General features: G+C 51.7%; 10 protein-coding genes and 1 non-coding gene across 19 annotated transcripts; 5 read left to right on the top strand and 6 right to left on the bottom strand.

Annotated features, from left to right (window-relative positions):
- Positions 1-4,026: 4,026 nt before the first annotated feature.
- Positions 4,027-4,133, top strand: LOC132423820 (U6 spliceosomal RNA). The gene has a single exon (XR_009519123.1). It is a non-coding gene; the product is annotated as a U6 spliceosomal RNA (small nuclear RNA).
- A 2,716-nt stretch (positions 4,134-6,849) lies between these two features.
- LOC132421766 (CD209 antigen-like protein C) lies at positions 6,850-9,981 on the top strand. The gene is made up of 8 exons (XM_060006578.1): positions 6,850-6,984; positions 7,133-7,207; positions 7,321-7,407; positions 7,707-7,856; positions 8,071-8,148; positions 8,392-8,543; positions 9,033-9,145; positions 9,555-9,981. Exons 1-8 carry the CDS (start codon positions 6,945-6,947, stop codon positions 9,694-9,696), a joined length of 837 nt encoding a protein of 278 aa, XP_059862561.1. The 5' UTR covers positions 6,850-6,944; the 3' UTR covers positions 9,697-9,981.
- A 21,787-nt stretch (positions 9,982-31,768) lies between these two features.
- CLEC4G (C-type lectin domain family 4 member G) lies at positions 31,769-36,022 on the top strand. Its single transcript, XM_060006577.1, has 9 exons — positions 31,769-31,859; positions 32,202-32,303; positions 32,609-32,662; positions 32,853-32,915; positions 33,051-33,155; positions 34,564-34,653; positions 34,872-35,020; positions 35,134-35,249; positions 35,535-36,022. The coding sequence occupies exons 1-9, from the start codon at positions 31,805-31,807 to the stop codon at positions 35,671-35,673; spliced, it is 873 nt and encodes a 290-aa protein (XP_059862560.1). The 5' UTR covers positions 31,769-31,804; the 3' UTR covers positions 35,674-36,022.
- Positions 36,023-49,719: 13,697 nt separating this feature from the next.
- On the bottom strand, positions 49,720-51,930 carry TRAPPC5 (trafficking protein particle complex subunit 5). 4 transcript variants are annotated; one of them, XM_060006573.1, is made up of 3 exons: positions 51,880-51,896; positions 50,463-50,538; positions 49,720-50,336 (listed from the first exon to the last, which is right to left on the bottom strand). In XM_060006573.1, exons 2-3 carry the CDS (start codon positions 50,475-50,477, stop codon positions 49,758-49,760), a joined length of 594 nt encoding a protein of 197 aa, XP_059862556.1. In that variant the 5' UTR covers positions 50,478-50,538; positions 51,880-51,896; the 3' UTR covers positions 49,720-49,757. The 4 variants fall into 4 exon arrangements, with proteins under 4 accessions (XP_059862556.1, XP_059862559.1, XP_059862557.1 ...); XM_060006576.1 differs by lacking the exon at positions 51,880-51,896 and adding an exon at positions 51,635-51,865 and having other exon boundaries at positions 50,463-50,553; XM_060006574.1 differs by lacking the exon at positions 50,463-50,538 and having other exon boundaries at positions 51,880-51,930.
- Positions 51,931-53,293: 1,363 nt separating this feature from the next.
- On the bottom strand, positions 53,294-55,460 carry MCEMP1 (mast cell expressed membrane protein 1). The gene is made up of 7 exons (XM_060006572.1): positions 55,391-55,460; positions 55,015-55,098; positions 54,318-54,440; positions 54,113-54,163; positions 53,911-54,036; positions 53,561-53,629; positions 53,294-53,438 (listed from the first exon to the last, which is right to left on the bottom strand). The coding sequence occupies exons 1-7, from the start codon at positions 55,458-55,460 to the stop codon at positions 53,422-53,424; spliced, it is 540 nt and encodes a 179-aa protein (XP_059862555.1). The 3' UTR covers positions 53,294-53,421.
- A 6,057-nt stretch (positions 55,461-61,517) lies between these two features.
- RETN (resistin) lies at positions 61,518-71,073 on the bottom strand. 3 transcript variants are annotated; one of them, XM_060006571.1, is made up of 4 exons: positions 70,732-71,073; positions 62,489-62,616; positions 62,055-62,132; positions 61,518-61,755 (listed from the first exon to the last, which is right to left on the bottom strand). In XM_060006571.1, exons 2-4 carry the CDS (start codon positions 62,604-62,606, stop codon positions 61,622-61,624), a joined length of 330 nt encoding a protein of 109 aa, XP_059862554.1. In that variant the 5' UTR covers positions 62,607-62,616; positions 70,732-71,073; the 3' UTR covers positions 61,518-61,621. The 3 variants fall into 3 exon arrangements, with proteins under 3 accessions (XP_059862554.1, XP_059862553.1, XP_059862552.1); XM_060006570.1 differs by lacking the exon at positions 70,732-71,073 and adding an exon at positions 69,533-69,751; XM_060006569.1 differs by lacking the exon at positions 70,732-71,073 and adding an exon at positions 62,777-62,913.
- A 2,364-nt stretch (positions 71,074-73,437) lies between these two features.
- On the bottom strand, positions 73,438-81,703 carry STXBP2 (syntaxin binding protein 2). The gene is made up of 19 exons (XM_060006568.2): positions 81,636-81,703; positions 80,317-80,366; positions 79,959-80,040; positions 79,448-79,524; positions 79,243-79,321; positions 79,052-79,155; positions 78,500-78,648; positions 78,245-78,329; positions 78,027-78,157; positions 77,828-77,935; positions 77,484-77,541; positions 77,270-77,335; positions 77,095-77,175; positions 76,527-76,665; positions 75,932-76,041; positions 75,018-75,113; positions 74,184-74,269; positions 73,910-74,067; positions 73,438-73,589 (listed from the first exon to the last, which is right to left on the bottom strand). The coding sequence occupies exons 1-19, from the start codon at positions 81,670-81,672 to the stop codon at positions 73,504-73,506; spliced, it is 1,782 nt and encodes a 593-aa protein (XP_059862551.1). The 5' UTR covers positions 81,673-81,703; the 3' UTR covers positions 73,438-73,503.
- A 2,031-nt stretch (positions 81,704-83,734) lies between these two features.
- Positions 83,735-88,145, top strand: PCP2 (Purkinje cell protein 2). Its single transcript, XM_060007614.1, has 4 exons — positions 83,735-86,287; positions 86,853-86,967; positions 87,213-87,337; positions 87,923-88,145. Exons 1-4 carry the CDS (start codon positions 86,240-86,242, stop codon positions 88,040-88,042), a joined length of 408 nt encoding a protein of 135 aa, XP_059863597.1. The 5' UTR covers positions 83,735-86,239; the 3' UTR covers positions 88,043-88,145.
- On the bottom strand, positions 88,104-89,543 carry PET100 (PET100 cytochrome c oxidase chaperone). The gene is made up of 4 exons (XM_060006458.2): positions 89,443-89,543; positions 88,746-88,832; positions 88,562-88,594; positions 88,104-88,256 (listed from the first exon to the last, which is right to left on the bottom strand). The coding sequence occupies exons 1-4, from the start codon at positions 89,467-89,469 to the stop codon at positions 88,173-88,175; spliced, it is 231 nt and encodes a 76-aa protein (XP_059862441.2). The 5' UTR covers positions 89,470-89,543; the 3' UTR covers positions 88,104-88,172.
- A 215-nt stretch (positions 89,544-89,758) lies between these two features.
- Positions 89,759-99,630, top strand: XAB2 (XPA binding protein 2). Its single transcript, XM_060007611.1, has 19 exons — positions 89,759-89,827; positions 90,931-91,079; positions 91,388-91,511; positions 91,745-91,942; positions 93,211-93,345; positions 93,425-93,589; positions 94,869-95,013; positions 95,482-95,633; positions 95,720-95,839; positions 95,956-96,087; positions 96,191-96,322; positions 96,426-96,539; positions 97,783-97,945; positions 98,054-98,244; positions 98,464-98,586; positions 98,671-98,842; positions 99,055-99,184; positions 99,315-99,418; positions 99,513-99,630. Exons 1-19 carry the CDS (start codon positions 89,777-89,779, stop codon positions 99,572-99,574), a joined length of 2,562 nt encoding a protein of 853 aa, XP_059863594.1. The 5' UTR covers positions 89,759-89,776; the 3' UTR covers positions 99,575-99,630.
- A 1,175-nt stretch (positions 99,631-100,805) lies between these two features.
- On the bottom strand, positions 100,806-115,689 carry CAMSAP3 (calmodulin regulated spectrin associated protein family member 3). Of its 4 annotated transcripts, none has more exons than XM_060007607.1 (19): positions 115,363-115,689; positions 109,679-109,932; positions 109,256-109,378; positions 109,077-109,172; positions 108,871-108,903; positions 107,964-108,011; positions 107,561-107,699; positions 106,811-106,950; positions 106,632-106,725; positions 106,498-106,552; positions 106,274-106,347; positions 105,893-105,962; positions 104,376-105,807; positions 103,064-103,203; positions 102,676-102,983; positions 102,220-102,319; positions 101,659-101,771; positions 101,462-101,580; positions 100,806-101,373 (listed from the first exon to the last, which is right to left on the bottom strand). In XM_060007607.1, the coding sequence occupies exons 1-19, from the start codon at positions 115,508-115,510 to the stop codon at positions 101,068-101,070; spliced, it is 3,792 nt and encodes a 1,263-aa protein (XP_059863590.1). In that variant the 5' UTR covers positions 115,511-115,689; the 3' UTR covers positions 100,806-101,067. The 4 variants fall into 4 exon arrangements, with proteins under 4 accessions (XP_059863590.1, XP_059863592.1, XP_059863591.1 ...); XM_060007609.1 differs by having other exon boundaries at positions 104,376-105,756; XM_060007608.1 differs by lacking the exon at positions 108,871-108,903 and having other exon boundaries at positions 115,363-115,688.
- Positions 115,690-137,082: the final 21,393 nt, after the last annotated feature.

Genomic DNA, 137,082 nt, shown 5'->3' with positions numbered 1-137,082 from the left:
CACCTGTCAAATGCTTTAACAACACAGCTGCCTGAGGTGATGGGTAACAGTTGGGGGTAAATAATAGCTTAACCAAAAAGTCTTAAAAGGAAACGTTAAGGAATGAGATGTCCTTAGGGACTTTGACAAGTTCCAACATACCCCGGGAATCTGGAAGGCCACATGTATGTGGAGGGTTGTGTGCATACCCAGGAAATACCTGAAAAGGTGCTAAGCTCTTAATTCTGGCAGACTTTGAGGCTCTGAGAAGGCAGGAAGGGGAGGGGAAAGCAGAGTTTTAATCTTCCTGGCTGAGTGTTGAAGTTGTGTCTTAAGCACACAGAGATCTTGGGTGAAGACTGGGGGACTTTTAGTTTCAGGTTTTCAGGGAAGTCTGTTCAATCATTAGCTCAGCACCAAACTAAGTAGAGATTTTAGTCACCGTACGTGACAGAGAATAGAGACTTTGCAGAATTAGTTCAGAAAAGTCATTAAATAAACAAAAAAACAACTACTATGGAAGAACAGCAATGGTAACAAACCTTCAGGAGGAGGTAGAATCTATTTCCATAGTTGCCATGTTATATTACAAGGCATACCTCAGAGACATTTTGGGTTTGGTTCCAGACTAGCACAATAAAGCAAATATTGAAATAAAGCAAGCCACATAACTTTTTTGGTTTCCCAGTGCATATAAAAGTTATGTTTACACTATATTGTAGTCTATTAAGTGTGCAATGGCATTATGTCTAAAAAAAACACTGTACATACCTTAATTAAAAATACTTTATTCCATTGTAAAGCAATTATACTCCAATAAAGATGTTAAAGTGAAAAAAAAAACTTTATTGCTAAAAATTACTAATCATCATCTGACAACTTAGAGTTGCCCAAAACCTTCAATTGTAAAGAAATGCATTATTGCAAAGCCTAATAAAGTGAAGCCCCATAAAATGAGGCATGCTTGCATTTGAAAGGTCCAGTTTTCAACAAAAAGTTATGAGGCATACAAAGAAACAAGAAAATATTACCCGTACACATGAAAAAAGTAAATAGAAACTGTCCTTGAGAAAGTCCAGATATTGGTTACTAGACAAAGACTTCAAATCAGCTGTTTTTAAAGTGATCGATGAGCAAAAGTAAATCATATTTAATAAACTAGAGAAGTATGAGAATAATGTATCACTAACTAGAGGATATCAAAGAGAAAGAAATTATAAAAAGGAACAATGTAGACCATTCTGGGGTTAAAAAGTACAGGGACTTCCCTTGTGGCACACTGGTTAAGAATCCACCTGCCAATGCAGGGGACATGGGTTTGAGCCCTGGTCTGGGAAGATCCCACATACCACAGAGCAACTAAGCCCGTGCACCACAACTACTGAGCCTGGGTGCCACAACTACCAAAGCCCGTGTGCCTAGAGCCTGAGCTCTGAAACAAGAGAAGCCACCTTAATGAGAAGCCCGTGCACCACAAGGAAGGGTAGCCCCTGCTCGCTGCAACTAGAGAAAGCCCACATACAGCAATGAAGACCCAATGCAGCCAAAAATCAATCAATCAATAAAAGTACAATAACTGAAATGAAAATTTTACTAGAGGGCAAATTGCTATTGATTTGAGTAGGTAGAAGGAAGTATCAGCAAAAAATGAAAATGGATCCATTGAGATTATCCAGTCTGAGGAACAGAAAAAAAATTATCAGAGCATCAGAGACATGTGGAACACCAGCAACCATACCAACATATGCGTCATGGGAGCGTCAGAAGGAGAATAAGGACAGAAAGGGGCAGAAAGAATATTTGAAGAAATAACAGTTGAAAACACCCAACATCTGATGAAAATGTTAGGCTACATATCCAGAAGCTAAATGAACTCCAAGGAGGATAAATTCAAAGAGATCCACACTTAGACGCATAATAACCAAACTGTTCAAAGACAAAGGGAATCTTGAACACAGCAAGAGAAAAATGTCTCACTTTGTACAAGTGATCCTCAATTAGATTAACAGTGTATTTCTCATCAGAAACTGTGGAGGCCAGAAGGCAGTGGGAAGACATATTTGAAATGCTGAAAGAAAAAAACCTGTCAATCAAAGATTCTATATCCAGCAAAACTACTTTATTCCACCATAGACAGGAATACAGTACTGATAAATGTCACATCATGCATGAGCTTTGAAAACATTACGCTAAGCAAAAGAAGCCAGACACCAAAGGGTGTTGTATGATTCCATATATATGAAATAGGTAAATCCATAGAGACAGAAAGTAGATTAGTGGTTTCTGGCTCTGGGGGGGAGGAGGAAATGGGGAGTGACTGCTTAATGGGTATGGGGTTTCCTTTTGCGGTGATGAAAATGTTCTGGAACTAGATATTGGTGATGGTTGCACAAAATTCACAACATTATGAATGTACTAAATGCTACTGAACTGTATGGTTTGGATGGTAAAATCTACGTTACGTGTATTTTCCCACAATAAAAGAAATGAAAGGAGTATTTCAGGATGAAATGAAAGAACACTAGATAGTAACTCAAATCCACATGAAGAGATAAAAAGCACCAACAAAGGTAACTACACAGGTAAATATAAAAGACAGTATACATGTATTTTTGGTTTGCAACTCCTTTTTTCCTCCATCTGATTTAAAAGACAACTGTGTAATGCAATCATTAGAAATCTAAGTTGATGGGCACATGTGTATAAAGATGTAATTTGTGATAATAGCTGCACAAAAGGAGGCAGAAATTGAACTAAATAAGAGCAAAGGTTTGTATATTATTAAAATTAAGTTGATATTACTCTGAACTAGATTGTTATAAATTAACAATGTTAATAGTAAACCCCAGGGCAACCACTAAGAAAATAAGTCAAAAATATATAGTAAAAGAAACAAGAGATTTTAAATGATACACTAGAAAATATCTATTTAATAGAAAACCCTAAAGACTCCACACAAAAACTACTAGAACTGATAAACATATTCAGCAAGATAGCAGGATACATGATTAACATACAGAAATCTGTTGTATTTCTTTACACTAACAATGAAATATCAAGAAGGAAAATTTAAAAAAATCTCTTTTTAAACTGCAACAACAACAACAAAATAAAATGAAGTACTTAGGAATTAACCTGACCAAGGAAGTGAAAGACTTATCAGCTGAGAACTATAAAACATTGAAAAAGGAAATTGAAAATGATTCAAAGAGATAGAAAGATATCCCATGCTCTTGGATTGGAAGAATTAATATTGATTAAAATGGCCATACTACCCAAAGCAACCTACAGATTTAATGTGATCCCTCTCATATTACCCATGACATTTTCCACAGAACTAGTACAAATAATCCTAAATTTTATATGAAACCTTAAAAAAACCAGAATTGCCAAAGCAGTCTTGAGGAAAAAGAACAAAGCTGGAGGCATAACCCTTCCAGACTTCAGACAATACTACAAAGCTACAGTAATCAAAACAACATGGTATTAGCACAGAAACAGACAAAAGGATCAATGGAACAGAACAGAGAGCCCAGAAATAAACCCACACACCTACGGTCAATTACTGTTTGACAAAGGAGGCAAGAATATACAATGAAGAAAAGACAGTCTCTTCAGCAAGTGGTGTTGGGAAAGCTGGACAACCACACGTAAATCAATGAAGTTAGAACACACCCTCACACCCTACACAAAAATAAACTCAAAATGGCTTAAAAACGTAAATATAAGACATGACACCATAAAACTCCTAGAAGAGAGCATAGGCAAAACATTCTCTGACATAAATTGTACCAATGTTTTTATAGGTCAGTCTACCAAGGCAAAAGAAATAAAAGCAAAAATAAACAAATGGGACCTAATCAAACTTATAAACTTTTGCACAGCTAAGGAAACCATAAACAAAGCGAAAATACAACCTACAACTAGGAAGAAAATATTTGTAAATGATACGACCGACAAGGGCTTAAGTTCCGAAATATACAAACAGCTCATACAACTCAAAAACAACAACAACAACAAAACAACCCAATCAAAAAATGGGCAGAAGTGCTCGCTTTGGCAGCACATGTACTAAAATTAGAATGATACAGAGAAGATTAGCATGGCCACTGTGCAAGGATGACACGCAAATTCGTGAAGCGTTCTATATTTTTGAGTTATTTGTAGTGAGGTGGATGGACGTAGAGTCTGTCATACAGAGTGAAGTAAGTCAGAAAGAGAAAAACAAATGCTGTATGCTAACGCATATATATGGAATCTTATTAAAAAAAAAACGGTACTGATGAAACTAGTTGCAGGGCAGGAATAAAGATGTAGACATAGAGAATGGACTTGAGGACACGGGGTGGGAGGGGAAGCTGGGGCAAAGTGAGAGTAGCATCGACATATATACACTACTGAATGTAAAATATTTAGCTAGTTGGAAGCAGCAGCATAGCACAGGGAGATCAGCCTGGTGTTTGCGATGACTGAGAGGGGTGGGATAGGGAGGATGAGAGGGAGGCTCAAGAGGGAGGGGATATGGGGGCATATGTATGCATATGGCTGATTCACTTTGATGTACAACAGAAACTAACACAGTATTGTGAAGCAATTATACTCCAATAAAGATCTATTTTAAAAAACTGGTTAAATAAAAGAACAAGAGAATTAAAAAAAATGGGCAGAAGAACTAAATAGACATTCCTCCAAAGAAGATGCACAGATGACCAATAGGCACATGAAAATATGCTCAACACTGCTAGTTATTAGAGAAATGCAAATCAAAACTACAATGAGGTACCACCTCACACCAGTCAGAATAGCCACCATTAAAAATTTACAGGGGTCCTCCTTAGTGGTCTAGTGGGTAAGACTCTGAGCTCCCAATTCAGGGGGCCCGGGTTTAATCCCTGGTCGGGGAACTGATTCTGCAATACATGTCGCAATGTAGATCCCACATGCTGCAACTAAGATCTGGTGCAGCCAAAATAAATAAATAAAATAATAAATAAATAAATAATTAAAAAAATAAATTTTAAAAGTTACAAAAAATATATGCTGGAGGGCTACCCTGGTGGTGCAGTGGTTAAGAATCTGCCTACCAATGCAGCGGACATGGGTTTGAGCCCTGGTCAGGGAAGATCCCTTATGCCACGGAGCAACAAGACCTGTGGGCCACAACTAGTGAAGCCTGAGCATCCTAGAGCCCGTGCTCTACAACAAGAGAAGCCACCACGATGAGAAGCCTGTGCACTGCAACAAAGAGTAGCCCCTGTTCGCCGCAAATAGAGAAAGCTTGTGTGCAGCAATGAAAAGCCAATGCAGCCAAAAATAAACAAACAAACAAATAAATAAAAATGCTGGAGAGGATGAACTACTATATAAAAAACTACTATATATAAAATAGATAAACAACAACGATTTACTGTATAGCACAGGGAAGTACATTCAATATCTTGTAATAAACTGTAATGGAAAAGAATATGAAAAAAGAATATATATGTACTGAATAACTTTGATGTACACCAGAAACTAATACAACATTGTAAATCACTATACTTCAATTTTTAAAAAAAGAAGAAAGTATCTATTTAACATGAAAAAAGGTAGTACCAAAGGAACTGAGGAACGAAAAAGAAATAAAACATATGAAAAACAAATAGTAAAATGGCAGATAGAAGCCCTACCTTATCAGTAATTACATTAAATATAAAAGAGTTAAATTCTCCAATTAAAAGGTAGAGATTGACAGAATGAATAAAAAGATGATCCAATTATATGCTGTCTACAAGAGACTCACTTTATTTATTTATTTTTTAAAATAAATTTATTTGTTCTACTTATTTATTTTTAGTTGCATTGGGTCTATGTTGCTGCACACAGGTTTTCTCTAGTGTGGCGAGGGGGTCACTCTTGGTTGCGGTGCACAGGCTTCTCATTGTGGTGGCTTCTCTTGTTGCAGAACATGGGCTCTAGGCAGGCGGGCTTCAGTAGCTGTGGCACGCAGGCTCAGTAGTTGTGGCACACAGGCTTAGTTGTGGCATGTGACATCTTCCTGGACCAGGGCTTGAACCTGTGTCCCCTGCATTGGCAGGCGGATTCTTAACCACTGCGCCACCAGAGAAGCCCCAAGAAACTCACTTTAGATTTAAAAAAAAAAAGATTGTAACATACACCCAATTGCATCAGATAGGAGACCAGGGTCCATACAGAAATAAATTGGAAGCTCAATACACAAAGTTTCAAAGTGACTCTCTACAAAATACTTAGTAACTACAAAGGAGAAAAAAGTAACTGCTTTGTGTAGTGGTTAAGCAGGGACTCATGGGTCAACTCCCAGCCCCACTGCTTTTGAGCTATGTGACCTCAGGCAACTGCTTGCCCTCTCTGTTTCTCAGTTTCCTCATCAGTAAAGCAGGATAATAACTACCTATCTCATAGGGCTGTTGTGAGAACTGTTAGACCACTAGGAACACACCTGTGGTTAACAAATCCGGGCTTATTACTTGCTACAGTGAGGGAGAACACACACCAGGGGGAACAGTGGGCACATGCTTAAGTGCTGTTATTGCTGAGTATTCATCATTAGAATAGGCAATTTATACCCATTACTAGTGCACTGTATTAAACCTTACAATTACAGTGTGAGGCAGGGTAATTGTCCCATTTCACAGTTGAGGAAACTGAGGCTCTGAGAATGTGAGGCTGAAGGTCCCAGGACTGGATAGGGGTTGGAACAGTGCCTTCTGGCACCAAAATTGACTGCACAGCTTCTACCCGATCCTAACTGACCTCTCAGTTGTGTCAGGCGCTTTATCCCTCCCCGGATTTTTCTGAGAGGAAGTGTTATCCGCATCCTGTTCCTCATTCTTCCTGAGTTGAGAAAGAACAGATCTGAGGAAGGGCTACAGAGGGAAATACGTGGGGTTATAAAAACCATAGTTCAGAGAGGAGTTAGAAAGAGGGACAGAGAGGAAAGGAGGATGGCAGAGATGTGTAACCCCAAGGAACCGGGTGGCTCCGGTGAGGCTGGACCCCCAGTCTGGGGTGATGGTGGGGATGACAGGGCCCCAGTGTTCTGAAGGTGCTGGGGCCTGGCCTTCAGCTTGCAGTTCTGAGAGAGGACTCAGCAGGCTTCCAAGTTCAATTGCATGTGCTCTGTCCTATTCAGAGGAGGAGACATTTGGGGGCCAGACATTGGCTGAGAGACACCCTGGACTCCTACGCAGTTTGAGGAGCTCACCAGGTACCAGAGCGGCTGGTTCAGGAGCAGGCGACTGGGGAAGGGGGTGGTTGGGGGTGGGGTGGGACAGGATCTGCCCCTGAGCCCCAAGCTCTGCCCATCTGCTGGTCCTGCAGGGTGTCTGACCCAGAACCCTCTGCTTCCCCTGCTGCTCTTCATCTCACTGGCTTTCTTCATGCTCCAGCTGACCACCCTGGTTCAAGGTGAGTCAGCATCTGGGGGTTTGGAGTCCTGGGTCCCTTTGGGTTTTCTCTCTGGGATGGTCTTTGCCCTTTTCCACATCCTCCAGACCTACTAGGGCTGGGGCGTTTGGGCTCCGTGTCACCTTCTGTGTGACCATGGGCCAGTTACTCCCCCTCTCTGATCCTGTTTCCTCACGTGAAATGCAGTACATCCTCCTCTATGGGGAGCTTAGTTTCCCTGAGACCTTGAAACCGGACTTGGCACCGGGTCAGGGATAGAGTTGGCGCTCATAAAGGGGGAATTCTCTGCTCTGTTGTAGTTTCCAGGATCCAGTTCCTGCAGAGAGATTTGGGGGACCACCACGTGGAGAACAACAGCCTGGATGAGGGGCTGGACGCCGGGTTCCAGAGTCAGAGAGGGGATGGGGCTCTGAGGGAGCAGGACCTTGGAACATCCATCACCACCAGGGGTGAAGGAGAGAGGGCAGGAGTGGGGGAGTGGATTGGAGCCCTGCAAGAGGTCCTGGGGGCTGGTGATGTTGGGCAAGTCACTCTCTAAGCCTCAGTTTCTTTGTGTCATGGGCTCTTCAGGTTCCTGTGAGATCCATACATAATGTTCTCATGGGGCCCTCTCTGCACCAAGCACACAGTAGGGGCTTAATAATTGAGGTCCTCTCCCTCCAGTTGATGTTGCACAGGGGCAGATGCAATCAAACCTGGAGGAGATCCTGCAGCACCTGACCTGGATGAATGCCACCCTGGGTAAGGGTCCCATGTCAAAGTCAAGAGGAAGTCACAGGATTGTAGGTGGGGCTGGGACCCACCTTCTATGGCTGCCACACTGAGGAGGGCAGGGCAGAGCTGGGTTCTTTCTCATGGATTTCTTGGGGACTGAGCTGACAGCTGAACACAGGGGCTGGCCCTAGGTTCCCAAGGTCTGATGCAGGTGTCTGGGGCCTAGGAGCCAAGTGACCTCTCTGTCCCAACCCCATTCCTCCTTCCCAGCTGGCCTGTGCCGTCCCTGTCCTTGGAATTGGGAATTCTTCCAGGGGAGCTGCTACTTATTCTCCTGGACCCAGAGTGACTGGAAATCTGCTGTCTCCTCCTGTAAGGACATTGGGGCCCAGCTGGTGATCATCAAAAGTCTTGAGGAGCAGGTGGGCCGGGCAAGGTTCCCCTTGGGGCTGGGCCATATGACTGGTCAAGAAAGAGCTTTCTGCTGCACTCCTCTGCCCTCTGAGAGATGGAGGTCCAGGGAGCAGATGGGGGTGAGAGGTGAGAGGCAGTCAGGGAAGACTTCCTGGAGGAGGAAGCATAATGGACTCGGGAAGGTCAAGTGAGAGAAGAACATGTTTGAGAGGAGCCCATGTCTGGACAGAAAAGGAATTTAGAGTACCCTCGAGACCACACATAACGTATGTCAACTGAGACACAAGTTAACACATATCCACACATGTATGTATATTAACACACATCCACAGCCTCCACACACATGTGAACACATACAACTGGAGTAGGGGCTATAGGCTAGACTGTGAAAGGAACTTCCACGGGAGGCAGGGGACCATGGGAACGTGGGCAGACATGGGATGCGTGGCATTCAGGGATCTTCCTTCTGATACCCCTCTCCCCACCCCCACCCCCAGAAATTCCTGAAGATTTGGTATGTCAGATATAATAAACCCACCTGGATTGGCCTCAGTGACCGCCACAATGAGGGTTCCTGGAAATGGGTGGACAACAGCCCCCTCCAACTCAGGTGACCTCCCAGTGACAATGGCCCGAGGGTGCGGGCAGAGACGCCCCTCCTTCAAAGCAGGGTTGCTCAGACTCTGGGACTGGAAAGTATCACCTGAGGAGCTTGGTGAAGATGCAGAGTCCTGCCTTCATTCTGGGGGTGGGAGTGGTAGTGGTGGGGGCCTCAGATTCTGTAAGTCTGGGTAATGGCCCAAGAATCTGCATTTTAACTTTGCCAGAGCTGATGCTAATGGAGGTGGATTCTAACCCTAACCCACATTTCCAAAACCCTGCCTCCAAACTCCTCACCACCCTCTGGCTGTTTCTTGGCAATTTGCTGCCAAAGCCCAGGGACCAGCTCCTCCAAAGGGGGGGCCTGGGGGTGGGCTCTGGGAGGAGTAGGGGGCTCAGAGCTCTCATGGGGTTCACAGCTTCTGGAAGAAAGGGGAACCCAACAACCACGAAGATGAGGACTGTGTGGAATTGTACAACGATGGCTGGAATGATGGCAAATGTAGCACCCAAAACTCCTGGATCTGTGAGAAGCCCTCGTCTCCCTGCCCAGCCCTCTGAGGGTCACTGCCTCCCCCCCACCCCACCCTGTCCCGGTTTGCAGAGATCAGGCAACTGAGACATGCGGTCTGCTGGTCTGGTCTCTCTCAGGCCCCACCCGTTTCTGTTTTTCCCTTTGGTGAATTCCCATCTCCCTCCTGTACGGAGGTCTTCGAGATCCTGAGGCAGATTCTGAGACCGCCTTATCCTCTAGGACCCATCCCACCATAGGCTATAGACCATCTTTTTTCATCTATTGATGGTCTCAGCCCCGCCTCAGCTCCCCCATGACATCCCCTTAATAAAGTCATACATTGCATTATGTGTTCCATTGAACTTATTTTTGTTCCTTGCCACTGTTTCACTTACTACAGGTTTTTTTTTTCAGTTACTATAGTTTGATAATCTGTTTGATGTACATTAGGACATGATCTTTTTTCAATATATTTTTCTCTACTACTGTGTATTTTATTTCCCAGATACAGTTTTGAATCAGTTTGTAATTTTGGTTGGGACAGTACATATATACATATATATATATATATACACACAATATGTATAGGTATGTGTGTGTCTGTCTAGCTATCTATGTGTTCATTGATTCGTGAACCAATTATTTATTCAGGTACTTTATTTTTTCAAAATATATCTTATTGAAGTAAAGTTGATTTACAATGTTGTGTTAATTTCCAGTGTACAGGAAAGTGATTTTATACATGTATATTTTTTTATTCATATCCTTTTCCATTGTGGTTTATTACAGGATATTGAATATCACTCCCTGTGCTCTACAATAGGATCTCGTTTACCCATTCTATATATAATAATTTGCATCTGCTAGCCCCAAACTCCCAACCCATCCTCCCCCACCCTCCCTCCCCTGTTTGGGTACTTTAAAAATGTCCTTCAGTAAAGGTTTATGATTTTCTTCATATAACTTTTTTTTCCTAAATATTTATTTATTTATTTGGCTGCACTGGGTCTTAGTGGCAGCACGTGGGATCTAGTTCCCTGACCAGGGATCGAACCCTGGGCCCCCTGCATTGGGAGTGTGCAGTCTTAACTCCACAGTCCAGTTGGTTCCCGCTGGACCACCAGGGAAGTCCCTAAATTAAAACAAACAAACAAACACATTATTTCTAGGCATGTGTATTAGTTTCCTATTGATGCTGTAACAAATTACCACAATCTTAGTAGCTTAAGACAACACAAATGTATTATCTTACAGTTCTGGAAGTTGGAAGTCCAAAATGGGCCCCATGGGCCTGAAATCAAGGTGTCAGTAAGGCCGCCTTCCTTTCTGGAGGTTAGCAGGGAGAATCTGCTTTCTTGTCTTTTCCAGCTTCTAGAAGCTGCCTGCAATCGTTGGCTGGGAGCGCCCTCCCTCCTTCTGCAAAGCCAGCAAGGACTAAGGCTTTCTCACCCTGCATTTGCTCAAACACTGACTCTTCTTCCTCCCTCTTCCACATTTAATTTTTTTTTTGGTCACGCTGCACGGCTTGTGGGATCTTAGTTCCATGACCAGGGATCGAACCCGTGCCCCCTGAAGTGGAAGAACGGAGCCCTAACCACTGGACCACCAGGGAATTCCCTCCCTCTTCCACGTTTAAAGGACCCGGTGATTACATTGGGCCCACCTGAATAATGCAGTCTAATCTCACAATTTTCAGATCAGCGGATTAGGGGCCTTATGTCTACCTGCAACCTTACTTCCTGCTTTTCCATGCAGCATAAAGTATTCATAAGTCCTGGGGATTAGGATGTGGGCATCTTTAGGGGGGATGCTATTCTGTCTACCACGTGTTGTACTTCTTATGGATGTGCTGTACGAGGTGAATCTCAATGAGTTGGTGGATAATATCCCAACTCTCTCTGCTCTTGACTTAGACAACTCTGAGGCATGTTTCAGAGCTCTTAGAGGTTAGCAAGAGGAAAAAGCCACCTGCTCAATAATGCCAATAATGCTTTCTTGGGGTTTCCCTGGTGGCACAGTGGTTAAGAATCCGCCTGCCAATGCAGGGGACACGGTTCGATCCCTGGTCCGGGAAGATTCCATATGCCATGGAGCAACTAAGCCTGTGTGCCACAACTACTGCGCCTGTGCTCTAGAGCCCGCGAGCCACAACTACTGAAGCCCTCGCGCTCTAGGGCCCGCGTGCTGCAACCACTGAACCCGTGTGCTGCAACTACTGAAGCCCGCACACCTAGAGCCTGTGCTCTGCAACAAGAGAAGCCACCGCAATGAGAAGCCGCACCGCGATGAAGAGTAGCCCCTGCCTGCTGCAACTAGAGAAAGCCCGTGCAGCAACGAAGACCCAATGCAGCCAAAAATAAATAAAAATTTAAAAAAAATAATGCTTTCTTATGGCTTCCTTCCCTTCTCTCCTAGTGCCCTCTGAGGATGACCCAACAAATCAACCTCTTGTACTGAAATCCTTGTCTTAAAGCCTGCGTCTGGGGGAACTGAACCAAATTCAGGCTGGGCTCATGGGACTCATTTCAAACAGTGCATCAGAACCACGCCTGGTAAATAGATGGGCTGAGACTAGATTGACCATGTCATTTCCAGACTGGGACATTTAAGAACGATTGGTGGTCACCTCCCTGCACACTCTTCTCTCCCCTTGGCAACGCTGGAACCCACAATTGCAACTTGGATGCAAGATAGCTTCTCTGATCTGCAACAGTTTTGCAAGTGTTTTGGCCATGACTGTGTTGTGTTACATTGCTGAGATGCTGGGGTGTATTTGCTATTTGTGGCATAGTGTAGCAGATTCTTATTAACTTGTCCACAGAGGAATTCCAGAACCTCGGCTCCCAGCCATGCACCTGGCATGTAGAGGAGAGAATTCTTCCTAGCTCATTCTATGAGGCTAGCATAATTGATTATTAAAAATAATTCCAGTGAAATAAAAGGGGACAAAGGGGGAAAAAATGGAAACCGTTGAACTGTGTTGAAAACAAAAATGATCCAGGAATCACACTGTCCAAATTCAGTGAATGCTGGAATGGCTTTTCTCAAGAAAAATCCCTCCAGTAGTTATTACGATTCTTATTTACTAGCTTGTGTTTGTAAAGACGGAATTAAGAGATCCCCATGATAATTTCCAGCCAAGATGTGGTACCAGCTCCTGCTTGAAGTAAGTGAAAAACTGGACAAAGTATATGAAAGAATTATTTTCGGTCTCTGGAGATAAGTGTAATGCAGCGGTCCTTGAAAGGGGAGAAACAAGGTGAGCCCTACAATTGGCCCAGCTGACTGCCTGGAAGAAGTTTCCAGTTTGCAGTGCAGGGAAGGTAAACCCAAGCAGAGCTCTGAGTTCTCACTGGCTTGAGGAGATAGAGTTGGGAATTCAGGCAGGCTGAAAAGGCTAGAATTCAATGGACAGTGTCCCAAGAAGAGAGAACTGAATAGAGAGAGCTCTAAGAATCTCTAGACGGTCTCCATTCAATTTTTTTTTTTGGTGGCGGGGGTGGGGGGGGCTGCATTGGGTCGTCATTGCTGCGCTTGGGCTTTCTCTAGTCGCGGCGAGAGGGAGCCACTCTTCATCGCCGTGCGCGGGCCTCTCATTGTCGCAGCCTCTCTTGTTGTGGAGCACAAGCTCCAGACGCGCAGGCTCAGGAGTTGTGGCTCACGGGCCCAGTTGCTCCGCGGCATGTGGGATCTTCCCAGACCAGGGCTCGAACCCGTGTCCCCTGCATTGGCAGGCAGATTCTCAACCACTGCACCACCAGGGAAGCCCTGGAAGTGTGGAGTCTTAACTACTGGACCGCCAGGGAAGCCCCCATTGTCACTTTCTTAGTCGTTTTTCTGCTTTTATCCAATGCTTTTTATTACACTTTCATCTGAGTTTATTCTCTCTTGGGTACCTTATAATTTATTCTGCATTTCTGAAATAATTTTGTCTTTTTCTTCCATTTATTTCCTGAGTTGATTCAAACCTCTCTTCATCTACCCCTGTTTTTCTTTTCTGCCCACATCAGTACTTGGTTCTTTAGTTTTTGAATTTTTGATGTAAGATGATTTTTCATATCCTCAAATGCTTGTTTGATTAGATTTAATTCTCTTTAAAGTGGAGACTTACGGTTTTCTTTTACTTCCTGATTCCTTTTCTGGGGGACTATTTCCTTAGCTGATTTGTGTGAACTTTCATTTCGTGAATCTTTTCAATTACTGTCTCTGAATTTACTATTTTCCTTTTGTTCGTATGTGTCATGTATTGGGGATGTTTTATGAGATAGGCAGCTCAATGTCACCTGCTTATGTCAATGCAGCAAAGCTGACTTACTTTAGTGGATTTTGTTTTGGTTTGTTTTGTTGGTGGCAGGAATAGGTGGGGAGACCTGCAACTTTAAAAAAAAAATTTATTAGAGTATAGTTGGTTTACAATGTTGTGTTAGTTTCTGCTGTACAACAAAGTGAATCAGTTATACATATACATATATCCAGTCTTTTTTGATTCTTTTCCCATATAGGTCATTACAGAGTATTGAGTAGAGTTCCCTGTACTATACAGTAGGTCCTTATTAGTTTTCTATTTTATATATAGTAGTGTGTCTATGCCAATCCCAATCTCCCAGTTTATCCCTCCCCCTGACCCTGCTTCCCCCTGTGGTAACCATAAGTTTGTTTTCTACATCTGTGATTCTATTTCTGTTTTGTAAATAAGTTCATTTGTACCATTTTTTTATTCCACCTATAAGTGATATATGATATTTGCTTTTTCTGACTTATTTCACTCAGTATGACAATGTCTAGGTCCATCCATGTTGCTGCAAATGGTGTTATTTCATTCTTTTTTATTGCTGAGTAATATTCTACTGTATATATGTACCACATCTTCTTTATCCATTCATCTGTTGATAGACATTTAGGTTGCTTCCATGTCCTGGCTATTGTAAGCTGTGCTTCTATGAATATTGGGGTGCAGGTGTCCTTTCAAATTATGGTTTTCTCTGGATATATGCCCAGGAGTGGGATTGCTGGGTCATATGGTAGCTCTATGTTTAGTTTTTTAAGGAACCTCCATACGGTTCTCCATAATGGTTGTACCAATTTACATTCCCACAAACAGTGCATGAGGGTTCCCTTTTCTCCACACCCGCTCCAGCATTTACTGTTTGTAGACTTTTTGATGATGGCCATTCTGACTGGTGTAAGGTGATACCTCACTGTAGTTTTGATTTGCATTTCTTTAATAATTAGTGACGTTGAGCATCTTTTCATGCGCCTCTTGGTCATCTATATGTCTTCTCTGGAGAAATGTCTATTTAGATCTTCCACCCATCTTTTGATTAGATTGTTTTAATTAATTAATTAATTATTGTTTGCTTTTGGTCTTCGTTGCTGCACGTGGGCTTTCTCTAGTTCTGGCGAGTGGGGGTTACTCTTTGTTGTGGTGCGCGGGTTTCTCATTGCAGTGGCTTCTTTTGTTGCGGAGCATAGGCTCTAGGCGCGCAGGCTTCAGTAGTTGTGGCGCATGGGGTTAGTTGCTCTGTGGGCATGTGGGATCTTCCAGACCAGGGCTCAAACCCGTGTCCCCTGAATTGGCAGGCAGATTCTTAACCGCTGCACCACCAGGGAAGACCCTGTTTGTTTTTGATATTGAGCTGCATGAACTCTTTGTATATTTTAGAGATTAATCCCTTGTCGGTTGATTCGTTTGCAAATATTTTCTCTCATTCTGTGAGTTGTCTTTCTTTTTTATTTATTGTTTCCCTTGCTGTGTACAAGCTTTTAAGTTTAATTAGGTCCCATTTGTTTATTTTTGTTTTTATTTTCATTACTCTAGGTGGGAGATCTACAATTTTGTCTTGAAGGCCCTACATTTCCCCCCTTTGCTTCTGTTCCTTTTCACCATGCAATTGCTATAGATTAGAGCTCTTCTCTCTTCCTTCTTGCTTTCCCTTTCCTCAAAAGCTATGCATTCTAGACTTCCCTAGAAGTCTAGAAGTCTAGACTTCCCATTTCTTGTTTGTAGGGATAGACTCCAGCCTCCATGACCTTCCCTGACTTCCAAACGGCAGATTTGAACAATTGCTAATCAGGGAAGGGAGGTGATGCAGAGACAAGGGAGGGGCAGCCAAGAACATTAGTGCAGCCTTGGGGCAGGTCCTGGTTCCCCCTCAACGGATACACATAACAATATATTTGAGCTCTTTACAGAATTAAAACCCCTAACAAATGGAATATGTTAGCATCCTTTATTCCAGAGAAGATCACTGTTTGCTAACCTTGAGAAGCTCATCTGGAGACCCCCTGAGGCCAGATTAAAGGAGTGCAGGCCCTGCACACACCCTGATTGTTATCAGCAACCCTGACCTCAAACAATTGCTATAAAACTCCTCACCAAATCCCCCCAGGTAGGGACACACAGTTTTGAGGGGCACGAGCCCACTGTGTTCCCCTTTGCCTGGCAAAGCAATAAAGCTATTCTTTTCTTTTTTAAAATTTATTTATTTATATTTATTTATTGGGTGTATTGGGTCTTCGTTGCTGTGTGCAGGCTTTCTCTGGTTGCAGCGAGCGGAGCTACTCTTCCTTGCAGTGCGCAGGCTTCTCATTGCAGTGGCTTCTCCTGTTGCAAAGTATGGGCTCTAGGGTGCGCAGGCTTCAGTAGTTGTGGCATGTGGGCTCAGTAGTTGTGGCTCCTGTGTTCTAGAGTGCAGGCTCAGTAGTTGTGGTGCATGGGCTTCCTTGCTCTGGGGCATGTGGGATCTTCCAGGACCAGGGCTTGAACCTGTGTCCCCTGCATTGGCAGGCAGATTCTTAACCACTGTGCCACCAGGGAAGTCCCAAGCTATTCTCTTCTACTTCACTTAAAACCGTGTCTCTGAGATTCAATTCGGCACCAGTACACAGAGGCTGAGTTTTTTTGGCTTCAGGACCCATAACTGGCTTCATCTCTCTCAGCTCTGAGGATGTGTGTCAGCCAGGATGTGTCCAGTTGTAAGTAACAGAAAAACAACACAAACAGCAAATGATTAATTGGCATGGGTCACTGAAAGTCCTTTTTTACAGTGATCGTCGGCAGATCAGAGATGCTGCTCTTCCATTTCTACCTTCTTTGGCCTCAGCTTCATCTAATTGTATGGGTCGAACACATGTTCCGTTGTGATGAGATGTGCCACCAGGAGGACACTGGGGCTTGAATGAGAAGTTAACCTAATTATCAGAAAAGAAAGACCACCCCCCTGATTTTCCTGGGCCTCATCCAAGACTCACTGAATCAGACTGCCTTGGGAGTGGGTTAGGAATCTGCATTTTTAATGAGTGCCCCCAAGGGAAATGCAAATCAAAACCTTCACACCCACTAGAGCTGGAAACCAGATAAGACAAGTGTCCTCGAGGATGTGGAGACATTGCAACCCTCTTGCACTGCTGCTGGCAATATAAAATGCTGTGGCCACTTTGGAAAACAGTTCAGAAGTTCCTCAAATTGTTGAGCATTGAGTTATCATAAGATCCAGGAATTCCACTCCTAGGTGGATAAATGGATAAATGTGATAAATGTGATTGGTGTCCTTGTAAGAAGAGGAGATTAAGACACAGACACACACAGAGGGAGACCATGTGAGGACACAGGGAGAATATGGGTATCTACAAGCCAAGGAGAGCGGCCTCAGAAGAAACCAACCCTGCTGACACCTTGATCTTGGACTTCCAGCCCCTAGATCCAAGAAAATTAATTCTGTTGTTTAAGCCCCCCAGTGTGTAGTACTTTGTTATGGCAGCCTGAACAAACTAATACAAATGAAACAGGAGGGAAGGGGGCAGGGCACAACCTTTAAAGGAATGACATAACCCGAGGACACGACATAAACTGCTTAGAACCAAATAGGTCCAAGATGGCGGATGAGTCAACTTTCCACTAGACCTTGAGCCTCAGTATACGCTCATTGTAACACATCAGTAAGCTAAATGACACACCCACAGGCATCATGAGAGTTCCAAGGCCGACCATAAAGGTCAAAAAGTGGGCGGTGGCCCAGTTTCTGGAAATCCCCACCCCTTCCCCCAAATAGTTGGAATTCTCCTCCCATTCACTAGCCTTTGAAATTACTCACCTCTACAAAAACTGACCACCCCATACCCCGGTGCCACTCTCGCACCCTGAGATGATCCACACTCTGTCTGTGGAGTGTGTTTCTCTCTAAATAAATCCACTTCCTATCATTTTGTCTCTCACTGAATTCTTTCTGCAATGAGACATCAAGAACCTAAACTTCATTAAGTCCTGAGACCAGGTGTGTGATCTCAGTTAAATGACTGGGGGTTCAAGTCCCAATCTGGGTTTGGGCTGGGTTCGAGTCCCAGCGTGCGGGTTCAAATCCCAATGTGAGTTACAGGGTTTCACCATGACTAAATATAGTGTGGGATCCTGGATGCAATCCTATAACAGAAAAAGGACACTGGTGGAAAAACATGAAATCTAATGAATCCTGGAGTTTAGTTAGTATTGTACCGGTAGGAATTTTCTCGCCGATGGTAATGCAAGATGTTACTGACAGAGGAAGCTGGATAAAGGGTACACCAAACCCTGTATTTTGGTAGCAACTCATCTGTGATTCTAAAATTCTTTCCAAATTAAGTTTCTTTAAAAAGACTCAAAAAAATCTAATTAAGATTCTACTTATATGAAGTACTTAGAAGAGTCAAATTCACAGAGACAGGAAGTAGAACGGTGATTGTCAGGGGCTGGAGGAGGGGATGGAAAGTGAGTGTTTAATGGGGACAGAGTTTCTGTTGGGGATGATGGAAAGTTTCTGGAGATGGATGGTGGTGATGGTTGCACGACAACGTGAATGTACTTAATGCCACTGAACTGTTCATTTAAAAATGGTTAAGGGCTTCCCTGGTGGCGCTGTGGTTGAGAGTCCGCCTGCCGATGCAGGGGACGCGGGTTCGTGCCCCGGTCTGGGAGGATCCCACATGCCGCGGAGCGGCTGGGCCCGTGAGCCATGGCTGCTGAGCCTGCGCGTCCGGAGCCTGTGCTCCGCAACGGGAGAGGCCACGACAGTGAGAGGCCCGCGTACCGCAAAAAAAAAAAAAAAAAAAAAAAAAGGTTAAAATGACAACATGGTGAATCAACTGTACTTCAGTTTTTTAAAAATAAATAAAATGGCAGTCTGTATATCTTCTTTGGAGAAATGTCTATTTAGGTCTTCTGCCCATTTTTGGATTGGGTTGTTTGGTTTTTTGTTGTTGTTGAGCTGCATGAGCTGCTTGTAAATTTTGGAGATTAATCCTTTGTCAGTTGCTTCATTTGCAAATATTTTCTCCCATTCTGAGGGTTGTCTTTTGGTCTTGTTTATGGTTTCCTTTGCTGTGCAAAAGCTTTGAAGTTTCATTAGGTCCCATTTGTTTATTTTTGTTTTTATTTCCATTACTCTAGGGGGTGGGTCAGAAAGAATCTTGCTGTGATTTATGTCATAGAGTGTTCTGCCTATGTTTTCCTCTAATAGTTTGATAGTTTCTGGCCTTATATTTAGGTCTTTAATCCATTTTGAGCTTATTTTTGTGTATGGTGTTAGGGAGTGTTCTAATTTCATTCTTTTACATGTACCTGTCCAGTTTTCCCAGCACCATTTATTGAAGAGGCTGTCCTTTTTCCACTGTACATTCCTGCCACCTTTATCAAAGATAAGGTGTCCATATGTGCATGGGTTTATCTCTGGGCTTTCTATCCTGTTCCATTGATCTATCTTTCTGTTTTTGTGCCAGTACCATACTGTCTTGATAACTGTAGCTTTGTAGTATAGTCTGAAGTCAGGGAGCCTGATTCCTCCAGTTCCTTTTTTTGTTCTCAAGATTGCTTTGGCTATTCGGGGTCTTTTGTGTTTCCATACAAATTGCGAAATTTTTTGTTCTAGTTCTGTGAAAAATGCCAGTGGTAGTTTGATAGGGATTGCATTGAATCTATAGATTGCTTTGGGTAGTAGAGTCATTTTCACAATGTTGATTCTTCCAATCCAAGAACATGGTATATGTCTCCATCTATTTGTATCATCTTTAATTTCTTTCATCAGTGTCTTATAGTTTTCTGCATACAGGTCTTTTGTCTCCTTAGGTAGGTTTATTCCTAGATATTTTATTCTTTTTGTTGCAATGGTAAATGGGAGTGTTTTCTTGATTTCACTTTCAGATCTTTCATCATTAGTATATAGGAATGCCAGAGATTTCTGTGCATTAATTTTGTATCCTGCTACTTTACCAAATTCATTGATTAGCTCTAGTAGTTTTCTGGTAGCATCTTTAGGATTCTCTATGTATAGGATCATGTCATCTGCAAACAGTGACAGCTTTACTTCTTCTTTTCCGATTTGTATTCCTTTTATTTCCTTCTCTTCTCTGATTGCTGTGGCTAAAACTTCCAAAACTATGTTGAATAAGAGTGGTGAGAGTGGGCACCCTTGTCTTGTTCCTGATCTTAGTGGAAATGCTTTCAGTTTTTCACCATTGAGGATGATGTTTGCAACAAACACATGAAAGAATGCTCAACATCATTAATCATTAGAGAAATGCAAATCAAAACTACAATGAGATATCATCTCACACCAGTCAGAATGGCCATCATCAATAAATCTAGAAACAATAAATGCTGGAGAGGGTGTGGAGAAAAGGGAACCCTCTTGCACTGCTGGTGGGAATGTGAATTGGTTCAGCCACTATGGAGAACAGTATGGAGGTTCCTTAAAAAACTACAAATAGAACTACCATATGACCCAGCAATCCCACTACTGGGCATATACCCTGAGAAAACCGAAATTCAAAAAGAGTCATGTACCAAAATGTTCATCGCAGCTCTATTTACAATAGCCCGGAGATGGAAACAACCTAAGTGCCCATCATCGGATGAATGGATAAAGAAGATGTGGCACATATATACAATGGAATATTACTCAGCCATAAAAAGAAACGAAATTGAGCTATTTGTAATGAGGTGGATAGACCTAGAGTCTGTCATACACAGTGAAGTAAGTCAGAACGAAAAAGACAAATACAGTATGCTAACACATATATATGGAATTTAAGAAAAAAAAAATGTCATGAAGAACCTAGGGGTAAGGCAGGAATAAAGACGCAGACCTCCTAGAGAACGGACTTGAGGTTATGGGGAGGGGGAAGGGTGAGCTGTGACGGGGCGAGAGAGAGTCATGGACATATACACACTAACAAACGTAGTAAGGTAGATAGCTAGAGGGAAGCAGCCGCATGGCACGGGGATATTGGCTCGGTGCTCTGTGACAGCCTGGAGGGGTGGGATAGGGAGGGTGGGAGGGAGGGAGACGCAAGAGGGAAGAGATATGGGAACATATGTATATGTATAACTGATTCACTTTGTTATAAAGCAGAAACTAACACACCATTGTAAAGTAATTATACCCCAATAAAGATGTTAATAAAAAAAAAAATAAATAAATAAATAAAATGGTTAAAATGGTAGATTTTTATGTCATGCATATTTTACCACAATAAAAGAATTTTATCAAAAAATCGATTTAGGATTTTAATTGGGATAGCATTGAATTTATCCATTCATTTAGGGAGAATTAGGGAGAATTTGGGGAACTCACTTTTTGTCTTGATTTGTTCAGACACATTCTTAGTAGAATAACAGCTTTATTCATAGTCTTGTTATGATTATTCTTTAACGTTCAAGGGGTTTTCTTATATGAGGTAGAGGATTTGTTTCTTATTTTCCAATGTTCACTGCTAGAACATAGAAGCTTGCTCCCTTGTACGTTAATCTTGGTGAGTCCTTTAATTAGTCCAGAAGTTAAGTCCCTAGGACTTTCTGGAAATAGGATCACTGTTAACATTCACTCTTCCTTTCCAAAATTTTTAGGTCTTATTTATTATTGCACTGGGGAAATAGCAAGATGGGCATCCTTATTTTGTTCTTGATTTTACCAAAAATGTTTTTCATAATTCACAAGTCAGACATTTCTGTGGGTTCCTGGAAATTGCCACTTATCAAATGAAGGAAGTTCTATCCTGTTCTTTGTTTACTTCAGCATTTATTTTCTTGTGTTTATCTTTTTTTTTTAATGAGGAATGAGTGTTAAATAGATATATTTCATAATTGCAATGTGGAGGGGACAGAAATAAATTGTGGAAGGATGTAGACCACATGGTACCGTTTAGGTAAAGCTTCCAGATGTGCAAAACAACCCCATATATTGTCTCAATGCACACATAATTCAGATAGGTTTTAATAGAATAAACACCAAGTTCGGGAGGGCATTTTCCTTGGGAAAGGAAGGAGAGAAATAAGACCAGAGGGGGCATATGGGGCTATCAGTTATAATTTATTTACTTTTAAGAAGATCTCAAAAACACGAAGAAGTTAGAACCTGATAAAGCTGAGTGAAAGGCACGCGGGTTTTCATGTTTTTCTCTGGCATATCTTTGTGCGTGCTTAATAAATAAAGCACGCCCAGAGCAAAGCCAAAACTAACAGCCGCAACCAAAGCATAAGATACCCTTTGCCCTGAGCTGGGTTCCCTGGTGAGTAGTGAGCTTCCTGTCTCTGGAGAGAATGGAAGTCACAGAGTGGTCTTGGCCTTGGGACTGAATCCCATGACTTTCACCTTCCTCCCATACTAGTCCAAACCCCTTGTCTCCACGATTCAAGTCCTTGTATGATCTGTCCCCAGCTGGCACCCCATTCTCAGACTACTGCCCCTGAATTAGTCTCAGCTTCTCTGAAGAGTCATAGGCCCTCTCTTCTCCCAATCTTTGCAAGTGTTAATATCATGCTAGGAACACTCTTTCATCCTCCAGAATAATTCTGGCTTTTTTTCTCCAGGCATCACCTCCTCCTGGAAGTCCTCCAGGATCCTCCAGGCTGAGTCAGATGCCTCTAGGGGTCCTCATAGTCCCTTGTGCCTCCCAGACTCATCACATGGTTTTAAAGTCCCTGGTCAGGTGACCTAAATGGGAAGGAAATCCAAAAATGAGGGGATATATGCATACGTGCAGCGGATTCACTTTGTTGTACAGTAGAGACTAACAAAACATTGTAAAGCAACTATACTCCAATAAAAATTAATATAAAATTCATTTATAAAAAAATGGTATTCTAAAGTCCCTGGTCACATGTTTACCACCTCCCTGCTCCCAGTCCCCCCGCCCCCCCGCAATGGGTCTCCCTTCCCTGGAGTGGGCCAGGGCTAAAGGTTAGAGGGCTGTGGCCAGGCTTGTGCCTGGGACCTCCCTTTCCCTTTAATTTCCCCTGTGACAAATTCTGGGCACAAGACAGGGAGTGGACAGCCTTCTGGTTGCCTGGCAACACCGGACATCTCCCCCGACCTCCCCAAGGCAGCTTCAGCTACAGGTATATACAAGAGAGACCCATGTTCCTGCCTCCTTGCCTTTGCCTTGGCTGTGCCCTCTGCCTGGTAGACCCTTCCTTTTTCTGTCAACAGTGCACAAGTCCTTGATGACCCAGTTCCAGTGTTACCTCTTTCAGAAAACCTCTTCTTGTGTCCCCAAACAAATTCATTGTTTCTCCTCCATAAGGGCTGATGAATCCTTTCCATCTAGATCCTTTCCTAAGAACATATTCTGGTGAGATTGTGCAACACTTGTGGATTTTTTTTTCCTTCCATTTCCTCCCACTGAGCCCTCATCCCTCCTGAGTACTGCTGTCCTTGAGAGCCCCAGGAGGAGGGTGTGTCCTCCCTGAAGGTCCTGCCCCACCGTAGCCTCCTGCTGGTAAGGCAGCTGTCAGCCCCTGTGGATTCAGGTTCCATTTCTGATGACAAAAGCAAGATGGATCTTGTGTCCCGGAACCAGAGGACTTCTAGGAAGGGGAGCGGGACCCTCCCATTCTATGGACAATAATCTTCCTCAGCCCTGCATTGGTCTCTGAGTACTGCTGACTTTTCATGTCTAACCATTCTTCCCCACTCTGTACTACAGGCAGCCTCTCTGACTGAGGCAGGAGATAGATGCGCTCCAGATTAAGTACAACTGGCCTCCTGTTTGCACTTTGAGATGGAAATAACAACAGAAACAGCGTAAATAGCCAGGCTTTGTCCCCTGAGGACACTTTAAGATAACAGTCAGGGCAGGAACAGAGAGGGGCTAAACCCTGCTTGAGGAAAAGATCAAAGGGTCATATACGTCCCATCCTTGGGGCAAGGGAGACACTGCACCTGTGCTTCTGCACAGGCTCCTTGGGGGTCCAAAAAGAAGGGGCACCACCCCATGATAGGTGATGCCAAGGCCCCCCATAGCCCTCTGGGCTGGAATCCATCTTGGAAAAAAGTTGTGCACGCGTGTTGGGGAGGGCCCTAGGGCAGGTCAGGTGTGGAAAAAGAAACCAGGTAATTGGCCAGAGGTAAACAGAGACCCGGAAGAACTGCCCTATATAAACGATGGACCAGCCTCTTTACTGCACTTCTCCTCATTAGGGAGGACGCCCACACCCTTTTCTCTACAGGTGTGTATCTCTGCCTTGCTTCCGTCTTAACTAAACAAACTGTCTCTCTATGTGCTCTCCCACTTGTGCTGTGCTGTGCCTCTAATAATACACTTTGCACCTGTTTTTACAGTTTTTGCCTCCTTGAGAAATGCATTTTTCAATGGGAGTAAGAGCCAGGGGAAATTTGCTTCTAGCCTCTAGCCCTTGCTGGCGTAGTGGCTAGGATTCCTGGTTTTCATCCAGGCTACCCAGGTTCAATTCCTGGGCAGGGAACTAAGATCTCACTTCGAGCCACCGCTCACTGCTGCTGCCTCTCCAGGATCATGACATGGGCGATACACATCCTTACACACTTGGTGTGATTGTGTGTGTAAGTTACAGAAATGTCCCGGTGCTATGCACCTCGAGTGCTTTCTGCTTCTTGCCATCCTAGGTTACTGGGATCTAGACCACAGCTGCCTCTGCAACTAGTTTATTACTCGTTTGTTTCAGAGTGTGTGCCCACCAAGTTTTACTTATTCACTAGTGAAGTTCTATAAATTAATAAGAAAAAAAGAAAAAGATGGGTAAAAGGGTACAATTTATAGAAAATCAAACCAGAAGAGTGAATCAACATATACTGATATTCAAAATCTCCAGGAGTCAGGGAACACAATCAAAAGCCACAATGAGATTCAGTGAAAAGAGCAAAAGGAGTTAAAACGTAAACAGTGATAAAAACGTAAAGACTTTTTCTTAACTAAGGGCGAAAAAAGAGAGAGAGAGAGAAGGTGGGGAAGGGGGGGATAACAAGGGATTGAAAATGAAGCCATTAAGGATTTCACTTGACAAATCAGGCTTTTTAAATAGAGTTTTAATTTTTAAAATAAATTTATTGTATTTAATTATTTTTGGCTGCGTTGGGTCTTTGTTGCTGCGCGCGGGCTTTCTCTAGTCGTGGCGAGAGGGGACTACTCTTCGTTGCGCTGCGCGGGCTTCTCATTGCGGTGGCTTCTCTTGTTGCGGAGCACGGGCTCTAGGCACGTGGGCTCAGTAGTTGTGGCTCGAGGGCTCTAGAGCGCAGGCTCAGTAGTTGTGGCGCAAGAGCTCAGTTGCTCCGCGGCATGTGGGATCTTCCCGGACCAGGGCTCGAACCCATGTCCCCTGCATTGGCAGGCGGATTCTTAACCACCAGGGAAGTCCCTGTGAGTCTGTTTCTAAGAAATCCTTTCTACCGGATATTTTCCCCAAAGTTTGGCTTTGCAAATATTTGGATTTAGATCCAGCTGGGCTGGGGTTGATTGTCTTATTTGCCATGACATGGCCTTCAACAGGGGATGGCACATAGTAGGAACTCAAGAAATATTTGTTAAATGAATGCATAAGAGGCCATAGTAGGCAGTCATTAAATATCTGTTCAATGAATTTGTGTGCAACTTAAGATGAGGAGTTCCTGCGATGGTGGGTACCTGGTCTGTATCTCAGCCCACATGTCCCTTGGGGGGATTATAATTGCCCTCCTGCAAAGGACTGCATTGCCTTGTGGGTATCTGGACCCAAAAGGCTGCCCATCTCATTGGTCGGACCCTGGAGACCAGTCTTCAACAGCGTCACTCTGTGGTTTGGAGAGGAACTGCAAGAAGGGTCTGATTCAGATCCAGTCTCCACTTGGGGTGGAAACCTTTCTGCTCCCTCTCCTCCCACACTTGGGTTTTAGGGTCCCTAAAGACTCTTGGACAATTCAAGAGAAAAGAAGGAAAACCTGGGCTGCTTGCGAATCAGGAAAGTAAGAGAGAAAGCCATTGATTAGAAAAAGAAATGAGTTTATAGAACACTTTGTTTCAGTAACATAGTAATTGGAATTCTTGGTTTAATGTGTGACTTCTATGAGGGCAGAGATTGCAGCTGCTTCTTTGCGATATCCACAGCCGTTGGACTGTGTCTGGTACCCAGGAGGTGTTGAATAAATGTCTATTAAATAAATGACAGTAAATCTCTGAGCCTTTGCACCTGTTATTTCCTTTGGCTGGAGTGTACTTCCTCTAAAATGTTCATGGCTATTCCCATGTTTCACTCTCCCTATCTTCCTGGTTTTATTGAACTATAGTTCACACACCATCTAATTCACCCTTACAATGCAATGGTTTTTATCATATTCACACAATGTGCATCTGTCACCACAACCAATGTAAGAACCTTTTATAATCCTGAAAAGAAACCCCATACCCCGTAACCATTACCCTCCAGTTTCCCCCATCACTCCTGGCCTTAGACAATAACTAATCTACTTTCTGCCTTTATAGATTTGCCTATTCTGGACATTTCTTATACATGGAATCATACAATATGTGGTCTTCTATATCTGACTTCTTTCATTTAGCATAATGTTTTCAAGGTTCATCCACGTCATAGCATGTATCAGGACTTTGTTCTTTTTTTAAGGCTGTATGCTATTTCATCATTTGGATGTACCACATCGTGTTTATCCATTCATCAGTTAATGGACATTTGGCTTAGTTCCACTTTTTTGCGATTATGAATCACACTGCTATAGGCATTCATGTACAAGTTTTTGTGTGGATGTATGTTTTCACTTTTCTTGGGTACACACCTATGTGTGGAATTGCTGGGTCACATGGTAATTCTATGTTTAAGTGACTGAAGAACTGTCAAACCGTTTTCCAAAGAATATTGCATTTTCAGAAAGACCTTTCCTGACCATCCTAAAACAGCTGCCTCAAATCACTCACTATCTCTGTATACTACTTCATTTTTCCTTCACTCCCTGGTGGGATAGGATAGGATAGTGTATATATTTATTGCTGTATGACACTAGAATACATAGTACATATTCATTTGCTTACTGTCTTCCCTTCCACAAGATTGTAATATCCATTAAAAATGGGAATTTTGGCCACTTCTGTCCATTGCTGAATCTCCAGTGCCTAGGAAAGTGTCTGCAATAGGGTAGCACACACACTAGACAAGCACGTGTCCCAGAAGCCACAGGAAGTTTGGCATGGCCACCAGGTAATGTGCCTCAGAGAAGTCCACAAGATGCCTGGTTCCGAGTAGCAGCAGTTGCTGTGGTCAACCCAAGTCACTGGGAAAGCTGCAATGCCAGAAACCAAATGACTGCATTCACACCTGAGTGGGGGCTGAGATTCTGGAGACAAGGGTCACGCTTCTGAGAACGTCCAGGTTGAAAGGAAAAAAGGGCCCGTCTGCTCTGTCTTGGAACATTCTCTGACATACCCAACTGCCAGGCGAAAGGGGCTCCCCTCCCTACTCACCCCATACTCCAGACTGCGTTTGCTTGGAGTACAAGAATGTGCTTGTTTACGTTTATGACTGTTTCAGTTATTTATGCGCGATAACAAATCACCCTACAACTTGGGGCTTAAAACTCACAATTCCATGGGTTTACCCAGCGACTCCTTTCCTGGTCTAGCCTAGAATCGGTTGCATTGTTGCACTGGGATGGCAGCTGGAACGGCTGGAAGAGCCAAGAGGACCTTTGCTGCTGGCCGCCAGCTGGACCGCTTTCCCCTCCATGTGGCCTCTCATCCTCACGGATCAAAGCCAGGCTCTCTAACAAGGAGACCTGTAGCATCCCATGAGCTCATGTGCGGAAGCCGCAAAGCACACTGGGGCCCAGACCCGGAAGTCACGTGGTGGCTCTTCTCACACCCACTTTTGAAAGCAAGTCACGTGGATGGTCCAGATTCTGAGTGAGAGGAAATTGATTCCACGTGACACGAGGAGTAACAAAGTCACATCGCAGGGAGGCTCGTGTAGGAGATGGGTGGGATTTGGCCGGGATCTTTCAGTCTCCCGTAATAGCTACGAGAATTGTCTCGGTGGCGGAGGAACATGGCTTTGGGTCAGGGCACCAACACCTCTTGGTTGGGTAGCCTTGGGCAAGGCACCTTTCCTGTATGAGCTCTGGATTCCTTCCCGTGAAGGTGAAGCAATCCAGTTTTATCATCCCCTGACAACCCTCCTTATAATTACCACCAGGAAAACGGGCTACAAATCAGCAATTCTAAAATCTTTTCTGGCAGACTGTCTCCGTGAACCTGGACAATTCATTTAACTAGAGGTCCCAGTTGATCTTGGATGGCAACCATGGAAAGATCATAATATCAACAGCAAAAATAATAGCAGCTAGGGCTTCCCTGGTGGCGCAGTGGTTGAGAGTCTGCCTGCCGATGCAGAGAACACGGGTTCGCGCCCCGGTCCGGGAAGATCCCACATGCCGCAGAGTGGCTGGGCCCGGGAGCCATGGCCGCTGAGCCTGCGCGTCCGGAGCCTGCGCGTCCGGAGCCTGTGCTCCGCAACCGGAGAGGCCACAACAGTGAGAGGCCCGCGTACCGAAAAAAAAAAAATAATAATAATAGCAGCTACCTCTTATGGAGCCCTGCCAGGCTGAGTGTGTTACTCTGCTGGTCTGTAGAAACGGCCAAGGAGTCTTTGGGTCACCCCAGAAGCAGAACCTAAGATAAGGATTTGAGGACTTGTAGTTTACCTGGGCGGTGGTTCTAGAAGTCCCTGGAGAAATGTAGGGAAGTGGGAGAGGGAAGGGAAGGAGCCAGTACAGGATGTGCTCAGGAGCTGAATCCCACTGGGGACCTTGGGAAGACGGTGTAGAACACGTGACTTTGAGTTATACTAATGAGTGTCTTCCTTTAAAAAAAAAACAATTCTCGTCTTTTCATTTTATTTTATCATATATGTCTCTCCCATGCCTTCCTGAAACAAGGCAAGAGAATAGGCATCGAATAAAAGTTTTAAACACAAAGTGGCTACGGTTTGCTATTTCTGAGGGTTGTTGAGAGGATGCCGGAAGGTGTGTGTATGCATTTACAAGGGGGGCTGCAATGCAAGAAGCGCTCCTTACAAAAAAACAAAAATAAAAACATTTTTTCATCTCAGCGAGCCCAACCCTGGCCACCCTACTTGCTGGTCACTGCCCCAGCCCAGCACTCCAGGGTCCTTTATCCAACTTGACTTGTCTTCCTTTAATTTTTTTTTTTTGTAGCACTTGTGACTTTTTAATACACAATATTAGAGTTCTCATCCTCAGCATATGAACACTGGGGACTGATGAGTCTTTGCTTGTGGGGGCCTGTCCTGTGCATTGTAGGTTGTTGAGTAGCATCCTTAGTTTATAACCCACTAGATGCCAGTAGCACACCCACCAACTGTGATGAGCACAAATGTCTCCTGACGTTGCTCTATATCCCCTGGGGAGATTAATTGCCCTCAATTGAGAGCCACCGTGCTATTCAACTTACCTTTTATTTTTTAATTTAATTTAATTTAATCTGAACTTAAAATACTTTATTTTTTACCAGCAAATGGTAACACTTTGACATTTGCCAGGCTGGTGGCTTGGTTTTTCCTCAAGATTTGTTGTTGTTACACGTATTCATTTGGTTTTTTGGGTTTTTAATGTTTATTTATTTATTCCTTATTAGTCATCCATTTTATACACATCAGTGTATGCATGTCAATCCCAATCGCCCAATTCATCACACCACCACCACCACGCCTCCGCCGTTTTCCCCCCTTGGTGTCCATACGTTTGTTCTCTACGTCTGTGTCTCAATTTCTGCTCTGCAAACTGGTTCATCTGTACCATTTTCTAGGTTCCACATATATGCGTTAATATACGATATTTGTTTTTCTCTTTCTGAATTACTTCACTCTGTATGACAGTCTCTAGGTCCATCCATATCTCAACAAATGACCCAATTTTGTTTCTTTTTATGGTTGAGTAATATTCCATTGTATATATGTACCACATCTTCTTTATCCATTCGTCTGTCGATGGGCATTTAGGCTGCTTTTAGGGAGTGTTCTAATTTCATGCCTTTACATGTAGCTGTCCAGTTTTCCCAGCACCAATTATTGAAAAGACTGTCTTTTCTCCATTGTATATCCTTGCCTCCTTTGTCAGAGATTAGCTGACCATATGTGCATGGGTTTATCTCTGGGCTTTCTATCCTGTTCCATTGATCTATATTTCTGTTTTTGTGCCAGTACCATACTGTCTTGATGACTGTAGCTTTGTAGTATCGCCTGAGGTCAGGGAGTCTGATTCCTCCAACTCCTATTTTTTCCCTCAAGGCTGCTTTGGGTATTCGGGGTCTTTTGTGTCTCCATACAAATTTTAAGATTATTTTGTCCTAGTTCTGTAAAACATGCCATTGGTAATTTGATAGGGGTTGCATTGAATCTGTAGATTGCTTTGGGTAGTAGAGTCCTTTTCACAATATTGATTCTTCCAATCCAAGAACATGGTATATCTCTCCATCTATTTGTATCATCTTTACTTTCTTTCATCAGTGTCTTATAGCCTTCAAAGTCTGATTCTCTAGGAATTCCTCCTCCCGTTGCCGGACCCCCAGGTTGGGAAGCCTGATGTGGGGCTCAGAACCTTCACTCCAGTGGGTGGACTGCTGTGGTATAAGTGTTCTCCAGTTTGTGAGTCACCCACCCAGCAGTTATGGAATATGATTTTATTGTGATTGCATCCCCTCCTACCGTCTCATTGTGGCTTCTCCTTTGTCTTTGCATGTGGGGTATCATTTTTGGTGAGTTCCAGTGTCTTCCTGTTGACGATTGTTCAGCAGTTAGTTGTTGGTGTTCTTGCAAGAGGGAGTGAGAGCACGTCCTTCTACTCCGCCATCTTGAACCAATCTCCAACTTACCTTTTAATTATGTTCATGATTGACTATCTGTCTCTCCCCACCCCCTACTGGAATGTTAACTCCAAGAAAAAAGGAATTTTCTTCTTTAGTTCATTGATGTATCCTCAGTTCCCTGATCGATGCCTGGCATGTGGTAGGTGTCCAATATTAGTTGAAAGAATGAATGACATTTGGAGGATTTTGTGCTTGGGGATGGTGCCAAGGCTTGCCGTGCATAACCTCATTTCTTTATCACAGCATCCCTTGGAGGGAGGCCTTGTCACTGTCCCCCTTTGCACAGAGGAGAAAAACAGAGGCTTCTAGAAGCTGCATATGGACACCCTACACACACATCCAATAGTAGAGTCCAGAAGCTTAGCTGGCCTCCATGGAACAACTGGCTGTGTTCTCCCTTCTAGTCGAAGAGGACTGAATGAAGGTCAGGGTCAAAGGTAGCTCCTGGCAGGCACCTGCAGGGGAGTGGAGGAGCCATGAGCAGCTGGCGTGGGGTTGAGGGGGCACACCTGAAGGGACTTTCTCAGGTACCCGCAGGGAGCCGCCTTGAACTTGGCTGGGTTCAGCCTGCCCCTCTCAGGAGGAAGGCCAACGCCAGACCTATAAGTGATGCGGACTGAGCTCCAAAGTGAAGCCTCAGCAGAGCCTGGAACTTGTTGCTGGAGCACGTACCTGGTGATGGTCGGGGCTGGGGCTGGGGATGGGCGCCCAAGAGGCTGGGACTACACACACACACACACACACACACACACACACACACACACACACTTCACTCCCCCCGTTCCTTCTACCCTCCCTTAACCCCCCTCAGCTCCCCACTTCCCCTCCCTGCCCAGTCCAGCCCAGCTAAGCCCAGCCCAGAAAGGGCCCATCGCTGTGATTGGTCAGTGGTTCTCTGCACCAGGAATTGAGACACAGGAGACGGGAAGGAAGGAAGAGGGTGGGTGGGGCGGGGAGAAGGATGAGGCTACTTTTATATCTACTCCCAGAGCTGGATGTCTGTTCACCATGGACATGGCCGGGTACAGCAGGTGGGACGGCAGGCTGGAGGAGGTCCCTGGAGGTATGAGCAATGGGGCTGCCTCACAGGTCCCCTGGGGTCCCTCTCTGACCAGTGGTTTGGGGTTTGATGGGAGCATGGAGAGGACCAGCCCAGAGAGGGCCTACGTAGTGAGTGCAGGAGAGACACCACAGGCCCTAGAGCCAGCTGGACCTGGATTAAAATTTCAACTCCGCCACTTAGGGGCTGTGTGACCACAGACGAGTTACCGTACCTCTCTGAATCTCAGTTTCCTGAGAGAAACCCAAGCATCCAGGGTTCAGTCCTCAGGGCCCAGGGATCCAGGGTGGTCCTGGTACCGGAGGAACTCAGGAGGAACTCAGGAGTCCATCCGTGTTATCCCAGGGCACTGGGGACGCTGGGGACAGAGACCCCTCCTCCTGGCCCTGGCTCTCTTGGTGGTCACAATCCTGTGGGCCCTCGTTCTGAGCGTCCTGTTTTCCAAGGGTGAGTGACTGGACAACGGGGGAGGTCGTGTCCAGCCCCGCTGGGGACATAGACCTTTTCTCCGTCCCTGAGCACACCGGCCAGGTCCCAGGCCCTTGCCTGGGTCTGAGTGTGAACACGTCAGAACAGAGTTTGTGTGCACCCACGTGTGTGCATATGTGCCTGTGAATGTGTTTGTCCTTTGTCGGTGTGTGTGCACATCACGTGCGCTGCACGCCTGTCCACCCACTCTGTGTGTCCGGTGATCAGGGTCCCTGCACCCCTCGGGCCGCGGGGAGAGTTCCCGAGTCCCCCTCTCTCTGCAGCCTCCACAGAGCGCAGGGCGCTGCTTGGCCAGCAGGATCTGCTGAGGACAAACTGTACGTGCAGAACAGGGGCTCTTGGGTCCCCAAAGTTCGGGGGCGGAAGGGTCTTGGACCCTGGCGTCGGGGTAGTGGGTGGGTCGGTGGGGACCTCACAGTCTGCTAGGCTGGCCCTGGAGTTGGGCAGGGTCCTGTGAGTCCGCGAGGGTGACCTGGAGTGTGTGGGGTGGACGGGGGATCGTTCCAGCCTCGAAGCAGACGGCGGTGCTGGGTGTCCTGAAGGAGGAGGTCCGAGCCTGCAATAGCTGCTGTGAGACTGGTGGACCGAGGGTGCGGGGCTTGTGGCCGGGATTGGAGGAGGCGAGTGGGAGCTGGGCTCTGGCGTGTAGCGGGGGTGGCAGGCTGGTCTCAGATGTCCCGTCCCCATCCTCGCCCCCCTTCCCAGGCCTGGGGACTCAGGCGCAGCTGCAGACCGTGCACACCAAGCTTAGAGAGGCACAGTCGAGGCTGATCCAGCAGGAGAGCGCCCTGAAAGAACTGAGCGAGCGCGGTGAGGGCAGGACATTGCCATGATCCCTGACCCCTCACCCCGGCTGTTACCCTACCCTTGATTCACCTCCGGACCCTTCTGTGACCCCCACCTGTCCTGTGATCCTGACCATTGACCCCAGTCGTGTCCTCCATCCTAACCCTGACCTCTGGACTCTGACCTTGACTGCAACTCCTAACCCCAACTGCAACTGGACCCTACCCAGCTATAACAGTCCTTGACCGTGATGTCATTGTTGTTGTTTTTTTAACATCTCTATTGGAGTATAATTGCTTTACAATTATTAGTTTCTGCTTTATAACAAAGTGAATCAGTTATACATATACATACAGTTATACATATACATATGTTCCCATATCTCTTCCCTCTTGCATCTCCCTCCCCCCACCCTCCCTATCCCACCCCTCTAGGTGGTCACAAAGCACCGAGCTGATCTCCCTGTGCTATGCGGCTGCTTCCCACTAGCTATCTATTTTACGTTTGGTAGTGTATATATGTCCATGCCACTCTCTCACTTTGTCCCAGCTTACCCTTCCCCCTCCCCATATCCTCAAGTCCATTCTCTAGTAGGTCTGTGTCTTTATTCCCGTCTTACCCCTAGGTTCTTCATGACCTTTTTTTTTTTTCTTAAATTCCATATATATGTGTTAGCATACGGTATTTGTTTTTCTCTTTCTGACTTACTTCACTCTGTATGACAGACTCTAGGTCCATCCACCTCACTACAAATAACTCAATTTCGTTTATTTTATGGCTGAGTAATATTCCATTGTATATATGTGCCACATCTTCTTTATCCATTCATCCGATGATGGACACTTAAGTTGTTTCCATCTCTGGGCTATTGTAAATAGAACTGCAATGAACATTTTGGTACATGACTCTTTTTGAACTATGGGTTTCTCAGGGTATATGCCCAGTAGTGGGATTGCTGGGTCATATGGTAGTTCTATTTGTAGTTTTTTAAGGAACCTCCATACTGTTCTCCATAGTGGCTGTATCAATTCACATTCCCACCAGCTGTGCAAGAGTGTTCCCTTTTCTCCACGCCCTCTCCAGCATTTATTGTTTCTAGATTTTTTGATGATGGCCATTCTGACCGGTGTGAGATTATATCTCATTGTAGTTTTGATCTGCATTTCTCTAATGATTAATGATATTGAGCATTCTTTCACGTGTTTGTTGGCAATCTGTATATCTTCTTTGGAGAAATGTCTATCTAGGTCTTCTGCCCATTTTTGGATTGGGTTGTTTGCTCAATAACAAAAACAAACAACCCAATCCAAAAATGGGTGCTGTCATTCTTGACCTTGGCAATGACTACGGAAGTGGATGCTGACCTTAACTGATCATGACTCTATTACTGATGCTGAGCCTAGCTATAACCTGGACTCCTTTTACCTCGCAGTGACCCAGAGCTTGGCTGAAGCCGGTAGGGACCGTGAGAACATCCGCACTGAGCTCTTCCGAGCGCTGGAAGGAGTCCGGCTCGGGAACAGTGAGCACGATCCGGAGGGGTGAAGGGGAGAGGAGAGGACAAGTGGATCCCGCCCTTGGGCCCCAGGGTTCCCTGATCCGCCTGGCCCCGCCCTTTGACCTTGGCCTGGTCTCAGTGGCACCGACCCTGAGCCCAGTGGTCCAACACTCCCCTCCCCAATCCTCACCATCTGCTCCATTTGGGAGCAAATCACCTCTTTGATCCTCGCCACCCTGCAGGCTCCTGCGAGGAGTGCCCCAAGTCGTGGCTGCCATTCCAGGGCTCCTGTTACCTTTTCTCCACCCAACGGGCCACGTGGGTGGAGGCGCAGCGCCACTGCGAGGGCGCCGGAGCGCACCTGGTGATTGTCGGGGGCCTGGATGAGCAGGTGCGCAGCTCCGGCTTTGGGGGGCGGGGGGCGGGGAGAAGGAGTTTACCTGAGGGGGCGTGGTTGGGGGCGGGGCCGGCCGGACGCGTGGCTCAGTCTCCCCTCTTGCCCAGGTCTTCCTAAGTCGGAACACTGGTGGCCGCGGTTACTGGCTGGGCCTGAGGGCCGTGCGCAGGGCGCGCAGGATCCGGGGCTACCAGTGGGTGGACGGAGTCCCGCTCAGCTTCAGGTGAAGGAAGGGACTTGGGGAGGCTGACAGTTCGGATCCTAGGAGAAGCGCTTCGGCCAGATCTCCGGGCCTCCTTAGGGATGGGCGGGCTACACCCCAGGAAGTGACTAGGGTTAAATTCTGGGGTTAGAAAGTTATATCCCAGGTGCGTGTGCTCAGGTTAGACCCTCAGGATGTCTAGGTTAGCCCCAAGCAATAAACAGGCTAGACCCCGGAAAGGAAGGCTGGACCCCATGGCCATTCTCAGCCTAGCCTCCCAGCAACACCCCCGCTAAACCACTGCAGCCACTGGAATCAGGGGGAGCCCAACGACTCGCTGGGGCGCGAGGACTGCATCATGATTCTCCGCACGGGGATGTGGAACGACGCACCGTGCGACAACAAGGACGACAGCTGGATCTGTGAGAAGAGGCTCAGCTGCTGACCTCCCCCAGTGCCCCAGAGTCACGCCCACTGGCACTTGTCCAATCGCCTGAGCCGCTCACCGTCCTGGCTCCGCCCACCTCCATTAATTTCCCGCCCCACCCACAGCGTAGGCCAGTAACTGCACTCTGAGACCTCCGCTCTAGCCTCACTGCAACCCCTCACCCGTGGACCTCACCTAGTCCCCACCCAACCCCAAAATCTGAGCTCCCCAGCCCTGTGATCTGACCCTATCGCCCTCCCTAACCAAGGTCAAGTAACTCAAGGATGGAGCTGTTTAATTTACTTTATTTACCATGCAGATGGAAGGCCTCAAAGAAGGGATTTTGAGAGCTTTCTTTGCAGCCCGAGAGAGCATCAATAAATGAGAAATGAATCTTGGCTCCTGGCTCTGGTTAGCTGTTCTAAGCTTTATCTCAGGGACTCTGATGTCACCCATGTGAGTGACCCTGACCTCAGGGGCCTATGATACCCCCCAAACCCAGTGGGTAACCTGCATTGGGCCAGGGGCTGTAGGGCACTGGGGACACAGGAATGAGTCTGACCCCCATCCCTACCCCTGGGACAATGTGACCAGTGACTCGACTGAGGAATACATGGTGCGTTTGAAGGAGCCACCTGTGTCCCCAGGGAGAGGAACTCTGCTGAGATGCTGCAGTGCTGGCCCTGTTCCTTGAGGAGACTGTCACCCTATTGTGGAGACTACGGACAGCCTGACACAAGGCCCTGAGACAGGTGGGAGAGGGGCTGCCCGGATCTGATGAGCATGTCCCTTTCGTCTCGGGCACCCAGGTTCTGTGGGATGTTCAGGAAATACATCCAGAGAAGATGGACCTTCCAAGAACAATGGGATTTCAGCACATGGAGCTGGGAAGGGAGGGCTTTGCAGGTAGAGAGTGTTGGAAAGTGTAAGCTGTGGCTGAACCCATTTGGGGGGTGTGGGGTGCACACAGCCTGGCTTTATCAACTGGAGACTTTTGATCTGAATTTACCCTGCACTCCCAAAGCTTCCTGCTCCTGTCTTGGGGACCTGGGGGCTCTCCCAGCATTTCCAGTGGAGACGGATCCAACTGTCCAACTGAGGGGAGTGACAGGCTAGCAGCTTTTAGTTCTGTGCAGAGCTGAGCCCAGAACCAAAGCTGCTTAGAGCCCCCAAGCTGCCCAGCCCTGAGAGCATCCACGGAGCAGGAACAGGAGGGAACAGCACCCCAACTCCCTGGCCAGACAGAATCTTTCAGTGCTGTAACCAGGGAACCCCCAAACCTTCTCTGAATCCTCTAACCTGCAGCGCAGGGGACTTCCCTGGCAGTCTAGTGGTTAAGACTCCACACTTCCACTGCAGGGGGTGCAGGCTCGATATCTGGTGGGGGAACAGAGATCCTACATGCCTAGTGGTGTGGCCATAAATAAATAAATAAATAAATAAATAAACGCCAACCCAGAGCAAGGCATTGACCTTTCCCAGGAGCCATCTGACTTATGGATAGATAAAATACCTAGTAGACTGTTGACCAGACTGATGGATTTCCAGACAGTCAGCTTGGAAGAGTGTATGAGTTTCCTACTGCTGCTGTAACAAATGCCTGCCAACTCGGTGGCTTCAAACAATATACATCTATTCTACAGTTGTGGAGGTCAGAAGTCCAAGATTAGTTTCATTGGGACTTTCCTGGCGGTCCAGTGGTTAAGACTCCATGCTTCCACTGCAGGGGCATGGGTTCGATCCCTGGTCGGGGAACTAAGATCCCGAATGCTGTGCAGTGCGGCCAAAAAGAGAAAATAAACAAACAAAATTAGTTTCACTGGACTGAAATCAAGGTCACGAGGGTCAGGCTCCCCCCAAGAAACTCCATGTCACCCAGCAATTCCACTTCTGGATAGATATCCAAAAGAACGGAAAGCAGGGTCTTGAAGAGATATTTGCATACCCGTGTTCATAGCAGCATTATTCACAATAGCCAACAGGGAGAAGCAACCCAAGTGTCCATCAGTGGATGAGTGGATAAACCAAACATACTCATCCATATAATGGAATATTATTCAGCCTTAGAAAGGAAGGAAATTCTGACACATATTACAGCATTATGCTGTGTGAAATAAGGACAAATACTGTTGTTTAATGGGTACAGAGTTTCAGTGTTGCAAGACGAAAGAATTCTGGAACGATGCGAATATACTTAACACTCCTGAACTGTCCACTTAAAAATGGTTAAGATGGTACATTTTATGTTATGTTTATTTTACAACAGTTGAAAAAAATTTTTTATTTTAAATGCACTTATTTCAAGCTTACAACTTAACAAGTTTTGAGAAATATATACAGATGTGTAAGCACCACTGCACTGCAGATCTAGAACATTTCCATCACCTCCTAAAATTCCTTCTTGTCCCTTCCCAATCAATCCTCCCCTCCTCCCCTCCCCCAGGCCACCACTGACCTGCTTTCCGTCACTATTGATGAGATTTGTCTTTTCTCAAATGCCATATACACTGAATCGTACAGTGTGTAGTGCTCTGTGCCTGGATTCTTTCTCTGGACATATAGTGTTTTTGAGATTCACCCACGCTGTTGTAGTTTGTTTCTTTTCATTGCTGAATCATCTCCCATTGATCGGCTGGACCACCATCTGTGTATCCAGTCACCTGTTGACAGATGTTTGTGTTGTTTGAATGTGAGAGTATGAACCAAGCTACTGTGAATAATCTCATGCAGAACTTTTTATGGATTTGAGTTTTCACTTCTCTTGGGTAAACACCTGGGAGTGGGTCAGATAGTAGGTAAGTGATTAAGTTTATAAGCCAAACAGTTTTCCAAAGTGGTTGCACCCTTTTTGCATCCCCAATACTCAGCGATGTCTCCAGGCTCTGGTGGCTCGGGGCGGGTATTTTTGACCCAAGAGAGGCTTTAGCCGTTCTAGAACCAGGTGGAGGTGCTTATCTAGAGAAGAGCAGGAGGGGCGGAAATGAGGCTGGAAATTGAAGCTGATATTGTGGGAAAGCAGGAAGCACGGGTTTACATGTGCCTGATAACACATGTTTTCACGGGACGATGAGACAGGGCAGGGGGCTGGGAAGCGGGAGGTTGGGGAGGGGTCTCTGCCGTTTGGAACTACAGCCCCCTGAACAGAGACAAATAGAAGGATTGTTGACTGCACCCCAAAGAGGGGCCTTCTGGGGGTGACAACAGTGGTGCTTCAGCAGACCGAGGAGGAGGTTGGCCAGAGAGAAGCTGGAGAGGGGAGAGCTGATGGGAGAGCAAGTCTCCGTGAACAAGGAGCAATTTCTTTCATTCATTCATGCATTCAATGCCATCATTTTCTCACCCAGAAACATTTCTTGTGCACTTACTGTATGCCAGGCACTGGAGTTCCAATGGAGAACAAGAGGTAAAAATAACCTCTTGTTTTTTTACCTTAGACTGAGTGGAAGCAGCCACCCACAAAATCGTATAGACGCTATGAGCCCATTTATATGAAGTTCTAGAATAGGCAGAACTACTCAAGCTTGGAAAATTGTGGGCACAATCGTTCCCCGGGATCAGAGGCAGAGACTTCCTGAGAAGGGCCATGAAAGAACTTTCTGGAATGATGGAAACATTCTGTACCTTGATAGAAGTTTGGATTACCCAGGTGAATGCATTTGTCAAAGCTCCAAGAAAACACTGCTGGAATTTGTGTATTTCATCCTAAGTTATTTTACTCAAAAGGGAAAAAAGTTAGGAGAGCAGCCAGTGAACATTGACCTCTCGTTCACGGTCTGTGGGTTGGAGCATTTGGGAGGGGGATTTAGTATTGATATGTAGGGGGCTGGAGTGAGCTAATGTCTGCACCTTACTTTGAAATGCATGAAAAATAAAATGGATTGAGGGGTGGATGGATGAACAGATTTGTAATCAAGCAAATATAGACAGTGTTGATTGTAGAATGTAGGGATGGATTTTCATTCTAAAACTCAACTTTTCTGTCTGCTTGAACATTGTCATAATGAAATGTTGGGGTTCAGGTTGTGGTTGCTGCCTTCTTGGGGCTCACAGTCTGGCAGGTGATGAAGAGGAGGTGATGAGGAGAAATAGAAGGTGGTGTGCCCACGTGGTGAAATTGGAAGTGGAACATTGTGGAAAAGCAGTCCCCCCGCTCCCTGCACTTCTATCCTAAGGAGTGAGGAGGGGGAGGGAAAGCAGGGTCTGTCTTGGAGAGGCCAAAGGGGCTTGTGCTGGGAAGCAGGGGGTTGGGGGCAGAAGAGACCCCTTCCGGCCACCCTCTTACCCTTTCCCAGTAGGTGTTCCCACCAACAGCCCCCTGAGTGACCACATGACCCCACTGTCTGGGGCTGAGTCAGCAAATCAAAGATGACCTTGGAGCCCAGCCAGGGTTTCCTGGATGGAACGGCCCTATCTGTCACCCCGTTTTCCAAGGAAGTGAACTTGGGACAGAGTAGCTTGTCGTTTCCAACCTCCCGCATCCCTCCCCCCCAATTCCAGGACCCCCCCCCCCCGGGATCCTGAGGCATCTTACTGGGTTGGCTGAGGTATCTGGGGAAGCCCCTAGGGTAGGACAGAACACACACTCCTCCTGTCCCCTTGGCAGCCCCTTTGCCATCCACCTCACCACCCCGCCCCCAACTCTTCCCTCTCCTGTGTCCCCACGTCCACTCACAGATGGCTCAAATGGATGGATTTGACAGACGCAGACAGAAGGACCAGAGTCTAGAACCTGTGCTTGCCACTTACTCGATGGGTGAGCCTAGGCAAGTGACTTTGCCTCCCTGAGCCTCAGTTTTTGCATCTATCAAATGGGAACAATAATAACATCTACCTCCTCAGGTGCTGTGGTCAGCTGAACGATGACCCCCAAAGATGTTTCCGTCCCAATCCCTGGAACCTGTGAATAGGCAACCTGACAGGGTGAAAGGGGCTTTGCGGTTGAGATTAAGTTAAGGATCTGGAGATGGGGAGATGATCGTGGACTACTCAGGTAAGCCCAGTGTTATCCCAAGAGCCCTTATAAGAGAAAGGCAGGAGGATCAGAGTCAGAGAAAGGTTGAAAGATGCTACACTGTTTGCTTTGAAGATGGAGGAAGGGGCCACAGGCCATTGAAAGTGGGGGGCCTCTAGAAGCTGGAAAAGCTAAGAAAACATTCTCTCTAGAATGTCCAGGAGGAGGGCAACCCTGTCCACGCCTTGATTTTAGCCAGTGAGACCTGTATTGGGCTTCTGACCTCCAGAACTGCAAGATAATACACTTACGTTGTTTAAAGCCAGCCAGTTTGAGGTAATTCCTTACAGCAGTCATTAAGAAACTCCTACAGATGTGATGTCTGTAAAGCACCTACTGTGTGCCTAGCCCTGAGCCACGGGCTGGGGACTCGGTGGTGACAACAGGCACTGCCCCTGCCCTTCTGGAACTCGTGTTCTAATGGGCACTGTGCAAGATATAAGCAAACCAGACACCTTCACAGGTGGGGGTCATAGAGACCATTGACAGGGTGACTGAGGGGCTAGGGGCCGCTTTAGCTGGGACCACTTCTCTTGGAGGGCAGAGAACTGGAGGATGAGGAAGGGCCAGCCAGAGGGCTCAAAAAACAGAAACGTGTGCAGATGTGGCTGGAGCTGAGCAAAGGAACAATGCAGGCAAGGAAGGTGCCAGCCACACAGGGCCCTGCTGGCTGCAGGGAGTTTTCTTCCAAGAGCCTTTGTGCTTTGTGGCGGGGGGCGGGGGAGGGTATTAATAATGGGAGATATGCGACATTGGTGTGTTTCGGGAAATAGTGCTAACAGCGCTCCCATCTGTTGCTGGCTTCTCTCTATCCTGCGGAAGAGACTTTTTTTTTAATCGTGCCGAAGGACTTATGCACACAACAGCCTACGTGAGAGAACTGTGCATATACCCACTTTACAGATGAGGAAACTGAGGCCCACAGGAGAAGGGGGTGGAGCTGGGACTCCGTGGCCTTCTCTCACCCACGCGGGTTGTGGGGAGTCACCCAGTCGGGGGAAGCAGTGACCAGGTATATCCAGAAGAGGGCAGCACTCCTACCGTCCTGACCAACCTAGGGAACCAGCCTGCAGAAGAGCCAGATGGAGCAGAAAAACCTCACCATCCTAGACCAAAGTCCTTAAGGTCTCGGGGCCTGGTCCCTGAGGGACTGAGGACCTGGGGTCCTGGATTTCTGGGTTCCTGAGGGTCAAGACTGGGATCTTGGGGAATTCGCTGGCGGCCCAGTGGTTAGGACTTGGCGCTTTCACGGCTTTCGCTGCCGTGGCTGGGATTCAATCCCTGGTCGGCAAACTAAGATCCCGCAAGCCATGCAGCATGGCCAAAAAACCGGAATAAACAAACAAACAAACAAATAAATAAAACAGACCCAGTGTTAAAAAAAAAAGAGACTAGTGTCTTGGCTTCCTGGGTCCCTAAGGGGCTGGGGGCCTGGATTTCTGGGGTCCTGAAAGTCAGGACTGGGGTCCTGAAATCCTGGATCTCCAAAGGGCTAGGGGCCTGGGTCACTGAGTGTGGGGCTTGGGGTCCTGGCTTCTTGGGTCCTTAAGGGTTTGGATTCCTGGGTCTCCAGGAAGCTCAGAGCATGGGTCCCTGATGGTGGAGCCCGGGGTCCCTGTATCTCTAGGGGGCTGGGAGCCATCCTCTAGCCTGGTCCCCACACAATATCCCATCCTCTCAGAGAACCATGGGCAATGTCAGAGAGAAACCCCCGAATCTCCCAGTGCAGTCCTGGAATGCTCTCAGGATTCCCAGGATGGGCTGGCTCAGCCCCCCTGGTCCCTGGAGATGTGCTGGGGCCTGGAGGGGCTGGAGGGAGTGGGCATTGGGCCTGGGAGTCTCTCCAGAAGGAAGGATGTGGACAAGCCAGCCTCTGTGTCCCCCTCATCCTGAGACCCCCCACCCAAGCCCTCGCCACCCACAACAGCACAAAAAAACAAAATCAGCCACGTGAGCTCCAGGACGTGATAGTGCAGAGCCAGCCGCTTCCCATCCCACACGTGCCTTTCCTCTTCCTGCTGACCTGCGCTCTGCGTGGATGACGGTTGGGAAGGGGAGTAAGGAGGGGCACATTTGCCTGTGAGCTCAGAGCCCCTCCAGGAAGGGGGCCCAGGTCCTACCCGCGGGGAGCTCTGGGTCCCAGGAGAGGCCCACCTAACACAGATGGACTGGGTAAGGGGAATACAGAGGACTGTGGGGTCTCAGAGGAGGCCTCCAGCCCGGCCTCTGCAGTCAGGGAGGCCTCCGTGCAAACTGTCACTGCAGGCCAGCTTGGCACCCCAGGAGTGGCAGCTGCCAGTGCAAAGGCCCTGAGGTGTAAGAGTGCACCTGGGGAGTCTTGTAGGGAGTGGGGGTGGGGGAAGGTGTGGCCGGAGAGGCTGAAGAGCAGCAGGTAAAGCCCTTGAACTCCAGGCAGGGGAGGCATGGAGGGTTGGAAGCGGGAGAAGATGTGGTCCTGCGGCTGTGGAGAGGGGACTGCCACCATTGTCCAGGAGGGAAGATGGTGACCGGGGGTGGGGTCGTGGAGGAGGAGAGACAGGACCAGTCAAGAGATAAGGAATGTGGCTGATGGGGTGGGGAGAAGGCAGGTGGTGGTGGGCAATGCTGTGCTCAGCCCGGGGCAGGGGTCGCAGCTGGGCCCACTCTACTTATCACACCAGCCCCCTTCGATTTCCTCCAATAGACCCTGCTGCCCAGGGGATCCCCAGGCGTGTGCAGAAGGGGCAGGTGACAGCTACACAGGGCCTTGCGGGCTCGTCTTTGCCCTTTGCAAGTGCTGTTTCCCCTGCTGGGGATCCCTCCCCCTATCCATGAGCTGGGGGTCTCATTCTCTGCAGGGGTTCCGGCTAAACGTCACCTACTCAGAGAGCTTTCCTGGATCACTATTTAAATAGTGCCTCTGACACCCCCTCCTCCTATCTCCTTTATGTCTCTGACATCCGTCACCATCTGACATTTGTCTGTCTCCCCAGAGAGAACGTCTCAGCTCCAAGGGTAGAGATTTTGTCCAGCTTGTTCATGACATCAGCCCCAAGGGCCCATCATGGTGTCCAGTGTCTCACTGAATGCATGAATGAATGAATGAGTGAGTGAATGACAGTGATGAAATAAAAATTCACATTTGTACTAAGCCTGGGCGTCTGGAGCCTGTGCTCCCCAACAAGAGAGGCCGCGATAGTGAGAGGCCAGCGCACCACGATGAAGAGTAGCCCCCACTTGCCACAACTAGAGAAAGCCCGCGCACAGAAACAAAGACCCAACACAGCAAAAATAAATTAATTAATTTAAAAATAAAGAATAAGGTCTTTGAATGCAGAGAATGTGCTTTAAAAAAAATTCACATTTTAAGGGGAGACGAGAAAAATTTAAACATAAAATTTTTCCTCTGCCCTTTGGTCTCCTCCCTCGCCCTCTTGTGTGCATGGTGCATCTGCATTATGTGTGAACCAGACCTCCCCAACGGCAGAAATACCTACTCAACCATAAAGATCAATTTTCTCCCTCTGGCGCCAGCCCTGTAACTCCTTAGACGGTGACATTCCTTCCACAATCTGTAAGGGGTCACGACGAGCCACCACTCGCCTTATAGGTGCAGACATCTTCGGTGAACTTTCCATACAATGCTAATGTACCATTTTCCTTAAAGATAGAGATGGATGCTGAACAGACTGGTCAGACAACCTGGGGCGATCCTGGGCAGTACCTAATGGTAGTTCTCAGCTTAAATACTTACTTATGACCTTATTAATGCCACTAGCTATATTACTTGTATTCTGCCTCTTTCACCAGATTATTGTTTCTTGCATTACGAAATGTGTAATCGAGGGACTTCCCTGGTGGTGCAGTGGTTAAGAATCTACCTGCTCATGCAGGGGACACGGTTCAAGCCCTGGTCTGGGAAGATCCCACATGCCGCGGAGCAACTAAGCCCGTGCACCACAACTACTGAGCCTGCGCTCTAGAGCCCACGAGCCACAACTACTGAAGCCCGCGTGCCTAGAGCCCATGCTCTGCAACAAGAGAAGCCACCGCAATGAGAAGCCCACGCACCGCAGCAAAGAGTAGCCCCCGCTCGCCGCAACTAGAGAAAGCCCATGTGCAGCTATAAAGACCCAACACAGCCAAAAATAAATAAGTAAAATAAAATAAATAAACGTATTAAAAAGAAGACTTTAAAAAATGTGTTATCGAGCCTCAGGTAAATTTAATCATGATTAGGTGACTTGAAATGGTTGATCATATATATAGTCTTATAAGATCAGTGATTGTAATAATGTAACTCTAGCTATGGGAAGAAGCAACAGAGGGAACCATTGCCTGGACCATAATGAGCTAGTAAGAGAGGTAGTCCAGAAGCTTTTGGCTACTGTAACAGTCCACTAATAGCACACTGAGTGGCTGTATCCATGAAATCTTCGCCAGACCTGGGAACGAGCATTCCTAGCACCATGGGACAAATTGGTCACGAAATGCCTCCCAAACTTTGGTCGAAATTAAGACCGAAAGGGAGGGGATTGTAACAGGATGAGGCACTTTGTGCTGTAGGAAAATTGGCAGAACTGGCCCTCGGATAGACCGGGATTTCCAGGAGACAATTTTATGAACTCAGTTTCTTGCATCATCCCATCCTTAGGAAACCACTAACACCATTAACTAAGATATCCGTTCCTCAAGAACAGCGGCAACCTTCTACCAAGATGAGTACTCAAATATGAAATATGAAAAAGAATATATATGTATAACTGACTCACTTTGCTGTATAGCAGAAATTAACACGACATTGTAAATCAACTATACTTCGATAAAATTAAAAAAAAAAAAAAGATGAGGGACTTCCCTGGTGGTCCAGTGGTTAAGACTCTGTGCTTCTAAATCAGGGGGCGTGGGTTCCATCCCTGGTTGGGGAACTAAGATCCCACATGCCACGTGGTGCGGCCAAAAATAAAAAATTTAAAGTTAAAATTAAAAAAATTAATAAAAAGATGACTGCTCGATTGCACGAACCCCCCTTCTCCAAAATCACATCTATACTGGCCTCCTTTACCTCTTCGGAACAGCCCTCAGAGCTCTCTGAGAGACTGTCTCCCGGGTTATAATGCTCAGGTTGGCTCCAATAAAATTTTCCGTTTCTTTCTTAGATTGACTATTGATGAGTTTTTTCGTCGCATGAACGAGCGATGCACAGGAGATGCACGCACGGGGCTGAACAGAGTTGTGGGAAGTAGCAAGGATTGGGGGTGATTGAAGCCGGGCGGTGGTACAGAGGTGAAGGGAGTGGTCCTAAGGGGAAACTGAGGCCTGTGGGGGATGGGGGGTGGGGGGGACGAGGGCCAAGTCCAGCCCTCCTCCCCTCCTCCAGCAGGAGGGCTGCTGGAGGAGGGCCCTGCTTCTGTCCATCAAGCCCTCTTTGGAAACAGTTCTGCAGAAGGCCGGTAGAGGGCGTACGTGTGTGTCTGTATGACCGTGTACTTGCGCGTGTGCGTTGCATATCTGTGGTGTGTGTCTCTGTGCGTTTTATGTATGTTTCGGTACACTTATATGTGCATTTGTGTTTATGTGTGCATGTGATTACGTTGTGTGTATCTGTGTGCACATTGGGTGCGTCTATCTTGCATCTGTAGTCCCACTGTGTGTTGTCTCTGTGTGTTTAAGTTGTGTGTGTGTGTACCTCTGTGCATTTCTGTGTATTTGTCTGTGTCTGTCTATGTGTATGCGTTGTGTACCTGTGTGGTTTGGTGGTATCCTGTGGTCTGTATCTTTGTGTGTGTGTTGTGTAGACGCCTCTGGGTTGTGTCTGTGTGCACGTGGGGCATGTGCAGTTTTGCATTGTGTAGGTATCTCTGGTTGGATAGTACTGTTTGTCCGTGTGTCTGAATCTTTTTTTTTTGTTTTTGCAGTACACGGGCCTCTCATTGTTGTGGCCTCTCCGTTGCGGAGCACAGGCTCCGGACGCGCAGGCTCAGCGGCCATGGCTCACGGGCCTAGTGGCTCCGCGGCATGTGGGATCTTCCCGGACCGGGGCACGAACCCGTGTCCCCTGCATCGGCAGGCGGACTCTCAACCACTGCGCCACCAGAGAAGCCCTGTCTGAATCTTTGTATGTGTGTTGTGTGGATGTCTTTGCATGTCGATTTGTGCTTTTGTGGTGTGTGTGTGTGTGTGTGTGTGTGTGTGTGTGTGTGTGTTGTGTGGGTGTCTAAGTTGAGTCTTGGCAGGAACCTAGCATCACGCAAGCCGTCGAATCCCAGTTAGAACATGTAGGGCCACTGGGCACCACTATGGCCTAGGGCTGGGGCGCCTGGGCCTGCAGAGTTGTCAGAAGCTCGGAAACTCCAGATTCCATCACAGGCCCAGCCTCTATCCAGAACCCCGTCCTGTGGCCTCCCCGCAGCCCAGCAGGACTTGTTCCCAAACTTTCTCCTCCTCGTTCCTGTGTCCTCACTGCCCAGCTGTCCACCCACACTGGTCATTTTCCATAGCATCTTCCAAGCACCCACCCCCACGTCCCTCCCATCATAAAGGCTATCTCATCTCAAACCTACCTGCTTCTCTCCATCCCCATTGCCACTGCCCCAGGCCACCTCCTCTGGCTCCTGGACGAGGTGACAGCCCCCCGCAGTGTCCCCACCCTCCCACCTGGCCTCCATGAAAGTCCCCCAGGGTCCCCACCCCCCAGGCCTCCTGCCATCTTCGCCCACCCACTGGCCCCCAGTGACTTCTCTCTGTTGCCCACCTGACAACTTTCTCCCCTGCTAAAAATGTTCCTCGTCTGTCACTCAGCAAAACATGCAGTGGGTTCAGGTCCCCACAATTAGCCCTGATCAAGGTTGAGAGGGACATTTGGGGGCCCAGAATGAACAGCCTCAGGCCACCAGAGTCATTCATTCAGTAGACATGTACTGAGGGCTACCTGTCCTCAAGCTGGGGACACAGCATGACAGATGAGTGCCTGCTCTCTTGGAGTACACGGTCCGGGGACATTCCAGCCAGGTCCCTCCCCGCTCGGTGGACAGCCTGGCCTAGTCCTGGTTGGTAGGTGGAACACGGGGGCACAGGTGGACGTCTTCCTGAGAGGCAGAGCATCAAGCCTGGAGTTGGAAAGCAGCCCATCCAGGAGTTTGGCCCAGGGCGTTCCCCCACCGAGAATCCCTGGGCACAGTGGTTGAGAGTCCGCCTGCCGATGCAGGGGACACGGGTTCGTGCCCCGGTCCGGGAAGATCCCATGTGCCGCGGAGCGGCTGGGCCCGTGAGCCATGGCCGCTGAGCCTGCGCGTCCGGAGCCTGTGCTCCGCAACGGGAGAGGCTGCAGCAGTGAGAGGCCCACGTACCGCAAAAAAACAAAAAAACACACACTTGTTCAGGTCTTGGCCAAGGGTGTGGTGGGGGGAAGCGAAAATGTGAAGAAATTTTCCCCTCCAAAGTCCTGAAGGGCTTTCATTGGGGTGGCGGGAAGTGTGAGGAGTGATCAAGAGACCAAGGGTGGTGGGCAAAAGGGCAGTTTGCCTGAAATGTAGTTATTTTCCTTTGTCAACAAGGAACATGTGTTCAGGTAATGGGATCATGTGTTTAGAGATGAACCGCAAACTATTTTAAGCACCCAGATGACTTTCAAGTGAGCCTGCCTGTTTCCCCTTGAGAACCAGGTCTCTAAGGCCAGGGTTCTCAAAGTGCGGCCCCTGGAGTTAACAGAAGTTTCTAGGAACTTGTTAGAGATGCAAATCCCCGGCTCACCCCAGACCTGCAGCATTGGAAACTCTTGGGGGGTGGAGGGGGGCAGCCGCCCCAGTTTGCCCACAGGAATCCCCTGGGGACCTCGCTAAAATGCAGACTCTGAGTGGTTACTCTGGGGTGGGCCTGAGGGTCTGCATTTCCGACAGGCTCCTGGAGGATGCTGACACTGAGGCCCGGGACCACACTTCTGAGTAGCAAGGGTCTAAAAAAAAAAAAAGGGTTGGGGACTTCCTTAGTGGTGCAGTGGTTAAGAATCCGCCTGCCAACGCAGGGGACACGGGTTCGAGCCCTGGTCCGGGAAGATCCCACATGCTGCGGAGCAACTAAGCCCGTGCGCCACAACTACTGAGCCCGCGTGCCACAACTACTGAAGCCCGTGCGCCTAGAGCCCGTGCTCTGCAACAAGAGAAGCCACTGCAATGAGAAGCCCGCACACCACAACTAGAGAAAGCCCGTGTGCAGCAACTAAGACCCAACGTAGCCAAAAATAAAATAAATAATAAATTAAAAAGAAAAAGGTGTGGAGGGTTGACAACCAACCACCCTCTGTCTGTTTTCTAGACACACAGCTACATCCACTCCTTAACCTACTGCTGTCTACAGCGCAAAGTAGCTGGACAGAGGCTGCTGGGTGCAAACTGTTTACCCTCTGGTCCTTTACAGAAAAACTGTGCCAGCCCCTGGTCTAAAGGAGTCTCCCTTGGCCTGATCTCTCCACCCTGATACCCCCCCCCACCTCCTCAGCCGACGGATGGCCTCCAACTGCGATTCCAGAAGGTGCCAGCATTCTCCCTCCTGCAGCCATACCAGCAGTTCCTTGGGCCTGGTTTATCTTCCCTCTGCCCCCACCCCACCTCCCCATTGTACTATAAACACGCTTGGGGGGTCTTCCCTGGTGGCCCAGTGGTTAAGACTCCACGCTCCCAACGCAGGGGGCCCGGGTTCGATCCCCGGTCAGGGAACTAGATCCCGCGGGCCGCAACTAAAAGATCCCGCGTGCCGCAACTAAGACCCTGGAGCAGCCAAATAAATAAATAAAATATTAAAAAAATAATAATAATAAATAAACACGCTTGGGCCTTGGCATCCCTCAGCAGCCTGAGGCAGGGGCCTGGGTCAAGGTGGGTGTTTTTGTTGTTTGGCCACGCTGCGGGGCTTGCGGGGTCTTAGTTCCCTGACCAGGGATTGAACCCGCACCCTCGACAGTGAAAGTGTCAAAGTGCCGAGTCCTAACCACTGCACCGCCAGGGAGTTCCCGGGTCAAGGTGTTGAGCGGATCTCTGAGGCCCTCACACAAGACACAAGACACGCTTGGGAAGGGGGCTATCTTCATCCTTTATCGGAGGGAGGGGGGGCGAAATCAGCGGCCCTCCAGGGCCCGGTCTCGGGCGATGACCGCCTCCTCGAACTTGATCATGAGCGTGGTGCCCTTGTGCCAGTGCGCCGTGACCTTGGCGGGGAAGCCACTGTGCGTGAGCACCGCCTCCACGATGCCAGCCGTGAAGCTGGCGCAGTTGAGCGTGCTGTTCTCCTTGGGCACGGAGATGTAGGTGTTGATGAGCGGCTCCCGCTCGATGATGTAAAAGGTGCGGGCGTCGTCATTGGCCTGCTCCAGCTTGTCGGCCTCCTTGCCAAAGAGCGCCTTCCACACGGCGCCCTTAACGAAGAGCAGGGCGCCCAGCACCTTGGTTTCGCGCCGGGCGCCCTTTTCGCGAGCCACCAGCGCATCCAGAACGCGGGCGCCCACCTGGCGGCCTAGCGCGGCCAGGCGAGCCTGCAGCTCCGCCACAGAGAAGACGCGGCTCTGGCAGTGCTGCACCAGCTCGGAGAAGAGCAGCGCGAAGGCGCTCAGGCTCACCTCGGTGCGCGGCCGGGCCAGCGCGCGCTCCAGCAGCGCCGACTTCCCGCGCGTGAAGCGCGCCTCCATGCCGCCGCTGCCCTGCGGGGAGACGAGAAAACGTGGGTGTCAGAGGCGGGAAGGAGCCCCTCTCTACCACCTCCCTTGTGCGCTCATCAGTGATTTCCCACGTGGGAAGAGATGAGTAGAAGGAAAGGAGGTACCCACCTGTGCGTAAAGCATACCTCCGTTACGCCTAGCCAGCCACGGCCAAACGGGAGACGGGGTAGGCTTGTACCCTAGGCTAGGAGAGGATTTCGGAGGGAGGGGGGTAGAGGGGGAAGGTGGGAGGAGAGACAAGAGGGGGAACAGAAGGGGGCGCTCGAAACCACCCCCCCTCGAGTTCCAGGTGACCCTTGTGCGTTCAAAGCACCGACCTAAGCCCTCCGCCGCCTGTACGAGTAACCAGAAAACTAGTGCGCGGGGAGGGGGGCGTCAAACCTAGGGCAGGAAGGGGACGAGGATGGGGGGCCGTGAGCGTACACTGGCAGCTATCCCTCCCCCCGCCATGCGCTCCAGCAGCAACAGCGCTGACTTCCCTGGGTGAAGAGAACTTCCCTGCCTCTCCCCTGCGGAGTCAGAGAAACTGGGAGAGAGGAGTAGGGGGTGTGTGGAGACCAACGGCCAGAAGGGTTGGGAGCTTGGGGAACAGGCAAGACACATGGAGCAAGCCAGGAGAGGATGTTGGGAACCCTTCCAAACCCACACCCTCGGGCAGCACCAATTTGTCATGCACGAAGCATGCCTCTTTGAGTGGGCCTGCGTTTGTAAAAAGACTGGGGGGGCGGCCAGAGAAGGCGTTGGGAACACCCCACCCGCGTGCTTTCCAGAAAGGTAGCTGCACCGTGGAAAGAGGGAGGGGGCGGACTGTCGGATCCGGGGGTTATAGGGGAGCCAGGAAGGGGCGCAGTGATCCTCCCATCACAGGGCGTGAAGCCACAGCTGTCGGTGGCGAGAGACCCGGAAGGGGGTTGCTGGGAGAAAATCCCTAAGAGGTGCTGAGACCAAAAAAAAACCGAAAAAAATGTGGATCAGCGATGGGAATGGCAGCGGATGGGGCGGGAGGGGGGGAATCCCAAGGGCTCTGAGACACACACACCCCTGCTAAGGGTGGGGTCGGGAGGGGTAACTGAGAACCCCGCCCCACTACTCAGGGACCTGGCCAGAAGCCGGAAGGGTCTGGGGTTGCTGAGAGGGTCCCAACCAGGTCTGCGTGGGGGATGAAAAGACCAGGAATCTCAGGAGCTCCAGGACGCCCCTGCCCCGGTGCGCAGCTGCCTACATGGGGGCCGCCCAGCGCGCGAGAGGGGAGGGGGAGTGTTGAGACCCCTCCACCCACCTGCCATAGGGTTGGTGAGCTAAGCCGTGGAAAAACCGAGATCCCGCGACCCCGGCCCCGGCGTGGACCAGGCAGAGGGACCGGGAAGGCGCCCACCCTCCTCGTGGTCCCCCGGGGTGGGCCGAAGAGGGATTCCGGGGATCGTGGACGCCAAGACCCTGACCCAGGACCCAAAGACCCGCGGAGAGGGGTTGGGGAGCGGACGCGGCACGGCGCCGGGAGGGGTGGTGGCGGGCGGGGTCTCACCGGGACTTGCGGCAGCCGATTCGGCCGAGCTGCTTTACGGCGCCGCAAAGGGCCGGCGTGCGCAGGCGTCGAGGCGGGACGGGCGGGGCGCGCTCTGTGATTCCCGACAGTGGCCGCACGGGGGCGCGCGTGTCCGTGCGGCCCTACAGAGGGGTGCGGCCCGGGCCAGGGGCCTCGCTGGCCTTGGTTGGCCCGTGATCTGTCTGGGACAGTGGCACGGGTCGTCCATCTGCTCAGGAGCACACATTTGATGATGGGCACACGTCTCTGTCTTGGGAACATGTGCGTCCTTGGGCATATGTCTACTTGTCTCGGGGGCACACGTACGCCCATGCACACACACTCACCTGTCTTAGGGACACACATATGTCCATGCGAACATGTCCACTTGTCTTAGGGTCCATGCGCATGTCCGTGGGCACAAGTTCTCAGAGGACGTACATCCATGAGCCGTGGGCATAGTACACTTAAGGGCATATGCCCTCATGAATACATGCCCTGTGGACAGATACATTCCCGAGCACAGTACATACTCAGGGGCTCATACATTCGTGGGCCCATGAACACTTAGGGAGACATTGGACATCTCAGGCCACAGACCCTCATGGGCACACACTCAGCGGCGCAGGGACTCAGTCACTCCCAGGGTACACATTCATGGACACACTGGGACCCACTGCAGACTGCAGACATTGGTTCTCATGCCCCCTCGTGCCCCCAGGGTTCCTGGCATTACGTCCACGTGTTCACCGTGTGACCTTTCTCATTCTCCGAGTCTGAACACTTACAGACCCTCCCTACCAGGTTCCAAAGCTCCCCAGCCACACCAATAACAGATCTGAAAGCCGCATTGTTTCCCCTTGGCCTTTATCATCATGAATCACGGAATGTGAGTGCAGAAACAAATGGACACATGCGGGTCCACGCTCTGAACACCCTCAGTGGCATAATCAGGCACACTCGTGTTGACACACACCTGTTCAGGCCGGCACAGCGTGACAGGTGGGTGTGACAGGGCACACACCCACAATTACAGTGATGCATTCCCATGGTGTGCCCACCCCACCCATTCACGCCTCCATCACACAACATCCCTCAGGACACACATGTGTTTACGCTGAAATGGGCACGTGTAACACGTGTCACCAACACCCACACCCACAGTGACACACTTCTGTGGTCGCCACAGCCACCCACGGTGACATGCGTTACACTCACAACACGCCGCAATACACGTGTGCATCACATGTACAGTGACATAGGGGTGCACACCATACTCGCTGTGACTCCCACCTTCAACATTCACCCATAACACCTTCCTGTGGGAAACACTGGAATACCCACCCTCCATGAAGTGCTTACCCCGACACATGAGCACATAGGCACACACGCAACTCCACAACACATTCACCAGGACACATGATTTTCTACACGTGGGATAAAGCGCAGCTTCAGACCAGGCTGGGAGCCCTATTTTCCATCTTCACTGAGAGGTGCTATCTTGTCCTCCGAGGTGTAGCCAGGGCTTTGATGTCTTTTCTTTTATTGAGGTGTGGGCTCTGCGGGGTGGGGGCGGGGGCGAAGGGTGGAGATCCGAGGTCAGACAGATCCCACTCTTGAAAGAGAATCTGGGGCCAAATCCAAGGGGGCCCCTCATCCGCCTCCCCTGGGCCCAACTTACGTGGATTTAGCATCTTCAGCGTCTGGAGGATTTTCTGTAATGTAGTCCTGATTTGGTTCATGTCTGAGGCTGGGGAGAGACGGGAAAAAGCGGAAGTGGGCCTTTCTTAGCTTTACTGGAAGCCTTCTCCCTGCCCGGCCCCCAGTGTGGGGTGCCACACAGCCCATGTACTTGGAGTTCCCATGCATTTATATACTCCCCAAGTGACTTGGAGGGTGACATCCATCACCTCTCCAAACCTTGTGCTCTGGAAGGGCGGGACCCTTGCTGTCCCCTCCCCCAACTCCCCAGCACCCAGCCCAATATTGGGCATGGAGGCAAATTCGCCCAGTGGAGATCTATAAGGGCACCTGTCGCCAGCGTCTTCAGTTTCTGGTTCCCTTCATGGACCTTGCTCTTGACCGTGTCAATGCCCTGCTTGACATCGTTCCAGCGCTTCTTCTCCTCGTCCTGGCACTCTCCCACCGAAAGAGAGACTGAGGGTGTGGGTCAGGGATGTCTGTGTCACCTCTGCTCTCCCTACCCCCACCTCGACCCAGGTCCTTCCCTCACCCTTCTGGAGCTCCGTTCTCAAGACGAGCAGCTCCTGGGACATCTTGGAATCTGTTCAGGATGGGGTGAGGAGGCAAGAAAACCTTAGAATCGCCTCAGGTCTGCAGTTGGGAGCAGCGCTGGACCACCCCAGCTCCTGGGAACCACTCCACACTGCCCCAGCCCCTTCCTCCACCACCAAAACAGAACGAAACACCTCACTCACTCTTCACCAGGACAAAGGCTAAGAGGACGACGCAGGACAGAGCGAGGAGAACATACAGGCTCATCGTGGCTCTAGGCAACCAATGGGGGACCTGGGCAGGGTCGGAGGCTGGCTTGGACTGGGCTGGAACAGGGGTAGAGGCAGGACAGGTCATCTCCAGGGCCCAACACTGCCACTCAGACCATCAACACTGACTGTAACGCCGGCGACAGCTCTTCACCTACCCCCACTGTTCCCGATACCGTAAGCAGCTGTGGCCATCAACAACACTGCCACCAGCATGCACCCTGGCCAGTGCCACAAGCAACTATCGCTAACACTGTCACCATCATGCCCCCCTTAACACCCCTGTCACCAACACCCACCAACATCAATGCCCGTTGTTGCCAGCATTGTTTCCATCACCAGGACCTCATGAGCACCCTCACCAGCTCTATCTAGGTGGTTCTGTCCCGATCCACTACGTGGTCCCCTACTCACCGTCACCAACACCCAGACCTTCACCAGCACCTCCACCGGCACAATCACACCATCATCATCACCACCTCCTCAAAGCCACCCCCCCACCGCTGTCCCACACAAGCCTTGATGTCAGCACACCCCACCCCATTGGCCCTGACCTCCACACACGGCCCCTTGTCCCTCCCACGGGCCCCTTCCAAGGCTGTGTGATGTGGGCTAGTGGGCGGCTGCTTACCCTTGTTCTTGGGTGGTGAGTGACTGCCCTTTGGCTGGTGCTGGGTTTTGAAGGTGATATTCTCATAGGCAGGGTCATCTGCACCTGTGGGCAGGTCAGTGAGAGGGATTGAAGAAAACTGCCGAGAGCGCTGGGGCAGGGGTGAGGGTGGGAGGGGGCCTCAGACGACTTGGTTCACGGAACACTGCGCTCAACAAGCTTCTGGGTGTAAAGTTAAGGAGTGGGGAACTCAGATCTACAACTTGATTAAGCGGAGAGGATGTGAGTGAACATTTGGGTGATAAACAGACACACACACACTTTGGGTGGGGGAAGGAACCCTCCGGCCCCCACTTTCAGCTCTGTACCTCTCCCCTCCCCACCCAAGGTGTCTAACCTTCATTGGCTGGGGACCCCCGTTTCTTGTTTTTGAAGGCTGCCGCCTGCATCTTGATCTCCTGGTTCATGGAGCTCTCCTCAGCCTCCGTAGTCCCCAGCCTACCAATTTGTCTACACACAACCCCACCCACTAGAAAGTGTCTGGGAAGATGAGGAAGTCTCTGGGTCGGGGTGGAGGAGAGGAAAGAGAGGTCAGCCTCCTCTTTTCAGGGATGCAGGACCCTCCCACCCTGGGACATTCTCACCCCAACCTAGAGAGGGATCTTAGGAGACCAGTGGTCTCAGGGGGGACCAAGAAGAGATGCCCATAGACCCAGAAACAGAATCGGATGGTCAGGAACTTGCAATATACAAATGTATCAAATCAACATGTTGTACATCGTAAACTTATGCAATGTCATATGTCAATTATATTCAATAAAATAATTTTTCTTAAAAAAGAGGATGGTCAGGAACTTTACAGGAAGCGCTGTGTGTGTGTGTGTGTGTGTGTCTACCTGGATAAACCTCATCCTCCCATCTCCTCTTGCTCTCATGGGAAATGCTGTGGCACCCCAGAGTCCCACCTTTGGGGGCAGGGGCATCCAGCCTTGGAGGCAGGATTCCTAGGTCCCCACACCTACCTTCCCTCTGCCCTAGTCCCACCCCTCAGCTCCACCCTGAGAAGTTCTACTTCTTCAAGGCCCCTTGGAGGAGAGGAACGGATATGAGGCGATGGGACTAACCACTGGAACTCCACCCCTACATTTGGGACTGATGCCAGACATCACCTTGACCTAACCCTGGAAGTAGTTCCTCCTCCACCTGGAGACCCCTGACAGAGAAACACTCAGAAACACACCCAGCCTCATCCACACATCCGCTCGCCTACCCAGACCCACACACACACTTGCACACACACACTCCTGAATACCCCCAGTCGCATATCTGTTCACATGTACACATGGCATGCTCATTTGCATGCTTATACATATTCATGCGCTCACACTCTGTCTAGGTGTCTTAAATCTCTCTTTGTGTCTATCTGACCTTGAGAACTGGGGATTAAAATGAGACAAAGTACATAAGGAATTTTTTCTTTAAGTCTAGAGTGGTGCCTTCTGATAGAGTATAATGTGGATTTTTGGCAGGGTTTTTAAAAATTGAAGTATAGTCGGTTTATAATATTATGTTAGTTTCAGGTGTACAGCACAGTGACTTAATATTTTTATAGACTATACTCCAGGGCTGTATTTCCCTGTGCTGTACCATATATCCTTGTTGCTTATCTACTTTATACATAGTAGTTTGTATCTCTTAATCCCTTAAGCATACATTGTCCCTTCCCCTTCTCTCTCCCCACTAGTAACCACTAGTTTGTTCTTTATATCTGTGAGTCTGTTTCTGTTTTTTAATATACGTTCATTAAAAAAAATTTTTTTTAGATTCCACATACAAGTGATAACATACAGTATTTGTCTTTCTCTGTCTGGCTTATTTCACTAGGCATAATACCCTCCAAGTCCATCCATGTTGTTGCAAATGGCAGAATTTCATCCTTTTTCATGGTTGAGTAATATTCCATTGTGTGTATGTATGTGTGTATATATGTATATTTATATACATATATACACACATGTATATCACATCTTCTTTATCCATTCATCTGTTGATGGACACTTGGGTTGCTTCTATATCTCGGCTATTGTAAATAATGCTGCTATGAACATTGGGGTACATTTATCTTTTCAAATTAGTGTTTTCAATTTTTTGGATATATACCCAGGAGTGGAATTTCTGGATCATATATTAGTTCTATTTTTAGTTTTTTGAGGAACCACCATAATGTTTTGCATTGTGGCTGGACCAATTTACATTCCTACCAACAGTGTAGAAGGGTTCTACTTTCTCCACATCCTTGCCAACATTTGTCATTTGTAGGCTTTTAAATAAAAGTCATTCTGATAAGTTCAGGGGTTATCTCACTGTGGTTTTAATTTACATTTCTTTAATAATTAGTGATGTTGAGCATCTTTTTATGTGCCCATTAGCCATCTGTATGTCTTCTTTGGAAAGATGTCTATTCAGCTTTTCAGACGATTTTTTAATCAGTTGTTTGTGAACCACATGTTTATTGAGATAGTTTACCTTTTTTTTGGGGGGGGTACTAAGTCTTCAAAACCAAACATGTATTTACACTTAAGGCACATTTCAACTTGGACTGGCTACATTTCACTGCCATATTGGACAGTGCTGGTCTAGAATATTATAATTTTCTCCTGTTACTGAACTCAGGTTTGGCATATCACCACTCAAAAGCCGATACTCGAGAGACAAGTGTTGGTTGAAAAGAAAAGGTTGCTTTATTCAGGAGGCCAGCAACCTGGGGAGAAGGCAGACTCATGTCCAAAAGACATCTCCCAGCTGCCGATCAGGGGGCAAAAGCTTTTCAGGGGTGGATAGATGGAGGGAGGGGTCTACATGCAGAAACAGTAGAGTCGGCTCCGACAATCACCTTGAAGTTGTTCATGCAGTGGTCTGATCAATGTCATCTGGATTGTTTTAAGTACAATTAATCTTCAGTTCCAGGGTTGGTTTGTTCCCATTTCCTTGAGGCCAGTTCTCAAAATTGTGTAAGGTGCGGCAGCTTATGTCATGGCTACAGTCTGGTCATCACGTAGTCAACTTCCCCCACCTGGTAGGGGTTTTGGTATCCACTAAGCAGCTCAAAGCCTATGGCTCAGAATATTATCTATAGCCCTTGAGGAGGAACTAAAGGTCCTGACTTTGCTTAATGGCAAAACTATTATTTTGTCCTATTTGTTTTTCTTTGGTTCTGCATCTTTTCATTTCTCTGATTAAATTTATTCTTTGGCTAAAGTTTTTCTACAGACAAGAGGCAGGCAGAGGACATGGGGGGAGGTGGTGTCTGTCCTGGGAAGGCCCCGTAGGGTCCTGCTCTGTTACACTCCCTTTGGAAAAAAGTTTAAAACTTTCTATGTGTGGAAAGTGAGTATGTTTTAGGTTTAAAATATGTGATTAAATTCTAGATAACTTTGGAATGGTCCCCGAGATCTGGCTGGCGAGGATAATGTTCTCTTTCCTAAAGTATTGCCAATCTTGCCTGTTCAAGGACGATCAATTTAATAATGATTAGATGCCAGCTCCTCCAACTCCTCTTACAAAGAAGTCAGCCATTGAGAGATGTGACCCCGCCCCTGCTGATGTAATAGCTACAGAAGAGATGGACCAATGGGGAACTGGCTCTGCTCTGATGGACAGGCATAGGGGGCGGGGCCGTGGCATTACACATTTCCCTGGCTCCGATGAGGCTAAGACCAGGCTCCAGCCCTCTGGACTTTGAGAAAAAGGTAGCCCCGGAACTGGAAATCCATAAGCAACCGTGTCATGGCGGCCTAAGAGGGCCCCATGGGGTTGCCTGACCAGATCCTTTCATGGAGCAACAGTCTCAATTTTAAGAAAGAAAATGTGTCCTAACGAGGTATTGGTTTAGGGTGAGCACATGATCCAGGCCCAGCCAATCAAAGTCCAAAATTTGGCAAAGGGGTGGGCAAAATGAGCCAGACTCAACCAATGAGACTCAGGCCAGAGGCTTTAGGGATTCTTTTGTTTGCTTGCATATTTTGGTTGTGCCGGCATGCAGGCGGGATCTAGTTTCCTGACCAGGGATTGAACCTGGGCCCCCTGCATTGGGAGCACGCAGTGTTACCCACTGGACCACCAGGGAAGTCCCCAAGCCTGAGGCTTTTATTGGGTTAACCAGGACAAAGGGCATTCTCTCTTTTTTCCCCTCTGTCAGACTGCCAGGATATAAGTCTGGTGCTGTGACAGGGGAGAACTTGCTTGAGAGTGAAGCCAGCACTACGGAGAGCAGACCTGACACGGAGTCGGGTCCTGGAGACATTATCTGAGCCCCTAGATCCAGCCATACCTGAGTCTGTTGTTCTAACCCTGAGCCCCTCAGTTACATAATCCAGAAATGTCCTTCCACTTTTGCTCGAGCTAGCTTGACGGGGGGTCTGCGGCACCTGCAACTAGCACAAGCTTGGCTACTACAGGGGGCTGGGCAGTTGGCAAATGAAGAAAGAGGCTTAAGAAGGGGCTTTGCCTGTCGAAGTCTGCACTCTGAGACAGGAGGATGACTGTGTTGGAACTGAGACCTCTAAAAGGCTCTTCTTGGGGTCCAGATACAGGTGGACAATTGTGGGTCTTGGAGACAAAGAGGCATTCGCATCAGGGTCAGGGGACAGCGAGGGAGCAGGATGGACAAGGTACTACGCTCGCCCTCTCTGGTCCCTAACACTCTTCTGATTCTGTGGTCCCACTCCAACCCCATGGCCAAGATGGGGTTAGGAGGGAGGACCTGGGAGGGGAATCCCCGGATTGGGGTCTGGTGGGCTCCATGGGCACCCGAAGTGTTTGTGTGATCTCAGCTCACGACTACCATGATCAGACAGGTGGGTGTACCATCGTAGGGGGTGGCTGTCCGTGGGAAGAGAGTCCAAAACATCCTGAAAACCACAAACCCACCCTGTCACCCATTCTCCAGCCTCTGGAGTGTGCTGCTGGGGTCTGTGACATTTAAGTCTTGGGTCCCTCTTAAGACTGGGCACTGGGGCTTCCCTGGTGGTGCAGTGGTTAAGAATCTGCCTGCCAATGCAGGGGACACGGGCTCGAGCCCTGGCCCGGGAAGATCCCACATGCCGCGGAGCAACTAAGCCCATGTGCCACAACTACTGAGCCTGAGCTCTATAGCCCGCGAGCCACAACTACTGAAGCCTGTGCACCTAGAGCCTGTGCTCCATAACAAGAGAAGCCAGGACAGTGAGAAGCCCGCGCACCGCAACGAATAGTAGCCCCTGCTCGCCACAACTAGAGAAAGCCTGCGCCCAACACAGCCATAAATAAATAAATAAATAAATAAATAAATTAAAAAAAGAATAATTAAAAAAAAGACTGGGTGCTAAGTGTTCTGAAGTCTCTGTCTGCATCTCTCAGGGGCTGGATTCTGAGACTCCTGGGTTAAGATTCTCAGGAAACCGGATCTTGAATCACCTGGATTTGTGCCCGCAGCAATGCTGAGGATTTGCTTTCTAGGGCTTTGACTCCAGACTGAGACCAACGTCATCCAAGCTGGGGTGGGGACTTGATGTTGGAAGTACGAGTGTCTGTCCAAGGCATACATGTGTCTATGTGTCCCTAGGTCCCTCTCCACAGTGGGCATGTGTGTGTCTGTGGGCATGGTGTCTTTGTGTGACAGTGGTAACTGGGTTGTGCACTGTGTGTGCACATGGCTGTGTGTAACTGTGTACATACGTGTAGTGTGTGTACCTAGGTGGTGTATTGACCTGTGTGTGTGTTATTTATTCAAGACATCTTCCTGAGCACCTACTATGTGCCATGCTCTCTTCTAAGCGCCAGGATACACCAAAGAGCAAACAAGTCCCCTGCCCTGTGTTTTCATATTTGAGTGTTCATGAGGGGTACGAATGTCCCTTGATGCAGGTGGGGAGTGAGGGATGGTGCTCAGGACTCTGGACTCAGCAATGGATTCAGGGATGCGCCCTGACGCTGGGGCTGCTGGTGGCTTGAGGCCCTGGAGCGTATGTGGGGTAGGGGGTTGGGGGTTCCTGTCCTGTCCAGACCCAGATCCCGATGAGGCTTCGTTGTGAGCAGTGGGGGAGAATGGCCCAGCAACTTCCCAGGAGGCCCAAGACCTTAGGGTGACCGTCAAGGTGGCCTCAAAGGTAACACTCTCGGGACCTCCCTACTGGTCCAGTGGTTAAGACTCCACGCTTCCAATGCAGGGGGCGCGGGTTCGATCCCTGGTCAGGGAACTAAGATCCCACATGCCCACCCGGTGTGGCCAAAAATAAATAAATAAAGGTTACACTCCCTTAGGTCATGAGCCTTGGGTGTGGTTGTCATTACGGGAAGTTAAGGCCCCATTTTCAGAAGTAGAAGTGGCGGACAAGGGAGGAGGGGGGAATGGGGCGGAAGAAAGTCACGGCTGTCCCCCACCCCCCTCCCTCTGGCGCCTTGCTCTTTTTGAAGATGCCGGCTCAGTCACCCACACCCCACAGAAGACTACAGCACACGTCCCGGGCTTTCTCCATCATCTTCTCGGAGGTTTATTTCCAACCCCGCCCCTCTGAGACAGGAACCCGCCCCTCCGAGGCCCGGCCACACACCCAGGCCCGTGCCACCGCCCCGCAAGCGCAACCTTAGGCTATTCGGCCCGCAGGCGACAGCAGCGAGCTCCGGTCCAGTCCATGCCGGCGCACTGACAGTGGCACGTGGTCTCGGCGCGCACGTCCCACGAGCCACAGGCAGAGCCGCAGGTGCAGCTGGTGACGGCGAAACCTACGAGGCGGAGCGAGGAGGAGAGAGCTTGGACTCTGAGCCAGAGGCTGCGGGCCTGGGGTTCCAGGGGAATGGCAGCGTGGGCGGCGGGGAGGCCGGGGGCCTGGACACCAGTGTCCTGAGGAAATGGGGTCCGGGAGTTGGGAGAAGGGACAAGGCTGGGAGTGCAGACCAGGACATTAACAGAAGTAGAGGCTGAGACTCTGTGGTCCTAGAGAAATAGAGGCTGGACCTAGGGGAGGGGGTTATGGGGTACTGAGAACAGAACTGAGAGCCTGGACCACGGGTTCTGTACTCACCTGCGGGGCAAGTGACCAGGTGCCCCCTGGAGGTGACACTCCGGCAGTCCAGGCCAATGTTCCTTATTGCCGCAGGATCTATGGAAGGAGTGACCGAGGTAACTGTGAAACCGAGCTGCCCCTCCCCCAATCTCATGCTGCCCAGGCCCTGGTGGTTTGGAGACGGGCAGGGGGCTCAAGGAAACCGCCCCTGGGGAAGGCCCAGGGGGTCGGGAGCTCATCACCTCTCAAGATTCTGCTTTGAGGTGGGTGTTTTGGAGGGAGGAGGGTTTGGAGCTATTGCTAAAGGTGGAGCTGGGGGAAATGGGGTTGGGTTGGGTTTGGGGTTGAGATTTGGTTGGGGTTGGAGTTGGGGTTGGCTTGACGTTCGCTCCATGTCAGGAATCAGAGGGGCCCCTGAGGCCCCTGCCAAGGTTGGATGCGAGGGTGCTCACTTAGGGAGCTGGTGAGTTCCTGGATCTTCTCACTGATGGCTTTATCCATGGGACACGTCAACTTGCCACACACCAGCAGCCCCAGGACTGGGAGGAGGAGAAGGGAGAGAGCCTTCATCCTGTAGGTGCTGCAAGAGGGAACCGAGAGACCCCAGCTGCATCAGCCCCTCTCCAACCTGGGAAGGGTCAGGCCCACAGAATGTGTGGGATCGGGAACCCTGGGTCCCCACGGGGGACGGGGCTGGAGGTCCAGCTTTGCCCCTAAAGGCGGGAGCAACTGTCACTTACCCTCTCCGTGGACTCAGCAGGCCCAATTTTGGACACGAATGATGTGCCTCTGCCTCAGCTCTCTCTTTAAGGCCTCCGAGTGTGGGGCTTCCTGTCTTGGCTAAGACCCCTGGCATCCTGGGACTCCCTTCCCACATCCGGGGCTAAGAGGAAGCCCCCAGGGTAGAGTCCAGGGACCTAGTGGTGCCACAGCCTCTCCTTCAAGAGCCTTCCCTTCCCACATCCAGGCTGGGACTGGTCCAGAGGGTAGAACCTGGGGGATAATTCCAGGAACCATAGTCGACGGGGCAGGGAGAGATACAGGAGCTTGCACGGAGGGGAGGGGGCACACAAACGTGCCCAAAATAATGTTCTTGTTTGAGAACTGCATGCCATGTTCATTCCCAAAAAGCTATCACCATAGAAGAGATAGATAAAATCATGGTTTATTCCTTCGATAGAATAATCGGCAATTGACGTGTGCAAACTACGGCCCATGGGCCAGATCTAGCCCACCATCTTTTTTTTTTTTTTTTTTTTGGCCACACTGAGCATCATGCGGGATCTTAGTTCCCCAACCAGGGATCGAACACCCATCCCCCTGCAATGGAAGCACGGAGTCTTAACCACTGGACCACCAGGGAAGTCCCGCCTACCATCTCTTTTTGTATGACTCATGAGCTAAGAATGGTTTTCACATTGTTTGGGTTTGTTTTGTTTCCAGTATGGATGGATTTTTTAAAAAATTGTGGTAAAACACACGTAACATAAAATGCACCATTTTAACCATTTTCAAGTGTAAGTTCAGCAGCCTTAAGGCAGTGTGACCACCGAGGCAGACACTGGAATGCTGTGGCCACAAGCCAAGGAATGCCAGAAGCCACCAGAAGCTGGAAGAAGCAAAGAACCAACTTTTCCCTAGTCTTTAGAGGGAGTATGGCTTGATTTCAGCCATACAGTGTTGTGTAATCATCAGCCCTGTCCATTTCCAGAACTTTCTTTTTACCATCCTAAACTGAAACCTTACCTATTAAACACTAAGTCCCACTTCCTCTTGAAGCCCCTGGTAATCTCTCATCTAGTTTCTATTTCTATGAATTTGCCTATTCATATAGCAAATAAGTGGAATCATACAATATTTATCCTTTTGTGCCTGCCTGATTTCACCGAGCATAACATTTTAAGGTTCATCCATGTTGTAGCATGGATCAGAACCTCATTCCTTTTTAAGGCTAATATTCAATTTTATGTCCATACCGCATTTCGTGTATCATCTGTTGATGGACAGTTGGGTTGTTCCCACCTTTTGGCTATTGTGAAGGATGCTGCTATGAACCTAGGGGCAGGACAGGATAAAGACACAGGCGTAGAGATGGACTTGAGGACACGGAGAGGGGGAAGAGTAAGCTGGGGCGAAGTGAGAGAGTAACATTGACATATATATTCACTACCAACTGTAAAATAGCTAGCTAGTGGGAAGCAGCTGCTTAGCACAGGGAGATCAGCTCAGTGCTTTGCGACCACCTAGAGGGGTGGGATAAGGAGGGTGGGAGGGAGACGCAAGAGGGAGGGGATATGGGGATATACGTATGCCTATAGCTGATTCACTTTGTTATACAGCAGAAACTAACACAACATTGTAAAGCAATTATACTCCAATAAAGATGTTTAAAAAATTAAAAAAAAATAACTTTTGAAGGATGCAAAAGAAGTGGGCAGCTCTAACTACAGGCAGGGTGAAAAGCAGAGAGAATGTGTGGAACCCCCTGGGGCTCCCCAGGGACTCAGTTTGAAAACCCTTAGTTCAGTAGCAGGAAAGAGTTATATATGCCCTGATAAAGAAATGTTCACATACTGAGGTCTGGGGAAGTCATTCTGGCTTATACATGAGTTAATGTGAATTTTGTGCTAGGTAAAACAGCCTGCTTGTGGCCTATGAAAACTACATTGTGCATCTGCTTTAATTATTAAAGAAAAGGGCACATTGACCAGAAGTAAAGAATGTCCGTGTTCAAAATAAAGATTAAATGCCCCTCTTCCTGGGATGCCAGGGCTGGTCCTCCTTTGATGATAAGACTCCCTTCCCAGGCGCCAAGGTCCTACCGACTCACTGTGTACATGCTGATCTGTTTTTATGAAACCTTGAAGGAGTGTCTCCCTGACTTCTTTGATGTTCTCTGTTCTTACAAGATATAAAACTGTGCTGAAAACCCTGCGTCTCCCAAGCAGTTTCTCAGAGTTTTCCTCTGAGAAGCTGTCTTCTGGCCTATAGTCCTCAGTTTGGCTAAAATAAAACTCTTTCTATTGCTATTATTGATTGTTTATTGATTATTGTCATCGATAGCCCCTTAATTCTCTTTAAAAAAAATCCCTTTATTCTCCCTCATTTCTACCAGCAAAACTGAGCTCTAGTGACCTTTTACATCTAATACTACTTAATACAATTCTAGAACCAGGTCTTTAAAAAGTACAATAGGGCAATCACATAACTACAATTTTTAAAAATCAATCTTATTGAGGTATAATTTCCATATAATAAAATGCATCTATCTTAAGTGTTCAGTTGCATACATTTTGACAAGTCTATATACCTGCATACTGCATGAATGTTTTGTTTTTCCCAAGTATTGCTTTTTTAAAAAATCAGGTGTAATTTACATACGGCAAAATTCGCCCTTTTTACTGAGTTCTGAGTTTTGACAAATGCATACAGTTGTGTAACCACTGCCACCAAATACTTATAATTTAAATTATAATTGGAAAAAAAAAGGAAGTTTCCCAAAGATCTGAAGGAAAACTGTCCTGAAGTAACAGAGAAGGAGATTTTTCTACCCATACAACTGGTTTTCCTGTGCGCTGCAGATCTTGTGAATATTGGTAAGTGTTACCAGTTTGTTCTCACCTCTGTTAATATACATCTGTCCTTGAAGTAATTTTGAACAAAGAGGCCTGTATCACTCAGAGGACTGGAAACTGTTGCCACTTGTTGTGAAACTGACTTCCAGAGGCAACCTACGCTTCTGACTGGTTGCCTTGCTACATAACTTGGCCTAGTGATGATGTCGCAATGACAGGTACCTCTGCCAATCAGAAGAGAATCATTGACACCTGCTTCCTGTCCCACAAGGATGAAAGAAAATAAAAGTAAAAGCCTTGATAATTATTAGAGAAATGCTAATCAAAGCCACAATGAGGTACCACCTCACACTGGTCAGAATGGCCATCATCAAAAAGTACAAACAATAAATATCATATATATATATCTCAACACTGTATCACTGTGTTGTACACCTGAAGCTAACATGACATTGTAAATCAACTGTACTTCAATAATAAAAAACATAATAAAATTTTAAAAATTAAAAAAACTGTTGGTGGGAATGTAAATTGGTACAGCCACTATGGAGAACAGTATGGAGGTTCCTTAAAAAACTAAAAATAGAACTACCATACGACCCAGCAATCCCACTACTGGGCATATACCATGAGAAAACCATAATTCAAAAAGAGTCATGTACCACAATGTTCACTGCAGCTCTATTTACAGTAGCCAGGACATGGAAGCAACCTAAGTACCCATCGACAGATGAATGGATAAAGAAGATGTGGCACATGTATACAATGGAATATTACTCAGCCATAAAAAGAAATGAAATTGAGTTATTTGTAGTGAGGTGGATGGACCTAGAGTTTGTCATACAGAGTGAAGTAAGTCAGAAACAGAAAAACAAGTACCGTATGCTAACACATATATATGGAATCTAAAAAAAAAAAAGGTTCTGAAGAACCTTGGGGCAGGACAGGAATAAAGATGCAGACGTAGAGAATGGACTTGAGGACACGGGGAGTGGGAAGGGTAAGCTGGGACGAAATGAGAGAGTGGCATGGACATATATACCACTACCAAATGTAAACTGGATAGCTGGTGGGAAGGAGCCACATAGCACAGGGAGATCAGCTCGGTGCTTTGTGACCACCTAGAGGGGTGGGATAGGGAGGGTGCGAGGGACATGCAAGAGGGAGGAGATATGGGGATATATGTATATGTATAGCTGATTCACTTTGCTATAAAGCAGAAACTAACACACCATTGTAAAGCAATTATACTCCAATAAGGATGTTTAAAAAAAATTTAAAGAAAAGGGGAATGGTGTGGAGACGGGAGGGAGAGTCTGACCACAGCTTCCTGACAGCCTCCACCTTGTGCCCCATTTCACAGATGGGAAAACTGATGTTGGGTGAGGCCGAGTCACTCCCGAAGGGGAGATTTCAGATCCAGATTTGTTGGATGCCGGAGTCCTTATTTATTTATTTATTTATTTGGCCGCAGCTCTTGGCTTGTAGGATCTTACTTCCCGGACCAGGGATTGATCCTGCGCCCCCAGCAGTGAAAGCGCCGAGTCTTAACCACTGGACTACTAGGGAAGTCCCAGGAAAGAGTTTTATTTGAGCCAAACTGACGACTATAGCCTGGAAGACGGCCTCTCTGATAACTCTGAGGAACTGCCCCAGAGATGCATGGTTTTCAGCGCAGTTTTATATCTTGTCAGAACAAAGGACATCAAACAAGTCAGGGAGATGCTCCTTCAAGGTTTCAAAAAAAAAAAAACAGATCATCATGTACACAGCGAGTCGGTATGACCTCGGCGCCTGGGAAGGGAGTCTTATCATCAAAGGAGGACCAGCCCTGGCATCCCAGGAAGGGAGGCATTTAATCTTTGTTTTGAACATGGACATTCTTTATTTCTGGTCAATGTGCCCTTTTCTTTAATAATTAAAGCAGATGCACAATGTAGTTTTCATAGGCGACAAACAGGCTGTTAGCATAAAACAGGCTGTTAGCTTAGGCCACAAACAGGCTGTTGGCATAAAGTTCAAGTTAACTCATGTATAAGCCAGAATGACTTTCCCTATATCTCAATATGTGAACATTTCTTTGATCAGTATATATGTATTAAATCACTACGTTGTACACCTTAAGCTTATGCCAACGAAGCTGGGGGAAAACCAGATTCCACATTTAAGTATTTGTCTGTCTCCATCTGACTTATTTCATCCAGCAAATACTTTATGTAAATCTATGTAGACGTTACAGAATGAGGCACGGTATGTAATGGATGCTTCAAACGTAGCTTTTTTTCGGGAGGGGGATCAATATTTTCCCAGAATTTCCCCAGCCACAGAGAGGGATCAAGGCTCTGAGTGGTCACTCAATGTGGAGGGGCCACCAGCCAAAACTTCCTCTTCCTGTCCTGTCCCCTCAATACCTCAGCCCTGGGGACCCCATCTCAGCCCAACCGGAACAGAACTTTCCCACTTTCAGGGCTATTTCCTCACCTCCAGGAGTCTTTTCACAATATTTTTGGCAGTAGCTGTTGGTTAACTTGTGTTTTCAGATTTTGAGCAACTTTACAGAAAAAAAAAAAAAAGGGGAAGCTTGCCTTGCTTCCTTGACATCTGCTGGGTTCCCCGGGGCCACTCAGCCCCTCCCCCAGAGGCCTCAGGCAATTCTTGCTTTGCTAGGGTCCTGCGGGTTTCACCATCCCACCTCCACCCCTCTCCGCCCAGCCGGCAGCTCCACCATGTCTGGGATCCTCAATTTTTCGTTCTTTTTTAAAGCAGCTTTATTGAAGTATAATTTACATACCACATTCCTCCATTTCAATTGTACAACTCAGTGATCTGTAGTAAGTTTCACAGGGTTGCACAGCCATTACCACAATCCAATTCTGGAAAGTTTCTATCACCCCTAAAAGGAATCTTGTGCTCCTTTGCAGTCACTCTCTATTCCCACCCCCACCCCTAGGCAACCACTTTCTGTCTGTGAATTTGCTTACTCTGGACATTTCATATAAGTGGAATCGTACACTATGTGGTCTTTTGCATCAAGCTTATTTACTTAGCATAGTGTTTTGAGGTTCATTAATGTCATAACATGTACTTTGGTCCTTGACTGAGCTGCGTTCCACCGCCTGGACGTACCACATTGATTTCCATTCACCAGCTGATGGGCATTTGGATTGTTTCCACCTTTGGGCTATTATGAATAATGCCATGAACGTTCCTGGACACGTCTTTGTGTGGATGTATATTTTCCTTTCTCTTGGGTGAATTCTTTTTAATGCAGGGTCAGTTTCCATTGTCTAAATGTACCGTAAAGTATTTAAACTTTTATTTTTTTAGTTTTTTAAAAAAACTGAAGTGGAGTTGATTTACAATGCTGTGTTAGTTTCAAGTGTACAGCCAAGTGATTCAGTTATACACACACATATATGTATTTTTTTTCAGATTCTTTTCCATTATAGGTTATTACAAGATACTGAGTATAGTTCCCTGTGCTAGACAGTAGGTCCTTGTTTTTTACCTATTTTATATATAGTCGTGTGTCTATGTTAATTCCAAACTCCTGGGAATTCCCTGGTGGTTCAGTGGTTAGGACTCAGCACTTTCATTGCCGTGGGCCCGGGGTTCCATCCCTGGTAGGGGAACTAAGATCTGCACAGTGCAGAAAAAAAAACAAACAAAAAAATAGAAATCCAAACTCCTAATTTATCTCCCCCGCTCACTTTTATTTTTAAGTAAAGCAAATTCAAGACCACAAACTTTTCCCTCCTGTTAACTTGGATGAGATATTGCTCTAGCAGAGCCCCCTGCCCTGCACAGCATGGGCTGAGAAGCCTCCCTGCTATGATGTGTCCCCATGTCCCCACAACCAAGAGCATCAGTGCTCACCACCCCAGGGGTGCCCTCCTGACCTTCTGAAGCCCTGATGCTGACCTGAGGAATCCTTTTTTCTCACTTTGTGGAGTCCTCCTTCTTGGCACATCCTGAGAACTACCGCCCAGCCGGGGCCAGGCCATCTTACAGTATTAAATAATAATGATGTATTATTATATTAATACTATATTATCGTGGTATATATTAATATATTATTATTGTGGCAGTCGGTGGTTCTTGGATGTTGCCTCTAAGCTTATACCATGACCACCAGTGACTCTGGAGTCTGTTCCCACCCCAGGCCTCCCCGATGAGCTCACGTGTCCAGCTGCCTCCCGGGGATTCAGCGACCTAATCCACACCCACAATAACACGTAACAAAACGCGCTAGGTTGTAACTTTCCATACGAACCAACTTCAGTAGTTGCTGAGAGTCCTTTCAAGAAGGATCCCAGCTGATTCCAGTGGGAGGAATGACAAGTTTGAAAATAATCTTCAAGAGATATTGGCAATAAATAAATAGATAAAATTTTAAAGTACAGAAAAAAAAATTGGGGAATTCCCTGGCAGTCCAGTGGTTAGGAATCCGCGCTTTCACTGCGGTGACCTGGGTTCGATCCCTCGTTGGGGGACTAAGATGCCACAAGCCTCGCAGCGTCGGGGAAAAAAATAATAAAATTAAATTTAAAAAAAAAAGGAAGAGATCGGAAGGAATCCATGGCTGCTAAAACCTTTATGTGGAGAATTGTTGGAAACCAGGGACACCTCCCGCCCGCCCCCGTCCCACCGACCAATCGTAGGGACATGACATCATGGAGCTCCTGACGTGAGGTCTCACAGGACGCAGAGAGAGGGTGGATTTTACCCTCACACGAGGGTTTTGAGAATTCTGTGTAATGCATGTGGAGGGCTTGGCAGGGTGCCTGGGGCGTGGTCAGGGCCTGACACTACCGGCTGCTGTGGCCCATTTTCGGGGGCGGGGATGGGGGTGGTCCGTGAATATTTGTAGAATCAAAATGCCCTGAGGTGGGAGCCTTTACAACATCGTCTACGTACAAATAAGGGCCAGAGGCCGAGGCGATTTAAGCAACAGAGTTTCGCTGGCGCTGAGAACTATTGAGTAACTCATGACCTACTCCTCCTCCCCCACCCCCGCCGTCTCTAATAGGGTCACCCAAGCTCGGGTTACAGACGCTAAAGATCAAAGCAGCCAGCAAATTGAGCCACAGCGCCGCCTGGCGCTCGGAGCGCTTACCTACCTAGGCGGGTCCCGGAAGAAAACCGCGGCTTTCCAAGGAGGAGAGTTTAAAAGTTAAACTTTAAAAAAAAATTAACTAATTAATTGATTTGGGGCTGTGTTGGGTCTTCCTTGCTGCGCGTGGGGGCGTGGCAGCTACTCTTCGTTGCGGTGCGCGGGCTTCTCATTGCGGCGGCTTCTCTTGTTGCGGAGCACCGGCTCTAGACGTGTGGGCTCAGTAGTTGTGGCTCGCGGCCTCTAGAGCACAGGCTCAGCATTTGTGGCTCGCGGGCTTAATTGCTCCATGGCATGTGGGATTTTCCCCCACCACGGATCGAACCCGTCTCCCCTGCATTGACAGGCCGATTCTTAACCACTGCGCCACCAGAGAAGTCCCTAAAAGTTAAACTTTTAAATCCATCTCCCTCCCACTCCGTCTCCCAGTAGAAAGGCTTCTCTGCCAAAGCCGTGGCGGGGGGCGGGGCATCCAGGGCCAGCCGTCTCAGTGGTCTGAGATGACTCACTTTCTCCCCTGCACCTCATCTACTCGACAGCCTTGCACGTCCATCTTTCTGCCCTATTACGCGTTTCGCATAAATCTTAGTAGAATTGCTGAATCGGAGGGGTTTTTGCTTCTCCAAGGCCCTACCTGCAAAACTGTCCGTGCAATTTTTCTGGGAAGAGTGTCTTTAGACTTCTCTGAATTCTCAAAAGGATAGGTGACCTCAAAATCAGGGCCAAGTCTTCCGTGGGCAGGGAAGGAGGGCCTCAAGTGTCCTGTGTCCACCCATGCCCCCCTGGTCCCAGTCTTGGAGGGGCCACAACTCCAGAGATGACAGGATGGAAATGGGTAGCGCTCCACTGGGGGGCACTATACCCAATTTACCCGCCCACCAGGGCCCCCTCCCAAGGCCCTCATCCCAGCTGAGCCCCATCGCCAACATTAGACTTGGGGCCCCCACCTGACCCTGCTCAGATCCTTTCTGTAGTTTCCCATCATCCCAGCAGGGGCCAAATCCTCACTCAGGCCTCAGGTGGCTCTCAGACCTTGTCGTCCCTCAAGACCTTTCCCTCTGGCTCCATTCTGCTCTCTTGCCTTTGCCTCCACTGTGCCCTCCCCTCCCTTCCCAGACTCCTCTTCACTTTCATTCTCTTAAGTGCCACCTCCTCCAGGAAGCCTTCCCAGGCTGCCCCTGAGTGGATTACCATGTTCTTGGGGCTCCCACAGCCACATGTGCCACAGACTGCCAGCCTGGCTGTGTGTCTGTGCTCCAGAGAGAAGGGCCTTCATCTATCTTATTCAGGCTGTGAGATTCACATCTCACTTTAGCTGAGTGTTATGGGCTGAACTGTGTCCCCAGAAAATTCATATGCTGAAATCCTAACCCCCATGCCTCAGAATGTGACTGTATTTGGAGACAAGATTTTTAAAAGATAATTAAGTCAAAACGAGGTCATTAGTGTAGACTTTAAGCCAATATGACTGGTATCCTTATAAGAAGAGGAGATTAGGGGCTTCCCTGGTGGCACAGTGGTTAAGAATCCGCCTGCCAATGCAGGGGACATGGGTTTGAGCCCTGGTCCGGGAAGATCCCACATGCCACGGAGCAACTAAGCCCGTGCACCACAACTACTGAGCCTGCGCTCTAGAGCCTGTGAGCCACAACTACTGAAGCCCGGGCGCCACAACTACTGAAGCCCACGTGCCACAACTACTGAAGCCCGCACGCCTAGAGCCCGTGCTCCACAACAAGAGAAGCCACCGCAATGAGAAGCCCGTGCACCTCAACGACGGGTAGCCCCCGCTCGCTGCAACTAGAGAAAGCACGCGTGCAGCAATGAAGACCCAATACAGCCAAAAATAAAATAAATTAAAATAAATAAATTTAAAAGAAGAAGAAGAGGAGATTAGGACACAGACACACACAGAGCGAAGAGCATGTGAGGACACAGGGAGAAGATGGCCATCTATAAGCCAAGGAGAGAGGGTTTAGAAGAAATCAACCCCGCCGACACCTTGATCTTGGACTCCCGGTTTCCAGAACTGTGAGAGAATAATTTCTGTTGTGTAGGTCACCCGGAATGTGGCACTTTGTTATGGCAGCCTTAGCAAACTAACACACCCAGTGAAGGGTCTGATAAGTCCTGCAGTTAGGAGCCCCTGTGAACAGCCTGGAGAAAGTGGGGGCGGGGAGGAGGATAAGCAGGGAGAGTTCTAACTCTCTGGGGTGGGAAATGGGCATCGTTTGCTGTGTTCCTCACACAAATGCAGATTCTGATCCTAGGAGCCTGAGAAGACCCCTGGCCTCGTGTGGCCCCAGGTCCCACTGAGACAGTTCCTGAAGGGCTGGGGGTGCTGGGATACAGGGCCTGTTCTGCTTGTTAACACTACTACTGATGGTCCCATCGGAGCAGCCGAGATAACCCTAGTACCAGTAGAGGAGCAGCTGCTGTCATTTTCCGGTGCCGTCAGCTTTCGGCGCCATTTCACCTCCTCTGCAAAGCCACTGGCGTCATTGGCCCCCATGTTTTTGGAAGGGGGACCCAAGAAGTTGGCCAAAACCTAGCAGCTCGTAGATCTTGGAGCCAATATTCAAATTAGAGCTTGGGATGCCCTCTGGAAGGACAACAGGATGGGGTGGGGCCTGAGGCACAGGTCAGGGAATGGGACCCAAGGGTGGCAGTCCTCGTCTAGCTCCCATGGAAAGAAAGTGAGGTGGGTGCCAGCTGGCAGAAACATGGGAGTTTATTTCTCTGAAAAGGGCAGGGGGCAGGTCAGGCGGGGGCGGGAGGGTCAGGGCAGGGAAATGTCCTCCAGCTTCTGGTCCAGCGTCTTGAGGTCATCCAGGAAGCGGGTCGGTGTGAGGATGTGTGAGGAGCCTGGGCAGGAGGATGGGGTTGGGGGAGTGGCCTCGGCCCCTGACACCCCCAGGTGGGGTGCTCGGGAAACCAGGCCCTGACCCTAAGGCCTCAGAAGGCTCACCCCTCGGAGAGAGAGGGGTCCACTCCCAGGTGACCCCTTCCCTGGGAAGCCAAGCCCTAGCCCCTCAGGTATCCGGTATCCTCTCACCCAGGCCCTGTGGAGGCTCTAGGCTTTGTGCACCCAGAAGGCACGCAGCTGTCAGTCCCCCAGGGACCCACACACAGGGGCAGGCTCCCGGCCCCACCCCAGCCCAGGGGCCCCAGTCCTGGCCACTCACCGATAAGCACCTCCCACTTGCCATCAGTGGCCCTGGTCACCTCATAGGCGGCCCGCATCTCTGACATGGCCACACCGCCCACGATGTAGACGATAAGCCGGGGCCCTGCCCGGGCCTCCACGCCCGCCTTGTTCTTGTGCCAGTGGCCGAAGCGGGCGCTGCCCGGGGGAGACAGGGAAAGGTCAGTCGCAACAGCAGACCACCACCCCCATACCCAAGCCTCACCTCCCACAGGCCTGGGCACAGCTGGGGCGGGGGCATCCCTGGGCCTCACCTGACAGCAGCCTGGGAGCTGGGCGTGGGTGCAGGGTCAGACACGAAGGGCCACAGCTTCCGGTCCAGCCGGTCCTCCACAGCATCCTGGGGCCAGAGGAGGAGGCTGAAGAGAGGGGCCCGGGCGACGGGGTGCACGGCCTGGGGCCCCCTCCATAGGGTGTGTTCATGGGCCAAGATCCTGGCAGATGGGGGCCACCATCTGTGTCTCCAGCCCCTTGGCGACCCAGGACTCTGGGCCCCTAACTTCTTAAGGACCCTGCTCCTCCTCAGCTCCGCAGGGACCCAGAAGTGTGGGCCCACAGACCCTTGGGAACCCAGGATTCTGAGCTCCCTGCCCCTCAGGTACCCAGGAGTCTCAGCATGCAGAGTCCATGGGGACACGGGGGCCGAGGTCACCGGTCTCCAAGCAGGCGGAGGTGCCCGGACTCCACACAAACGGCAGGAGGCCAGGAAGCCAGGTCCCTGGCCTAGTCCTTTGTGTTGCTGCTACTTTTGGCTCCCAGAACGGGCAGGGACTGGCATGGGGAGGACAAAGGGGGACCCAGGGGGCTTTCTGGGGGGCAGGAGCGAATAGAGGGGGACAGAGGAGGGGGCCAGCAGGTGGAGAGGAAATGAAGCTCCCCTATGAGGGACCCCTCTGACACCCCACTTCCTCCAGTGTGGGCCTGGGATTGCCCCCATGACAGCGCAAATCGGATGCCACAGGGATGCCCATAATGAAGGATTTCCCCTTAAGCCTGGGGGCTTAGGACGGTGATCAGGAAGAGGGCTGAGCGTTGCCTGGATAGGGGCAGGGGATGGGGGTCAGGCCCCAACCCCCCAGCAGCGGTACCTCCATCACATCCTTGATGATCGGGGTCCAGCGGGACAGCTGATAGGTGGGCTCTGAGCGCTCCCTCCGCTCCAGCCGGCTTGTGGTCCCACAGCCCTACAGGCGGGGCGGGCCGGGGTCAGTGGGGGAATCAGGGAGAAGGAGGCGGGTCATAAATGGGGCTGGGGGCTTGTCGGACTTGGGAAGGTTGCAGACAAAGATGGAGAAAGGGGAGAGAGAGAAAGACAGAAGGAAGGAGGGAGACAGAGAGAGAGACAGACGCAGAGAGAGCGAGGAAGGGAAAATGAGAGAGAGGGAGGAAGAAATACAGAGGCAGTGAGACAAAGATGCCACAAACAGAAAGGTCAGGACTAAGAGAGAAAGATGGAGACAGATGTGGGAGGACACAGAAGCAAGGGAACTGAGAAGTGGCGGACAGGGCGACAGACGGGCGCCTGGGAGAGAGACGGAGGACCAACCGGCAAGGGGAGAACATGAGAGATGCGCCTGGCCAGAGGCGGAGGCAGGGTCAGGGGAAGCGGAATGTGTGGAGGTCGGAGCACAGGAAGCTGCCATGTGTGTCCCGCCCAGGTCGGTGGCCCTCAGACCTCTGGGAGCCCAGGGTCAACTGTGTGCCCCATGCTGGTGACCCGGCTACCCGCCCCCGGGACTCGGACCACATGGACTGGGGCTCTGACTATGCCTTGCCCGCCCTGTTTCTCCTATGACTGCCGAGGCTGGGGACAGCCCTGGTGCCCCCCGGTCCCCAGACCCCACTCAAGCCTCCTGTCCTCCAAGAACCACATCATGCCCTGCGTACCCCTGCCCTGGTGACGTGCCCTCCGCCCCCAGTCACTGCCCTCTGACTCAGTGCCCGCTCCCCAGGCGGCCCCACCCCCATATCCGCCTCCCCCCCAGTCTCTGCCCCAGCATACCCCGGGGTTGGTGACAGTGCCGCCCAGCTGTTCCAGGTTCTGGATGAGGCTGCTGTGTGCCTGCACGTTGGCGTGCTGGATCAGCTTGGCCAGGTTCTCCTCGCTCACACCTGGAGGAGGCCGATGGGTGGGCTGACGTGGATGGGATGCTCACGGGGTTGTGGGGGAGGGGAGGGTGGGGGGACAGAGGTGGCCATGCACACTTCTGGGTTGAGGGGCTTGCGGTGGGGTGAGGAGGTGGCAGAACCATGACAGGAGCAGCCTACAGTTCAGAGACCCTCGGGACCAGGGGAGCCACCAGTCTGGCGCGGGGGCGTTCCTGATGTTAGAATTCTGGATGCGAATCCCAGAGGGAGTAGTAGACTGGGGGACCCTCTGGAATCAGTTGAGGGGGCCAAATTTGGAGACGTCATAGATTTGCAGGCTCTCCATGCCAACGGAGGCCAATGGAAGGAGGCCCAGGGTCCACAGGGGTATCTGTGGGGTTTGGGGGCATCCCGAGGGCAGGGCAACTGTGGGGTTTAGAGAGTCCCAGGATCACTGGAGACCGCGGTGAGTGGCGGTATACCAAGGCCCCCCCTTGCCCCCTACCCACCATTCCGTAGAAGAATGTAGAGCAACAGAACCCGGATCTTGTCGTAGGCTGGCACTGCGGCGTCCAGAAGCACTGGCACGATCAGCTTCATGGCGTCCTTGATCTTCTCGCCCTCTGCGTCAGAGCCCATGGCTAAGTCCTGTGGGGCATGGGGGTCAGCCACTATGTGGGGGGACGGGGCGGGGCAGGGCCATCCCAGGGGGCTCGGCAAGACCTTTGGGCTTCATTTCATCTGACCACCAGGTCTCTGAAGGTTCTACACGTGTTCGCAGAGAGGCCCCACCCCTCGCACACGCCCGTCCTCTCCATAGGCTCCACCCCCTCGCAGCCCCAGCCTCTTCCCCACGGGCCCCACCCCTCACACAGGCCACACCTCTCCATGGGCCCCGCCCCTTACCCTGGTCCTACCTTTCCACGGGCCTGGCACCCCCACAAGCCATACTCTACCCCAGAAAACGCCCCTTCACAGGCCCCGCCTCCCTCACAGGCCCTGCCTCCCCACAGACCCCGCCCCCCACGCCCAGCCTCCCCTCCACAGACCCCCACCCCTGCCCTGGGCTCACCCCACCTGCTCCACACTGCACAGCTTCTCCACAGAGCCCTTGAAGTGCTTCATGCAGTCATCAGCTAAATGCAGGTGCGTAGAATACTGAGGGGCAGAGGTGGGAATTGGGGTAACAGAGGTGAGCCAGGGTGGAGACGGGGTGGCAGTTGGAGGGGGCAGGTTCCCCGCCCCCGCTCACCTTGTTCAGCTCCTTCTGGTACTGTGGCATCTTTTTCAGGATGTGGGACAGGTCTTTGATGTTGGCCTGGGGACAGGAAGGAGCGTGAGCCAGGCCCTGCCTACCGGAGGCCCCTGCTGCAGGCTAGGGATCCAGACTGAGGCCCCGCCCCCATCTTTGGGGGGGAGGGGCGTTCCTCCCAAGCTGCCCACCCTGACACAGGCCCACACCCTACCTTGTCTGTGGTCAGCCTCTTGCTCTCACAGAATGTCTTCAGGAGCTCCGTGACCTTCCTGGCAGTGAGAGTGGGCAGGGGGCAGGATGGGGACGGGTGCCAAGACCGTAGTTTGACGGCAGAGTTGGGGGGCATTGCACGGCCAGGGGATGGGAGCCAGGAGACACAGGCCACGTGCGAGGCCACACTGGGGACGCACCGGGGAGGCCAGCGGAGGGGTGTGGCTCGTGGAGGGGCGCTCACCCACAGCGGGAGGCCATGTACCCGGTCCACAGAGGTGTGGGAGGGGGTGGGGACCGCGTGCGGAAGGGCCCATACCCCCGGCGCCCACCACGTGCCCGTACTTGGACACATCTGCGATGTGCATGTGCCGCAGGTCCACCCACAGGTCATCGTCCTCGTCCAGCAGCACGGCCTTCTCCCGGGCCTCGCTGAGCCCCGTGGTCTCATACCTGGGGGAGCAGGAGACATGAGCGTCGGGCGCACTGGCTGAGGACCCAGGTCCGCAGTGATGGCAGATGGCGAGTCCCGGGGTCCACCCACCTGTACGTGTCCTGCTCGATGTCCAGCAGGTCATAGGCCATGGCCTGGAAGGTGAGCTCGTGCAACAGTGGGGACACGGGGTCGGCCGCCCGGTCCATGATGAGGAGCTGTGAGCGACTTTTCTCAGGGCCCTGGGGTGGAGGGGGTGGGCAGGGATGAGGACATTGACCCTGACCCTGGCTGGGCCCTCCCCCCACCTCCCCAGAAAGCCCCCTCACCTCGCCCAGACTGGGAGTGTCTGCCTTGAAGGCGTTCAGCTTGGCTAGGACGGCGTGGGCCAGCTGGGCCGTGTCCTCTGGGCCCCTGGGGGTGGGGTGGGCAGATGTGGGGGGGGCTCAGGGCGTGGGCTTGGGGAGGGCCAGGCGCAGACTGGGGGTCGGGGATGGGGTTAGGGACCAGGGTGAGGACTGGGGCTGGGGTTGGAAACAGGATGGGGTCAAGGTCAGAGGGTGGCATCCAGGTGGGGTTCCCACTTATGGTAGCGGATGGCCGGGTACTCTTGCAGTGTGGCGCACAGGGTGGCGATCTGCTGGGCCAACGCTTCGAGCTGCCGTGCCCGCTCGCTGGCACGGAAGGGGCAGTAGAGATTGTAGGTGCTGTGCGGGGCATCCAAGGAGAACACCTGGGAGGGCACAGAGCCGCCGCTGGAGGTGTAGCCTTGCCCAACTCCAGCAGCCGCCATCTGCCACTCCCTGGGGCTTCCTCTGGTCTCTGGAGCCTGCTCTGCCACCTAGGAGGCAGGCCTGGGGCAGCCCCCAACTCCTGTCTAGAGAAGGAGGTGGAGAAATACCTCAGTCCCCTCCAACTTGGGACGACGCTGAGGTGAGCTCTATGCTGCCCCCTGCCGTTACCCAGTGGGACAGTACTCCGGGTGCCACAGCGCTAGGAGCTCATTCCGCCCGGTGTTGGCTCCTTTGCTTTCTGATTCAGTGTCCCCTTTACTTGTCTTGGTGCCTGTTTCTGAGGGAACCTGGGACGTTTGGTGACAGACCCCCACCCCTTCCCAGGACTAGGCTGGGCTGTACCTGAGCCTCGTATGGGAGGAAGGCAAGGTGGATCTCTTTCAGCGTCTTCACCACCTTCGCCAGCCGGGAGCGGCCCAGCTCACAGAACAGGGGCTCGGGGCAGGCTGGGGTGGGCAAGAGGGGGCATCAGGCCAGGGCAGCCCACACACCCCCTCGCCCTGACCCCCACCCCACTGGCTCTCCTCACTCACTGTCGGTGAAGAAGATGTGTGCCGCTTTGTAGGTGAAGGTCGGGGTCCCCTGGAAGTCTGCGATCAGGGCCTGCACCGACTGAGGAATGCGGATCACTCTCCAGGCCTGGCCCCTAGACTGACCATCCCCTGCCCCAGCCTCCAGCCAGCTGCCTGTCCCCCATACACTGCAGACATGCGCACACACGCCCGCTCACATAGGCACCTTCTCCGTGGGGCTCAGCAGATAAATGGCCTCCAGACTGGGGATGGGTTCTCGCCGTTTGTTGATGTCCTCCACAACTAGTAGGAACAGAGGAAGGGGCACATGATGGCAGTGGGGCCAGGGCACATGGGGAGTCTCTGACTCAGGGAGCTGGACACTTGGGAAGGAGGGTCAGATCCTGGAGTGAAGCAGGGGGACTGCACTCCCTAAGGGTCCAAAGCAGGAGGTGCACACCCACGGGTCACACAGCTAAGAGCTACATGGGCAGGGTCCTGCACATTCGGGGGTCACAGTCATACCCCTTGGGGATCGCCCATAGAAAGTTATCCATTCTGGACGTCACGCACTGAGAGTCCTACATGGGGTTCCACATACAGGGGCTGCACAGCCATGGGCTCCCAAATCAGGGCTGTCTGTGCGGTAAGCTGCATATTTGGGAGTTCTGGAGAATTTGAGGGGATCCCACACTCAGGTCCCATCTGGGCAGCATGGGGTGGGAGTGTCCACTCACTGGTGATGCCCTCAGCCAGGATGTCTGACATCTTGCAGCAGGACGACAAGATGCGCATACTCGGGTGGTCCATGATGAGCACCTGTCCAGATGGATGGACAGATGGACCGGCGGACAGACAAGAGGGTGGGAGAGGCTGAACCTGTCCCTGAGGAGGGGCTGGGGCAGTGGGCAGGCCTGACAGCTTCAAGAGCTGGTTGAACACGAGGACCCAGGACCCCATCCCCAACCCACCGCATCCCAGACTGGCCCACCTGACCCCACCTCTGTGGACCAGCAACCTCCTTAAGGAGTTGGAGGGAGTCCCACATTCAGGGCCCCCCACATGGGTTTGGACAAGGCATTGTCTCACCCCTACCTTCCACTCCCCATCCTTCTTGACGCTCCGAATGACTCCGCTCAAAATTTCTGCGGGGAAGTGAGGGGCAGGCTCAGGATGCCAGCTCCTCTGGTCCCACCGTGCCCCCAAACCTTCTGGGTCCCGGGCTGGACCTCCATCTGAACTCACATTTATTCCTCCCCCCAGTCCTGTGAGGTGGCTCCTAGTCACCCCCAATTTATAGACAGGGCCACTGAGGTTCAGAGAAGAGAAGTAAGTTGCAAAAGTACCCTCAGCACTTAAGTGGCGAGTGCCTGAGGCGTAAGTAGCCACTGGATAACTATGCTTCAGATAAACGAATAACTGGAAAGCCAAGACTCACATAACAGGTCTACCTGCCTCCAGAGCTGGGCTCTCAGCCTCCCTATCTGCTACTCAAGTACTCCTGGCCTGTATATTTCAGCCACACCCTCATTTGACCTCCATCAGTTTCCCCTGGACCAGAACACAGGACCCCTGGATCCCTGGTCTGAGGCATGCCTGGCTGTGGTCATCCCATTACCCAACATCCAGCCTCAGTTTCCTCATCTGTATAATGGAATCAGCGATTCTCCTATCTCCCCATTAACTCCTATGTAGGAGACTCCTTTTTCAGTTGGGGTTTTGGGGGTTTGAGCCACACTGGCCCCTGCCTAGTGGAGGGAGTGGATAGGCAGCCCCGCCCGGCAAGAGTGTCGTGTCCACAGTTATCATGACGGCCAGGGCGGAAGGAGCCGCTGAGGCCGGAACTACCGGAGGTGGGGGAGGGGGCGACCTCCACCCCTCCCCCAAGAACCCAGCCTGCGGGGCCTGGATGCCTGGGTCCTCTAGCTGCATGGGGTTCGTAGCGACCGGGCAAGGAGGAAGGCGTCCCCCACCCATGGACCTGGATAGGGGTCCGGACGCGTCGCCTGAGCACTCTCACCACCTGGGGTCGCTGACCAGCGCACCCAGGCCCGGACCCCGTCCGCACCAGGGGCCCCAAGAGTCCAGCTCGCCGGACTTCGCCCGGCTGAGATCCGGGAGTCTGGATGTCCAGGTGTGCCCTCCCCCCGCTGGCACCCTAGGGGGCCCAGGAGTCCCTGCCCAGCGCCTGTCTACGCCACCCTTAGTCTGATTCCTTTAGGTCCCCGGAGTTCTGTCTCCCAACTTTGTTCCGCTCTCTCAAGGGAGCGACGGGACATCCAGCTGAGGCCAAGTCCCCGTCCGCCCCCTCGAGCGTTAGGTGCTCGATGCCCAGCCAGGCCCCCAACTCCCCGCCGCTTGGGTCCCAGAGTCCGTGCGCACCCGGCCCCCCGCCCCCAGGAGGCGGCACTCACTCTCCCCCACCACCGCCTTCAGCCCCGAGGGCGCCATCTTCCCCTAGGGGCGCCGCCGCTTCCGGGTCTGTCCCAAGGTGGGGGAGTGGCCCTGAACGTCATCCACGTGGACTCCGCCCCGCGGGGCCTGGCTCCCGCCCCCTGCGCACCTGGCCCCGCCCCGCCGTCGGTTTTCAGAGAGGTTGCTGGGTTCCGTGTGGAGACGACCCTCGAATGAGTCCACGCAGACGCGCACCAAGTCGCCGGACGACGCACTCACAGACGTGAGCTCAGACACACTTCCCTAGCTTGTGTGCAGCGAGAAAGTGGGATCGCAAGGCAGTAATAACCTCTTCATCTTCCCCAGGCACAGCTCCACCCTGCCCGAAGTTTCTCTTTGTCTGAAAGATACTGTGTGCCCACCCGGAGCCGCGGGGCCACAAACCCGTGCCCCACTTATCTAACGTACCTGAGTTTAGCAGCAGCAGCGGGCTTAGGCAACACTTGATAAACTGGGGAGGAGGCCTGGAGGGATGGTTGAAGCTAAGCCTGTACCTACTGTGTGCTAGGGACCCGTGCCAGGTTCTCAGTCGCTCCTGCCAGAGACCCTGACGGGAGATGCGGGATAGACAATGAAACAGGGGCTAGGCCGGACCCTTGTCCAAGGCCACGTGATGAGTAGGCCTATTGCAATCTGAAACACGAGTCTGTCCCCGGGAGGTATGCTGGTCATGGCCTTGCTGATACGCACGTGGATTCAGTGGCATGCTCAACGGCTTGCATTCTCTCTCTCTCTCTCTCTCACACACACACACACACACACACCTCAATTCACGCTGGACTAGAAATTTCAGGGCCTGCCCCTGCTGTGCACCAGCAAAGGACTGACACCTTGTCATGCAAAGGGCCCAGTCCAGCAGCACCTCATCCTTTAAATGAGGATTTAAAGTGTGACACACGTGTGTGAATGCAGAGTCCTAAGCTCGTTCATTCCCGAACCCATGCTTTTATTTGACCATGTTTCTTAAGAGTCGGCCAGGTGCCAGGTCCTCTGCCACTTTCATGGGACAGGCATGGGACTGACCACAGTGAATAAGACAAGAAAGCCTGCCAGGCAGCACTTAAAGTTGAATGGAGGAGGAGGGGATAGAAAATAATCGGTTATGCCTTAAGGAAATAAACAGTGACCTGATAACAAGTGCCACGGTGGGGGGCGCTTTATTGAGGGTGGTGCCAGAGGGGTACCCTATGGGTGTGGCCTTTAGGCTTAACCCTGAATGACATCAGGGAGCAACCATGCAGAGAGAAGGGAGGGATGAGCTCAGAGGAGTGGCTGGAGTGAGGTGAGGATGGAGGGTCTACGGAGGCCAGACCTCTGTGGGACGTAGTAGGACTAACCCGATTTGCCTTGGATTGAGGGGTTCACAGGACCCAGGACTTTCAGTGCTAAAACTGGGACAGTCCTGGGCAAACCAGGATGGCTGTTCTCTCTATGTAGGAGTTTGGGGTTTTCTTTCCTTTTTCCTTTTATTTCTTTCTCTTTCTCTTTCCTGCTCACCTTCTCTTTCTCTCTCCCCCTCCCTCCCATCCTCCCCTTTTCTCTCTTTCTTTCATAGTTTTATTGCAATATAATTCACATACCATACAATTTGATCACGGAGAGCATACAATTTAATGGCTTTTAGCATATTCACAGTTGTGTATCCATCACCAGTCAATTTTGTTTTTTAAATTTACTTTATTGACATATAGTTGATATACAATGTTAATTTATGCTGTACATCAAAGTGATTCTGAGAATATACATAGATGTATATATATATTTTTTTTTAATTAATTATTTATTTTTGGCTGCGTTGGGTCTTCCTTGCTGCACGCAGGCTTTCTCTCGTTGCGGTGAGTGGGGGCTACTCTTCATTGCCGTGCACGGGCTTCTCATTGCGGTGGCCTGTTTGTTGCAGAGCAGGGCTCTGGGCGTGCTGGCTTCAGTAGTTGTGGCACATGGGCTCAGTAGTTGTGGCTCATGGGCTCTTTAGTTGTGGCTCATGGGCTCAGTAGTTGTGGCTCGCAGGCTCTAGAGCGCAGGCTCAGTAGCTGTGGCTCACGGGCTTAGTTGCCCCATGGCATGTGGGATCTTCCTGGAGCAGGGTTCAAACCCGTGTCCCCTGCATTGGCAGGCAGATTCTTAACCACTGCACTACCAGGGGAGTCCCTATGTATGTATTCTTTTCCATTATGGTTTATCACAGGATATTGAATACAGTTCCCTGTGCTGTACAGCAGGACTTTGTTGTTTATCCATTCTATGTATAATAGTTTGCATCTGCTAATCCCAGACTCCCAATCCATCCCCCATTCTCCCCTCCTTGGCAACCACAAGTCTGTTCTCTATGTCTGTGAGTCTGTTTTTGTTTTGTAGATAAGTTCATTTGTGTCATATTTTAGATTCCACATATAAATGATATCATATGGTATTTGTCTTTCTCTTTCTGACTTACTTCACTTAGTATGGTAGTCTCTAGGTCCATCCATGTTGCTGCAAACGGCATTATTTCATTCTTTTTCATGACTGAGTAATGTTCCATTGTATATATTTACCACATCTTCTTTATCCATTTCTCTGTCAACGGATATTTAGATTGCTTCCATGTCTTGACTATTGTAAACAATGCTGCAATGAACACTGGGTATATCTTTTCATGTATCTTTTCAAATTATAGTTTTGTCTGGGTATATGCCCAGGAGTGGGATCGCTGGATCATAATGTAGTTCTATTTTTAGTTTTTTGAGGAACCTCCACACTGTTTTCCATAGTGGCTGCACCAATTTACATCCCCATCAATGGTGTAGGAGGGTTCCCTTTTCTCCACACCCTCATTAGCATTTGTTATTTGTAGATTTTTAAACGATGGCCGGCATAACCAGTCAAGTTTAGAACATTCCCATGATCCCAAGGTGCTCGGGTTTTCTCCTGAGGACAGTGGGGGCCAAGAGAGAGTTCTGAGCAGGGGAAGGAAGGGACCCTTGCAGCTCCTGGGAGGAAAGATGGATTGCAGGGGCAAAGGAGGGAGCTGGGAGATCCTGAGGAAGCTGGGACCACCTCTAGCTTCTCAGCCTGTCCCCTGGTGGTGAGGCTCTGTAGGGTCTGCCGCCTCTCATTTTACTCAGTGAGGGTGACCAAGGTGTTCTGCTGTTATGGGTGCAAGGCTGCCCACAGAACAGAAAAGTGTGTTGAAGTCCTAACTTCCAGAACCTTAGAACGTGCCCTTATTTGGAAATAGGGTTTCTGCAGGTGCAATTAGTAAAGATGAGGTCGTGCTGCAGGAGGGTGAATCCCTAAAGCAACGTGACTGGTGTCCACGTCTTATGACAGCCATGTGAAGGACACAAGGGGGACATCTGTGACAACAGAGGCAGAGACTGAAGTCCTGCTGCTACAAGCCAAGGGACACCAAGGACTGCCGGCAGCCACAAGAACCCAGGGGGAGGCAAGGAAAGACCGTCTCTTCCATGCTACAGGAGTATAGCCCTGCCAACACCTCGATTCTGTACTGCCGGCCTCCAGAACTGTATGACAATAAACGTTTGTTGCTCTAAGCTACCCAGTTTGGGACACTTTGTTAAGGCAGCCTGGGAAACTAATATGTCCGGGGAGGAGCAGGACATCACGTTGGCATCCGGGTCTTGGGGCCATGGAGAGGGTGTGAATGGGGGCTCCGGATGGTGGAGGGCTGCCTGGAGAGGAGGACCAAGCTTTTCAATTGAGCAGAGGTGATGAGAGCGTGGCCCGTGTATTCCGAGAAGAAACTTTAACTGGTTTCCAGAAAGGCATCCTGGGGATGGGGTGGGGTGCAGGTGGGATCCTCCCAGCATCCTCCTCTCCCGGGGCACTGAGGGAGAGCCATAGCTGCTCAGCGGAGGGGGCAGGCACCTTCCTCCCCAGGAGTCTAGCCTCCAGTTCCTAGGCGGGGCTGGGGGGAAGATCAGAGGAGACAGACCAACCTGGCATTGGTGGTGGGGAGACAGGAGCTACCAGACCTTCCTGTTTTGGGAGTAGGGGGTGGGCAACCAGACCAGGGGACAGTGAGCAGAGAGGAAGGGTGGCCAGGAGACAGAGGCTAGCCGGTGGTGCCTCAGGGGTCCTCGGGCCCAGCTTCCCCTCTTCCCACCACCTGCGGACGGCAACTGCCTTTCTGGCAGATATCGGTGGGCAAGCTGGGTAGCTTCAGACCTCACCTCAGCTGCCCTAGGGCCCTGTCCTCTCCCTATGGGACCAAGCCCGCCCAAGCTCCCCACTGTGGGGGCGCTGCTTTGGCCGACTGCTGCACCCCACCTGAGAGTCCCTGGGGCCCAGCGAGTCCTGCCGGGCCAACAATGTCCGAACCCAGGTCACTCTGCCTCCTGCCCCCACGGCAGCCCCCGCCTCACGCTGCAAAAACGATTATCTGGATCATCTTTATGGGGCTTAAGCTTGGGTGGGAGCAGATGGGGCGTGAGCTGGGGATTTGGGGCTGGGTATCCACTCCCCGCCACGTCCCAGCCTCTTAAAAAGCCTTCTCTGGCACGGGGCCAGGGCAGAGGCCAGTGGAGAGGTGGACAGGACCCAGGGGAGGGGAGCAGGGACAATGATGGACCAGGAAGAGGAGGATGGGGGCTCGGCCTCCTGCGACAAGGTGAGCAGGCCCCGCCCCCCCACACCACCAACTCAAGGACCCGTGAATGACAAAGCTAATGAGTTTGTAGCGCACCTAATTAGCAAGTGAGTCTCCTGGGACCCCCGACCCAGTTGCTGCCCAAGAAGGTGCTGGTGGGCGGGAGGGTCCGAGTGCCTAACCCAGCCCCAGGGCAGAGGTCAGGGCTCTTAGTGCTGACCCCCTGTGAGGTGAGGGATGCTGGGACTCAGGAGCTGTCAGGGGGACGTTCCCCTGGCTCGTGTCCCAGCCCCCGGGCCACCCCGCAGTCAGGCCCCAATCTAGGACGGTGGCCCTCTCCCTTGGGGCAGCACCACGTGACATGGCACTGCTGGTGTGGCCCCTGGGGCGGGGGCCGGGATTGAGAAGGAGACTCATGTCTCATTTGGAGCAGCTCTGCAGAGCAGCACATCGGCGGGCACCATGGTGAGAGCCACAGAAGGGGCAGGGCAGGCCCGGGGGTCGGGGGGAAGCTGGCCGGCCAGGAGGGGAGTTGAGGGCTCCTCCAGCTGAGGGGCCGGCCGGACTGAGTGTGTGTGCCCCCCAGGCGGGCTCCCCAGACCAGGAGGGCTTCTTCAACCTGCTGAGCCACGTGCAGGGCGGCCGGATGGAGGAGCAGCGCTGCTCACTGCAGGCGGGGCCGGGCCCAGCCTCCGAGGGCCGTGAGAGCGGGCAGGGAGGTGTGCGGAAGTGGGCGTGATGGGGGGGGTGTGAACGGGGCAAGTGCCCATCTAGGGGACCAGTGGGCAAGGGTCTGAGAAAGTGAGCAGGCAAGTGGGCACAGAGATGTCTGCGGGTTGGGGGCAGATGTGAGCATGCTTCCTGGAGAATGTGAGTGGGGGTGGAGGGATGGGTTGGGGGCCTCCAGCCGGGCTGAGTTCTTCCCCACGGCCTCTGCTTCATGCAGAGAGCGGCCCTGCACCCGAGATGGACAGTCTCATGGACATGCTGGCCAGTACCCAGGGCCGCCGCATGGATGACCAGCGTGTGACAGTCAGCGCCTTGCCTGGCTTCCAGCCCCTGGGCCCCAAGGTAGGTGATGCCCAGCCACACTGATCCCTCTAACCCTGCCTCCCACCCCCACCCCTGTCCATCATCTGCCCCTGGGGATGAGCACCTGGTAGGAGCGCCCACCCTGCGTACTTGCCAGGCACAAGACCCCAGCTCATCCAATACCCCAGTTCAGAGGTAGGACAAAGGCCCAGACAGGGCTGGGAAGACATCAAGGTCATGCAGGGGGCGTGTTAAAGTCAGAGCTGTGGCCAGAACTTGTGGCTCCCGCTCCCAAGTCTGAGAACTTCAAGGAGGCGAGAGAGAATAGACCCACTCCTGGGAAGACACCTTGAGGGTGGAGAGCATGCGAGCTCATGCCCAGGACACTTCCAGACACCCATGTGTCCATGTCACACGTACTCACCCACAGCTTGGCTTCTGATCAAGATCCCAGGGACGTCCCCAAGACCCACCAGCTCCCAAATACCACCCTAAATGCTGAGTAACTGAGGAGTGGAGAAGCTCAGGGATGGTGGGGCAGATGGGGGGAGGTGGGACTCCGGTTGCCACCTGCACCGGCCAGCACTGCCCTTGGCCCTCTGGCTGACCCCTCTGCATCTACAGGATGGAGTACAGAAACGAGCCGGGACCCTCAGCCCCCAACCCCTCCTCACCCCTCAGGACCCGACTGCACTCAGCTTCCGTCGAAACAGCAGCCCCCAGCCCCAGACACAAGCCCCGTGAGGGCCTGAGGCGTCCTGGGCCCCACTTGGCCCCCCAAAGCAGACAATAAAACACTTCCACGAGCAACGAAGAACCGTGTATGTGTGTCATTCTGTGGGTGGAGAGGCAGGGATTCAGGCACTTGGAGGCCTCAGGACCTCTGCTGGGCAGCACGAAGGAGCTTTTCCTCCCGCTGCTTCCGTATCCTTTCTTTGAATTCTTCTAGCTCTTGGCGCTGGGTAAGGGAGTGGGATGGGAAGGAAGGAGGGGCGTACACACCTCAGGGCCTGGACCTCTTTCTCAGCACCCCTCCCTTTAATCCCCCAGACCACCACTTCACAGTTCAGTGACTACACTGGAAGCCTATGCCAATTATAACCCAGGTCCAAGTGGGATTAGCTTCAACCTTCAGGGAGAGGGCAATAAGGAAATCACGTGTCCTTCCACTCTCGGTTCCCTGTCCATGACTGAGGGTCCCATGATGGCCACAGGAACCCACGTTCCTCCCTCCTCCGGTGGGAGGAAAAGGAGGTTGCTTACCTTGTCTTCATTCTCAGGGGGCCACAGCTCCCTCTGTAGGGACAAAGTCACAGCTGGATACACAAGCCAGGAGCCTCCAGAGCCCCACACCCAGGGCAGGGTTGGCTCAGGGGAGGCAGACACTGGTCCCCATCAGCTTGGTGCCCCATAACCTCCCCCACCCCCGGAATGAACCTGTGCCCACCTTGCGCTGTATGACATAGTCCTCAAACCACCCGGCCTGATTGGCAATCCAGAACATAGCCACAGGGAAGGTGAGGTAGATGGTCATCTGGAAGGGCAGGGGCGAGATAAGAAGAGCCAGGAGTCACCCCCACCACCCCCAAACTGTGCAGAGGCTGCTTAGAGCCTGGAGGACCATCCCCTGACAGAGACCAGTGGTGCTTCCCCAGCGCCCCCAGAACCCCAAAACTCCCATCAAGGGTACAGAAGCCATACACCTTAAAGTCTAGCCTCCATAATCCAAGAGGCCCCTCCAAAAGCCCCCTCCGAGTCCGGGAGACTCCCTCTCAAAGAAACACACACACTCTCTCTCTCTCTCTCTCTCTCTCTCACACACACACACACACACACACACACACACACACACAGTCGCCCCAGGAACAGAAAAGCTCGTACTACAGTAAAGGCATCTCTCTGAGATCTCATTATCCCACCCCCTCCCCAGATCACCCTTCTCAGAAGGCTTTCCTCACACCAGCCCTCCCAGAGCCCCGAACCCTGTGCCCCCTTCTCTGGGGTTCCAACCGTAAAGGTCCCTATCAAATCTCAGGAGCTTTCGCTCCAGAGCGCCCTCTCTCAGAGGTCCCCCTTTTCAGAGCCTCCTCCTCAACCAGGAAGACCCCGCGCCCAGGCCTGCAACCGTTCCATTGCTCACTGACCCGAAACACCTCCAGCTTCACCCCCATCTCGCTCTTCTCAGGCTTCAAAGCCGCTTCCGCCCAAAGCCAACCATCCAGCAAGACAGCAGCCCATTGGGAGTCCGAGGGTTCCACTGCTGAACCTGATTGGTCCGATGAGCTTCGTGATGACGTCATATTCGGGCGCTTCTTCTCTGCTTCCGGTAGCTGGACGTCTACGTAAAAGTCAACAACGCAGGGCGCGCAATCAGGAAGGGTTCAACCAATAGGAAATGGGCCTGGTTCGAGGGGGCGGGCCTTCAGCCGGAGACGTCATTATAACGCGACTCCTGCGCGTAGCTGGAGTGCCAGAAAAATGGTGGTGATGGCGCGCCTCTCGAGGCCCGAGCGGCCGGACCTTGTCTTCGTGAGTCCGCGGCGGGCCCGGGGGTGGCCTGCCTGGGGGCACTGGGGCTTAGATGCCTCAGGAGATTCGGGCATGGCAGCCCGGGGGATCTAGGCCAAAGTTATGCCGGTCTGAGGGCAGGAGGACCCTTACGGGCCAGAGACCGGATCATGATGTACGGGCCAGGCTGGTCAGGAGCAGAGGTCTGGTGCTAGAGCCCAGGTGACCTGAGCAAAGAGCAGGTGGTTGGAGTTAAGGGCCTGGCGTCCCGGGCCTGGGGCGGAAATGGGAGTGGGAGAGAAGGGAGACTCGCGTAGCTCAATCTTGAGAGGCCTGGTGTTTGAAGTAAAGGCAGGACGACCAGTCCAGGTCTCTGGTTTCAGTGGTAAAATCTTGATGTCTTGGGTAACGGTCTACGTTTGGTCCTGAGCGTTATAGTTTCTGGGATAAGGGCATGGTGTCTGGACCGGGAGAACCCTGGAATCAGAAGTAAAGACCGGGTGATGTGGAGCTGATCAGGCGATGGCCCGTGGACTCCTGAAGAGTCAAAGGCTTGGTGTTTGAAGTAGAAGTCTGGCATCTTCACTAGATTCTTGGTGTCTCGAGTTAAAGGCTAGGCATCCTGTACATACTTTTCTTTCTGAGATAAGGGTCTAGCTTCCAAGTTCTGGGGCAGAGTTGAGCTAGACTCTGGCTAGTGGGGTCCTGAGGTGCCAAACGTCTCGTGTCTGGGAAGAGCCATGTTGTGAGGAGGAGACACTTGACGTCTAGGGCAGAGGCCTGGCGTCGGACCAGGGTCTTGGTGGCAAAAGAGTCTGGTGATCTGGGCCAGAGTGGATAGCTTGATTAGGAAGGCCAAAAGAGTGATGTCTGGGTGACAGTCTCATATCTGGCCTAGAACGCTGTGACCAAGGAGTCTGATGGTCTGGGTCAGATTGTAGGCAGTAGTATTCTGAAGGGTCTGGACCAGATTCCTGGTATCTGGGTGTCTGGTGACCGGGCTCCCAATGGTGAGGAGTGTGGGATCTGGGACCTGGGGAGGGGTCTGGAGTTTGGAGTGGAGTGGTGCTGCGCGCAGGCTCTGAGAACAGGTCTGTCTTCTCCCTGTACCCTGGCCCTGGCAGGAGGAGGAGGACCTCCCCTATGAGGAGGAAATCATGCGGAACCAGTTCTCCGTCAAATGTTGGCTCCGCTACATTGAGTTTAAGCAGGGTGCCCCGAAGCCCAGACTCAATCAGCTCTATGAGCGGGCGCTGAAGCTGCTGCCCTGCAGGTGAGATTGGTTGCAGCTGCCCTGCCTGCCCCAGCCCCACACCCACCCCACCTTATCCAATCAACCCAGAACTTGCTAGTACATCCCACGTGACTGCTATGTGTTGTGTCGCCGAATATACATCCCCTGATCTGTGAGCACACCTTCCCTGACGTCCCGGCCATTCCCCTGTCGCAGAGACTTGTCACCCCTCCCTGGGCCCTTTCTCCCAGCACTTGTCTCGTGAGGCAGAGTGAAGGGTCCCGAGGTCCGTGAAGCTGACCGATCATTGTCTGCCCCTCCCCTCTCCCCCCACCCCCCCCCCCCAGCTACAAACTCTGGTACCGCTATTTGAAGGCGCGCCGGGCACAGGTGAAGCATCGCTGTGTGACCGACCCTGCCTACGAAGATGTCAACAACTGCCACGAGAGGGCTTTTGTGTTCATGCACAAGGTGGGGAGGGGGCCTGGCTGGGCCAGGGGATGAGTGGGGAGGTGGGGCTCAGAGTCCACGGAGGTGGACAGAGCAGGGGGTTGGAGTCCTGTGGCCTCTGTGCACTCAGGGTTGAGCGAGACTTGGTTCCAGGGGGACGGGACTTCCGGGTCCTGCTGCAATGGACATCTGGTGTCTTTATGGCCTGGTGGTGGTGCTGGCAGCTCAGACCCTGCCTCTCCCCGCACCTGCAGATGCCCCGGCTGTGGCTAGATTACTGCCAGTTCCTGATGGACCAGGGACGCGTCACACACACGCGCCGCACTTTCGACCGTGCCCTCCGAGCGTTGCCCATCACACAGCACTCTCGTATTTGGCCCTTGTACCTGCGCTTCCTGCGCTCACACCCCCTGCCTGAGACTGCTGTGCGGGGCTACCGGCGCTTCCTCAAGGTAAGCCCCTCAGAGGGCGAGATGGGGCCAGGCTCAGGCAGGTGGGCCGGTTCCCCCAGGTCAAGACTTTCCGGAAACCGGCTCGTTGGGACACTGTCTGCCCTAACAGACAGAATATGGGAACAAGGCTTCTTAAGACAGGGTTTTGTTTGTGAGTTCTGTGTTTAATCTCCAGACAGTTTGCTAGTAACCATGTCAGGTATTAAGACAGGTGCCGGGGACAGTGTGGCTAAGACAGTTGCTGCCTCCATGGAGCTTTCAGTCTGACTTTGCAGACAGATACATATTACCTGACCCCATAAATCAGAGTAAAACTGCAGCCACGGGAGAGCAGGGAATAGGAAATAAACGACTAGGGAAACAAATAACAGGCAGGGCTGACAATCGAGGTGCAAATAGCGGGGAGGCACTGTGTAGTTTTCCTGAACTTATAATGTCTCTTACGCGTCCTGAAATGCTTAGCATGGTGCTGTTTAGGGGCTGTGCAGGCTGGACCACTGATGCCTAAGCGCAGTCAGGACTGAGACTGGACCACTGGGGCGCAGGCTGGACCAGTCAGGACTGAGACTGGACCACTGGGGCCCAGGCTGGACGAGTCAGGACTGAGACTGGACCACTGGGGCCCAGGCTGGACGAGTCAGGACTGAGACTGGACCACTGGGGCGCAGGCTGGACCAGTCAGGACTGAGACTGGACCACTGGGGCGCAGGCTGGACCAGTCAGGACTGAGACTGGACCACTAGGGCTGAGGCTGGACCAGTCAGGACTGAGACTGGACCACTGGGGCGCAGGCTGGACCAGTCAGGACTGAGACTGGACCACTGGGGCCCAGGCTGGACCAGTCAGGACTGAGACTGGACCACTGGGGCCCAGGCTGGACCAGTCAGGACTGAGACTGGACCACTGGGGCGCAGGCTGGACCAGTCAGGACTGAGACTGGACCAGTCAGGGCCCAGGCTGGACCAGTCAGGGCTGGGGGTGGACCAGTGAGGCCCAGGCTGGAACAGTGAGGCTCAGGCTGGAACAGTCAGGGCCCAGGCTGGACTAGCGAGGGCTGAGGCTGGACCAGTCAGGGCCCAGTCAGGGCTGGAGCTGGACCAGTGAGGCCCAGGCTGGACAGGTGTGGCTATGACTGGGTGTGTGGGGCGAGCTCTTGTCCGGGACGGTGGTGGGTGGCTGACAGAAAGCCCAGAGTGGGAGGGGGAATGGTGGCATGGCGGCATGGCCCTGTGGCCCCACTGACAGCTGGCGGGTGGATGGGTGCCCAGCTGAGCCCCGAGAGTGCCGAGGAGTACATCGAGTACCTCAAGTCGAGCGACCGGCTGGACGAGGCCGCACAGCGCCTGGCCACCGTGGTGAACGACGAGCGCTTCGTGTCCAAGGCCGGCAAGTCCAACTACCAGGTGGGCCCCGGGGTGACGGCTGGGCGGGAGGGCTCGCCCTCTCAGGGACAAGGCTGACGCTCCTTCCCATGCCTTGCAGCTGTGGCACGAGCTCTGCGACCTCATCTCCCAGAACCCAGACAAGGTGCAGTCTCTCAGTGTGGACGCCATCATCCGCGGGGGCCTCACCCGCTTCACCGACCAACTGGGCAAGCTCTGGTGCTCGCTGGCCGACTACTACATCCGCAGCGGTCACTTCGAGAAGGTGCTTGAGCACGTGGGGCTCCGGGAGCGGGGTGGGGTCTCCCTCCAGCATGTAGTATTGGGGGATGCCTGAGGACACGCGTGTGAGCAGAAGACGTGCACGTGGACCGCTTTTGCCTTTCTGAAGGTGGGGAGAGGCAGGCATCACGGCCCTGCCGGCGAGTGCACCCACCTCAGGCCAGCCAGACCTGGATCTCTCTGCTCTGGCCTTGGACCTGCTTCAGCTTGGGTGTCCTCATTTGCAAAATGAGAGTGACAGTCACTTCCTTGCCTACTGGGACTCAGGCACCGAGCGGGTGTCCGGTGTGAGGGTCCCTCCCGAGGTGTTGGTGTTTCTGTCAGTGTCCACGTTGGCTGTTCTCCTCATCGGGCCATGGAGTGGCGAGCTTGGGGCCGGGGTGGGGGGCGGGGTGTGGAGCTCTGAGAGGTCCCCAGAGGGGCTGGCTTGGGACTGGCTGGGGAGGGGGGTGCCGGGGGGAGCAGAGTGGGAAGGAGGAGCTGGAGGGGGCTCAGAGGGGGTGGTGAAGGACTAGGGAAGGGGGGCCCTGCAGGCTGAGGAGGGGCCGGCTGTGTCCTGCTGCGGGGAGCCGCCAGCCAGCCAGCCGTGAGCAGGACATAGGCCTGACCAGGTGTGTGTCTTACAAAGACCCTTCAGGCTGACACTTTGAGTGGAGCGCACAGGCCGAGGCCGGCAGCAGGAGACCGGCCAGGAGGCTGCTGGAGCCAGCGGCCAGGCAGAGGCAGAGGGGCAGGATCAGCCAGGGCCAGGGGTAGAGCAACGGGCCCGCCCTTGGTGGGGATGCGCCTCGCCCACGCCAGCCCTTTCCTTTCATGCTGCCCTCGGGTTGGTGTGGGGGGTGATGGGGAGAATGTGAGCTGCAGAAGGGGGATCGGGCAGGCGTGAGGGGTACTTTGTAGCAACGATTGAGCACTCCATGGCAGGCTGAGGTTAGGGTCCCTGCAGGGTGGCTGGTCACCTATTGGGTCTCACTGGGGCCAGACCCTTTATGCGTCTCACTCGAGCCCCGCAGTGACTCTGCGTGAGGGGCTGTCACTGTCAGTTTACTGCTAAGGAGCTGAAGCTTCCAGCTCACTCTGGCAGAGGACGGGAGGGGAGCTCCGACCACGGCCGTGCGCTGACGGAGCTGGGCAGGCCCGGGAAAGGCCCTCCGGGGGTTCCGATTTGGGACTGGTGCCAAGGGTGGTGCTGCCGGATGCCCTGTGTGCATGCGGTGGGCACACGTGCCTCTCCTCTGCCAGCACTTTCCCCATCCCCACAGGCTCGGGACGTGTATGAGGAGGCCATCCGGACCGTGATGACCGTGCGGGACTTCACCCAGGTGTTCGACAGCTATGCCCAGTTCGAGGAGAGCATGATCGCGGCGAAGATGGAGACGGCCTCGGAGCTGGGGCGGGAGGAGGAGGGTGAGCAGCAGGGGTGGGCCGCAGGGCTCGGAGGGGTCCCGAGTGGCTGGGTCAGGGAGGTGTGGGGCTTGGGGTCAGAGGCCAGCAGGGAGGGAGTCTGAATGGGCACTGCGGGTGGGATCTCGGCGGGTAGCCAGGACTGGGAACACATCTCAGTGGGGCTTGGGCCGGCCACTGGCGGGAAGGGAGAGCTGGCTGGACAGCAGGCATGGTGGGGGGGCCTGGGCCAGAGCTTGGCAGGGAAGAAGGGCTGGGGGGAATGGTGGGGATTGGAGGGGGTTCCAGAGTAGCCTGGCCCCAGGGCAAGTGTGAGGTCAGGGTGGCCCTGGGGCAGTTCAGGGAGGGAGTGCCCGGATGGACAGTGGGGGGGAGCTGGGGGCTGAAGGGAGAGACCTGAGAGACGGAGGTGGCCGGGGGGCCGCGTGCTGAGGCCTCCCCCCCGCTCCTGTCTTTTCCCACGGGTCCCAGACGACGTGGACCTGGAGCTGCGCCTGGCTCGCTTTGAGCAGCTCATCAGCCGGCGGCCCCTGCTCCTCAACAGCGTCCTGCTGCGCCAGAACCCGCACCACGTGCACGAGTGGCACAAGCGCGTGGCCCTGCACGAGGGCCGCCCGAGGGAGGTACGTGGCGGCCCCGCCCCCCGTCCCCAGGCCCCGCCCTCCCCAACCAGGGCCCTGCCCAGCCTGACCCAACCCTTCCTGCCCAGATCATTAACACGTACACGGAGGCCGTGCAGACTGTGGACCCCTTCAAGGCGACCGGCAAGCCCCACACCCTGTGGGTTGCGTTCGCCAAGTTTTACGAGGACAACGGGCAGCTGGATGACGTGAGTGTCGTGTTGCCAGTGCGCGTTGCATGAACGAGTACTTACAGGTCCTCCGCCCAGCGCCCACAGCCGGGCGGGTGGGTGGGGTCTCAGCTTGGCCTCTGCCCGCCCCACAGGCCCGCATCATCCTGGAGAAAGCCACCAAGGTGAGCTTCAAGCAGGTGGACGACCTGGCCAGCGTGTGGTGCGAGTGTGGTGAGCTGGAGCTCCGGCACGAGAACTACGACCAGGCCTTGCGGCTGCTGCGAGTAAACACAAGCCCGGGTTGGGAGGGGGTGGGGGAGCCTCAGGGTGTGTGATCTGGTCCTGGACACCCCCGCGGCTTTCCCCCTGCTGGCGCTGCCCATGCAGAAGGCGACGGCGCTGCCCGCCCGCCGCGCCGAGTACTTCGACGGCTCGGAGCCTGTGCAGAACCGCGTATACAAGTCTCTGAAGGTGTGGTCAATGCTGGCCGACCTGGAGGAGAGCCTCGGCACCTTCCAGGTGAGCCGCCAGGATGGGATGGGGGCGTGGGATGGGACACGCCCCGCGGAGGGCCGCTGACTCCACCCCTGGGACATGCTCTGACCGGCCCCCTGCCCCACAGTCCACCAAAGCCGTCTATGACCGCATCCTGGACCTGCGCATCGCCACGCCCCAAATCGTCATCAACTACGCCATGTTCCTGGAGGAGCACAAGTACTTTGAAGAGAGCTTCAAGGTGAGGGGGCCCCGGACGGCATTGTCCCTACCCGGGCTGCCATCACAGCCGACTGGGAGGCTTAAACAACAGAGACGTGTTTTCTCAGTCCTGAAGGTCGGAAGCCTGAGATCAAGGCGTCGGCAGGGCTGGTTTCCTCTGAGGCCCCTCTCCTTGGCTTGTAGAGGCTGTTTTCTCACTGTGTCTTCACGTGGACACCTTTTTGTGTGTTTTTGGTGTTCCTCCTGTGCCCAGCTCTGCTTTTGTGAGGCTGTCAGTTGTATTGGAATGAAATTTACCCTAATCTCTCTTTTTTTTTTAATTTATTTATTTTTGGCTGTGTTGGGTCTCCGTTGCTGCGTGCAGGCTTTCTGTAGTTGTGGCGAGCGGGGGCTGCTCTTTGTTGTGGTGCGTGGGCTTCTCATTGAGGTGGCTTCTCGTTGCGGAGCACGGACTCTAGGTGCACGGGCTTCAGTAGCTGTGGCTCGTGGGCTTAGTAGTCATGGCACACGGGCTTAGCTGATCTGCGGCACGTGGGATCTTCCTGGACCAGGGCTCAAACCCGTGTCCCCTGCATTGGCAGGCGGATTCTTAACCACTGTGCCACCAGGGAAGTCCTCTCTGTTTAACTTAGTTGCTTCTTTAAAGATCTTATCTCAGAACACAGTCTCGTTCTGAGGTACGGGGAGTTAGGATTTCAACTTGAATTTGGGGGGGACACAGGTCAGCCTGTCACAGGCACGGAGTTCTGCCTGTGTGTGCGGGGGTGCCCCTGCCTTGCTGCTCAGGCGATGGGTTGTAGGCACGTGGGGTGTTTTCCATGTGCATGTGTACGTGTGGCGGGGCTTTGCTCCACTGTCTGAGGTTTTGTCGTGTACAAGTGGAGACTGTGCACATACATGGACGGGGAAGTCATACATGCGCACGAGTGCCCCCTCTGCCTGAGTGGCAGGCCCTGCCCCTCTGCCTGGGTGGTGAACCTTCTTCCGGGACACCGGGCTGCAGTGTTTGCAAGCTGAGGTTCCACCCTCCTCTTCAGCCATAAAGTCACTGACTGATCCTAGTGAGCCCTAGTCCAGCTCTGTCTTCGGGGTCCTTGCAGCCTGTCCAGGGAGACAGGCAGTGCACAGACACTCTTGGCTGGGCTTTGATTGCGTGATCACGGGGAGAAGTGGGATGGGGAGAGGTGGGCAGACAAGGGGCCTACTTGCTGAGCCCTAAGGAGTCTCCCCCTGCGGACTCACACGACTCTCCCTCGGGGCAGGCATACGAGCGTGGCATCTCGCTGTTCAAGTGGCCCAACGTGTCCGACATCTGGAGTACCTACCTGACCAAGTTCATCGCCCGCTACGGGGGCCAGAAGCTGGAGCGGGCACGGGACCTGTTTGAGCAGGCGCTGGATGGCTGCCCTCCCAAATACGCAAAGAGTGAGGAGGGCCAGGTGGGCTCGGTGGGGGGGGGGGGGTTGGAGGGGGCATCACGGGCCCAGCCACTGACCTCTGACCCCCCCCCCCCCCCGCTGCATCCTGTCACAGCCCTGTACCTGCTGTACGCGCAGCTGGAGGAGGAGTGGGGCTTGGCCCGGCACGCCATGGCCGTGTATGAGCGCGCCACCAGGGCCGTGGAGCCCGCCCAGCAATACGACATGTTCAACATCTACATCAAGCGGGCGGCCGAGATCTACGGGGTCACCCACACGCGCAGCATCTATCAGAAGGCCATCGAGGTGCCCGCTGCAGGGGGTGGGGTGGGGAGCTGGGGCTAGAGAGGGGGAACAAGGGGTCCTGTAGGCAGGGTATCCGAGCGAGCCGGTGCGCGCGTCTGTGGGGAGGCCCGCCCGCCCAGGGGCCGGCCTGGTGTGCTGGGAACCACCGGGGCTCCCCAAGAGGGGCGGCCCCCTCCGCCTCACATCCCACCCTCCCTGATCCCTCCCGACCCCGCCCAGGTGCTGTCAGACGAGCACGCCCGGGAGATGTGCCTGCGGTTCGCGGACATGGAGTGCAAGCTCGGGGAGATCGACCGCGCCCGGGCCATCTACAGCTTCTGCTCGCAGATCTGTGACCCCCGGGTAGGGACGGGTCCCGGGCCCGTGGGTGTGGGAGTCTGCGGCTGAGCCAGCTGGCTCACGTCCCCCGGCCCCGCCCCTCTGCAGACGACCGGGGCCTTCTGGCAGACGTGGAAGGACTTCGAGGTCCGGCACGGCAACGAGGACACCATCCGGGAGATGCTGCGGATCCGCCGCAGCGTGCAGGCCACGTACAACACTCAGGTCAACTTCATGGCCTCCCAGATGCTCAAGGTGACGGGCAGCGCCACGGGCACTGGTGAGCAGCTGTGGCCCAGTGGTGGTCTCCCGGGTCTGGGAGCATCAGGGTCTCCTCTGCCTCCCCTGCCTCAGGCTGGGAGCTCCTCGAGGGCCAGGGCCTCAGGCCCAGGTCGGGGGGCGCCCAGCAGCACTCAGACCGAGGCAGGCACCTAAGGCCCTGGTTGAGGACAGCTTGCCCACGGCGTCTGACCCCCACGCTTCCCCCCACAGTGTCCGACCTGGCCCCCGGGCAGAGCGGCATGGACGACATGAAGCTGCTGGAACAGCGGGCCGAGCAGCTGGCGGCTGAGGCCGAGCAGGACCAGCCCTCGCGGGCCCAGAGCAAGATCCTGTTTGTGAGGTGAGGGCGGGGCGGTGGAGCCGAGCTGGGAGCGGGCCAGCTCTGCAGGGGGGAGGGGCGGGGAGGTTGGGGGGCTGCCGGGCCTAGCTGAGCAGTGTGGCCCCCTCCCCCGGCCGCCTGCCTTCCCCAGGAGTGACGCCTCCCGGGAGGAGCTGGCCCAGCTGGCCCAGCAGGCCAACCCGGAGGAGATCGAGCTGGGCGAGGACGAGGACGAGATGGACCTGGAGCCCAATGGTAAGAGGCCGGCTGGCCAGGCGGGCTGGTGGGCGGAGGCGGGGGCGGGACCCCCTCCTGGAAGGTGACTGAGTCCTCCTCGCCTCACCCCCAGAGGTGCGCCTGGAGCAGCAGAGCGTGCCGGCCGCCGTGTTCGGGAGCCTGAAGGAAGACTGACTCCCATCCCCTACCCCCTCCACCGCTCCCCCAGTGAAGCTTGTGTTTGTACGTTCTGGTCTGAGCCTCCTTCCTCCCCGCCTTCTCCTACTGCCTCGGTGCCCCTGGGGACTGCCAGCTCAGTGCCGCCCTGCCCCCCACCCCACCCCCCAGTTGGCCGGTGTGGGGAGGTGGGGCAGCTGGGCTCCAGGCCAGGGCACACGCTCCACCCTAACCCCGCAGAGCCAGTTCTGGGCTCCGAGAGGCCAGTCTCTCTGCCGCCTGAGGCCCTGAGCCTGGAGGGGGCCCCTGCGCCCCTCCCTCTCAGCAGATAGAGATACTCAGCCTCCCTACCAGGAACCCTTCTTCCTTGGATGAGGGCATCCCCCTCCCCTTGGGAAGAGGCTGGGCTGAGAGCTCCGGAGGCAGGCGGGCCCCAACCAGCTCTGTGATCTAAGCAAGGCGCTTCTCTCCCTGGACAGCTGCCAGGAACCAGACCTCAGCCGTGGGCCATGGCCTAGGTGCGGTCCTTAGTCCTAAGCTCCCAGAAGCCATTAGCGGGCTCTAAGCTAGTAAAGGATTTTAAGCATTCGGGGACTTAACCGGATTTGTGCCCTGAACGGGCCAGGCAGGCTGCTGTGGGGACCGGCTTGCGGCAGGAGGTGACTGGGGGCGCAGTCACGGGGACAGAGAGAGGCGCGCGAGCCAGAGAGGCCCTCGGGAGGTGAATGTGTGCGTTCCAGTGGCGGTGGAGGGGCTGAGCTGCAGGGAGACCCGAGCTCCGCCCGCTCGAGCTTGTGATGTAGCTTCTCCACCTGAGACGTCCAGCGGCCGTGCCAAGGCGGCAACCAGACCCCTGGACGTGTAGCTCAGAGGAGAGAAACAGGAACCCCCGGCCCAGAGGCGGCCACGGAGCCTAGAAACGCAGGCAGGCAGCTGGAGGAGAGATCACGTTCAGCAGTTGGCCAAGGACCAAATGCCAGGACGGGCCGATAATAACAGCCACACTGAGGAGAAAACTGAAGCGAGCAGGGGCGGGGAGGGCTGGCCAGAGGCCTCAGGTGCCCAGGAAGTCAGTTAAGAGGCAGCTGGGAAGCAGCCACGGGGCCCTGGGGGCCGGGTCGTGTCGAGGGGGCAGAGGAGAGGCTGGAGCAAGTTCAAGAGGGAACGGGAGGCAGGGAACAGCCGGCGAGTATGGGAAACCGTCTCGGGCAGAGATGTCACCAGGCACCCCAGCCAGCCTCAGTCGAGCTCTCTTTAAATTACTTTATTCGAGAAGGTGGGGAGGACAGACGGGGGACTGAGCTGAGCCCTGAGTCCCTGAACCTCCCAGCTCAGCCCCCACAGCAGGACGGGACCAAAGTAAGGGGGTGGGGACTCCAGCCCCACCCAGGCGAGGTCACGGGGGGACAGACAGGACCCGGGCATACCAATGGACTGTCCTCTGGGCTGTCCCCCAGGAGGGCGGTGGCCAGAGCACATGGGGCCCGGCCTGCGGACCACCCGGGACGGGGCTATTTGGGGGTGCTGCTGCCCTTCTTGGGAGTGGTGGGCTTCTTGCTCTGCCAGAGGTGCCCCTGGATGGTGAAGGCATCCACACTCATGGACATGGTCTTGGCGGGGATCTGGGTGAAGCGCTTTCGGTCCGAGTTGTACTTGTAGATGCCCTCCACCATGGCGGGCGTGACCGTCCGGGGGCCATAGCCTGTCAGCCGCGACAGCTCCTCCGTCTCCCCGGACAGCGTGTACAGGGCCCGGAACTGGCAGCTTGAGTCGCGGAAGAGGATCAGGAAGTGGTTGGCCTTGCTCTTCTCGATCTCCTGGGTGGGGGGCGGAAGCAGTTAGCCAGGCCAGCAGGGCCCCTGCGACCCGCCCGCCGCCAGTCCGCCAGCCCCGGCCCAGGCCCACCTCAAGAATGCGGTTCTTCTGCGGCTCGTTCACCTTGCCCGCCAGGCAGCAGTGCGACAGGGCGTTGTGGATGATGAACTTGTTGGACTTGGCGCTCGGCTCCTTGTACAGCCGCGGACCTAGGGGGCGGGGCGGTCAGCAGGGACCACCGGGGGCGCCGGTGGGGCCCGGTGCTCACCCCCCGAAGTCCCACCTACCCGTGTACTCAGGCACTGAGGCCGGGGAGGAGGCGTTGCTGCCGTTCTCCCACTCACGTTCTCGGCTGCCAGGCAGGCGGCTTGGGGACATGAGGCTGGATGGAGATGGAGCCCTGCGGGGGGAGGGGTGGGGTGGGGTGGGGTGCGGTCAGCAGTGGACGAAGCCTCCCAATCAGTGTGCTGTGGGACCCGGGAAGGGCGAGCCCAGGACACAGCCGAGCAGGCAGGACGCATCCACTGACATCATCTGGGCTCCCAAGTCCACGCAGGGCCCTCTTCCGGCCCCGGGCACATTGAACACCCGTCTCAGGTGTGCAGCCTTGCATCTTTGGTGGCAGATGCACACCCTCGTGCCATATCACCCTCCTAAGGCTCCCTCTCCCTGTCCCTCTCTCTCTCTCTCTCCCTCTCTCTCGCTCTCCCTCCCCCTCCCTCTCCCTCTCCCTCCCCCTCCCTCTCTCCTCCCTCCCTCTCTCCTCTCCTCTCCTCTCTCCTCTCCTCTCCTCTCTCTCTGAGAGGCCACCTGGAACACAAACACCTGCCCGCCCAGGCTAAACTCACCGAGACGTGGGCCTCTTCACGCCGAGGTTATTGGGCGCCTCGTTGGCCACAGTGGACAGAGACAGGGTGGACTGGGAGTAGACTTTGCTGAGCCGAGAGCCTGGCAGCAGAGGGTGTCAGGTCAGGCCCCACCTGAAGTCCCCTTACCTCCACATATGCCCAGGGGACCTTAGTTGGCCGGCTGGTGAGGGAATGTGCGGTCAGCCCTGTCCGAGACCCTCGCCCTGCGCAGCCTCGCTGGAGAATGACCTCCCCACCTCACCCCACCACGCCAGGCTGTGGGAAGCGGCCCTTCCCCTGTTAAGCCGTGGAGAGAACCCCAGGCCAGCTCTGCCCACGGCCCTTACCCCGCTGCAGCCCCACCTCCTTGTGGAAGCCTTGACCCCTGGGAGCCCACGCTTCGGCCCTGCGGATGTGCCCTGCACCTCCCGCCCCACACACCCACGGGGGCCTCACCCAGCAGGCCACGGGCTGTGCTTCGCGCCAGGGCCGAGTCATCACAGCAACCGGAGCGTGGCCGGGGGGCCCTCCGACCGCCCCGGCCCGGCCCCCCGCTCCCCATCGCCCGGGGCCGCAGCACCTTGTCGAGGTCATCCATCAGCTTCAGCTGGGCCCGGCGTTCATACTCGAGCCGCGTGAACTCCCCCCGCCGGGGGCCCACCTCCTCCTCGGCTGGGGCCCGGGTGGCAGGGGCTGCGGTTGAGGCAGGAGCCGCAGGAGCTGCGGGGGCCGGGGGCCCGGGGGCTGCTTCCTCCTGGGCCAGCCTGCAGATTGAGGGGATCGAAGCAGTCAGGTTGTGGGGACGCCAGTGGCGGGAGACTCCCCAGGCTGGGTCCAGCCTCACCTCGCAGCCTCCTCCCTCCGCTGCTCCTTCTCGGCCTCCTGCCACTGTTTCCGCCGCCGTGCGTCCTCCACCCGCCGCTGCTGACGCTCCAGCAGGCTGGCCCTCTTCTGGGCCATCTCGTCCTCGGGCTTGTCTTCATCCTGGGGGCAGGCACCAAGTGTAGCTGGCTGTCCCTCCCCTGGCTCGGCTGGAGTCTGACCTTGTGTCGACCCAGCCTGCCAGCCGCTCGCCTGTCCTTGAGTGTTTGTAATTGGTCTGAAGGCACTTGGTGGGCACCTGCTGTAGCACAGCCCCATGCTGGGTTCTGGGCACACCAAGCGCTTAACGCAGCGAGGAAGGCAATCAGGTGTCACACCAACATTGGTGAACACCAGCAGAGGCTGCTGTCAGTCTACACTGTGGGGAGGGACCTATCCTGGCCTGGGGACACCGAGGGGGCCTCCCAGAGGAAGCAACCTCAGAGAATGATGATGAGGACTGAACTGGGTGGGGGTGAGCGGTGAGGAGAGCATTCTGGGCAGCGCGAATAGCAAGTGCAAAGGCCCTGAGGCCAGAACAAGCCTAGCAGGTGTGGAACAGCAGGGAGGCCAGTGTGGCTGGGATGCAGAGCTGGGGAGGATGCCATAGGATGAGGTCAGGGGCAAGCAGAGCCTACAGCCATGGGAAAGACTTATTCTAAGAGCAAAGAGGACCTACAGAAGGGTTTGAAATAAGGGGGTGACAAGGTCCAATTTACATTTTACATAAATTTTGCTAACTGCTCAGTTGAAAATGGCCAGGGATTGGTGTGTGGTGAGGGGTGGGCAGTGGAGACCAATCAGGACATGACTGCTGGTGTCCAGGTAAGAGGTGGTGGCCCAGGCTGGGGATGCCAACAGGAAGAAGAGTGATTGGATATGGAAGAGTCAGGAAGGGGAGCCGGTAGGGGATGAAGGAGGGAGCAGGAGGGAGGGGATACCATAGAGGACCCTAGCCCCATCTGTCTAAACCCACTCCTGTCCATCTGTCCGTCACCCACCCATCCATCCATCCGCCCAGCCCTGTCCAACTGTCTACTACCTGTTCTCCCTCTGTCTATCCACCCACCCCATCTATGTGTCCATCTGGACATACACACCTTGTCTGTCTGCCGCTGCCACCTGGCTAACCACCCGTCCACCTCTGTTCCCCACCCCCCCCAGTTCCATCTGTTTGTCCATCCATTGGGAAAGCCCTATCCATGCGACTGCCTGTCTACCCACCCGCCCACCCATCCCTGACCATCCATCCATCTACCCACCTGGCCCCTCCCCCACCTGCTCAGGTGACTCACCTTATAGAAGAATCCCAGCCCGGTCCGGGGCTCTCCCTCTGAAGATGCCTCTTCTTCTAAGGAATCCTCAGCACCAGGGGGGCTCCCATCTCCGTCATCCTCAGCCGTGGGCTCTTCCAGGCTGCTCAGCGGGATCTCGACGAGGGCAGGCCGGGCCGCGGGCTCCTCGGGAGGCGGCCCCTCCGCCAGAAGGATAGAGGAGCGTGTCTGCATGGGCACCTGGCTCGGCGAGAACTTGCGCAGGTGGGGGAGGCTGTCCACATCGTGGGGAGGCGTGAGCACCCTCGTCAGGGGTGCTAGCCGCAGCTCCGCCGGCCGTGTGTGCTTCGGGCTCCGGGGTGTGGGGCTGGGGCCAGGCCCGGGGCTGCGCCGGGCAGCTGGAGCACGCCGGGCGGGGCTGGGGGACGCGGCTTTGGGGCCCGTCGTGGGACCAGGGATGACCCATGCTGCGGGAGGCGGGGCAGGCCCAGAGGGCTCTTGCGGGGCCAGGAGCCGCTGCTGCTGGTCCGTGAGCCTCTGCATGTCCCGTTGCAGCGAGCTCAGCGCTGCACTCAGCTTGCTGACCGCCCGGTTATAGTCCCCCAGCCCTTCGGGGGGCACCGGGCCCAGTTCCGGCGAGAAGGTCACTGCCTTTGGCCGTGGCGACGGCTCACCCTGGCCCTCGCCTGCCGGCCGCTCCCCACCAGGGGCCAGGCCCGGCTCCACCTCTGCTTCCCCGCCGGCCTCCCGCGGCTGCACCTGCAGGAATGCGCTCTTGCCCAGTCGCTGGCGGTGCTTGGCAAAGATGGCCTCGATCCGTCGCTTCTGAGCCTCTATGGCCCGGCGTTTCTCCTCTAGCCGGGCTCCAAGCTCACTCATCTCTGAGCTCAGGGCCTCTGGTGCCACTGGGGTGGCTGCCGGGGACCCTGCCTCAGCCTCGGCCTTCACCAGCTGCTTCTTGCGTTCAGCAAAGCTGGTCATCTTCACTTCAGAGTTGCTGGCCACTGGGGATGAAGCCGCCGCCTTCGGGGAGCCCTCAGACAGGGCTGGCGGTTTCGATACCTCCCCCACTGGGCAGGGAGACGGTTTCGAGAGGCCCTCGGGGTGGGGCGAGTAGGTGGGTGCTTTGGTGGCCCCCTCGGGTGGGTAGGGGGAAGCCAGTGGCAGTTTGGAGGACCCCTCGGGAGAGTGGAGGTAGAAGCTGCCGTCGGCAGCCCCATCTGGGAGCAGCCGGGGCTCGGCACTGTGGATGATCTGCAGGGCCTCCTCGATGGTAGGCAGGTCGCCAGTCTCCGGGGCTGGTTGGGTGGGGGTCCGGGCTGGCACAGAGCGCGGGGGACCCAGGCTGTCTGAGCTGACGGAGCGGAGTAGGACGGGGTCTCCCATGACAACATCCACGTCGCTGTCCAGGCCAAAGGGAGTGCTGAACGACACGGCCTGGGAAAGGGGACGGCTGGGCGGCCGGAGGGAGGGGTCAGCCCCTGGGACAAGCCTGGGCCCCACCCGCTCCACTGCCCGGGCCCTTGCGATGCGCTCACCTGAGCTGACGGTTCCAGGCTTTGCCGAGGGCCTCCACGTGGGACATGGACGGGGAGGACTTCAGCGAGCCTGGGGAGGGGCAGTGAGTGGTCACTCAGTGCTCACTCGGGGGGTCAATGGGGACCCTGGGTGGCGTCAGCCACGGGTTGTCAACGGGTGAGTCACTGATGGGTCATTATGCGGATGGATAACTGTGGGTGGTGTCACTACGGGGTCCTGTTGAGCCACTGGGGAGGTCACTGGGGGGACAACGAGTGTCACCAAGGAGTCATTCGGGTGCCAGAGAGACCCAATGGAGGGGTCTAGAGGGACAACATGAGGTCAGCTGGGGTGGTCTTTGGATGGGGGTCTCCAGTGACAGGCCATCTCCCTGCCCTCACCTGTGGATCCTCGGAGTGGGGACTGGGGGCCGCCAGATGACAGGAGTGGATGGCGGAAGTTGAAGACAGGAGAACTGCCAAGAGATGCGCGTCAGCCGAGGGGCCCCCTCTCCCCCTCCCTCGGCCCTCCTGGGAGTGGAGACCAGATCATCTCCCTTCCCCGTCCCCGCAGGAGGAGGAGCCCATTGTGGCTGTGTAGTCTCAACCCAACAGGGGAGTGGTACCTGCTGCCGCTGTTGTTCTGAGGTGGGGAGGCCTCCGTGGCCCTGTGGGAGGCAGCTGCAGCACAGAGCGGAGGGTCAGGCAGGGCTTGGCCTCCCCCGCTCCCACGCCCCCCGGACCCAGGGTCGGGCCTCACCGTGACCATCAGGCAGATCCTTGACCTGCACGAAGTCGGGTTTCAGCACCTCGAAGCACATGAACAACTCCGCTAGCAGCACCATCAGGTTGATCTGGAGGTGGAAAGTAGGGTCAGCCAACCAGGCGCACGGCCCCCGACACACCCCCTCTGCCCACAAGGCCCCGAGATGGCCTTACCTTGAGGGGCGGTGGGACATAAAGCAGGTCCTCGAGAGAGAGCGGGCAGCCCCGAGGAAGGCGGGAGGCGCAGAAATCCTGCACCAGCTGGAGGTTGTACAGGCTGTCCGCCACAGACATGGGGTCCTTGAGGCACACCTCTGTAAGGACAGGATGCCTGCGTCCCCAGCTCTGAGGGAAGGAGGATGGGGCCCCGGGGAGGCGGGGGCCCAGCAGCCAACATGCACAGAGGACCTCTGACGAGCCAGGCTAGGCCCCCTTCACAAGGTGTGTACCGTGACAGGCTGTTGCTCAGGCCTTTGCATCTGCTGTTCCCATCACCTGGAGTGCTAGTTCCCCAAGAACTCAACTCAGAAAGCTTATCCTGACTACCCAGTGCCCTTCAGAGCACCTAACATCCGGAACATTCCTCTCGATGAACTTATTGTCTTTCTCTCCCAACTAGGATGTGAGCCGCCTGAGGTCAGGAACGGGTCTGTATCGTTCTGGCTGGAGCTCTGGCACCTAAAACAGGACCTGGCAGTTCGTACTCTATCAGTATCTGCTGCAGGAGTGAATTATATAAAGCACAGAGAGGTTTAGACACTTGTGCAAGGTCACACAGCTCATTACGGGAAGAGAGGGCTTCAAACCCAGGTCTGCCAATTCTGGGAGCTGCACTTACAATCGCTGTACTACTCTGGGGACAGACGCCAATGCCTGGGTGCCAGGCTTGCAAGGACGGGGTCTGGCTCAGGCACATTCACTCACCCTCGAGGCGCAAGAGCTGGGGACAGTAGCAGTGGATCGTGGCGGCCAGCGCAGCCCCACTTGCCAGGTCCTGGAGGCTGGTCACGGTCGGAAAGCAGGGGGCGCGTCGGGCCACGGCGCGGTCCTTGCGATATCGGATCTGTGGGTGGGAGCCGGGTCAGGTCAGAGGTCAAGCTGGCCCCCTCCGAGGTCAGCAGTCATGCAGGCTGGGCGGGGAGGCCTGGGGTTTCCGCCACGAGGGGGCGTGAAGCCGGGGGTCCCAGAGCCAGAGTGGGGGGGGGGGCCAGCCTGGAGCAGGGGAAGGGCAGCAGCAAGAGGCAGAGGAGGTGTCTGCGAGCAGCCAGGCCAGCAGCGGGGGCTGGGGACAGGGACTCCTGGGACCCTGGGGTGGGGGATACGTTACCATGGGGGGTTTGCTCCCCGACTCCTTCAAACAGAAGGCAATTGCGTGCTGGGGGGAGAGGAGCAGCTGTCAGCGGGGCGGGAGGGGTGCTGACTTGCTGGGCCCCCAAGCACACCTCCGGCGGGGGAGGAGACAGCCCTGACCCCTGTCCTGAGCCCTGGCCATCCAGCTCCCTGACTGCGCCCTGGCCGGCTTTGGGGACCCCAGCTCCTCCCAGCCAGGAGGGACCCCACAGAGCAGCCACTCATGCAGGGAATCCTCTCCTCCCAACACAAGACCCAGGTCACAGCTGGGGGAGGGGATGCAGAGGAAGCAGGAAGGCAGGAGAGGAACCCCCAACCCCGGCCCTAGTGTGGGCGGAAGGAGACCCTGAAGTGAGCAAAGGCAGGGACTTCAGCCCAAAACCAACCCCCGACACCTGCAGTGGTCACTTTCCCCTTGTACTTCAGGGATGGACACCCCACTGCCCCCAAAACTGAGAGCAGGGAGCTGTCCTTAGGGAAGCTGGAGTCTCAGGAAGGTTCTTCTACCCTCTTTTGGGTTTGAGGATCTTTCTCTTGGCTAGAGGGGTCTTCTCCATGTGCCCTGCCTGTTGGGGTCAGGATCCATGTGTCTGATGGGCTGGGGTCCTCCCTCTCCCCACCTTGGCTCAAGTGGACAAGCCTCTTGATTACTGGGAGGTGAGTCATGTACCGGGGAGAAGTCTGTCCTTTCAGGAACAGCAGAGATTCCCCCCTTCCCTTGGTTCCCAAAGGGTTTCTCTCTGTGCCCCCAGGGCTGGGGTCCTACTTCCTTTGCTCATATCTGGGGAGAGACAGGAGAGGGAGCAGGACAGGCAGGCAGAAACAGACACACAGACAGCGACAAGCAGGGCAGGCAGACGGGGCAGAGAGAGAGCCCCACTTACAGGAACCAGCTTCCAGTACCAGCGTGTGGGACACTGATGCCAGAGAGGCAGAGAGGAGAGTGGCAGGGGCGGCAGAGGGGAGAGGGCAGAGAGAGAGAGTCACCTCCAGCCCCCCCAGTGTAGGAATGGCCTCGAGGCACAGCTCCAACCTGCCCACCCAGCCCTCGAGGGGCCGCCCTTCCTTCCATCCATCGCCCCAGGCTCACCGAAGCCTGCGCTGGGGCCACGCCATCGGCAGGGGCCACGGGAGATGCCCTCTGGGCAGCTTCCTGCTCTGTCTTCTCCTGCAGCCGCCGGATGGTCTGGGGAGCAGGGAGAGGTCAGTGCTCCAGTCACTGGGTGATCCTGGCCCCCACCAGCCCACCTTGGCCCAAGCCCCACCTACCGTGTCCACCCAGAAAAGGAGCTTGTGCTCCAAGCTGGCCAGGGCCAAGGGACCAGGCAGTGTCTTTGTCCACTCAAAAGCGAAGGCAACCATGAGGGCATCAATGACAGCTAGGTGGGCTCCCTGTGGAGGCAAAGAGCTGCAGGGTGAGACCAGAGCGCCTCCCAGGGAGAAGAACGAGGAAGAACCTGGAGGTGGGAGGGGCTCGAAGTGGGAGGGACTTCGGAGGCAGTCCAAGCTTTGAGGTCACAAACTAGGCCTTAGGGATCTGGTGGGCCGGGTAGGCAAGCCCTCAGGAGCCAGAGTTAGCGCCTTTTGGGAGGCTCCAGGCTTGGCAGGAGGAGCCTGGCCTGGTGGGAGCAGCCATGAGGGGAGGAGCCAGGCCTGGTGGGCGGGACCTAACGTGGTAGGGGCGTGGCCTACCATGAGGATAGGCTGGTGCCTCAGGTCGGCCTCCTGCACCGGGCGCTCGGGCAGCGCGGGCACCATGCCCCTCCGCGCCAGCAGGGCCAGTAGCGCAGAGGGGCTGGGGGGCGTCTCGAGCTGCGGCAGCGCCTGGCGCCAGGCCCGGCAGTAGAGCTCAGCCGAGAGCAGCAGCCGCGTCACCGGGGGCTTCACGTGCTCCTGTGCATACTGGTCGGTGTAGAAGGGCTCCCACAGCTCCGAGGGCACATGCTCTGCCGGGGCGAGGAGGGGGGGTGGATCATGGCGGGTCAGGGCTACGGACATAACCCCTCCGCATACATACAATTACATGGACCCAATTATGGGGGGTGGGTCGTTGCGGGTCTGGACCAGGGAGGATGGCACCGGGACGGGAAAATATGGCACCTGGCCTGAGACACGAGGTGCAGGTGTGGGGGAGTTTGCCAGAGGAAGGGGTGACGGTGTTCCAGGCAGGGGGTCTGCATACAAAGGCGAGGAGGTGGGAGAGAGCACATGCCTCGGGGAGATGGCGGGCTCTTGGACCCTGAGGAGCGGGGGCGGAGGCCAGATGGGCGGGGTCTTGTAGCCTCCCCTCTCGCCCTCACCTAAGGACTGCACGACAGTGTGACTGAATCGATCTCCCTGGGTGCCCTACACCACCCCAGCGGACTCGCTTTGCCTTCAGGCAACCCTAGGAAGAAGCAGCCAGGGCACACGTGGTAACTCCGCTTTACAGATGAGGAAACCTAGGCACCAAGAAGGCCACACAGCTCTGGACTGGGATTCAAACCCAGGCCTTAAGCAGGGGGTGGGATGACAGGACATGCAATGGGGGAGGGGGACAGACTGCAAATACTTTGTGGGGGGCGGGTGAATGGCCTGAACTTGGTGACTGAAGGGGAGGGGGGAGAGGCACCCAGGGCCCCATTGGGAGTGAGGGGGAAGAGAGACAGAGGGAGGCGGAAGGCAAGAGAAAGAGGGTGGTGGCTGAGATGGGGGTACAGGAGGGGCTGGAGCTTAGAGGCAGCCACAAAAACCCTGAAAGAGAGGGGCAGGGTAGGAAGAGGCTTGAGGAAGCCGCATGTGGAGGGAGGAGGGGTGGCAGAGCCCCAACCAAGTGGGACCCAAGGGTGGGGAGGAGAAAGATCAGAATAAGCCGCCAGGAAGATGTGGGAGGTAGACAGGAGGCAGCCGAGGCCAAGGCGGTTGGAGGTGCCCTTATGGGTCTTCCAGGGAGGCACCAACTCATCCCAGTCAGAGCTGCTGCTTTGTATACTGGGCTTCGTGTTTGAAAGGATGGAAGGGGGCAGGATTCTACTGCTTAAAAACATTTGAATGTGTCGTACCAGGCCTTCCTCAGGTGCCTGAATTCACAGCGATGCTCTCCAGAGGCCCCTACCCTCACCTACAAGGACCCAGGCACCCTGGCTTTCAGCCCCTCCCTGCCCCACCCCCCCACTCTTTCCCCACCCCCTAAACTCACACTTGACCTTCCTACTTAATACCCAAACCCCATGTAGAGTTGGGCCATCTCTCTGCCCCTTGAAAGAAGAGTTCTCCAGACCTAGAGATTATCATATTATGTGAAGTCAGTCAAGGACAAATATCATGTGATATCACTTATATGTGGAATCTAAAAGAGATGATACAAATGAACTTATTTACAACACAGAAATAGACCCACAGACATAGAAAACAAACTTAGGGTAAACAAAAATGATGGGCAGGGGAGATAAATTAGGAGTTTGGGATTAACATATACACACTACCATGTATAAAACAGGTAAGCAACAAGGACCTACTGTATAGCACAGGGAACTATACTCATTCTCTTGTAATAACCTATACTGGAAAAGAATCTGAAAAAGTATATATATATGTGTGTGTATAACTGAATCACTTTGCTGTACCCTTGAAACTAACACATTGTAAATTAACTACACTTCAATTAAAAAAAAAAAGAGTTCTCCAGGTTTTCTTTCCTTCCACCCTTCCCCTGTCCCAACCTCCCTGATCTGCCCTTGCCCTCCTAGCTCCCGGCCTCCCCAAGGCCAGCAGTGGCCTTCCAATGCCCACTATCTTGCCTGGGCTCTCTGCCGAGTACCTCCTTCTTCCAGAAAACTTCCTCCCCCTGGCATCTTTTTCTCTCTCTCCCACCACTCAAGCCAGGCCACCTCCTGACATGCCTCTTTGATGCTGGGCTCCCAACAGCTCTGTCTGAACAGCCCTGTCAATGGACTTGCCCCCGCTACTATGATGGCTTCCATGGCCATCTGAACACTGCCACCTGCCACAGCCCAGGCAACGCCCATCATGCTCAGCGTCTTACTCCAAACGTGCTCCTTCTCTCTGTCCCCATCACAGTGAGAGACAGATCACCATCTCTCCTTCTCTCTCCCGGCTCCAACATCCAATCAGTCATCTGGTTTCAGCTCCTGGCATCCCCTGAAGCCAAACCCTCCTCCCCCTCTCTCCAGCGCCCGGTTGCTTCCTGGTCCCATCAGCAAAATTAAAGTTTCTTTCCTGCAGGGCTTGTCAGGGCCTTGAAGATGACAACTTGAGCTAGAGCTACCGATAGCTAATGTTTATCAAGTCCTTACTTTACACCAGTCTGTCTCCACCTCGGCACACCTGGCATTTGGGGCTGGATAATTTTGTGTTTAGTGGGGCTGAGGTGTGGGGAATTGGGGCAGGGGGGTGCTGTCCTGTGCATTGTTAAGATATTTAGCAGAATCCCTGGTCTCTCCTCACTAGATGGCAAGAGTACTGTTCTCTCAAGTAGCAACAACCAGAAATGTCTCCAGACACTGCCAAATGTCCCTTAAGTGACAAACTCATCTTTGGTTGAGATCCACCGCTCTATACTATAAAGTGTTCTATTGACCATTTACTGTAGAGCAGTCCTGTCCGATAGGAATAGAATGTGAGCCACACAGGAAGTTTAAAATTTTATAGTCACTACATTAAAAAAGTAGCAACAAGTAACATTAACTTAGTAATATATTTCACCCTATATATACCCAAAATATTATCGTTTCAACACATCATCAACATAAAAACGTTATTAACGAGATATTTCACTTTTTTTTTTTGGTACAAAGGCTTCCAAAGCCACTGCGTATTTTACATGTACAGCACCTCACAATTCAGACTGGCCAGATGCTGCTCGTGGCTACCACACTGGACAGCACAGCTAAAGCGCAGCTAGCCCTTGGACCACCACCGCCGCTGCCGCCTTGTGTGCATTTGCTCGTTGAATTATTCCGAGACTTATTCTTATCTGTTGTACAGATAAGAAAACCGAGGCCCAGAGAGCTAAGATGACTTGGCCAAGATCACAGAGATAGTAAACGGCAGAGCCGATGGGACCCTAGTTCCCTAAGCATCACCTGGAGGTTCTGGCGACCTAAGGGACTGCATGTGGTGTTTTCCAAACTTGCGTAAAGATGCCACCCTTCCTTATCTCTGAGCTTGAGTTCTGTGGAGCCCACTAGCCTGCATTCCTGCCCAGCCTCTTCAGGCCTGTACCCTGGGGCCATCAGAACTACCCCTTCCCCCAGCCGTTATTCCCCCGGGGCAACTGCATATCTGATCTCATCTGGTCAGTCCCCAAACACCTTCCATGTCTCCCCAGGGCCCTCAGATTCCCCATCCATGGCCTGAGAGGCCCTCATCACTTGCACCAGACTCCCTCATCTCCCTGGCCACTCCTGGCCACCACTGGGACCTGTACACTCTTCTTGGAGAACTCGCTGTTGGTCTCCTCCCCCTGGCAAACTCCTACACACCCTTCAAGGTTCAAATGCTCCCTCCTCTTGGGAGCCTTCCTTTCTCCTCCCCTCCCTGGAAGATTTCAGGGATTTTCCTCCCCCAGCTGCTCGCTGGAAGGCCCTCAGCACGCCTCGACATTAACTGGACATCACCGACTTTATCACTCTTAGCAGCAATGATCTGGTTTCGTCTCATCCCCCTCTCTCCATCCTGAGCACCCAGCACTGGACTGGCACCCAACAGGCATCAGTAAAGAGTCCCAGAGTCCATGAACCAAGCAGGGCTTTGCTCCCCACTTCCCGCTCAGAGCCTGGGGTCCCACGTTCCTCAGACCCCCTCTGTTTGGAGAACGTGGGTGGGGGGGCAGATTCAACGTGACCTTCGGGAAGGATGTCACACAACGCAGGGGAGCTGGGTCAGTGAGGACAGAACCGGGTGAGTCAGGGCGTCCCCCAGGGACCTGACTTTTCTTTCTGGGAAATGGTACAGTAATTTCTCTTCTGTCCCCTGACCAGATGATGAATAATATTATCGTTAATAAAAATACCACTGGTCACGGCAGCAGGAATAGCAACATCCACTTAGTGTGTACTTGTGCGCCAGAAACAGAATAATCCTGTGGTCAGTCTCTCTCACCTTGTGAGAGGAGGAACTGGGACCCCAATCACCCCAGCACTGCCCTGGTACTTAGTGGGTGCCCCGCAGACATTTGTGAAATGGATAACAAAGTGCACAAATGCCTTCTTTTATAGAGGACTAAACAGAAGCTTAGAGAATTGGGTTAATTCGTCCACATTCTGGTGGAGCGTGGGACTCAATGCCAATTCTGATTCCCAAAGTTGAGTCCTCTGTGGCCTCATAACCTGGGATGCGAGGGGCTGGGGCAGACCTGGGTCTCTCCCCGCCAACCATCCCCCCACCCCCCACCCCCTTTCTCAAGCAGATCCCTGTGGGCGGTGAGCCCCAGAGTGGGCCCTGCTTGGGAGGGTGCAGGGAAAGAGACTGGGAGAAAGACAGGCTCAGGCGGAACCAGGAGCCGGACAGCTGTCACCAAGACCCACACCCAGAACTGGTTGTTCTGGGAAGGCCACTGAAGGTATGATGGGCTGTGCTCAGCTGGTGCCAAGACCAGTGGGCAGGACCAGTGGGAGGGCAGGGCGTCCCCCCAGAAGGCCCAGACCTTAATTAACTCGTCTTCCCCATGGCCAGGCCCTGACTCTCAGCTCTGGCATGGGGCCATTACTGAGCCTTCCCTGGGCCGCAAATCCTAGGAACCCATTCGCATCCTCCCCGGTGGGGTGGCCTGAGTTCTTCACACACGTGAACCGGGGGGAGGAAGTGGGAGAAGGCCCTGCACCTGGGCCCCCACCCCCGGCGATCTTGGAAAAGCCATTTCCCTTCTGCTGGGCTCGCCCGCCTCCTAAGCAAAATGGGGCAATAAGTCACAGCTGCCAGCCGCCGGCCGGGGCAGTGGAGGCGAAACAGGGGCTTCCCGCTCCCCTCACCGCCCGCAGAGCAGGCAGGGCCGACGCGGGGTGTGCGTCCGGGCTGGACGGGGGCGGGGGTCCTCGCGGGCGCACGATGTGTGTGTAAAGGGGGGGGAGGGCAGCCAGGCGAGGCCCGCAGTGGGAGACAACACTCGGCCCGCAGACCCTGCCCGGGTCACCTGGGGTCCGGGACGCCCGGGTCCCGGCGCGGAGCTGGGCCGCCGGCCCCACCCCCACCGCGCTCCCGCAGCCGGCCGGGCAAAGTCCACCGCCTGGGCCGAGCAGGAAGCCCAGAGGCCCGGCGCGCAGGGGCCCGGGCCCGGGGACCCCCGGCGACCGGCGCTATTGTTCCCACGGCCCCGGCCTCCCCGGCGCGGCGCCCCGCCCCCCGCACCTGCCGCCCCCTCTCCCCCGGCCTGGTACCTGCGCCCCCGAACGCGGCCCGCAGCACCCACGCCAGGCTGGCCGCCGCCTTGGCCCGCGAGAAATCGTACTGGTCCAGCGATTTGATCTCGGGCACAAGGAAGGTCCTCCGCAGCGGCCCGGGCCCGGGGGGCGCCGCCTCCACCATGGCGGCGCCGGGGCTGCGGGCACCGGCTCCGCGCTCGCTCCGGCTGAGCTGGGCTGGGCTGCGCCGCGCTAGCACCCTGGCCGGGCCCGCCGTCACCACCACCGTCACCGCCGCGGCCGCAGGCGAGCCAGGTGCGGCCGATCGCGCTCACGACGCTGCGTCGGCCCCGCCCCGGGGCGGAGCCCAGGTGTGCCCCGCCCCCGGGCCTGGCCCCCGACCCTGTCCCCTCGCCTCTCCCGGCCCCTCGCCGCCGCAGGGTGGGGCGGGCCCACACTGCGGTGGTGGCGGGGGAGGCTGCGGAGGAGTGTGTGTGCGCGCGCGCGCCTGTGTGCGCGCGCGCGCTGGGGAGGGTGAGGGACCCTCTCTGCTTGCGGGTGTGTGTGCCTGCCCAACTGTGTTTCCTTAGATGTGAGTGTGAGCTTGTCATTCCCGGCCTGGAGGCAGCGCGCGCGTGTGTGCACCTGTCTCTCATTGTGTCTTGTGAGCGTCCAAGAAGGTGTGTCTGTATTCGCATCAGTGTGTGCATCTCTGGACGTGTTTGGGTGGTGAAAGGAGGGTGTGGAATGTGTTTGAGGGTGTCTGCGTGTCCGTATCTGTGCGAATGTGACAACGCGCGCGTCCTTGTTTTTCATGTGTGTTGTGTGTACAAGGATCTGTGTTGTGTACGTGTTGGTGTCCTGAGGATTCAGGAGTGTGTGGGTATTTGTGTTTTGTCAGTGCATTTGTGAGTTTTCCTATTTGTGAGCATCTCAATGGACATCTCTTTTGTGTCAGGGTGTGATGAATGTCAGTGAAGGAGTATGTGCGACAAACTGAGAGTGTGTGTAATTATGCAGGAGTGTGACAGCTTGTATCTGTGAGTGTGGTTGAATGGCTGTTACTGGGTATATTTGCAAATGTCTGTGTGTGCATTTGTGGTATCAACAGAATTTGTTGGGGGCTGGGCTCCAATTGTGTGTAAATGAGGATGATGTATTTGTATCTAAGTGCATTTGTATATGAGTCTATGAGTATGATTGTGTGCACACGGGTGTGTGTATGGGGGTAGCGATTGTGGAATGTGTTTTGCTCAGATATGTGTATTTACATGTGAGTGTATTTGTGGGTGACTGTGTTTGGGTATATGGTGTGAGATAAGGTGGTGTGACAGGGTGCGTAAACAGTGGAAGTGGGTATAACTGTAGAAGAATGTCCATTTCTGGATGCATCTATGAGAGTGCAAGTGTGCCTATTTATCTAGGAACTGCATATTTGTGTGAGCAAATCTATGTGTGGTATGAGCTTGACTGTGTACGGCAGTATGAAGGGGTGTGTGTGTGAGAGAGAATATATTTGTGTGTGTGTGAACGCAGATATTTGTATACATGATGCAACTGTGTGGAGGTTGCCTGGTGTACTTGTAAATGTCTGAGCCTCTATTTGTGGATAGTCAATATTTGCTTGTGTGTCCCCTGTGTTTTTTTGTCAAGATATCTACTGTGTGCCTCTTAACTGTGTGTAATTGTGAATGCACAAGTGTTTGTGCTTGTGAGTGTGAGGTCTTTGTGTATGTCCCGATGTGTATACCTGAGTGTAGTTTCATGTGTATAATAAGTGTACGTATGTGTTTGGGTTTATATGTTATCTGCTTATTTGTTGACATGTATCGCTGAGTGTATTTTGTGTATTTGTGTGTGTGAAGCTGGCGTTTACATCTGTGTGGATTTGTGGATATTTGCACGGATCTGTGAGTGTGAGTTTGACGAGGTGCACATGTATGAGTGTGTATCTGGTTTCTGAATGTAAACTGAGTATCTGAATGTATCTCTTTATGTGTAAGTGCATTTATGGGTGCCTGGTTGTGAACATATGGCTGTAGTGTGTGAGTAGGTGTACATGTGTAAGGAGTTGTGTTTTGAATGGTTTTGTGGGTGTGTAAGGGTATTTGTGTGCATCTAGATGCACTTGTTTGTCATATATAAGTGAGACCAGGCGGGTGAATTTTTACAGTTACGGCGGGGGTTTCAATCTATACACACACACGCACAGAACAGTGTTTTCTTGACTGTATAAAATTCTATGAGATGAGGGCTTCCCTGGTGGCACAGTAGTTAAGAATCCGCTTGCCAATGCAGGGGACACGGGTTCAAGCCCCGGTCCGGGAAGATCCCACATGCCATGAAGTAACCAAGCCTGCAAGCCACAACTACTGAAGCCCGCGTGCCACAACTACTGAATCCCACGCGCCTAGAGCCCGTGCTCTGCAACAAGAGAAGCCACCGCAATGAGAAGCCTGCGCACCGCAACTGGAGAAAGCCCACGCGCAGCAACAAAGACCCAACGCAGCCATAAATAAATAAATAAATAATTTAGAAAAGAAAGTAAATGAAAAAAAATTTTTTTATGAGATGAGAAATCACTACAGCAAGTCAGCCTCCTGAGAACCACCCCTCCCCCCCACCCATGGTGGTCCCTGAGCCCCAGCCTTTGTAGAAATTCCCCATCCCCTTAACATGCGTTGCACAGGCGTGTTTGAGGCGTGGGTGTCATGGGGCAGTGGGTGAGTGTGCCTGAAGGAGGGGAGCTGGGGCGTGGGCCCTCCTGTCTGGATGTGCCCGTGCAGTAGCAGGTGTGGGCGCACGCACCACGGGGCTAGTGTAGATGTGTTTGAGCGCACGTGTGGGATGTGCGTGGTGCGTGTGCCCTGGCCCGTGTCCCAGCGCCCCCCGCGAAAGACCTGGACAAGTCCTTTTCGCACTGGGCTTCTGTGTCCCCATCTGCGGCTCTGTCGGGGGATCTGGGGCTCAGGGCATGGGGAGGCGACCTGGCGGGGAAGCGCATGCCTTCGTGCCCATCCCCTCCTGGGAGCGTGGCGTGTCCTGCCGGCGCACACGTGTGTTTGCTTTCCCTGGGGAGATTCTCGTGACCTTTGTGGACCCCAAGGGTAAACATGGGTGAAGACGGTGCCTGCCGCTTGCTGGTACACTCTGCCGGGGGAAGCGCTGTGAGCATGCAGGCAAAGGTTTTCCCGCCTTGGGAGGCGCCCCGCAGGCCCTCAGGCGTCCTTGGAGGCGAGAGCCAGGGGGCTTCCGGCGGCGTCAGAGCAGGAGCCGGGGGCCTCCTGGAGCCCAGCCCCACACCGGCCGGACTGGAATGCCTTGCTGGGCTGGACCGCCCCACCCACGCCTGCTGGAATCGACGTCCTACCTCTCCCCGGGGCCTGTTCCTGGGGCCCAGGCAGCTCCGGACACACTGGCTCCCCTGTGTGCACCAGGTGGCCCCCTCCCCGCCGTCCCCTTCTGTCCTCCCGGCATCTTTGCTTCCAGCATCCTCGCTCACCCGGGGCCTGGCTCTCAAGCCTCCTGTCATTCGATGGGCCCTGGTTTTATTAAGCTGGGGGTGGGGACGACTTAGAGGCTGTATAGGTCAAGGGTTCAGGACTAGGTTTAGGGAACCGTATGAACCCAAAAAAAGTCATCTGCAAAATTCTGCACGTGTGTGCGCTTCGGGGATCATGCTAACAGGTAACAGTTTTCGAGAGTGTTATATGCCCAGCACAATCTCATCTAATCCTCACCGCCCCCCCAGCATAGTGAGTATTATACCCATCTTATAGACAGAAGAACTGAGGCCAAGAGCCCGGAAGTCACATGGCAAGGAGAATGGAAGGAGGCTTTGAGCCCAAGTCACCTGGATCCAAGTTCCACCCGCTGAAACTTCCATCCCGAGGCTGGCCCACCTTCTCTAAATATCTATGACCTTCAAATGGGGTTGGGTGAGGCCTGTAGTTGTGGGGATCTCAGAGCAGAGGAGGAGGGTTGGGGTCCCCTCTCTGTGCCTCTAAGCCCAAAGCAAGCTGTGGTGATGGGATTCAGGTATGGCCACTGTTTCTGTCCTCCTCACCGTGACAGTACCGCATGGTGGCCCCTCTGAAGGTTGGCCAGAGTAGAGGGAGATTATTATCAGACCCCCAGGGACCTCAGGGAAACATTTCTAAAATATTTCAAAATAATGTTTTTAAAAACCAAAACACTATTGTGCATGCCCAGGGCTGTGCCTGTCCTCATGACACTCCCATTTAGAGGCAATAAACAAATACATCAAAGACATCATTTCAGAAACGGACAAACTATTGGGATCGTAACAAAACAAAGCGAGTGTACTGGAGATAACCAGGGTGCGGCTGCTTTAGTTTGGAATAGGGAGGCTTCTTTGAGGAGAGGGAGATGGGCAGAGACAGGAATGATGACCTGGAACAGTTGGAGGGAGAGCGTTCCAGGCAGAGAGAGCTGCCAGGGCAAAGGCTCTGGGGCAGGCAGAAGTTTGGTGCTCGGGATGGGTCATTGTAGCTGGGTGTGAGTGAAGGACATAGAGGAAGATGCTGGAAGGTTTTGGAGTGCTTCTCAAATTCTTGCCAGTGCAGACCAATTTTTTTTCCCCCAATCCCTAAAATGCAATAAAAATGAATTTCAATGGGAAAAGAAGATTGAAAAGGGCATGCATGGAACTTCCCTGGCGGTCCAGTAATTAGGACTCCATGCTTCCACCGCAGAGGGCATGTGTTCGATCCCCGGTCGGGAACTAAGATCCCGCAAGCCGCGCGGTGAGGCCAAATAAGAAAAAGAAACGCATAGTGCCAGAAACCAAGGATCAGCCGACAAGGATCAAGGATGGGGGTATATTGTGGGTCCACAAGAGCCGACTGAAAGAGTTCCCGATGGCCAAAGCCAGAGCCATGTGAACAAAGACACTAATATAGTATTGGATTATAACTCCAGGAATAAAAAGAAATGTCCATTAGTTTGCACTGATACAAAGAGATAATCGAATACATTAACAAATGTAGGACAGGTATGGAAGGTTTCCAGATAATTTATGTAGGTGCCGCACCCTGAGGGATGGTTAGAACGGCACACAGTGATCTCCTCCCCAAAGGAACAGTGTGTAAAGAGGGCGGGATTGGGGGGAAGAATAACTTTTCAGTGGAGAAAACTGCTCAACACACTACATCACCCGGCTGGGTGATTAAGGTCAACACCAAAGTCATAATTAGGTTGATAACATGTACTCTTGAGATGCTGTGAGGGAAATAGCACTTTACCTCTGTGATCCTTCTCCCCCCAAACCCATAACCCTAGTCTAAACATGAGGGAAATATCAAAAACAATTCTAGTTGAGAGGCATCCTCCTGTATACCGACCATAATCCTCAAAACTGTCAAGGTCATCAAAGACAAGGGAAGCTCAAGAAACGGTTGCAGCCAAGAGAAACCTAAGGAGACGTGTCAACTAAATGTCATGTGCAATCCTGGACCAGAAAGAAGACATTCGGGGAAAATCGAAGGAATATGAACAACGCGTGAACTTTAGTTAATAATAATGTATTGATATTGGTTCACTAGTCCCAGACTAGTGTAAGATGTTACTAATAGGGGAAACTATGTGTGTGTGTTGGGGGAGAGACTATATGGAAACTGTGCTATTTGCTCAATTTTTCTGTAAATTTAAATTTGTTCTAGAATAAAGTCTATTAATTAAAAAAAGAATTTACGTGGAAAAGAAATCTGAAAAAGAATATACATATATACACACATATATGTATATGTGTGTATATATGTATAACTGGATCACTTTGCTATACACATGAAACTAACACAACACTGTAAATTAACTATACTTCAATTTAAAAAATGGTTAAAGGGGACTTCCCTGGTGGTCCAGTGGTTAAGACTTCACCTTCCAATGCGGGGGGTGAGGGTTTAATCCCTGGTCGGGGAGCTAAGATCCCACATGGCTCATGGCCAAAAAACCAAAACATAAAACAGAAGCAATATTGTAACAAAATTCAATAAAGACTTGTAAAAAAAAATGGTCCACATAAAAAACAAATCTTAAAAAAATAAAAAATGGTTAAAAAATAAGGAACGTATAAAACATGCAAATCACAAGCCCCAATAGTCCATAAATGACGAGGCCAAGTTACTAGAAAGTTTCTAAACGCTTATTATTTTCTGTACTCTCTTATCTGGATGGGTAATCAGCTGGATGGGACCAGCACTGGTCTGTGGATTGATCTGAGTGGTTCTAGGACAGTGTTCCTCACCCTGGGCTCTATTGACATTTCGGGACAGATGGTTCTTTGCTGTGGGAAGCCGTGCTGTGCGTTGTAGGATGTTTAGCAGCGTCCCTGACCGCGACACACTAGATGCCAGTAGCAGCCACCCTCCGATTGTGACAACCGGAAATGTCTCCAGACATTGCCAAATGTCCCCGGCAGCCTGAATTAATCACTCTCCCATTGAAAACCATGCAGGTGTGCAGGTGGTGAGGTCAAATCTGGAAACTTAGTCCAGAAAGACCTAGGCATGTCTGTGAGACTCAAGGCTGCCTTTGAGGGGCTTGGGATCTCCAAAACAATTCTACCCGGGCCAGGTGGACCACAGAAGCGTGCGTGGCTTAGGAGGCCAATCCTAGGGTTTGGCTTTGGGACTAGAGAGAAAGCAAGGATTCAGAATGTGTTTAAGAGAAAGAATTGGGGAATTCCCTGGTGGCGCAGTGGTTGAGAGTCCGCCTGCCGATGCAGGGGACACGGGTTCGTGCCCCGGTCCGCGAAGATCCCACATGCCGCGGAGCAGCTGGGCCCGTGAGCCATGGCCGCTGAGCCTGCGCGTCCGGAGCCTGTGCTCCGCAACGGGAGAGGCCACAACAGTGAGAGGCCCGCCTACCGCAAAAAAAAAAAAAAAAAAAAAAAAAAGAATTGGGGAATTCCCTGGTGGTCCAGTGGTTAGGACTTGGTGCTTTCACTGCCGAGGGCCCGGGTTCAATCCCTAGTCGGGAACTAAGATCCTGCATGCGGCCAGGCCAAAAAAAAAAAGAAAAAAGGGAGAGAGAATTGACAGGACTTGCTGATTGATGGGGGGTGGGGGGGAAGGAGTTTGGGAAGATGCTCAGATCTCTATCTTTCACAACTGGGTAGACAGTGGAGTCATGGGCTGAGATGGGGACATGGGATGAGAGGCCGGGTTGGGTGAGGGAGGGGGTGATGATGAGTTTCGTCTTGGACAGATGGAGTGTCAGGTCCCAGAGGGATGTAAGGCGGGCAGAAGTTCATAATCTTTTACAGATCACGATGGGTGATGCCCCGTGTGCTTCCACGAATGTAAAATAGTCTCAAAGGGATAATTTGGTCCATTTTGTTCCTCACACAAAAACACAGCAGAGCTTTTTTTTTTTTTAATTTGGTTGCGGCATGCATGTAGGATCTAGTTCCCTGACCAGGGATCAAACCTGGTGCCCCCTGCATTGGGAGCACGGAGTCTTAACCACTCCACCACCAGACAAGTCCCACAGCAGGGTTTGAAAGTCACTAACATGCCCTTCAGCAGGATAGATAAACTGTGGGACATTCAGACAATGGAATGTCATTTGGTGCTAAAAAGAAATGAGCTATCAGGCCATGAAAAGACACGGAGGAACTTTGAAAAATACACACGACTAAGTGAAAGAAACCAGTCTGAAAAGGCTGTATGATACAGACTGTATGATTCCAACTTCAGGACATTCTTGAAAAAGCAAAGCTATGGAGACGGTTAAAGGATCAGTGGTTGCCAGGGGTTAGCGGGGGAAGGAGGGGTGAAGAGGCAGAGCACAGAGGATTTTTAGGGCAGTGAAAACACCCCGTGTGATATTATACTGGCAGATACATGCCATTATACATTTGCCCAAAGCCATAGAATATACAACACCAAGAGTGAACCCTAATGTCAACTATGGACTCTGGGTGATGTTGATGTGTTAGTGTAGGTTCGTCAGTCATTACAAATGTACTGTCTGCTGGGAGATGTTGAGAACGGGGGAGGCTATGCATGGGAGTGGGAGGGGGTGTATGGGAATTCTGTATTTTATGCTCAATTTTGCTGTGAACTTAAACTGCTCTAAAAATTAGTCTATAATAAACACATGCAGTGGGACACATATATAAATACTAAGTAAATATCCCTGAATACATACTGGACATTTAAAATATACCTAATGGGAAACATGCGGGGAGGAGAGGATAAATCAGGAGCTTGGGATCAACATACACACACTGCTATATATAAAATAGACAGGGAACGCTACTCAATATTCTGTAATAGGGAATTCCCTGGTGGTTCAGTGGGTACAACTCCGTGCTTCCAATGCAGGGGTTGCGGGTTTGATCCCTGGTTGGGGAACTAAGATTCCACATGCCCGTGCAGTGCAGCCAAAAAAAAAAAAAAAAAAAATCTGTAATAACCTATACGGGGAAAGAATCTGAAAAAGAATGAATGTATGTATATGTATAATTGAATCACTATGTTGTAACCTGAAACTAACACAACATTGTAAATCAACTATACTCCAATAAGCTTTTTAAAAATACCCAATAATACCCATACGATCACACTCATGAATGCAAGTATCTGTACATATGCACACACACACACACACACACTCACGCAGATACTCGTTACTGATGTAGGTCAAGGGAAAGAGACTATCTCAAGTGTGGCTTCTGTCCTCTGCATGTCCTTGATGGGAAGAAATTTTCTATCCACTTCATTCTTTTCTCTCTTTCCCTCCTCTGGTAGGAGGAGGTCTGTGGGCAGACAGAAGGGAGGAAGTGACTTCGCAGGTTAGAAAAGCAAAGTCTAAGGTGATCGTAGGGGAAGGAGGAAGAGGAAGAGAGAGAAGGGGGTTCTGATTGCTCTTTGGACATTGCTGAAGACTGTGGGGATTCAACACAAATGAAGGTTCTGTTATCATCCTCTGAATTCATTGCTGTGCCCATCCACCCTTTTCAACTCCAAGGGCACGGCTAAGGGACACACTGGAAAAAGCAAATCACACAGACTTTGGGGTCTTGTGATGGCCCCATCTGCTATGATCCCATGGTGTGTGAGCCCCTCAAGAGTCATGGTCAGGGCTGGGGATACCCTGTGGAGCCAGAGAAATTGAAGCCCCAAAGAAAATGAGACACAGCCTGAGGACAAAGCAGGTGAGAGCTTCTGGAAGGTGAGAGGGATCCCCAGTGTTCGGGGCTGGCTTGGAGGGTCCATGGGAGAAGGAGTGAGCAATCACAAGTAGATACAAGGACGTAGCCATCAATGGTGACCTTGGGGAAAGTGGTCTCAAGGGTATCTGTGTGGGGAGGCCCAAGGGAGGGAGTCAGATGAAGAAGCGAGATAAGAGAGAGTGGAAACTTCACCTAAAATTCCCCAGCCACCATCCATGCCTATGCTCTGCTCTCTCCAAAGCTGTTCTCCCCCCACAGTTCCATCCTTCCTCCTCCTAGCATCCTCCCTTATACTCCTTTTCCACTTCCTATCATTCCCCAAACTTAATCCCTGCAGCAGAACTGTAGACTATTAGAAACCAAAGAGGTGCAAAGTTCTGTACCTCATGTAACGTACAACGTGAGAAATGTAATTACCACTGCTGTATGTTACATATGAGAGCTATTCAGAGAGTTATTAAGAGTTATTAAGTTATTAAGAATAAGTCCTGAGAGTTCTCATCACAAGGAAAAAATTTTTTCTATTTCTTTAATTTTGTATCAATATGAGATGATGGATGTTCACCATACTTATGTGGTCATCATTTCATGATGTATGTAAGTCAAGTCATTACGCTCCACACCTTAAACTTAGACAGTGCTGTGTGTCAGTCATACCTCAATAAAACTGGAAGATAAAAAAACTCTGGGGAAAACAAAAAAGAATATTAGACACGAAAGGAACTCAAAACATTGGCTAGTACAAGTCTTCACCCAGAGCTCAAACAACCCCCCCCCACACACACAGAGCATCTCTGTCTCCTCTCATCCAGCCTATCCTTGATTCTTTCCATGAACAGGGAGCTCACTTCTGAGAGAAGCAGCCCCTTCTAGCTCTGCTGGCCACAGAGTCATTCCTTTAGCAGAATCATGCCTATAGTAGGTCCTCAATTCACGCTTGTGGAATCAGTTTCACTGCCCCCCTCACCTAGCTTCTCAGCTTCCCCATTAAATTACGTATCCAAGACATGAAGATAATTGTCAAGATAAAAGTCATGTGTTGCATTGTAGGTTTTCATTTAGAATGTATCAATTAAAGAGCAACTACGCGGCCCTAGAAGTTGGGGATTCAAGCCAGACAAAGACAGACATAGTCTCTGTCTTTGTGGAGCTTATGTTCTAGTGGGAACAGACACTGAATAGCTGCAGACACAATTCATTAATTACAGTTGCAGTGAGTACTCTGAGAGGAAGAGATGCAGGGTGCAGTGTGGACAGGTAGACCATACAACAAGCAGTCTTGATGTATGGCCAATAATCGTGTTACACCTATATAAATAAAACTGGTCACGCAAAATCACTCAGCCAGTAATATGAACAAATCTGTTCCTTAGGGGCAGAAACTTACCACGAAGAGGAACCGTGTGGCAGATTATCGAAGTAATGATTTAGCCATGCGACCTGTTTTGGCCAGCGGGACGATGGCAAATGCGATGGAAGCAGAGGTTTGTAAAGTACTTTCACACCGTCATAAAAGAGGGGATATCACTGTAGGCCCTTCAGACACTAAAAGGATAATGAGGGTATTTTTACGAACAGATTTATGTTGATAAATTTGACAGTTTACATGGCATAAACAAATTCCTTGAAATGCAAAACTACCAAAGCTTACTTAAGAAGAAATAGATAGGGGAGATTGGTTCAAGATGGTGGAGTAGAAGGACGTGCTCTCACTCCCTCTTGCAAGAACACCAGAATCACAACGAACTGCTGAACAATCATCGACAGGAAGACACTGGAACTCACCAAAAAGGATACCCCACATGCAAAGACAAAGGAGAAGCCACAATGAGACGGTAGGAGGGGACGCAATCACAATAAAATCAAATCCCGTAACTGCTGGGTGGGTGACCCACAAACTGGAGAACACTTATACCACAGAAGTCCACCCACTGGAGTGAAGGTTCTGAGCCCCACGTCAGGCTTCCAAACCTGGCCGTCCGGCAACGGGAGGAGGAATTCCCAGAGAAGCAGACTTTGAAGGCTAGCGGGATTTGATTGCAGGACTTCTGCAGGACTGGGGGAAACAGAGACTCCGCTCTTGGAGGGCACACACAAAGTAGTGTGCGCATCGGGACCCAGGGGAAGGAGCAGTGACCCCACGGGAGACTGAACCAGACCTACCTGCTAGTGTTGGAGGGTCTCCTGCAGAGGTGCGGGGTGGCTGTGTCTCACCGTGAGGACAAGGACACTGGCAGCAGAAGTTCTGGGAAGTACACCTTGGCGTGAGCCCTCCCAGAGTCTGCTATTAGCCACACCAAAGAGCCCGGGTAGGCTCCAGTGTTGGGTCGCCTCAGGCCAAACAACCAACAGGGAGGGGACCCAGCCTCACCCATCAGCAGACAAGCGGATTAAAGTTTTACTGAGCTCTGCCCACCAGAGCAACAGCCAGCTCTACCCACCACCAGTCCCTCCCATCAGGAAACTTCCACAAGCCTCTTAGATAGCCTCATCCACCAGAGGGCAGACAGCAGACGCAAGAAGAACTACAGTCCTGCAGCCTGTGGAACAAAAACCACATTCACAGAAAGATAGACAAGATGAAAAGGCAGAGGGCTATGTACCAGATGAAGGAACAAGATAAAACCCCAGAAAAACAACTAAATGAAGTGGAGATAGGCAACCTTCCAGAAAAAGAATTCAGTATAATGATAGTGAAGATGATCCAGAACCTCGGGAAAAGAATGGAGGCAAAGATCGAGATGATGCAAGAAATGTTTAACAAAGACCTAGAAGAATTAAAGAACAAACAAAGAGGTGAACAATACAATAACTGAGACGAAAACTGCACTAGAAGTGCAGAAGGAATCAATAGCAGAATAACTGAGGCAGAAAAATGAATAAGTGACCTGAAAGACAGAATGGTGGAATTCACTGCTGTGGAACAGAATAAAGAAAAAAGAATGAAAAGAAATGAAGACAGCCTAAGAGAACTCTGGGACAACATTAAACATAACAACATTCACATTATAGGGGTCCCAGAAGGAGAAGAGAGGGAGAAAGGACCCTCACACTGGTCAGAATGGGCATCATCAGAAAATCTACAAACAACAAATGCTGGAGAGGGTGTGGAGAAAAGGGAACCGTCTTGCACTGTTGGTGGGAATGTAAACTGATACAGCCACTATGGAGAACAGTATGGAGGTTCCTTAAAGAACTAAAAATCGAATTACCATATGACCCAGCAATCCCACTACTGGGCATATACCCAGAGAAAACCATAATTCAAAAAGACACACGCACCCCAATGTTCATTGCTGCGCTATTTACAATAGCCAGGTCATAGAAGCAACCTAAATGCCCATCGACAGACGAATGGATAAAGAAGATGTGGCACATATATATATAATGGAATGTTACTCAGCCATATAAAGGAATGAAATTGGGTCATTTGTAGAGACGTGGGTGAATCTAGAGACTGTCATACAGAGTGAAGTAAATCAGAAAGAGAAAAAAAAATATTGTATATTAACGCATATATGTGGAGCCTAGAAAAACGGTACAGATGAACCGGTTGGCAGGGCAGAAATAGAGAAACAGATGTAAAGAACAAATGTATGGACACCAAGGGGGGAAGCAGCAGGGGGTGTGGGTGTGGGTGTGATGAATTGGGAGATTGGGATTGACATGTATACACTGATGTGTATAAAATGGATGACTAATAAGAACCTGCTGTATAAAAAAATAAATAAAATTAAATTTAAAAAAGAAAAATGCAGAAAAGTGTGAATAATATGACCCTGTTTTTGTAAAACTAACAATAAAGATATTTCATGTACATGTATATATATGTGCGTATAAAAAAAAGAAGAAATAGATACCTAAATAGGCCTGTGTCTACTAAAAAATAGAATTTGTGATTAAATACCTTCCCATAAAGAAAACTTCATGCCCAGATTGCTTCACCAGTGAATTCTACAAAACTGAAGGAAAGAAAATAATACTGATTTTAAACAAACTCTTACAGAAAAAGAAGAGGAGGGAATGCTTCCCAGTTAATTCTGTGAGGGTAGCATTATCCTGATACCATAACCAGATAAGGATATTACAAGAAAAATAAATCCCACAGACCAATATCTTTCATGAATACGGACACAGACAACTCTTAAAAAATATTAGCAAATAGAGTCCAGCCATATATTAAAAAGAAAACACATCATGATCAAGTGGGGTTTATCTCAGCAATGCAAGGCTGGTTCGGCATTAGAAAATCAATGTAATATGTCCTATCAAGAAATTGAAAAGGAAACATCATACGGCAATCATCATCTCAATAGCCCAGCTTACCTACCATACCTGTCAATGTGCATTACAGAGGGTCAGTCAATTTAACACTCTTTCCTGATAAAAACTCTGAAATCAAAGCCAACACCATGCTCAAGGTGAGTTCTCACAAAAATTTACAAGAAATGAAGATGGCCAATATCACCGGTATTGTTCCGCTTTATTTCTAACAGTGCTAGCCAACGTAACAAGGCAGGAATCAGAAATGACATGCGATTAATAGGAAACAGAGACAATCCACCACTGACATGATTGTCTACTCAGACAGCTAACTGAAAATTATTAGAACTAATGAATGTGGCCAGTTACAAAATAAAAATATGAAACAATAGCTTTTCTTTTCTTTAATTAAAAAAATTTTTTAAATGCCTTCCAGGCATACCTGGATTAATGCTATATAAATTTATTAAAGTTAACTCCATGTAATACATTTTAGAAAGACTGTCATCCAGATTTCTCCATAATTTATTCCAAGGGATTAATGTGAGCAGATTGGGAGTTCATTATTACATCACCCAAATGCCTGTGTGTGTTTTTTTTTTAAACATCTTTATTGGAGTATAATTGCTTTACAATGGCGTGTTAGTTTCTGCTTTATAACAAAGTGAATCAGCTATACATATATCCCCATATCTCCTCCCTTCAATAGCTTTCCCAAATGCCAGAGATGATCAACTTATAAAAATATACATTCATTCACAATAATAATAAAAATTAAGATAAAACCAACAAGAAATGTGCAGGACAAGTGAGATATAACTCAAGAGGGCTTGAATTAAATGGAGAACTAAAACCTATTCATGAATGGGGGACTTTATGTTATAAGGTTGCTGACATTCTCTGCATTGACTTATAGGTTTAAAAAACTTACAAATAGGGCTTCCCTGGTGGCGCAGTGGTTGAGAGTCCGCCTGCCGATGCAGGTGACACGGGTTCGTGCCCCGGTCCAGGAAGATCCCACATGCCGTGGAGCGGCTGGGCCCGTGAACCATGGCCGCTGAGCCTGCGCGTCCGGAGCCTGTGCTCCGCAACGGGAGAGGCCACAACAGTGAGAGGCCCGTGTACCGCAAAAACAAAACAAAACAAAACAAAAAAAACTTACAAATAAACATTCCAGTGGGCTTGGGGGAAGCCACTTGGGAAAAGACCTTGAAGACTGACCTCGAATATATCTGGGAGAATAAATAGGCAAGAATATCATAATAAAATTTTGGAAAAGAGAATGAAACCTACTATAAAATGACAACAATGTAAATAGTGTGGTACTATTATAAGAATAAATAAACATTAACAGAAAAGAATAGACTCTAGTTTTCAACTGTCTATATATCTCTCTTCTTATCTACAAAATGTAGCATAGGGCTTCTCTGGTGGCGCAGTGGTTAAGAATCCGCCTGCCAATGCAGGAGACACAGGTTCGAGCCCTGGTCCGGGAAGATCCCACATGCCGCGGAGCAGCTAAGCCCGTGCGCCACAACTACTGAGCCTGAGCTCTAGAGGTCGCGTGTCACAGCTACTGAAGCCCGCGCGCCTAGAGCCCGTGCTCTACAACGAGAAGCCACCACAATGAGAAGCCCGCGCACCGCAACAAAGAGTAGCCCCCGCTCACGACAACTAGAGAAAGCCCACGTGCAGCAACGGAGACCAAACGCAGCCAAAAAAATAAATAAATAAAATAAATAAAAAATTTAAAAAAATGTAGCATAATTTATTTTTAAAATATTCAATAATAATTCATAATAAAGATGGCATTTCAAATTGGTGGGGAAAGGATGGAATATTCGATAGATGTAACTTAGACAACTGGTTTACCATTTGGGAAAGAAATTTAGTTCAAACCTTATCATACATCATGCGACAAAATAAATTTCAGATCAATAAAAGAATTAAGAGTAAAAAAATGAAGCCATAAGGGACTTCCCTGGCAGTCCAGTGGTTAAGACTCCGCACTTCCACTGCAGGGGGCGCGGGTTTGATCCCTGGTCTGGAAATTAAGATCCCACATGCCGTGTGGCATGGCCAAAAACAAACAAACAAACAAACAAACAAGCCATAAAATAAGTTGGTATAAAATATTTGCAACATTAATTACAATGGGTTAATATCTTTGATTTATGTGAACATCTAAAACAGGGGTAGGCATTGGAAACTCCCTGGCGGTCCAGTGGTTAGGAATCCGTGCTTTCACTTCTCTGAGCCTGGGTTCGATCCCCGGTCAGGCAACTAAGATCCTGCAGGGTGCGCCGCTGTTCAAAAAATAAATAAATAAATAAAAATAAAAATAAAACAGGGTCAGGCTTCCCTGGTGTCACAGTTGGTTGAGAGTCCGCCTGCCGATGCAGGGGACATGGGTTCGTGCCCCGGTCCGGGAGGATCCCACATGCCGCGTAGTGGCTGGACCCGTGAGCCATGGCTGCTGAGCCTGCGCGTCCGGAGCCTGTGCTGCACAACGGGAGAGGCCACAACAGTGAGAGGCCCGCGTACCGCAAAAAAAATAAAAATAAAAATAAAAAATAAAACAGGGTTGGGCAAACTATGTCTCACTTGCCAAAACTGGCCCACTGCATGTGTTTGTATGGCCTGCAAGCTCAGAATGATTTTGACTTTTTAAAAAATCCAAAGAAGACTATTTGACAATACCTGAACATTACAGGAAATTCAAATTTCATGTGTCCACAAATAAGTTCTATCGGAGCCTAGCCACGTGCACTCATAGACATCCTGTCTTATTGCTTTCGAGTTACAAGGGCAGAGTGGAGTAGTCATGACTGACGTAAACTATGGTCCGTAAAGGGGAAAATAGTTACTAACTTACCATTTGCAAAAAAAGTTAAGATTGCCTTGATATTAGAAAAGGCATGAACACAGAGCCTTAAGCCATTCTGGTTAGAGGTTCAACGTTCAACTCTGGGCTTCTTACTCAAAAACTCAGACCGCTGACCAAGTCACTCCGTCCTCCTTGCCTCCATTTAAAGTAAGAGGCAAAGTCAGATTGTTGCAAGGAATAAATCAAAAAGTGATTTATGAAAGGCTTAAAACAGAGCCTGGCACATAATACACTACGTGGATGTGAGCTATTCGGTTTTCAATTGCATCAGTGGATATTTTAAAATTGGGATCCTGTCCTATGTCTTTAAGTGTTCCATGGAGTGAAATTTTTCCTCCACTGCTGGTGGTGAGGATCATTTTTTCCAAGGCCACTTGGCAAAATGCATCGAGAACTTTAACAAAACCACTTATTTTTTATTATTTTTAAATTTTTTCTTTATGTTTTTGGCTGCGCAGCACAGGTTGTGGGAACTTAGTTCGCCTGACCAGGATTGAACCTGTACCCTCAGCAGTGAAAGCACGGAGTCCTAACCACTGGACTGCCAGGGAATTCCCCAACCACTTATTTTTAATCCAGTATTTCCACATCTGGCATTATTTTCCCTAAGAGCATAAGCAAAGAAACAATAAATACGTGTTGCCTATTTATTTCTTCACTAATGCATTGGGAGTAGCGTAAAGGAATCATCACAGAGGCAAAGAAAGATGAACATACAAGGATATTCAGCCCAATTTCATTTGTAACAGTGAAAAGTTAGAACCAACTTAAATGCCCAGCAGGAAAGAACTGGTTAAATAATTTTGCAGCCATGTTGGCAGGGGAGAGGAGGAGTAGTCCTGTTTTAGAGGAATATTTAACAAGTTATTTTCTGGGGGCTTTAAAATTTATTGAAATAGTACAATCTCATTGTAAAAAGGGTCAAACAATACAAAAAGTGAAGATACAGAAGTTCCCCTTTTAACTGTCGCCCTGCCACTTCTTCCAAAGAGGGAACTACTGTCAATTGTTTCGAATAGATTCCCAGGGCGTCTTATGCACGTACATACTTGTGTATCATTCGTGTTCTTTAATATAAATGCAGTCAGACTGTATACAATGTTATGTGTTTTTTTTTCCCATTGAGCAATATACCAGTAACATACACAGGGATTTTTTCCATGTCAGTAATATAGGTCTGTCTCATTCTTTTTAATGACTGTGCTGCGTTCCCACAGTCTGCCGTGCCCTGATTTGTCTAACTATGCCCCTATTGTCAGTCATCAAGACTGTTTTCCACGTTCTGCTTTTACAAGCAACGGCATCATTGCAAGCAAGTCTTCGATGAGCACACTTGGGAACGTATATTCATGGGATCAGTTGTTGACTGTAGAGTGGCCAGAACAAAAGTGATGTGCTTTAAATATTTTGTTCGACCACAGTCAAATTCCCTTCCCAAAAATTTGCAGTAATTTACATTTCCCCCTCCTGACAGTGTGGCAATGATTATTATTCATCCAATTCTCCATAAGACCTGACGCCTGCAATATTTTTAATGTTTGCCAAGTTAAAGAATGAGGACTAAAATTTGTCTGATTACTAGTGAGACAGAGCATGTTGCTGTCTTCTTTTTCTTTTTTCTGCTATTTATATTTCTAGCTTGCTTACACAGTCCAGATGATGTAGGGGTTAGGAGTACGGACCCCACAGCCAAGCTGCTTTGAATCAAGCTCAGCTGTTTACTGGCTGTGTGACCTTGGGCAAGTCACTTAACCTCTCTGTTTCTCATCTGTGAAATAGAGATAATAATAGTACCCATCTCACAGGGTTGAGGATTAAATTACGCTGTGTATATAAAGCACCTAGAACAGTATCCAGTATGCAGTGAGCAGCTAATAAAACATTAGCAATTATTGCCCTTTTGTCTATCATTTTTATTGCAAGTATTTCCTTCCAGGCTGCTGCTTTGTTGGCCCTTTTGTCTTTGTTCAGCGTGTTTCCATATCATCAAATCTGTCTGTCTTTTCATTCATGGCTCTGAGTTTCAATAAAAGCAAAACTGGGACATTTAAACTGAACATAGAGGAAGAAACGGGGAAAAGAGAAGAAACTATTAGCAGTGTTCACCTCTGGGCGATAGAATTCAGATGACTTATGCTCCTTTTTTATACTCCATGTTTTCTGAATGTTCTAATGAGCATATATCATGAGTATATATTTCCAAATGAACATATATTACCTTTATTTTTATGCTTTATCTGTTTTAAAATTTTAACTAAGCACGCTGGTAATCATTTTATAGTGAGAAAAAGCACCCTCCTGCCCCCGCCCAATAAATGTTGTTTACCTTAAAGTACAAAAAAAAAAAGGAGGCAGTTAGCTTGGGACTCCACACTTAACCCCACCCATAGGCCAAACATTATAGCAGGACCGCCCCCTGGTGGCAAAGAGATGAGTTGATCCAAGAAGGGGTGTGTGTGTGTGTGTGTGTGTGTGTGTGTGTGTGTGTGTGCGCGTGTGTGTGTGTGTGTGTGTGTGTGTGTGTGTACGTACACATGCGCGTCCTCCTGTAAGGAGCTCTGTTCCATTCAACTTAAATCACAAAGAAACCCTTTGAGTTGGGGACTAAAATTATGTAGAAGACACAGGTGAGGAATCTGAGTCACCCAGCTGGCAAGGGGCAGCTCCCCACCCAACTTGGAGAAATGTCCAGGTCCGTTTTTTGTGTGTTTGTTTTGCTTTTTGGTCACACCACACAGCTTGTGGGATCTTAATTCCCTAACCAGGGATCGAATCCGTGCCCCCTACAGTGGAAGTGCAGAGTCCTAACCACTGGACCACCAGGGAATTCCCCCCAGGCCCCTGTTTTTAATCACCAAGTCCTCTGCTCCCAAAGGGCCCCTGCCCTGTCTTTGGATCTAATTCACATATCATACAATTCACCAATTGAAAGTGTACAATTCAGTGGGTTTTAGTGTATTCCCAGAGTTGTGCAGCCATCATACTGTCAATCTGAAAACATTTCCATCACAGAATGCGGAGAAACAGGAAACCTTGTGCACTGCTGGTGCGAATGTAAATCGGTACAGCCATTATGGAAAATAGTATAAAGTTTCCACAAGAAATTAAAAACAGAACTATCGTATGGTCCAGTGATCCCACTTCTGGATATACATCCGAAGGAAATGAAATCCTTATCTAGAAGAGATATTTGCACTCCTATTTCATAGCAGCATTATTCACAATAGCCGAGGTATGAAGACAACCTAAGTGTTCCTTGATGAATGAATGGGTAAAGAAACTGTGAGATATATACATATATATTCATTCCACTGTATATGTGATGGAATAGTATCAGCCTTTAAAAAGAATGAGGGAGGGGCTTCCCTGATGGCGCAGTGGTTGAGAGTCCGCCTGCCGATGCAGGGGACACGGGTTCGTGCCCTGTTCCGGGAAGATCCCACATGCCGCGGAGCGGCTGGGCCCGTGAGCCACGGCCACTGAGTCTGCGCGTCCGGAGCCTGTGCTCCGCAGCGGGAGAGGCCACAACGGTGAGAGGCCAGCGTACCGCAAAAAAAAAAAAAGAATGAGGGAACTTTCCTGGCGGTCCAGTGGTTCAGACTTCGCCTTCCAATGCAGGGGGTGTGGGTTCGATCCCTGGTCGAGGAACTAAGATCCCACATGCCTTGGGGCCAGAAAACCAAACATAAAACAGAAGCAATATTGTAATAAATTCAGTAAAGACTTTAAAAAATGATCCACATCAAAAAAAATCTTTAAAAAAATTAAAAAATAAAAAGAATGAAAAAAATTAAATATATAATAATATATATATATATTTATTTGGCTGAATTGGGTCTTAGTTGCGGCATGTGGGATCTTCGTTGTGGCACGTGGGCTTCTCTCTAGTTGTGGCGTGTGGACTCCAGAGTGTGAAGGTTCAGAAGTTGCTTAGTTACCCCGAAGCATGTGTGATCTTAGTTCCCCGACCAGGGATCGAACCCGTGTCCCCTGCATTGGAAAGCAGATTCTTAACCACTGGACCACCAGGGAAGTCCCAAGAATGAAATTCTGTCATTTGCAACAACATGGATGAACCTGGAGGGCATTCTGCTAAGTGAAATAAGCCAGAGAAAGACAAATATTGCAATCACTTGTACGTGGAATCTAAAAGAAAAAAGTAGAACTCATAGGGTTTCCCTGGTGGCACAGTGGTTGAGAGTCTGCCTGCCAATGCAGGGGACACGGGTTCGAGCCCTGGTCCGGGAAGATCCCTCATGCTGTGGAGCAACTGGGCCCATGAGCCACAACTACTGAGCCTGCGCATCTGGAGCCTGTGCTCCGCAGCAAGAGAGGCTGCGACAGTGAGAGGCCCGCGCACCGCGATGAAGAGTGACCCCCGCTCGCCGCAACTAGAGAAAGCCCTCGCACAGAAACGAAGGCCCAACACAGCCAAATAAATAAATAAATAAATAAAATAGCTACAAAGCATAAAAAAAAAAAAAGTAGAACTCATAGAAACTGAGAGAAGAAAAGAGGTTGCCAAAGAATGGGGGTGGGAGAAATAGGGAGAGGTTGGTAAAGAGTACAATCTTTCAGTTAGAAGACAAATAAGGTCTGAGGATTTAATGTATAACATGGTGACTACAGTTAATAACACTGTATTGCGTAATTGAAATTGACTAAGAGAGTAGAATTTAAGTGTTCTCACAGAGAGAGAGAGGGAGAGACAGGGAAAGGTAAACATGTGAGGTGATGGATGTATTAATGAACTAGTTGGGGAGGCATCCTTTCCCACTGTGTCCATTATCAAATCACCACATTGGACACTTTAAATATCTTACAATTTTGTCAATTATACCTCGATAAAAAGAGGACATTTCCATTACCCCAGGAAGAAACCCTGTGTTCCTTAGCAATCATTCCACATTTCCCCCTCCCACCAGCCCCTGACAACCACTGACCTGTCTTTCTCTAGGGATTTGCCTGTTCTAGATATTTCATATTAATGGAAGCAGTCATACAAATGGGATAATACAGTATGCGGCCTTTTGTATCTGGCTTCTTTCCTTTAGCATAATGTTTTCAAGTTTCATCCACATTGTAACATGTATCAGTACTTCATTATTTTTTAGGTCCAAATACTGTTCCATTGTATGGATATGTATGTTCATCCACTCATCAATTGACATATATTTTCACAGGAGTGGTATTGCTGGGTCATTTTTTTTTTTTTTTTTTTGCGGTACGCGGGCCTCTCACTGTTGCAGCCCCTCCCATTGCGGAGCACAGGCTCCGGACGCGCAGGCTCAGCGGCCATGGCTCACGGGCCCAGCTGCTCCGCGGCATGTGGGATCTTCCCGGACCGGGGCACAAACCCGTGTCCCCTGCATCGGCAGGCGGACTCTCAACCACTGCGCCACCAGGG

The sequence above is a fragment of the Delphinus delphis genome, chromosome 3 (genome assembly GCF_949987515.2).
Source record: "Delphinus delphis chromosome 3, mDelDel1.2, whole genome shotgun sequence".
Lineage (NCBI taxonomy): Eukaryota > Metazoa > Chordata > Mammalia > Artiodactyla > Delphinidae > Delphinus > Delphinus delphis.
The sequence above is the reverse complement of the archived record's forward strand: the minus strand, read 5'-3'. Positions and strand labels throughout refer to the sequence as shown.

Bases quoted from the DNA above. Each gene is read 5' to 3' on its own strand.
- LOC132421766 (XM_060006578.1), top strand. From the start codon at position 6,945: ATGGCAGAGATGTGTAACCCCAAGGAACCGGGTGGCTCCG. The intron at 7,408-7,706 runs GTGAGTCAGCAT...GCTCTGTTGTAG, and splicing joins GCTGACCACCCTGGTTCAAG to TTTCCAGGATCCAGTTCCTG. The intron at 8,544-9,032 runs GTGGGCCGGGCA...CCCCACCCCCAG, and splicing joins TCAAAAGTCTTGAGGAGCAG to AAATTCCTGAAGATTTGGTA.
- CLEC4G (XM_060006577.1), top strand. From the start codon at position 31,805: ATGGACATGGCCGGGTACAGCAGGTGGGACGGCAGGCTGGAGGAGGTC. The intron at 32,304-32,608 runs GTGAGTGACTGG...CTCTCTCTGCAG, and splicing joins GAGCGTCCTGTTTTCCAAGG to CCTCCACAGAGCGCAGGGCG. The intron at 32,663-32,852 runs GTACGTGCAGAA...GGATCGTTCCAG, and splicing joins GGATCTGCTGAGGACAAACT to CCTCGAAGCAGACGGCGGTG.
- MCEMP1 (XM_060006572.1), bottom strand. From the start codon at position 55,460: ATGAACCAGGAGATCAAGATGCAGGCGGCAGCCTTCAAAAACAAGAAA. The intron at 54,164-54,317 runs GTGAGTGAGGTG...CATCCTGAACAG, and splicing joins AGCCTTTGTCCTGGTGAAGA to ATTCCAAGATGTCCCAGGAG. The intron at 54,037-54,112 runs GTGAGGGAAGGA...CCACACCCTCAG, and splicing joins GAGAACGGAGCTCCAGAAGG to TCTCTCTTTCGGTGGGAGAG.
- RETN (XM_060006569.1), bottom strand. From the start codon at position 62,913: ATGTGGGAAGGGAGTCCCAGGATGCCAGGGGTCTTAGCCAAGACAGGA. The intron at 62,617-62,776 runs GTAAGTGACAGT...TCCCTCTTGCAG, and splicing joins CTGCTGAGTCCACGGAGAGG to CACCTACAGGATGAAGGCTC. The intron at 61,756-62,054 runs GTGAGTACAGAA...TCCGCCTCGTAG, and splicing joins CCTGGTCACTTGCCCCGCAG to GTTTCGCCGTCACCAGCTGC.
- STXBP2 (XM_060006568.2), bottom strand. From the start codon at position 81,672: ATGGCGCCCTCGGGGCTGAAGGCGGTGGTGGGGGAGA. The intron at 76,666-77,094 runs GTGGGGTGAGCC...CATGCCCCACAG, and splicing joins AGCTGTGCAGTGTGGAGCAG to GACTTAGCCATGGGCTCTGA. The intron at 76,042-76,526 runs GTGGGTAGGGGG...GGCCTCCTCCAG, and splicing joins CTACATTCTTCTACGGAATG to GTGTGAGCGAGGAGAACCTG.
- PCP2 (XM_060007614.1), top strand. From the start codon at position 86,240: ATGATGGACCAGGAAGAGGAGGATGGGGGCTCGGCCTCCTGCGACAAG. The intron at 86,968-87,212 runs GTGAGAGCGGGC...TGCTTCATGCAG, and splicing joins GGGCCCAGCCTCCGAGGGCC to AGAGCGGCCCTGCACCCGAG. The intron at 87,338-87,922 runs GTAGGTGATGCC...CTGCATCTACAG, and splicing joins TCCAGCCCCTGGGCCCCAAG to GATGGAGTACAGAAACGAGC.
- PET100 (XM_060006458.2), bottom strand. From the start codon at position 89,469: ATGGGGGTGAAGCTGGAGGTGTTTCGG. The intron at 88,595-88,745 runs GTGGGCACAGGT...TTGTCCCTACAG, and splicing joins ACTATGTCATACAGCGCAAG to AGGGAGCTGTGGCCCCCTGA. The intron at 88,257-88,561 runs GTAAGCAACCTC...TCCCTTACCCAG, and splicing joins CCCCTGAGAATGAAGACAAG to CGCCAAGAGCTAGAAGAATT.
- XAB2 (XM_060007611.1), top strand. From the start codon at position 89,777: ATGGTGGTGATGGCGCGCCTCTCGAGGCCCGAGCGGCCGGACCTTGTC. The intron at 89,828-90,930 runs GTGAGTCCGCGG...TGGCCCTGGCAG, and splicing joins AGCGGCCGGACCTTGTCTTC to GAGGAGGAGGACCTCCCCTA. The intron at 98,587-98,670 runs GTAGGGACGGGT...GCCCCTCTGCAG, and splicing joins CGCAGATCTGTGACCCCCGG to ACGACCGGGGCCTTCTGGCA.
- CAMSAP3 (XM_060007607.1), bottom strand. From the start codon at position 115,510: ATGGTGGAGGCGGCGCCCCCCGGGCCCGGGCCGCTGCGGAGGACCTTC. The intron at 108,904-109,076 runs GTGAGCCTGGGG...CTCTGGCATCAG, and splicing joins TGGCCCCAGCGCAGGCTTCG to TGTCCCACACGCTGGTACTG. The intron at 105,808-105,892 runs GTGAGCGCATCG...CCGGCCGCCCAG, and splicing joins GCCTGGAACCGTCAGCTCAG to CCGTCCCCTTTCCCAGGCCG.